The sequence below is a fragment of the Scyliorhinus torazame genome, chromosome 29 (genome assembly GCF_047496885.1).
Source record: "Scyliorhinus torazame isolate Kashiwa2021f chromosome 29, sScyTor2.1, whole genome shotgun sequence".
In the NCBI taxonomy this organism is placed as follows: Eukaryota; Metazoa; Chordata; class Chondrichthyes; order Carcharhiniformes; family Scyliorhinidae; genus Scyliorhinus; species Scyliorhinus torazame.
The window spans coordinates 32,426,431-32,566,622 of NC_092735.1; the positions used below are offsets into that span (position 1 = coordinate 32,426,431).

Sequence of the window (140,192 nt, forward strand, 5' to 3'; positions counted from 1 at the left end):
CTCTCTTACCGGCGGGACAAGGCGGCGCGGGCAGGCTCCGGGGTCCTGAGGGGGGGGGCGCGGGGCGATCTGGCCCCAGGGGGGCCCTCACGGTGGCCTGGTCCGCGATCGGGGCCCACCGATCCGCGGGCGGGCCTGTGCCGTGGGGGCACTCTTTTCCTTCCGCCTTTGCCACGGTCTCCACCATGGCGGAGGCGGAAGAGACCCCCTCCACTGCGCATGCGCGAGGATGCCGTGAGCGGCCGCTGACGCCCCCGCGCATGCGCCGCCCGGCAATGTCATTTCCGCGCCGGCTGGCGGGGCACCAAAGGCCTTTCCCGCCAGCTGGCGGGGCGGAAATCAGTCCCGCGCGGGCCTAGCCCCTCAAGGTTAGGGCTCGGCCGCTCAAGGGGCGGAGGATTCCGCACCTTTGTGGCGGCGCGATGCCGGTCTGATTCGCACCGTTTTTGGCGCCGGTCGGCGGACATCGCGCCGATACCGGAGAATCCCGCCCCAGATTTTGATTGAATTCAAATTTCACCATCTGCAGTGTCGGGAATGGAACCTGGGTCTTAGTATTATTAGTCCAATGACTACGCCACTGCCTCCTCCCTGCCCGCCATAAGTTCATAAGGTATAGGAGCAGAATAAGCCCATTTGGCCCATCGAGTCTGCTCCGCCACTCGATCTTGGCTGATCTCATCCTGGCCTTAACTCCACCGTCCTGCCCGTTACCAATTAAAAATCTGTCTAACACCTCCTTAAATTTACTCACTGACCCAGCATCCACTGCACTCTGGGGTAGTGAATTCCACAGATTCACAACCCTTTGCACGGTAGCATAGGGCAGCACGGTAGCACAGTGGTTAGCACAATTGCTTCACAGCTCCAGAGTCCCAGGTTCGATTCCCGGCTTGGGTCACTGTCTGTGCGGAGTCTGCACGTTCTCCCCGTGTCTGTGTGGGTTTCCTCCGGGTGCTCCGGTTTCCTCCCACAGTCCAAAGACGTGCAGGTCAGGTGGATTGGCCATGATAAATTGCCCTTAGTGACCAAAAAGATTAGGAGGGGTTATTGGGTTACGGGGATAGGGTGGAACTGAGGGCTTAAGTGGGTCGGTGCAGACTCGATGGGCCGAATGGCCTCCTTCTGCAGCTGTATGTTCTATTTTGGAAAGTTCAGTGATTTTTAAATTGTAAGTTGCCCCTGGATGTCAAAGTAGGCACTCAGTGGTACACCCGTCAGAAAGAGTTTAGGGAGAACTATTTCAGCGAACTGGTCACCGGCAGATGTTAGGGGGAAGGGGGGGTGGGGGTTCTGGCTACGTTTTGTTTGCTTTTGAGGGGATCGTAAGCTCAACTTGAAGATGTCCACAGTTTGGAATCTATAAGATTTGGTGGTTTAGAGTTGTATTTGTGAAGTGGATTTGCTGTTTTATAATGGAAAATGTTCTCACTAAAAATATTTTTAAAAAGAGGATTCAGACGGAACATTGATCACAGAGTGTATGTCAATCGTCCCTGATTGTTCCTCATTGCCAGTCAGGACTCTGTGTTACTGTTATTATCTCCAATTTTGCTAATCCAGTTCCCTCAAGTTGCTGAGTCACTCTGAGTAACACGTCATTCGAGTTTGCAATGTCACATTGTTGAAATGTCAGGAAGATTCCATTAGATTTGGCAATTCTGGGTGCATCGGCAGCGCGATTGTTTTCGTGGCCTAGCAATTTTTTTTTTTAGATTTGAAACCGTGGACATCTTCGCGCTGAGCTTACGGTTCCCACAGAGGCCGGTGCAGACTGCCCCTCAGTTGGAGAAGATGAGCCAACCCGCCCCGCTGGTAAAGGACTTAATCTCCACCGTTGACATCTCGCACCAGAGTCCCGGGCGCCACTTTACTCCTCTGCCCAGCCTGTACTGTTCTGCCGTTCTTGGTGTCTGAAGGTGACACGGCGACGTATACCTGCAAGCCCGTGTCCAGTTTGGGGGAGGCGGATAAAAGATGGGACGAGTGCAGAAGGTGACCTGTGAGCAGCCTTTCATGAAATCTTCCACCCTTACGCAACAGGTTTTTGTTATTACAGATCCTCACAGGCAGACTGTCTAAAAACACGTCAGCGATGAGTCATTGCCAGTAACTGTCAACACTGACTGTGCAATTTTTGTGTCAGCTCCAGAATGCAATGTTAAAACATTTTAGCTAAAATCTAACACCACGTTTGTTTCAGAATCAGCTCCTACATATGTGCAGTGTGTCAATTAAGGGGCAACAATTTCCTCCCATTTAGCCCTGTACATCTCATACATATGTGGGTCTCTGCTTGTATGTGTGTGTGTGTATATTTGTGTGTGCATGTGTGTGTGTATATCTGCTTGTATGTGTATGTATCTGCTTGTATGTGTGCGTGTATATTTGTGTGTGCATGTGTGTGTGTGTATCTGCTTGTATGTGTATGTATCTGCTTGTATGTGTGCGTGTATATTTGTGTGAGTATATGTATGTGTGTGAGTGTATTTGTGTGTATCTGCTTGTACATGTGTATGTATTTGTGTGAGTATATATGTATGTCTGTATATTTGTGAGTGTATCTGCTTGTACGTGTATGCGTGTGTGCATCTGCTTGTATGTGTGTATATGTGTGTGCGTGCATTGCTTGTATGCGTGAATGTGTTTGTATGTGTGTAAATGTCTGTGTGTATGTATCTACTTGTATGTATGTGTATGCTTGCATGTGCACATGTGTATGTGTATGCGTGTAGGATTGTATGTTTGTGTGTGCTTGTATATGTGTTATGTGTTTGTGCATGTATGCTTGTGTGTGTATATGCTTGTGTGTGTGCATATGCTTGTGTGTGTGTGTATATGCTTATGTGTGAATGCACTAGTGATGTCTCTTGAACATGTAGTTAGGCCACAGCTAGAATCCTGTGTACAGTAAATGCTGTACAAGGAGGATGTGATGACATTAGAGAGGGTACGGAGGAGATTTGCAAAGAGGCAGCAATTGGAGAATCTTCACTATGAAGAAATGTTGGTTAATGCTGGGACCAAGGAAGCTGAGGGAAGATTTACTTGAGGTGTATAAAATTATGAACAATCTAGATAGAGTGGACAGGAAGGTTCTGTTTCTATTAGCAAGGAGCTCAATCATCAAGGGCCATAGAGTTAACAAAACTGATCGAAGAGTTAGAGGGTTGCCAATCCTCCAGGATTGTTGGCCTGGAGTCTGCCGGAATTGAAGATCGATCTCCAGAACACGGCTGTGCGCGAAAAATCATCGGGACATTAAGAAATATGTGGGGGGGGTTTCATTTCCTTTGAACATTTCTCTTTATCAGATTTTTAAAATATTGAAAATAGGAAATAAAGGCTGTTTCACGGACAGAAGAGCATCGTCCCATTGGGTAATGAGTCTCTGTTTTCCGATTGGCGAAGGAAGGCCGTGCGTCACGAGGGTGGATGTGTTGGCGGCTAAAGGGTGGAGCCTGGGGGCAGGTCTTGTGATGAAACCTCCAGGAATACACTTGGGGGGGGGGGGATTGTCCCGCCTCCCAGCCACATGTCTCTTGGCAACGGGAGCCGGCACACCATTCGCTGGAGACTGGATTCTCTACTCCTGCCGCTGCCAATGGGATTTCCCATTGATGCCACCCCACGGAGCCGGGAAACCCTCGGGCGGGGGTGTGTTCCCGGCGGGAACAGCGAATCCCACAGTCAGCGAACGGCCGGTGGATTCTGGCTTTAATCACAGTTGGCAACCTGGGTATCTGTGCCAGTGTAACGTGCACACCAAGTTTTTTTTTCCAATTAAGGGGCAATTTGGCGTGGCCAATCCACCTACGCTGCACATCTTTGGGTTGTGGAGGTGAGCCCCACGCAGACACGGGGAGAATGTGCAAACTCTACACGGACAGTGACCCGGGACCGGGATCGAACCCGGGTCGTCGGCGCCGTGAGGCAGCAGTGCTAACCGCTGTGCCACCGTGCCGCCTCGTGTACGCTACGATAAAGGGAACAATTCCTTCCAATGGCTCGAGGGAACCCCACCACCTGGAGGGTCCCCTCCGAGTCACTCACCACCCCGAATTGGAAATATATCAGCCGCTCCTTCACTGTCGCTGGGTCAAAACCCTGGAACTCCCTCCCTAACAGCACGGTGGGTGTACATACACCTGAAGGACTGCAGCAGTTCAAAAGGCAGCTCACCACCACATTCTGAAGGGTAACTAGGGATGGGCAATAAATGCTGGGCCTAACCAGCGACGTGCACATCCCGTGAATTAATTTTTTTTAAAGATTCATCGAGCAGGCCTATGCTTCCGATTCACTAAACAATTGGTCATCTCTGATTCTTCGACCCCTCTCTGGTTTTTATTCTCACTTAATTTACTGTGAGATCAAAAGTCAACTTCCCGACGTCAGAATTAACTTTTGGAATTTTGATCTTGGGACCACAATAATAATCTTTATTAGTGTGAGTATTTATCATTAGTATTATTATTATTATTAGTGTCACAAGTAGGCTTACATTAACACTGCAATGAAGTTACTGTGAAAATCCCCCAGTTGCCACATTCCGGCGCCTGTTCGGGTACACAGAGGGAGAATCAGAATGTCCAATTCACCTAACAAGCACATCTTTCGGAACTTTGTGGGATGAAACCGGAGCACCCGGAGGAAACCCACGCAGACACGGGGCGAACGTGCAGACTCCGCACAGACAGTGAGCCAAGCCGGGAATCGAACCCGGATCCCTGGCGCTGTGAACATTGAACATAGGACAGTACAGCACAGAACAGGCCCTTCGGCCCTTGATGTTGTGCCGAACATTGTCCGAAACCAAGATCAAGCTATCCCACTCCCTGTCATTCTGGTGTGCTCCATGTGCCTATCCAATAACCGCTTGAAAGTTCCTAAAGTGTCCGACTCCACTATCTCAGCAGGCAGTCCATTCCACACCCTAACCACTCTCTGAGTCAAGAGCCTACCTCGGACATCCCTCCTACATCTCCCACCCTGAACCTTATAGTTATGCCCCCTTGTAACAGCTACATCCACCCGAGGAAATAGTCTCTGAACGTCCACTCTACCTAACCCCCTCATCGTCTTATAAACCTCTATTAAGTCGCCTCTCATCCTCCTTCGCTCCAAAGAGAAAAGCCCTAGCTCCCTCAACCTTTCCTCATAAGACCTATCCTGCAAACCAGGCAGCATCCTGGTAAATCTCCTTTGCACCCTTTCCAATGCTTCCACATCCTTCCTATAATGAGGTGCCCAGAACTACACACAATACTCCAAATGTGGTCTCACCAGGGTCATGTATAGTTGCAGCTGTGCTGCCATATCGCCATAAAGGCAGGCTAAAGTGGAGTCAAATTTCCTGGCAAACAATGTCGGGGAAATTTCCTTCCGCCTGCTTTATCATGTCGTGCTCGCTCTTTGAAAGGTCACCTCTCCGGAATTAATTCATTTCCCCGCAAAATTAATTCCCCGCCTGTGGGAAATTGGGATCTTCATTGTGTGTAAATGGTGAGCACCTGGCAAGTAGAGGCTACGTTCGCATCCCATGAGGTAAAGGTGGGGAGGGCAACATCTCACCCATCGGTGAGGTTCGCCGTGGTCCGCACTGGTGCATTAATGAGCTGAAGAGCGCAAGATCGCACGTGTCCAGCCGTTCTGCGTCCCCAGGAGCAACCATTCCTACTTAAACGCCTGGTACCAAATTTAGATTTCAGAGTGTAAGATTCCACCCAATGTTGACCCTACATCAGATCAGATCAGCCATTTACACATTCTTTATACTTTCTAATGGTTTTGATTAATTCAATGTTTCTACCGACAGCTGAGTTAAAATTTAATCTCAATCATTTACATTTCCTATTATTATTTTTTTAACATAAATTTAGAGTACTCAATAAATTTTTTCCAATTGAGGGGCAATTTAGCGTGGCCAATCCACCTACCCTGCACATCTTTGGGTTGTGGGGGCGAGACCCATGCAAACACGGGGAGAATGTGCAAACTCCACACGGACAGTGACCCAGAGCCGGGATCGAACCTGGAACCTCGGCGCCGTGAGGCAGCAGTGCTAACCACTGCGCCATCCTGCTGCCCCCACATTTCCTATTATTAATTCGAGTAAATCAGAGTTAATTCCTGTCTCTATCATTCCCTTTCACCTTGTTTACTCAGTACCCATCTCTTTCATAGACATAGACATAGAATTTACAGTGCAGAAGGAGGTCATTCTGCCCATCGAATTTGCACCGGCCCTTGGAAGGAGCACCCCACTTAAGACCACACCTCCGCCCTGTACCCGTAACCCAGCAACCCCACCCAAACACTTTGGATACTAAGGGCAATTTAGCACGGCCAATCCGGGGAACACAAGGACACAAGAACTAGAAGCAGGAATAGGCCACCAGACCCTTCAAACGTGCCCCGGCATTTAATACGATCATGGATGATCGAGGCCTGCCTCAACTCCTTTTCTGTGTCCCAACAGCCCTCTCCGTCTATCAAATATTTATCCGCCTCCACTTTAAATACTCTGAATGATCCAGCCTTCATCACCCTCCGGGGCAGGGAATTCCAGAGATTCACCACCCTCTGTGAGAAGAAATTTCTGCGCACCTCAGTTTTTAATGACCAGCCCTATATCTTGTCGCTCTGTCCCCTTCTTCGAGACTCTCCCACTAGTGAAAACATCTCACCATCTACCCTGCTACAGCCCTCCCAGGATCTTATCTGTTAGAATCAGGTCACCCCTCACTCTTCTAAACTCCAAGGATTACATACCCAGACTATTTAGTCTCTCTTCATAGAATCATAGAATTTACAGTGCAGAAGGAGGCCACTCGGCCCATCGAATCTACACCGGCTCATGAAAGAGCACCCTACCTAAGCCCACACCTCTACTCTATCCCCGTAACCCAGCAACCCCGCCTAACATTTGGACACTAGGGGGCAATTTAGCATGACCAATCCACCTAACGCGCACATCTTTAGAGGAACCCGGAGCACCCGGAGGAAACCCATGCAGACACGGGGAGAACGTGCAGAGCGTTTTACAATTCATCTACATTGGTGGCACAGCGGTTAGCACTGTTGCTTCACAGCGCCAGGGTCCCGGGTTCGATTCCCGGCTTGGGTCGCTGTCTGTGCGGAGTCTGCACGTTCTCCCCGTGTCTGCGTGGGTTTCCTCCGGGTGCTCCGGTTTCCTCCCACAAGTCCCGAACGACGTGCTTGTTAGGTGAATTGGACATTCTGAATTCTCCCTCTGTGTACCCGAACAGGCGCCGGAATGTGGCGACTAGGGGATTTTCACAGTAACTTCATTGCAGTGTTAATGTCAGCCTACTTGTGACACTAATAAAGATTATTATTATTAATTGGCCAGTTCCTCTGTCTTTTCTCATCGAGGTTAGACTGAAGGTTTCAGAATGCAAGATAGGTGGTATCAGTTGATAGCCGGGGAAAATCTAGTCAGCACTGGAGAAGGATGTCAGCATGATTCAGCGAAAACGTTATGGGTTCAAGCTCCACTCAAGGACTTGCCCGAATAACAAAATTCCCAATTAGTGCCGATGCTGATAATCTGAAAGAACAGAGCGTGCTGGAAAGACTCAGTGAGTCCGGCACCGTCTACGGAGAGAAGGTATGGTCAACGTTTGAGATCGAAAGGTTATCGATCTGAAACTTTTCCTCTCTCCTTCAAAACAGCTTGGCGTGCTAGCGCTCCCTGGATGATCTATTTTCATTTCAGCATTGAAAAATTGTAAGATTGAGGAGTTTTAAAATTTATTTATAAATTCAGAGTACCCAATTCATTTTATTTTCCAATTAAGGGGCCAATCCACCTACCCTGCGCGTCTTTGGGTTGTGGGGGTGAAACCCACGCAGACACGGGGAGAATGTGCAAACTCCACGCGGACAGTGACCTGGGGCCGGGATCGAACCCGGGTTCTCAGCGCTGAGGAGGCAGCAGTGCTAACCACTGCGCCATCCTCAGATTCAGGGATTGGGTGGAGTGTTCATCCAAAGTGTTGTCAGTATTGTGAGTATTGCGGATAAAAAAGGCCCGCTGGTGAAGTTTTTCATCTCGCACTCGACAGGACAGACGCGAGAATACCAAATTTCAAAGGGAACAACAATTTATACCGCATGAGCAAAAGGATGCTGATTGGTTGGCAAGTCAACTCTGGTTGGTCAAAGCATCGCCATGGAGAATGCACCAGGGAACTATTGTCCCCAACACTTTTGTTTAATTTAAAAAAGGCACAATATCTGGACATGTTCCTTTTGCCTGCACAGGACAGGTCTCTGCGTATGAATATGTGTAACTTCCAGCAAGCAGACGTGAGCCACATCAGAAACCTGACTGATAAACTTAAATTGGTTATTAGCGTGAGTCTTGGCACACTCAGGATTGCTCAGCATGTGCTGTCCAATCATGAAATCACATCTAATGTTAGACATTGGCCGGTATTCACCAGCCTTCCCGTGGTGGCAGGATTCTCCGATAGTGCCGGCAGTGGAACTTCGCCCGCAGGTTTCCAGGTGGGGTGGGGTGGCTTAAAGGGGAAGTCCCATGGACAGCGGCGGGAACAGAGAATCTCGCCGCCAGCGACCAGCGTGTCGCCTCCCGCTACCGAGAAACACGCGGCTGGGAGGCCGGACAATCCCACCCACTATGTTCTGAGGGGCTGGTTGAGTACAGTCAATATTCTGCCTTTGCGGACATTCGGGTTCTATTCTACCAAGTGCCTACTATCCGTGAGGACTTCGTTGAGACAGGAAGGTTGGAATCGCCGAAGGATAGTTAAAAGGCATTTTGTTTAACTCAAGTAAGAAGATCCACTGATATGACACATTATTATGTCTTGTGCGACGATAAATAGAGCCGAGTCTGACCATATCTATTCTGTACGTTCAGTTTATTGTGAGGTAAAGGAAAATGGTGGGCCTCAGTTTAACAACTTATTTGAAATGAGAATAAATAAGCAGTTAATTTATTTCAGGTGATGTTGATTCGGGGGGGGGGATGAGTGTTGGGCTCTTCGAGTTCCCCACTCTTTCTTTTCAGAGTGCCGTGGGGATCGTTTATTCCGTGGACATGCAGACAGGATTGTGGGGTTAACGGCTTGGCCAAACGACGGCACCTCTGACACTACAGCACTCCCTCTGTACTGCACCAGAAACCATACTTGGATTATGTGGCCACGCCCTCGCTTCAAGCTGCAACTCATGATCTTATGACTCCCCGATAGGAATTTAAGAAACCGAGACGTGCTGACGGTCCTTTATTTCTCAATGCTGGCTCGGCAGCTGATATCAGTCAGATTGCACACTGAAAATTATGGACTTAATAAAATAGGGCATATTAAGCGGCGTTATATGTGCTGGTGACCACCTGTGTGTTAAACATGTTTGCAATCACATACGGCACCCACTGTAAATATTTACGACCCATTAATCAGTTTTGTACTCTGAACATTTGTGTTTGCTGCTGACACAGTCACTTGGCTCGGATATCTTTAAGGAAAGAATATTAAGTGCCTTTCACATCCTTCTGCCACCTCAAAGTGCTTCACGCCCACTAAATTATTTTGAAGTGCCGTCTGTTGTTTTATAGGCAAGTGCAATAAATCAAAGCCTCTGGGGCAGCAATTTGATGAGTAACCCCATTATTAACCTGGCCCCGTGCTTGTGGGATAAACGTTTCCCACAAATTTGGGAGATCCCCCCCTCTCGTTTTTCATTCCTGGTCTCTTTTGTATCCCAAGTTTCAAGTTGCCGGAGGGTATCTTATAAAAGAAGAAAGGTTTACATTTAGAAAGTACCTTCCACAACCTGAGGATGTCCCAATGGTCACTTTTGATGTGTAGTTACAGTTACAGTGTCAGAAAAGTGGCAGCCAATTTGTGCACAGCAAGCTCCCACAAACGGCACTGTGATCATGACCTGATATTCTGGGGGGTTTTGGATTGTTCACTGAGGGTTTGGCCGGGAACTGGGGAGCACTCCCCCGCTCTTCTTCCAAAATAGTGTCATGGGGGTCACTTACATCCACTGAAGAAAATGTCCCAGAAACAGCACCTCCTACAGTGCAGCACTCCCTCAATGCTGCACTGTCAGCTGACATTTCAGTGCTCAATGATGCGGGACTTGAACTAACAACCTGTACCTCATTGGTGAAAGAGCCGCGCACCTTTGTGACGCAGCTAACACAAATCATAGAATCATCGAACTTACAGTGCAGAAGGAGGCCATTCGGTCCATCGCCTCTGCGCCGGCCCTTGGAAAGAGCACCCTATTTAAGCCCCCACCCCCACCCTATCCCCGTAACCCAGTAACTCCACCTAACCATTTTTGGACACTAAGGGCAATTTAGAATGGCCAATCCACCTAACCTGCACATCTTTGGACTGAGTCTTCATTGTGATTGGTCAGTCTATAAGTGGTCAGAGCCTCACGCTTTTATGGGAACTGGACATGTTGCTATATTTATTTAACCACAGTATGACCCAGAGGTGCATCCATTTCCCCATTCTGCTTGCGTATGTGATATTTTTCAGTTATGTAAAAAGAGAGAAAATTGCTTAATGCTTATTCTGACGGGGGAAACAGCTTCTGTTTAGAGTATCAACCACCTTTTGTCCAGATACTTCATTTTTTGAACTTGCAAGGATGCACTTTGCTTAGAAGAACTCCTAGGTTGAACATAGAACATACAGTGCAGAAGGAGGCCATTCGGCCCATCGAGTCTGCACCAACCCACTTAAGCCCCCACTTCCACCCTATCCCCATAACCTTTTTGGTCACTAAGGGGAATTTATCATGGCCAATCCACCTAACCTGCACGTCTTTGGACTGTGGGAGGAAACCCACGCAGACGCGGGGAGAACGTGCAGACTCCACACAGACAGTGACCCAGCGGGGAATCGAACCTGGGACCCTAGCGCTGTGAAGCCACAGTGCTATCCACTTGTGCTACTGTGCTGCCTAGGTTGGAAGTAGCTAATTTCCCCCGCCGAATTGAAACAGCAAGTCCTGACTCATTTGATAAATGAAGCATTTTAACAAACCCTCTTTCTCCCAGTTTGACACTGAAGGTCAGTCTAGATCGGGAGTGGGGGCCCAGGGGCCACTCACGACCCATCAGGGTTCCGAGTGTGGCCCTTGGGACATTTTGCTGACAGTTGCCCACGCGCAGAGTTGCAACATTCCGCTTGTTTCCACCGTGTAGCTCTTTTCATCCCACGTAAGGTGATACGCAGGTAAAGCAATGGGAAGTGAAGTGAGGTGCGCGCTGGTTGCTCCCAACATTGACTGTGAGAGGCGTGCGCTCCCTCTGTGCAAAGATTTCTTTTGTTTTTACCACTGGACTTTGATGACGGTTCTATTTTTTAAAAGAATATTTGTATTCTCCTCCATTTTCACATTTTCTCCCAAATCTTCACCCACCAACAATAAACAATAAGCAGTAACGAATATAATGTCAACCCCCATATCAACAACAACCATCCCATCCTCCCTGCCAGCATGTTAACATAAACAAATGATAAAAAGGAATCAGGAATCGCCCATAGTCACCATTAACAGACACCGCCCCCCTCCCCCCAACCCCCCTAATGTTCGGTGTTATCCAATTCTTGAAAGTGCATAATGAATAACTCATGCCCATGAATTGTAGAACCCTTCCATCCTTCCCCTCAGTTCAAACTTAACCTTCTCAAGAGTCAAGAATTCCAACAGGTTCTGTTAACATATGAATGATTAAGCATTTCCTATAACTTGTTCTGAAATACCCGGCGTGTATTCAATCTTATTCATAGGGTCATGGTTCGTGTACAAGCCCCGACTTCAATCTTGCGGCCCGCTGCGAGGGAGGGCCGTTTGTGCGGCCTACTCACTGGCCTAGGTTGCTGATCCCTGCTCTAGATTTACAGGTTGGGGTTAGGCGGAAGGGGGCTGGTATTTACAAATGACACCTGCTCTGTTTAGAAGGCAGTCAAACGTGGCAAGGAGCAGATAGGTCCCCTTCGGAGGCCGAATGTGCTCCTGTAAATGGGTGGTCAGCACTTTTTCATGCCCGAAATCAGCGCGAGGCTACAGGCCACATATTCTTGTTCATTCTCGCCTTGATTAGTCACAGTTACTCAGATGTTTTATGTGAATGCAGTCTGGTGTCACTTGAGGGCAGGTGCGATCCACTCTGCTGTTCTTTCATAGATAGCTGCCTTACCCCAACCTTCACTACTGTTTGGGGCGTTGCAAATGACTCATGGAGTCCGAGTTGCGGTGGCAACGCACACTTTTCAAATCCATCTGGAGCTGGAGATAGTGATGGTAGAATATAGATTCATAGAATTTACAGTGCAGAAGGAGGCCATTCAGCCCATCGAGTCTGCACCGGCCCTAGGAAAGAGCACCCTGCTTAAGCCCACACCTCCACCCGATCCCCATAACCCAGCAAACCCACCTAACCTTTCTGGGCAATTAAGGGCAATTTAGCGCGGCCAATCCACCGAACCTGTACATCTTTGGAATGTGGGAGGAAACCGGAGCACCCGGAAGAAACCCACGCAGACACGGGGACAAAGTGCAGACTCCGCACAGTGACGCAAGCCGGGAATCGAACCTGGGACCCTGGAGCTGCGATGCAACAGGGCTAACCACTGTGCTACCGTGCCGCCCAACATTCGTTCCATCGCACGGCTGACCTCTGTCATCCTTACTGTCTGCCCTTGGTGTGTGTTGGAAGGATTTTCAGGTGGATATCCCGTTTGACCGGGGTATGTACACAACCTCCCGTGGCGATTGAGACCTGGGGTGGGACTCGAACCCGGATGTGATTGTTCCCAGGTGCTGCTGTTCCTTCGCTGTCGCTGGATCAAAATCCTGGAACTCCCCAACAGCACTGCTAGTGCCACCACACCACAAGGACGGCAGAGGTCCAAGAAGGCAGCTCACCACCAGCCCCTGCGCCTCCGCCACCGACAAATCCCACATTGCCTGCCATCTACAGAAGTCAAACAATAACAGAATTAAGAAGTAAAATGAATGTGATATCCCGCGCGGGATCTGCGGGGTGAGAATGCTTGTTTTCCCTGTGCTCCTTGCGGAGGCCGAGCTCTCCCGGCTAGAGGGTGGGATATCTCTATTGCCCAGTGTGTATAAGGTCGGGCAGTAAGTCACCGACAAGAGAAGTACCCAGTCGGGATCAACCAGGGGGCGTAAATATACTGTTTGTAAATAAAACTTTTTTCTTACTTTCACTTGGTTTAGATTCCCGTGTCCTCATTAAAATGATGAGATTTAAGAATAGCCCAATGCCATATCCCAGGGACCAAATTAATCAGCTCTAATGATAAGGCAGCACGGTGGTGCAGTGGTTAGCACTGCTGCCCCACGGCGCCGAGGTCCCAGGTTCGATCCCGGCTCTGGGTCACTGTCCATGTGGAGTTTGCACATTCTCCCCGTGCCTGCGTGGGTTTCGCCCTCGCAACCCAAAGATGTGCAGGGTAGGTGGATTGGCCGCGCTAAATTGCCCCTGAATTGGGAAAAATGAATTGGGTACTCTAAACGTACAAAAAAGATCAACTCGAATGATTTTTAAACATTGAACCCTGACCTAGAGGATATTTTACTCTGCGTTTTTTTCTACCTTCTACTGTGTTTTTTTCTACCTTCTATTGTGTTTTTTTATATTTTACTTGGGAAAAATGATTGATTGTAAAATTTGGTCCTCGCCCACGATGGAAGTTGATTTTAACTGAAGAGATGAATGACACGGAAAGGGTCCTATGCCAGGCAAAAGGGCAGCAGTTTACAAGCAGAATTAGTTTGCAACTTTCAAGTACAGATGAGTACAGTGTGCCCGTTCACACTGGTTGGGGGGGGGCGGGGGTAGCCAAAGCTGTTTCTTCCTGGCCCACAAATATATTGTGGATAGCCACCCACCTTTACCCCTGCCCGCTTTTTTATAAGGAGCAATTTAGCGTGGCCAATCCACCTACACTGCATATCTTTGGGTTGTGTGGGTTGTGGGGGTGAGACCCACACAAACACGGGGAGGATGTGCAAACTACATGCGGACAGTGACCCGGGGGCTGGGATCGAACCGAGGTCCTCGGCGCCGTGAGGCAGCAGTGCTAACCACTGCGCCACCGTGCCGCACACTCATTCCCACCTTGTAATACATACGAACATACATACAAATTAGGAGCCAAAGTAGACCATTCGGCCCCTCAAACCTGCTCCGCCATTCAATAGGATCATGGCGGATCTGACTCCCAGCTCAACGTGCTCGTTACGTCGCTGGATATTTAGTACCGCCTGGGTAGCTCTTACTGCCTCGAGCATTTTCTCAGCACAGGGCGGTTTGCCGACTGGATTCTGCAAATGGTTTGGGTCAGAGCAGAAGGTGCGCCAGCCATTTCACACCCCTTTTTGAGCATAGATCTAAAATCACCGCTGTTCACCGAAATCCTCGAGTGGGTCTTGAACACCCACTCAGAGGTAAAGGTGAGGCAGACCAACCCAAGCGTGCCTGCCTCGTACTGGCAGCATCGCAGCAGTGATTTTTAAAAATTCTTTCTTGGGATGGTAGAATTCCTGGCAAGGTTGGTATTTATCGCCCGTCCTTAGTTGCCCCGCGAGAAGGTGGCGGAGAGCCACCTTCCTGAACCGCTGCAGTCCTTGTGGTGTAGGTACACCCACAGTGCTGTTAGAGAGGGAGTTCCAAGATTCTGATCCCGCGATGCTGTGGGAATGGCTGATGTGTTTCCAAATCAGGATGGTGAGTCGTTCAGAGGGGAACTCACAGGTGATGGTGTTCCCCAAGCATCTGCTGCCCTTCTCCTTAATAATTATTAACAATAATCTTGATTAGTGTCACAAGTAGGCTTACATTAACACTGCAATGAAGTTACTGTGAAAATTCCCTAGTCGCCACATATCCGGCACCTGTTCGGGTACACTGAGGGACAATTCAGGATGTCCAATTCACCTAATCTGACTGCATCACAGCCTGGTATGGCAACTGCTCGTCCCAAGACCGCCGCAAGAAACTCCAGTGAGTCGTGAACACAGCCCAGTCCATCACACGAACCTGCCTTCCATCCATTGACTCCGTCTACACCTCCCGCTGCCTGGGGAAAGTGGGCAGTATAATCAAAGACCCCTCCCACCCGGCTTACTCACTCTTTCAACTTCTTCCATCGGGCCGGAGATACAAAAGTCTGATAACACGCACAAACAGACTCAAAAACAGCTTCTTCCCCGCTGTTATCAGACTCCTCTTATGGACTGACCTGATTAACACTACACTCCTGTATGCTTCACCCGTGCCGGTGCTTATGTAGTTACATTGTTATACCTTGTTTTGCCCTTTTATTTCCTTTTCTTCCCATGTGCTAAACGATCTGTTTAAACTGCTCGCAGAAAAATACTTTACACTGTGATGCACGATCAATCACTACTGAAGCGAGATTGTAGTCCAATTGAAGGCTTTAATGAACAAGTAGTTACCCCAGCAGCTCCGGTACAGAATGACTGCTGTGGGTGAAACACAGACTCTTATACTCCGCCTGCTGGGCGGAACCAGCAGGCAGGTTCGATCACTCATACTACAGTATAAGGTACATCCCACCTAGGTACCGCGATACCCCTAATATAGCCTACCACACACTGTACCTCGGTACACGTGACAATAAACAAATCCATCCATCTTTCAGGACTTGTGGGAGGAAACCGGAGCACCCGGAGGAAACCGACGCAGACATGGGGAGAACGTGCAAACTCCCCGCAGACAGTGATCCCAAGCCGGGAATCGAACCTGGGCCCCTGGCGCTGTGAAGCAACAGTGCGAACCACTGTGCCACAGTGCCGCCTTGTAGGTGGTAGAGGCCAGGGGTTTGGCAGGTGCTGTCGATGGAGGGTTTGCGCTGAGTTGCTGCAGCGCATCTGGGCGACGGTACACACGGTAGGCACGCTCGGGTCCGATGACACCGCTGTATAAGAGGCACATATCAGAGCTGCAAATAACAGTAACCATGTCCCCACCCAGTGGGTTAAAGCAAGGAAGTCAGAAACCCAGCACTCGAAGAGTTAACCAATTTGTGCTGAATCATCCCGGTGGGGCGGGAACAAGGTTGTAGGCGGCGACTTGCTGGACATATAAGAGGTGTTGTTGGAGGAGCAGCAACTCAGAATCCGGGTTGTATTCTTGCTTCAACAGTGTTTGAACGGAATAGAACCCAAACTTCGATACCACGAACTCCCATTTTAGTTTGAAAAAAACAATTTTTTTTTTCAACACTTTGCCAACAACAACAACAGCAGCAGCAGCAGGATGGCTTCTCAAATCCGCCAGAATTATCACCAGGAGTGCGAGGCAGCGATGAACCGCCAAATCAACATGGAGCTGTACGCTTCCTATGTCTACATCTCGATGGTGAGGCCAGAGACACTTACAATGTGGAGAGACGGGGGATTCTGAATTTTGGGGGGGGTTATTGAGCTGACTGGGGCATTCTGTTCAATTGTAACCACCGACTGGGGGGGGGGGGGGTAGGGAGAGTTGGATCTTGCGGGGAAACCCTCTTGTCTCGAAGGGCGTTGTTGCTTTTGTCTCCAGTACAAAGACTAGTCCCAAGGCAGCAGCCTGGTCGGCCTCTCGCACAGAAGGTGCGTGTTTAAAGCTTTAAAAATACTCAGGTGAAAACCCTAACAGGGTGGAGAGCTGTGGCTGGGCTTGTATCAATCCCACTGGGTCAATTTCAGTGAAAACCTTAACAGGGGTGGAGAGCTGTGGCTGGCCTTGTGTCAATTTCCGCTGGGTTAATTTTCAGTGGATTGGGAAATTGAACGAGTCTCCATGGCATTTGGAGGAGTGTGTGTGTGTGTGCTAGGTTCCAGACAACTCACTTTTTTTCTCTTTCTCTTTGTCCCTCTCCCTCCCTCCCAGTATGCCTTCTTCGACAGGGACGATGTCGCCCTGAAGAACTTCGCCAAGTTCTTCAAAAACCAGTCCCACGAGGAAAGGGAACATGCAGAGAAGCTGATGAAATTCCAAAACCAGCGTGGGGGACGTGTTATCCTGCAGGATGTCTCGGTTAGTACAAAGGACTGACTTCCCACATGCCATGCCTCACTCGAGTCTGACTCTTGTGTAATCTGAATTTTTTTTCTCTCTCTTTCTTTCCCCCCCCCCCTTTTAGAAACCTGACCGTGATGAATGGAGCAATGGTCTCGAAGCCATGAGGTGTGCTCTTCACTTGGAGAGAACCGTGAATCAGTCTCTCTTGGACCTCCATAAGCTGGCTTCTGACAAGATCGATGCGCAAGTATGTATGGGCCTCCTTCTGATTCCTTTGTTCTACCCAAGGCCAGTTCTCGTTTTATTTTAACCCCTCCCCCCCCCCCCCCTCCGAGGTTCAGTGTGGACTGTAGACTTTTTTTTTAAAATCCAGCAAGTTTGTAAAAAAAAAAAAATGAGTACTTTTTTTTTTTACAATTCCGTGTGGCCAATCCATCTAACCTGCACATCTTTGGGGTGTGGGGGTGAAGCCCACACAGACATGGGGAGACTGTGCAAATTCCCCACGAACAGTGGGCTGGGATTCGAACGTGGGTCCTCCATGCTGTTGTCCCAGTGCTAACCATTGTCACCTGCTGACCTTTACCTAGCAAGTATTGTCTTTTTTTTTAATAGACTGTTGTTTTTTAAAAAAATATCAAGCCAAGGGACCAGGCTACTATCTACTTGAACCCAAGATTTTTCTTGAAGCAGAGGTTGGAATAATGCTGAAATTGTTTAAAATCCATCATTTTATGCTGACAAATCTAAATTGTCTTCTCAGGACATTAAAGACTAACTGGTTATGTGTTGTCCAGCATTTAATCAAAGACTTGATTAAATACTGTACTAGCTGAACAATAAGTGACTGAGGTTCAGTAAAGCTGTGCATATTAACAACAGACTTTCTTTTTAAATTTCTTCCAGATGTGTGATTTTCTGGAGACTCACTACTTGGATGAGCAGGTCCAGGCTATTAAGAAGCTTGGCGATTTCATCACCAACCTGGTCCGTCTGGGGGCTCCCCAGAATGGCATGGCTGAGTATCTGTTTGACAAGCACAGTCTGGAAGAGAGCAGTTAATGCCCACTGCCTGGAGATCAACAGTGTGCCTACGTTGCCACCATTTCTCTACTATCAATGCTTTTTCACTTATTGGGTGACTGTCTACCTTTTTTGTTTGCGTCAGTTTTGATACTATCTTTAATGGGTTATTAACTTGGTTGTGAATTAAGCTTGTAAAGGTTAAAATCGTGTCTGAAGTGTGGATTGTAACGTTTCTATCAAACTGTAAAACTGGCACAACTGGATAAGAAAATAAAAAGCTGTCAAGTGTTAAACTGTTTCTTGTAGTCTTTGCTCTTTTGGGGAGAATCATTCTCTCAAACCCCCCCCCCCCAAGCTAAATTAAGTGCTACTATATACACAAGCTGTAGATAACTCCACAATCTTGAGTTCCATGGCTTTGACCCAGTGAGGGAATGGCGAGTTCTGATTTCTTGATTAAATATGGGGATGAGAAAAATATCAGCCATGATTGAATGGTGGAGCAGACTCAATGGGCCAAGTGGCCTAATTCTGCTCCTGTCCTGTGCAGTTCCAGGGTTTTGATCCAATGAGTGCTCCAGTTTGCTCCCACAGTACCAAAGATGTGCCGGTAAGGTGAATTGGCCATGCTAAATTGCCCCTTCAGTGTCCAAAAGGTTAGGTAGGGTTACGGGGAGTAGGGTGGAGGTGTGGACTTTCCAAGACACTCTAAATAGTTCATTTCATCAACCACCTTTTCTTTCCAAGTGCCATGGGTGTCACTGTCTCGGATGGCATTTGTTGCCCATCCCTAATTTCCCTTGTACTGAGTGGCTAAGAGTCAACCACATTGCTGTGGGCCTGGAGTTACGTTGGGCAGACTGGGTAAGGATGGTGGATTTCCTTCACTGAAGGTTGTTAACAAACCAGATGGGTGTTTTTAAAAAAAAAAAATAAATAAAATCAAATGATTAGTTTGAACCAGTGTTTTCCTGAGCGTTAGTTTTGGTCACTGGATTACTAGTCCCAGTGCCATTACCACTACAGCATTGCATCCAATGTATTTATGCATATCTTGTGCAAATAATTATTGCGACTGCTTGTCCAAAGATGGTGGTTAACGGTTGGTTATTAATCAAATGGAGTTTAGAACATTACAGCGCAGTACAGGCCCTTCGGCCCGCGATGTTGCGCCGACCTGTGAAACCACTCTAAAGCCCATCTACACTATTCCCTTATCGTCCATATGTCTATCCAATGACCATTTGAATGCCCTTAGTGTTGGCGAGGCCACTACTGTTGCAGGCAGGGCATTCCACGCCCCTACTACTCTGAGTAAAGAACCTTCCTCTGACATCTGTCCTATATCTATCTCCCCTCAATTTAAAGCTATGTCCCCTCGTGCTAGACATCGCCATCTGAGGAAAAAGGCTCTCACTGTCCACCCACTGTCTCCTCTGATCATCTTGTATGCCTCAATTAAGTCACCTCTTAACCTTCTCTCTAACGAAAACAGCTTCAAGTCCCTTAGCCTTTCCTCATAAGATCTTCCCTCCATACCAGGCAACATATTCTGGTAAATCTCTGTACCCTTTCCAATGCTTTGTTACGTATCAGCAAAATTGTACTGCGTGAAGCCTGTTACAAACATGCCTGGGTAAACTGTTCAAATCTTACTTTCCACAAATCATTTTCCTGTTTGAATGAACAGGCACTTCTAAACGTTTGCGAATCAGTGTTACCTGATTGTTCCTGAGTGACTTGCATCTTTCGTGTTGGTAAAACTAGCTTTCCAAACCTGTGACCTCCACCACCTGTTCGTTCAAGCCCCACTCTAGGGGTAAGTCATGTCTGACACTCCCAGTGCAGTTTGGAAGGAGTGCTGCACTGCCCATGCAGCTGTGTTTGTGGACGTTGAACCTCAAGTGGGCATCGGGTGGTTGAATTCCCCTAGTGTCTTGGCCAACATTCGTCCCTCAAGTATCATCTAGTCATTTATCTTTTTGCTCTGTACAAACTGGCTTCACCCCTGGTCATTTATCTTTTTGCTCTGTACAAACTAGCTTCACCATTTACCGACAGAAGTGTCACACCACTTCTACAGTTCTTCATTTTTAAAATTCATTTGCAGGATGTGGCCATCGGTGGCTAGGCCACCATTTATTGCTCATCCCCTAATTACTACAGTCCTTGAGGTGTATATAATTCCAAGGTTTTAAAAAAACTTGAGTATCCAATTAATTTTTTCCAATTAAGGGGCAATTTAGCGTGGCCAATCCACGTAGCCTGCACATGTTTGGGTTGTGGGGGCGAAACCCACGCGGACACGGGGAGAATGCAAACTCCACATGGACAGTGACCCAGGGCAGGGATCGAACCTGAGACCTCAGCGCCGTGAGGCATCTGTTAACCACTGCGCCACCGTGCTGCAATATAATTCCAAGTTGGCTGTGAAAGACTTTTATACAAGTGTAAATTCTTTTGAGTTGTAAGTGCAGGTGCCTTGTTTCTTTAAGCATTCTGGCAGGGTTCCTAAGTGCATTGTTAGGTGTGAGACAGAACCATATAGATCAGGAGGTTTTCCAGTTCAGTTTCACGTCTGGTGTGCACATAGTAAGTGAGAGCACAAGGTGGGCCAAGTACCCCCGAGGTTTGTGTGAAATGGGTTCAGAAAAAAGCACACTTTCTCGATCACTGTATAAAAAAAATGACAGCCCGAAAAGACAGGAGGGATCACCAAAAAGGCTGGTTGTTTGGGCATATTACAAGAGGACAACTAGCACTGATGCTTCACAGCACCAGGGTCCCAGGTTCAATTGCCGGTTTGGGTCACTGTCTGTGCGGAGTCTGCACGTTCTCCCCGTGCCTGCGTGGGTTTCCTCCGGGTGCTCCAGTTTCCTCCCACAAGTCCCGAAAGACGTGCTTGTTGGGTGAATTGGACATTCTGAATTCTCCCTCAGTGTACCCAAACAGGGGGCGGAATGTGACGACTAGGGGCTTTTCACAGTAACTTCATTGCAGCGTTAATGTAAGCCCACTTGTGACAATAAAGATTATTATTATTAGCTACCCAGTCAAGCACCTTCAGGGGGAGCTCATCCACATTCTCGGTAGGTGCAACGCTCTCCATGTGAAAAGGGACCCAAGTCTTTCCCTGTGGATCTGAGAAACATTAAGAGGCAAAAACGGCGACGGTTTAAGAACTTTTATTTGGGAACAGATTGTAAAGTTGTTCTTTCCAGAATGATTGTCCAGTGCATTTTTGTGGCCAGATGGGATCAGTTTAATGCCACGGCCATTTTGGTAGAAACAGTGTTATAACTTAACATAGAGGACAACTGGATCGATCGCCCTGTTGAACAATGGAATCCCTTCTGACCAATCAGGATGGCGAGCTTGCAAAAAAAAACGAAGGAAGGCAGACCTAACAGATGCAAGTCTAATGAACCAAAGTTGGCCAAACATAACCTCTCCTTAACTGCTCTCCCCCAGGGTGTGCTTGTCGAACAGGTACTCCCCCATGCCATTCTCGGGAGCTCCCAATCGCTTCAAGTTAGTAATATGCTCTCCAAGTCTCCTAATGGCCACAATTTGTTCAGTCAAGTAGTTTGATTCCAGGAATTCGCATAGCTGAAACAGAAAGGAAATGCGGTCTCTCTCCATACTGTAACTTACTTCGCCAACCTGGCACACTCCAGCTTACAGCTCCCAGACCCTGCTGATGGGTTTGGGGTTACCAGCCTCAATCCCAATTACGTTATCCAGTTGAATAAGGAAGCAAATTTCAAGGCAGGAATTGTTCACAGCCAGTTAGATGGTTCTTTACGACCACATCCAGCCTCTGAGTCTCCCAGTACGGTAAAAAAGAACCCTTGGAGGTCTTGACTCTCCTCCAATTCTGGCCTCTTGCAAACCCTGATTTCATCACTCCAACTCTGGTAAACCCTCAGCTGCTTCGGCCCCAAGACCTGGAATTCCCGCCCTTAACCTCTCCTCCTTTTGGATGCTCCTCACAACCTCTTTAATTTATTCTTTCACGGGCTGTGGGTGGCGCTGGCAAAGTCGGCATTTATTGCCCATTCCTAATTACCCTTGAACAAGTGACTTGCCAGACCATTTCAGGGGACAGTTAACATTGAACTGGAGCCATGTGTAAGCCAGAGCAGGGAAGGACAGCAGATTTCCTTTCTGCCAGGGCATTAGTGAACCAGAGACTTTTTTTAAAAAAATAAACTTAGAGTACCCAATTATTATTTTTTCTTCCAATTAACGGGCAATTTGGCGTGGCCAATCCACCTTACCTGCACGTCTTTGGGTTGTGGGGGTGAAACCCACGCAGACACGGGGAGAATGTGCAAACTCCACATGGACAGTGACCCAGGGCCGGGATTCGAACCTGGGTCCTCAGCGCCGCAGTCCCAGTGCTAACCACTGCACCACCAGAGACTTTTATGACAATTGGTGATAGCTTTATGGTCAGCATTACTGAGCCTAGCTCACAACTTGAGATTTTATTAGCTTACTTTTTGAGATTTTATTGATTGCATCTTTTTAAATTTAGAGAACCCAATTAATTTTTTTTCCAATTAAGGGCCAATTTAGCGTGGCCAATCCACCTATCCTGAACAACTTTTGGGTTGAGGGGGCGAAACCCACGCAAACACGGGGAGAATGTGCAAACCCCACATGGACAGTGACCCAGAGCTGGGAATTGAACCCGGGACCCTGGAGCTGTGAAGCAACAGTGCTAGCCACTGTGCTACTGTGATGTACAGGTTGGATGGTTTGGCCATGCTAAATTGGCCCTTAGTGTCCTTAGTGTGCAGGTTAGGTTACAGGGATAGGGCGCGATGGGCGGGGGAGGGAAGTGGACCTGGGTAGAGTGCTCTTTCGGGCCGAATGGCCTCCCTTTTTACTGCTGGGATTCTGTGGTTATATATAAATGAAAGCTGTTGTATTTGCCCGCATGTGAATCCGCGTTTGAAGCAGGTTTGTTAATTCCTGGGTGTGACTATGTGGGGGATTTCCGCCCTTTCTCAGTGGAACGTCTCTCCACACCTTACAAAGTAAACGACGGACAGGATCATGTGCTCCCCTTCCTGATCCACCAGCCATCAATCAATCACGGGGCATTTTAATAATCTTTACCCTATCCAAGAGGAGCAAAGCAGGGCAGTCACAAAGTATACTCTTGGTTAGATTCTCCCCTCTTATGTTTAATATGAAAGCTCTACAGGTGAGGATGAGGCTGTTCAGCCTTTCGCCCCTGTGCTGGCCCGATGGGCGAGTTATCTAATTCCATCCCACTCCCCTACCCGTTCGCCGAACTCCTTCGAAACTTTATTTTTTCAAGCATTCAGGTAAGGTAAGGCCGCACTTGGAATATTGCACACAATTCTGGTCGCCACACTACTAGAAGGATGTGGAGGCTTTGGAGAGGGTGCAGAGGAGCTTTACCAGGATGTTTCCTGGTCTGGAGGGTGTTAGCTATGTGGAGAGGCTGAATAGACTCGGACTCTTTTTATTAGAAAGACGGAGGTTGAGGTGCGACCTGATAGAAGTCGATAAGATTATGAGGGGCATAGATAGAGTGGACGGGCAGGTACTCTTTCCCAAGTGGAGGGGTCAGTCACCAGGGGGCATAGGTTTAAGGTCCGTGGGGCAAAGTTTAGAGGAGATGTGGGAGGTAGATTTTTTACGCAGAGGGTAGTGAGTGCCTGGAACGCGTTGCCGGGGGAGGTTGTGGAAGCAGATACATTTAACGGCGTTCAAAAGACATCTTGACAAACGCATGCATAGGATGGGTAGAGGGATACGGCACAAGGAACTGCTGAGGGTTTTGGCAAAGATTGGTATCATGACCGGTACAGGCTTGGAGGGCCGAAGGGCCTGTTCCTGTGCTGTATTGTTCTTTGTTAAGTAAAAAAGCAAATCACTGCAGACGCTGGAATCGGAAACAAAAGCAGAAAATGCTGGACAATCTCAGCGAGTCTGACAGCATCTGTGGAGAGAGAAGGGAGCTAAAGTTTCGAGTCTGGCTGACTCCTTGTCAAAGCCAGAGAGAACTGGGACTGGGCTGAGATTTATACTGTTGTGGGGAAGGCGTGAGCAGTCGGGGCAAATCATGACTCGCTGCCTTAAATGTCTTTAATCCTCATCTACCCCTGTTTCTTTCTTTAATTATCTTAAATCTATGTCATCCGGTTACCGGCCCTCCCGCCAGTGAAATAGTTTCTCCTCATTTATTCCACCCAAACATCTCATCATTTTAAACACAAGAGATTATTGTGCAAGATTAAAGCGCATGGGATTGGGGGAAGTGTACTGAGGTGGATAGAAAACTGGTTGGCAGAGAGGAAACAAGGAGTAGGAATTAATGGGTCCTTTTCAAATTGGAAGGCAGTAACCAGTGGGGTGTCACAGGGATCGGTGCTGGGATCCCAGCTATTCACATTACATATTAATGATTTGGATGAGGGAACAAAAAATGTAACATCTCAAAGTTTGCAGATGATACCAAGTTGGGTGGGAGGGTGAACTGTGACGAGGATGCAGTGATCCTGCAGCATGATCTGGACAGGTTGGGTGAGTGGGCAAACCAATGGCAGATGCAGTATAATTTGGATAAGTGTGAGATTATTCACTTTGGAAGCAAAAACAGGAAGGCAGATTACTACCTGAATGGTGGTAAATTGGGAGAGGGGAGTGTGCAGCGGGACCTGGGTGTCATTGTGCACCAGTCGCTGAAGGTAAGAATGCAGGTGCAGCAGGCGGTAAAGAAGGTGAATGGTATGTTGGTCTTCATTGCGAGAGGTTTCGAGTACAGGAGCAGGGATGTGTTGTTGCAGTTGTACAGGGCCTTGGTGTGGCCACACCTAGAATATTGTGTGCTGTTTTGGTCTCCTTTTCTGAGGAAGGATATTCTTGCTCTTGAGGGAGTGCAGCGAAGATTTACCAGACTGATTCCAGAGATGGTGGGACTGTCACATGAGGAGAGAGTGACTAGGTTAGGATTGTTCTCGCTGGAGTTCAGAAGAATGAGGGGGGGATCTCATACAGACTTATAAAATTCTAACAGAACTAGACAGGGTAGATGCAGGGAAGATGTTCCCGATGGTGGGTGTGTCCAGAACCAGGGGTCACAGTCTAAAGATTCAGCGTAAACCATTTCAGACAGAGACGAGGAGACATTTCTTCACCGAAAGAGTGGTGAGCCTGTGGAATTCATTACCACAGGAAGTAGTTGATGCTAAAACATTGAATATATTCAAGAGGCGGCTAGATGTAGCACTTTGGGGCAAATGGGATCAAAGGTTATGGGGAGATAGCAGGATTAGGCTATTGAGTTGGATGATCAGCCATGATCGTGATGAATGGCGGAGCAGGCTCGAAGGACCAAAAGGCCTCCTCCTGCTCCTATCTGCTAGGTATCTATGTAACATGTCGATCATATCTACGCAGAACCTTTTCTGCTTTTAAGGTTGGCAAATTTATACATCAAATCCGGGTGCCCAAGGTTTGGCGAGATTTGCACAACTCACAGAATGATCATCCTGGTCAGATGCCAGTTTGTGTAGGTCCAGGATACACTGGTTCACTTCCTTCTCCAGGTGCAGGGCCTGCTCCATCGCCTCTAAGCCGTTGCCCCATTCGTCCTGTTTGGGTTTCTGGAAATAAAGACAAAGTGGCTCATTGGAGCTGAAGGACATTTCTTAAAGTTGGGTGAAGCGGGTGGGAAGGGAAAGAAAAATGGACGGAGAGATCTCCCTCCCGCTAACCTTGATGTCCTTGAGGATGATGCGGCCTCCGCGCAGATTCTGAAACTTCATCAGCTTCGCAGCGTGTTCCTGCTCCTCGAGCGACTGCTCCAAGTAAAACTTGGCAAAGTTCCTCAGAGCGATATCATCCCGCTCAAAGTAGTAGGCCTGAAGCAAAAAAGGCAAGGGAGTGACGGCGGGACTCAGGGCACCCTCACTTCCATGGTGCGCACCCTCCCGACATGTACCCCACCCTTCTTTCTTTCAAACCTTACACTACCCAACACGATTGCTGAGCACGGGGACCTTCAGCCCTTCAAAATGCTATCCCACATCTTCTCAGGGCAAATAAGAATGGCTAAGGGTCAGCTGTGCCTCAGTGGGTAACCCTCTTACCTGACTTAGAAGGTTGTGGGTTCCCACCCACTCCAGAGAGGTGACGTTCCCCTTGTAGTTTGGAGCACTGCATTGTTGTGAGACACGAAACCGAGGTGGAATTAAAAGTTGCAATAGCGCTACTTTGAAGAGCATGAGAGTTATCTCTGGTGGCCTGGCTAATATTTATCCCTCAACCAAAATCACTCAAACAAATTCAGATTACATAGTCTTTCTCTCACTGATGTTTGTGTAAGCTTGCTGTATGCAAGTTTGCTGGCGAGCTCCCTACATGATAAGTGGTGACTTATCTTCAGTAAAGTACTTAATTGGCTGCTAAGTGCTTTGGGAATATCCTGAGGTTGGGAAAGAAGCTCTATAAATGCAAGTTCTTTCTTTAACAATGGAGGGGCAGGGGGCAGCATGGTGGCGCAGTGGTTAGCACTGGGACTACGGTGCTGAGGACCCAGGTTCGAATACCGGCCCTGGGTCACTGTCCGTGTGGAGTTTGCACATTCTCCCCGTGTCTGCGTGGGTCTCACCCCGACAACCCAAAGATGTGCAGGTTAGGTGGATTGGCCACGCTAAATTGCCCCTTAATTGGGAAAAGAAAATAATTGGGTACTCTAAATTTATTTTAAAAAAAGAAAAACAATAGAAGTGCCGATGTAAACATGCCACACTGCTGTTACACCTTCCTGCCACTGGAGGCTCTGCATCTCTAGTAGGCGGAAGGGTGTATGTACAACATGACGAGCTTTCATACCTTATGAACAGGACATCGACCTGGGAGGAGTGTGAGTTGATGTAACAATATGAGGTAGTCCCCCTTGCAATTAAGGACAACAATACATTTTCCTTCCTCATCCCTTGCTGATTCTTGTACAAGGACATCCAGATCCCTCTGCACTTCAGCAGTCTCTCACTAGTTAAATAATAGTTTGCTTTTCTGCCAAAGTGGACCAGCTCATATTTTTCAACATCATACTTCATCTGCCAATTCTTTTGCCCACTCACTCAGCCTATCTAAATCCCTTTTCAGATTGTACCCTCCTCACATCTTGCATTCCTACTGATCTTTGTATCATCAGCAATTCTGGCTACGCCAGTCCCTTCATCCAAGTCATTAACATAGGGAGTAAATAGTTCAGGTCTCTGTGGCACTCCACTAATTAAGTTTGCCAACCTGAAAATGACCAATTTATCTCGATTTTCTTTTTCTTGTGTGACGATTGTAAGATGTTAGTAAAATTGGATGATTAATGTAGTGTGCAATTTAAAGGGTCAAACGCCTGGGGTTAGAATGTGTTTCTTTAAAAATAATTCTGTTCTGCGGGGCCCGGGTGGTTTAAGCGGCCAGCAAGTGAAATTGACAGAGGAATGTGTTTGTCAGTCTGGGTTAATGCATCATGGTTTGCCTGGGGAAGTTCCTGCGGAGTTAATGTGCTTTGCAGCTTGCACAGATAAACTGTTTTTCAGCTTGGAGAGATGAGGTCATTTCTGGCTGGAGCCCAGGAAGGCAGAGAGAGACATTTTGAAAGCATTAGAGAGGCAGCTGGTGGAGAAGCTCTTTGGAGAGAGGAGTTGCATTCTGATCTGCCTGATACCGAGTCCACAAATCTCCCGCGGTAAGTTAGATTGAGATCTGTATGTTTCTTTTCTTATTGTTTAATCGGAAATTGAGTAGCAACATTCAAGTTGTAAATTGTAAGCTGTTCTTTCTGGGTGTGAAGTTAAAATGTTTTAATATTGTAGTTATAATAAAGTTTTAAAACTAACCAAGCACTTCATGCAATCACCCCTGGAGCGAATCATTCTTTCCACAAATTAACTAAAATATTGGGGATTCGGTCCAGTATCCTAGCCACTGTTGGGGTCTGATCTGGGATCGTACTACTGAATCCATGCTAATATATCAACCACAAACCATGGGCCCTTATCTGGTGCAGTTACTTTTTACCTGGCACCTTATTGAATGCCTTTTGGAAATCCAAATACATTATATCTACTGGCTCCCCTTTATCCACCCTGCTTGTTACATCCTCAAAGAACGCTAATGAATTTGTCAAATGTTTCCCCTTCCACAAAAACGTACTGACTCTGCCTGTTGCATTTAGATTTTTCTAAATGCCTTACGACTATGTCCTTGATAATGGATTCCAGCATTTTCCCAATGATAGATGTTGGATTATAGTCTCCACCGACTCCACCCCCTCTCTTCAATAGTATACAAAACGCTAACTCTGTTTCTCTCTCCACAGATGCTGCCAGACCGGCTGAGTTTTCCCCCCAATATTTCCTGTTTTTATTTCAGACTCGCAGCATTAGAGGCATTTTGCTTTTATTATGGTTTCCTGCTTTCTGTCTCCCTCCTTTCTTGAATAAAGTAGTTACATTTGTGGTTTTCCAATCTGCTGGCTCCTTTCCAGAACCTGGGGAATTGTGAAAGATCACAACCAATGCATCCATTATCTCCACAGCCATTTCCTTGAAAGAAAAATCTAGGGTATGGTCATTGGGCGGAGGTCTGACTGGGTCCCTGTGCGGAGAACTTGGACTCTATGATGGCCATCAGGTCCAGGAGATGTATCAACCTTTAGTGCCATTAGCTTTCCTACTAGATCCGCTGTGCTGAGCGTATCTGTCCTGTCCCCTGCTGTCTGTCTGTGAGAGGGGGGGGGGGGCAGTGTGTGTGAGAGAGGGGGGCAGTGTGTGTGTGAGAGAGATCCACTTGGGCAGCACGGTAGCATTGTGGATAGCACAATTGCTTCACAGCTCCAGGGTCCAAGGTTCGATTCCGGCTTGGGTCATTGTCTGTGCGGAGTCTGCACATCTTTTCCTTGTGTGCGAGGGTTTCCTCCGGGTGCTCCGGTTTCCTCCCACAGTCCAAAGATGTGGTTAGGTGGATTGGCCATGATAAATTGCCCTTAGTGTCCAAAATTGTCCTTAGTGTTGGGTGGGGTTACTGGGTTATGGGGATAGGGTGGAGGTGTTGACCTTGGGTAGGGTGCTCTTTCCAAGAGCCAGTGCAGACTCGATGGGCCGAATGGCCTCCTTCTGCACTGTAAATTCTATGATCATGATTGTTGTATGTTCCTCCTACCATTTGCCTTTTGATTACCAACTATTATTGGTATGCTTTAAGCAGATACCAAATATTTGTTCAAAATCTCTGCCATTTCTTTGTTTCCCATTATTAATTCTCCAGTCTCACCTTTTAAAGGGCCAATGTTTACTTTAGCTACTCTCTTTCCTTTTTATATATTTGCAGAAACTGTAATTGTCTGTTTTTATATTACTTCCTAATTTTCTCACATATCCCAATTTCTCTAGTCATCCTTCACCAGCTTCTAAAATGTTCCCAAACTTCTGGCACTAATCTTTCATGTTTTCTTTCAACTTGATACCCCCCTTAACCTCCTTCTACAAATGATGCACTTCTCGTAGCATCTTTCTTTATCAATGGACTATATCTTTCTTATGAAATACCTCCTTAAATGTCTGCCACCCCTTTTCTACCGTCTAATCCTGCACTGCTGGCCTCGCTCTGCATCACAACGCAACTGTCTAGCCAACTGAGCTATACAGCCCCCATACCGGCTGAGATTATTCATGAAGGTCCCACTTCCTCAACCTTGCCCCTCACCTGACGTGTGGTGATCCTCAGGTTAAATCACCACCAGTCAGCTCTCCCCCTTAAAGGGGAAAGCAGCCCGTGGTCATCTGGGACTATGGCGACTTTACTGTACCTTACAGTCTAACCTTTTAATGTTTTTTTGCCATTTCACTTTGGCCAACTCTGTTCTCATACCCTTGTAATTGCCTTTATTTCAGTTTCAGACAGCAGTTTCAGACACAAATTTCTCACCCTCAAACCGAATGTGGAATTCCATCATGTTATGATCGCTCTTACCTAAAAGATCCTTTACTATGAAGTCATTAATTAATCCTGTCTAATTACACATTACTAAGTCTCAAATGGCCTGTTCCCTGGTTGGTTCCAGAACAGCCCGGTAGCACAGTGGGTAGCACTGTTGCTTCACAGCTCCAGGGTCCCAGGTTCGATTCCCGGTTGGGTCACTGTCTGTGTGGACTCTGCACGTTCTCCCAGTGTCTGCGTGGGTTTCCTCTGGGTACTCCGGTTTCCTCACGAAAGACATGCTATTCGGTAATTTGGACATTCTCCCTCTGTGCACCCGAACAGGTGACAGAATGTGGCGACTAGGGGCTTTTCACAATAACTTCATTGCAGTGTACTGTAAGCCTACTTGCGACAATAAATATATTGTTCTAAGGAATTGTCGCAATTATACTCTGATGAACTTCAGGCTACTTCTGCCAATTTGATGCATCCAATCTTAAACAGTGAAGATCTGCTGGGATTCTGTCCTGAGATGTGTCAGTTGAATGGGATCTGCTGGATTTTCTCCTCACATAGTTAGGATTTTTTCATGGGACATCTTGGATTGAATGGAATACTCTGGAATTCCCTCCTGGAAAGTGTCACAGTTCCTTCTTGGGACGTGCTGTGACTGACGCATGTACTGGGATTTCCTGCTGGGAAGTGCATGCTCCCTTCTGTGGTGTGCTAAGATTCTATATTGGAAGGTGCTGCAATTCCCTACTTGGATAACCCTGAATTCTCCACTGGGATTCCCACTTCGGATGTGCTGGAATTCCCTTTGGGATGAGCTAGGATTCTCCATTGGGATTTGCTTGGATTTCCTGTGGGGATTCTTTATTGGGCTGTGCTGGGATTACCTGTTTGGATATGCTGGGATTGATATGCTCTGTTGGGATGTGATGAAATTCTGCTGGGGTGTGGCAGAATTCTGTTATGGCATGCTGGGATTATCTGTTGGGATTCCCTGTTGGGACATGCTTGAATTGCCCGCTGGGTGTACCGGGACATGCTGGGATTCCTTGTTTGGGTGCACTGGGAATGCCTGCTGGGCGTGCTGGTGGGGATGTGCTGGGATTGCCTTCTGGGTGTGCTGGGATTGCCTGAATATGCAAGGTAGGATTGCCTGTTGGGTATGCTGTGATTCCTTGTTGCAGTATGCTGGGATTCCCTGTTGCAGTGTGTTGGATTCCCAATTGGGGGTGTGCTGGGATTGCTTGTTGGGGGTGTGCTGGATTCTCTGTTTGGGGTGTGCTGGGATTGCCTGCTGGGGGCGTGCTTGGATTGCCTGCTGAGGGTGTGATGGGATTGCCTGCTGAGGGTGTGATGGGATTGCCTGCTGGTGGTGTGCTGGGATTGCCTGCTGGTGGTGTGCTGGGATTGCCTGCTGGTGGTGTGTTGGGATTGCCTGCTGGTGGTGCTGGTATTGCCTGCAGGGGATGCTGGGTGTGCTGGGATCGCCTGCTGGGGGTGCTAGGATTGCCTGCAGGGGGTGCTGGGATTGCCTGCTGGGAGCGTGCTGGTATTGCCTACTGGGAGTGTGCTGGTATTACCTGCTGGGGCTGCCTGCTGGGAGCCTGCTGGTATTGCCTGCTGGGAGTGTGCTGGTATTACCTGCTGGGGCTGCTGGGATTGCCTGCTGGGGGTGGGCTGGGATTGCCTGCTGGGGTGTGCTGGTATTGCCTGCTGGGGGTGGGCTGGGATTGCCTGCTGGGGTGTGCTGGTATTGCCTGCTGGGGGTGGTCTGGGATTGCCTGCTGGGGTGTGCTGGTATTGCCTGCTGGGGGTGGGCTGGGATTGCCTGCTGGGGTGTGCTGGTATTGCCTGCTGGGGGTGGGCTGGGATTGCCTGCTGGGGTGTGCTGGTATTGCCTGCTGGGGGTGGGCTGGTATTGCCTGCTGGGGTGTGCTGGGATTGCCTGCTGGGGTGTGCTGGTATTGCCTGCTGGGGGTGGGCTGGGATTGCCTGCTGGGGGTGGGCTGGGATTGCCTGCTGGGGTGTGCTGGTATTGCCTGCTGGGGGTGGGCTGGTATTGCCTGCTGGGGTGTGCTGGGATTGCTTGCTGGGGGTGCTGGGATTGCCTGCTGGGGTGTGCTGGGATTGCCTGCTGGGGTGTGCTGGGATTGCCTGCTGGGGGTGGGCTGGTATTGCCTGCTGGGGTGTGCTGGGATTGCTTGCTGGGGGTGCTGGGATTGCCTGCTGGGGGTGTGCTGGGATTGCCTGCTGGGGGTGGGCTGGGATTGCCTGCTGGGGGTGTGCTGGGATTGCCTGCTGGGGGTGGGCTGGGATTGCCTGCTGGGGGTGCTGGGCTCTCACCATGGACAGGTAGACGTAGGAGGCGGTCAGCTCCTGGTTGATCTGTCTGTTGATGCCATCCTCACATTCCCGCGGGTACTTCAGGCCGCTCCCTCCGCCGCACCGATGGCGCCCCTGCGGCCCCCTCCGGATCAGCAGCTGCGGACCGGCGGCGGGGGAGCGGCAGAGCGAGAGCGGGCCCGGCCGGCCCTGGAGCCGGCTCAGGAGACGGCAGCCAGGCTGCAGGCCCAGCCACAGGCCGGGGAGGAGGCCGCGCAGGCTGCCCATGGGAGCGCCGACAGGCCGCGCTGGGGGCGGGGCGGGCCGAGCGCGCGGCCGGCGGGGCTGTCGATTGGCCGCTGAGGCGGGCGCCATATTGGGAAGGGTGTGTGGCGGCGGGGCCGGGCGGCCGCCATTTTGAGCGGGACCACCCAGAGGGTCTCCTTCCTTCCGCCGTGTTGGGTGTGGCACACCCTCCGCCATGTTGGGTGTGGCAGACCCAGCGTCATGTTGGGTGTGGCACACCCTCCGCCATGTTGGGTGTGGCAGACCCACCGCCATGTTGGGTGTGGCAGACCCTTCGCCATGTTGGGTGTGGCAGACTCTCCTCCCAACAGGTTGGCCTCTGGCTGCTCTATGGAGAGGGCCACAGCACAGAAGGAGGCCACCCGGCCCGTCGTGTCCACGTCAGCTCACGGCCTGCGCAACTCACCCACACCCGCCCACCGCCCCGCGATCTATTTCTCTCCCAGAGCCCATTCAATTCCATTTGAATAATCACGATCGAATCTGCCTGTGTTCGGGCATTGCGCTCCAGATCTACATCACTTGCTGCCCGGTGAAAGTATTTCATAGGAATTAGGAGCAGAAGTCGGCAAATCAGCCCTTGAGCCTGCTCAGCCATTCAATCAGATCATGACCGATCTCTTCCTGGTCTCAAATCCACCTCCCTGTCTGTTCCCCAAAGAACAAAGAAAAGTACAGCACAGGAACAGGCCCTTCGGCCCTCCAAGCCCGTGCTGACCATGCTGCCCGTCTAAACTAAAATCTTCCACACTTCCTGGGTCCGTATGTATCCCTCTATTCCCATCCTATTCATGTATTTGTCAAGATGCCCCTTAAATGTCACTATCGTCCCTGCTTCCACCACCTCCTCCAGCAGCGAGTTCCAGGCACCCACTTACACTCCACTTCCAGGCACTTTTACACTCTGTGTAAAAAACTTACCTCGTACATCTCCTCTAAACCTTGCCCTTCGCACCTTAAACCTATGCCCCCGAGTAATTGACCCCTCTACCCTGGGAAAAAAGCCTCTGACTATCCACTCTGTCTGTGCGCCTCATCATTTTGTAGACCTCTATCAGTTCGCCCCTCAACTTCCGTCGTTCCAGTGAGAACAAACCAAGTTTATTCAACCTCTCTCCATATGCCTTTAACCCGTTTGAAAAAATTCAGAAACATATCTCCTTCTAGAAACCATTTAATGACTCAGATTCCACCGCATTATGGGGCAGTGACTTCCACACATTTACCACCCTCTGCGAGTAGTTCCTCCTCATCTCAGTTCTAAATCTACTGCCTTTCAACTTATATCCGTAACCTCTCGTTCTAGATTGCCCCACAAGGAGGAACGTTCTGTCTACGTTTACTTTATCAATCCCATATAGTATTTTCTAATAATAATAATCTTTATTGTCACAATTAGGCTTACATTAACACTGCAATGAAGTTACTGTGAAAATCCCCTGGTCGCCACACTCCGGCGCCTGTTCGGGTACACAGAGAGAATTTAGAATGTCCAATTCAACTAACAAGCACGTCTTTTGGGACTTGTGGGAGGAAACCGGAGCACCCGGAGGAAACCCACGCAGACACTGGGCGAACGTGCAGACTCCGCACAGACAGTGTCTCAAGCCGCAAATTGAACTTGGGATTCGATCCCCTCTCATCTTTCTAAACTCCAGCGAGTATAAGCCCAAACAGTTTAAACACTCCTCATACCTCAACCCTTTCATCCCCGGAATCAATCTGGTGACCCTCCTCTGAACTGCCTCCAATGCCACTACACACTTCCCCAAATACGGAGACCAGAACTGGACACAATACTCCAGATGTGGTCTCACCAAGTTGGTGCCGCCATCGCTTCCTTGGACCATCATCTCGAATCGGTGTCATAGATTTCATAGAATTTACAGTGCAGAAGGAGGCCATTCGGCCCATCGAGTCTGCACCGGCTCTTGGAAAGAGCACCCTACCCAAGGTCCACACCTCCACCCTACCCCCATAACCCAGTAACCCCACCCAACACTAAGGGCAATTTTGGACACTAAGGGCAATTTATCATGGCCAATCCACCTGTCCTTAGGCTTTCAGCCCTTCTGCCAATGGGAATTCTCCCCACCTCCTCTGTCCATTCACCTCCTGATTTTGAACACCTCCGTCAAGACTCCTCTCAACCTTCCTGAAATGAATGATCCAGGTTTGTCCAATTCAACCGCAACACACTGAGGCCGTGGCCCCTTTCCTGCTCTAAAGAAGAGGTGTGCGGACTTGAACCATTAACTCTGCTTGTCTCTCCACGGGCACCGACAGACCTGGCGAATTTGTCTCTGCCCTCATGTGATTCTTGTGAATCTTCTCCGAACCCTCTCGAAAGCCTTCACGCATACCTCCTAAAGTCTGGCGCCCTCAATTGGGCACAATACTCCATCATCATAATTTCCTTTCTCTTGTACTCGATTTATAAAGCCCCGACACCATATTGCTTTTTAACTGCTTTCTCAACTTGCCCAGTCACCTTCAACAAGTGTCTCTGTTTCTACAACCCCTTTAGAATTATACCCTTTAATTTACATCACCTCCTATCCTTCCTGTCAAAATGGTGTCACTTTCTCATTTCTCTGAATTACATTTCATCAACTACGTGTCCACCCATTCCACCAGCCTTGTAAAGAACTAAATTCAATGTTTGTCCTTTAAAATCCAAAAGGAATTTGTGTCAGAGCCTGAGGAAAAGTAAGCACCATCTTGAGGTACGGACTCCATTTCAGAGGACCATAAAGAGTCATAGAATCATAGAATTTTAGAAGGAGGCCATTCAGCCCATCGAATCTGCACTGGCCCTTTGAAAGAGCACCCAACTTAAGCCCACACCTCCACCCTACTCCTGTAACCCCGTAATCCCACCTAACCCAACCTTTTTGGACATTTAAGAGCAATTTATCACGGCCATCCACCTAACCTGCACAACTTTGGACTGTGGGAGGAAACCGGAGCACCCGGAGGAAACCCACGCAGACACGGGGAGAACGTGCAGACTTCGCACAGACAGTGACCCAAGCCGGGAACTGAACCTGGGACCCTGGAACTGTGAAGCAACAGTGCTAGCCATAAGAACATAAGAACTAGGACATCTGGCCCCTCGAGCGTGCTCCGCCATTCAATGAGATCATGGCTGATCTTTTGTGGACTCAGCTCCACTGAGCTACCGTGCTGTCAACCATATTGCCGTGGATCTGGTCAAGAGACACATGTAGGCCAGACCAGATTTCCTCCTCTAAAGGACATTAGTGAATCAGATGTTTTTTTTTTGTAACGAAAACTGATATGGTTTCCTGGTAACCATTACTGAGACTAGCTTACAATTGCAGTTTTTAAAATTAATGAGTTGAATTTGATAAATTAATTCAAACTCCCGTCAGCCGCTGAGGTGTGATTTGTTCCCCAGACTGCCGGCTTGGGCCACTGGAGAGGTTACTCTGCATCCACCATCTTTCCCACATGATAGACAGACAGGAGGAGCTGAAAAGGACCTTCATGCAGCCTCAGGATAGTTCTGGAATGTCAATCGGAAGGCAGTGGGGTGGTTTGATACATTAGGACATGGCCAATAAAACAAGGAGCTGACATAGAAAGTTGCTGAGCTCAGTATTCATTCAAAGACTGCTGAAGCATAAACGCAGCCCAGTTTGTGCAAAACTACACAAAGGAATCTTTATATTTGTAACTTCTGCGATTGGGACATATCTTTATCTTGTAGACACATGCGATGAGGTGACATTTTTTAAAGAAAAGGTTAATTAGATGCAAACAATGCCCAAAAGCACCAAATATTGTGTGACAGGGGAATGGGCAGGTTGATAGCTCAGAGGCATGTTCAATTAACTGCTCAATGATCCCAACAGTACACTAAAAAAACAATTTGCGGACTTAATTTAGTTTAAAATTTAGTATTGTGTCCAGTTCTGTGCACCAGTCATTAGGAAGGATGTGAAGGCATTGGGGAGGTGGCAGAGAAAAGATCGTAAGATACAGGAGCAGAATTAGGCCATTCGGCCCATTGAGTCTGCTCCACCATTCGATCATGGCTGATATGTTCCTCATTCATGAGAATGGATCCAGGGTTGAGGAAGATTGGAGACGGTGGAGCTGGATTCTCTGGTGCTTCCGTTCACTGGGAATCCCGCCGGTTTTCATTGAAGACCATTCCACCGGGCGGGGGCGATCTGCCGGCAGAAATCCCAATGGCCAGAGAATTCCGGCTGTCGGGACTGTTTTCCTTAAGAGAAGGCTGAGAGGAGATTTTGATATTAGTATTCCAAACCATGAGGGGTGTGGACAGAAAAGATAAGGAGAAAGGGTTCCCATTGGCGGAAGGATCCAGAATCCAGGCCCTTTAAGATAATTGGCGACATGAGGTAAAACCTTTCCACTCGGCGAGCGGTTAGGATCTGGAATGCGCTGCATCTGAGATGCTGGATCTGAGAGTGTGGCGGAGGCAGATTCAATCGTGGCTTTGGAAAGGGAATTGGATCATAGTCTAAAAAGGAAAGATTTGCAGGGTTCCACGGAAGAGGCGAGGCGTGAATTGCTCCTTTCGAGAACCAGCGTGTACACGACAGGCCAAATTGCCTTCACCTGAGCTCCATCCATTCCGTCATATAACACAACGCCTGTTCAAATTAGTAGACGTTCTTGATTTGTCTTTGAGGAACATTTATATGTGAAAAATTTGAACTCAACTTCAAAAAAAAACTTAAGACATGTTGTGTTTTGTAGTTTTTTAGGCTTTCCCCTTGCTGTTGTTCTGGACTCTCCCTAACTTATCCATGCTAAACGAATTCTGAGTTATACAGGGGAAACAGATGGCTGGGATCAAAGTCTATAGACCACTGGTTGACCATGCCTGTGTACAATGTCCAATGCTGCCCCCCGATATGCAAGACGCAGCGATGCAGAGAGGTGCCATAAGCCTGATTTAAATGCTGAGTGTCGATTGAAGAAACCTGTGCAACTCAACCTAGAAAGGGCAGCATGGTAGCACAGTGGTTAGCACTGTTGCTTCACAGCGCCAGAGTCCCGGGTTCGTTTCCCGGCTTGGGTCACTGTCTGTGCGGAGTCTGCACGTTCTCCCCGTGTCTGCGTGGGTTTCCTCCGGGCGCTCCGGTTTCCTGCCATAAATCCCGAAAGACATGCTTGTTAGGTGAATTGGATATCCTGAATTCTCCCTCAGTGTACCCGAACAGGCGCCGGAATGTGGCGACTGGGGGATTTTCACAGTAACTTCATTGCAGTGTTAATATAAGCCTACTTGTGACAATAATAAAGATTACAATGTGAGGCTGCAGTGTTAACCCCTGTGCTACCATTATATGCTAGTGGAAAATCGCTGAGCATGCTAACATGGTATTCCTCTGTCCATTCTTTAGGGGATGGTGTTAACTGAATTAATATAAACTAGTCAATGCCTTTGGTAAGGTGACCAACCAGAACACTGTCACACCAATATATTGTTCCTTTCCTGCTGATTTCACCAGGAAATAATTATTTTCCAAACTTTAATCTAGGCAAAATGACAAAATAAAAAATTTTCCTGCAGGCCATCACAAATTAATTTTTAGCCTTACAGTTTAAAATAAGAAGGGAAGACTTTGAGATTCTCCATGCGGAGACCTCCTGAGCAATTAGGCAGCAAGAAGAGAATTAGGAAGCAGCCAAGCAGACGTGCCACTCACTTCCAATCCCTCGCGCCATCGTCCCATCCCTCCCTCCTGTCAGCACCTGAGCCAAAGCAGCTGGCCTATTGGCCGGAGGAGCTGCCTCACACAGAGCACGCAGCAACCTATGAGTCAAAGCCGATGCTGTACCTGAACAATATAAATTCAGGTGTGCCTGAGATACACTTTCACACTGCTGCCTCTGAAATGCCCCTCAGCTGCAGCTAGCGATCTCTGTCACGCCAGAAGACTGTTTGAACATCGGTTATTTTATCCTGCATTGAAAGCGTGTTCAGCATGGACCACAATATGCGTTTGAACTACCACAAGGACTGTGAGAGTGCTGTCAATCGCATGATCAACATGGAACTCTACTCTTCATATTTTTACCTCTCCATGGTGAGTTCTGCACCCAAAGCAAATCTCTTTGAGCTTGAAGCTTGAGTGAGTTCATGTAGGTGTTTTCAAAAAGTACCGTTTCACTTTAAAGAGCGTGATGGCCTGCAGGAAAAGTTTTCATTTTGCCTAGATTAAAGTTTGGAAAATAATTATTTTCCGGTCCTGTCCATGTGGTTAACTCCGGTTGCCCACTGTTTGGGGCGATGACAAAATCTGGGAAGAATGCATTCCGAACGTCGAAACTGTTTTTAATGTACTCATCCTTGGGTGTGCTGTTTCACACTGTAGCTAATGTCAGGCAGCTCCTGCTCAAATTAACATTCCAGGGACATTACGAGTGTGTTAAATGGTCAAACCTTAATCTTGCTGATCAATCTTGCAGATCAGTTTATCTAAAGTTAGGAATTTTTATTCCTGTGTCTTCAGTAAAAAATTAAACGTAATTATAAATTGCAGAATGCCCACATCACAGCCGTGACTATACGGGGCTGGTTTAGCACAGGGCTAAATCGCTGGCTTTGAAAGCAGACCAAGGCAGGCCAGCAGCACGGTTCAATTCCCATACCAGCCTCCCCGAACAGGCGCCGGAATGTGGCGACTAGGGGCTTTTCACAGTAACTTCATTTGAAGCCTACTTGTGACAATAAGCGATTTTCATTTCATTTCACATGTCAAAAAGCACTTCCTAAGCACTACCCGGTGGGGTAAAGCGGCGTAGTAGTATTGTCACTGGACTAGTAATTCAGAGACCCGGGGTAATGCTCTGCGGTCCTGGGTTCGAATCACACCACGGCAGATGCTGGAAATTGAATCCAAGAAATATCTGTAATTAAAAGTCTAATGATGATCATGAAACCATTGTCGATTGTTGTTAAAAACCCACCTGGTTCACTAATGCCCTTTAGGGAAGGAAATCTCCGTCCTTACCCGGCCTGGCCTACATGTGACTCCAGACCCACACACAGCGATGAGGTTGACTCTTAACTGCTCCCCCTCCGAAACGGCTGAGCAAACTGCTCAGTTCAAGGGCAATTAGAGACGGGCAACAAACGCTGGCCCAGCCGGCGACGCCCATTTCCCAAGAATGAATTTTAAAAAAAAGAAACTATGTAAATGCAAGTATTTATTTTTCTTTCATGCTGCCTTACACCCACGAATTTGCCTACGTGACGTAAGGAAGAAGATCCTCCGCTGATCGAAAATCCCCCTCAAAACAAAGCCAATCCATCTAATGATCATTTTCAAGCAATGTGTATTCTCAAGCCATCATTTATGGATGTAATTTTCCCAAATTCTGAACAGAGTAACAACTGATCAGTGGGGGAAAAAAAATCCAGTCTTCTCTTAATAGGTCGTGTCATGTTATGAACTAATTTAGTCACCTCACGAACTGGTGGAGGTTGGGTCACTCTTGTCGTTATGTCTTGGTAATCATCCATCAATAATATCTGCTCTAATAAAAACAGAAAAATCTGGATAAACTCAACAGGTCTGGCAGCATCTGCGGAGAGAGGAAACAGAGTTAACATTTCGGGTCCAAATTATTCTTCTACATAATAACTAGGGTGGCAAGGTGGCGCAGTGGTTAGCACTGCTGCCTCACAGCTCCAGGGTCCCAGGTTCGATACCGGCCTCGGGCGACTGTCTCTGTGGAATCTGCATGTTCTCCCCGTGTCTTCGCGGGTTTCCTCCAGGTGCTTCAGTCACCCCCCCCCCCCCCCCCCCCCCCAACCCCCCACCCCACAGCCCAAAGATTTGCAGATTAAGTGGATTGGCCATGATCCAGGCGTGGGGGTAGGGTGGGGGAGTGGGCCCAGGGTAGAGTCCTTTTCTCGGTGCGTCAGCTGAATGGCCTCTTTCTGCACTTTAGGGATTCCACGGACTCTTCCCGATATAATGAGTTGACAATCTAATCACAATTACTGAATATGAAGATTTGCGGCTACGTCTCCTTACGTACTGATCCGAGCACGTCATGGAGACATAGGGCAGGATTTTCCAGCCGTTCCTACCAGCGGGATCGTCCGGTCCTGCTGAAGACCCCCCCCCCATCCCCCCCCCCCGCTTTATTTCCATATTTCTGTAAGTATATTTGACTGACGAGTCTGTCATATTCCCTTTCGAAATGATTGACCACCTCTGCTTCCTCTTCCCTCCTAGGCAACAAGTCCCAAGTCAGTATTATTCGCTGCATTAAAGTTTCTGTCCCCTATCCCCCCCACCCCACCCAACCTCCAGCTCAAAACCAGAAATCTGTGTCCCGCAGAACCATCAGCTAATTCTTACTTTACCAGCCAAACCTGTAATTATCTTGACCAGCTCTATCAGATCACCCACGTTCCAAGGAGAACGACCCCAGCTTTTGCGACCTAGCCTTTTAGGGAAAATCCCTCATCCCTGAATTCCGGTATATTTCCCTCTCCTCCCTTTCCTCTTTAGAAAAATAATTATTTTGGGATGTGGGCATGATTGGCCTGCTGGCATTTCCCCCCTCCCCCCCCCCCCCCTCCCCCCTCCAATTTAGCCTGAGAAGGTGGTGGTGAGCTGCCTTCTCGAACCGCGGCCGACCATGTGACGTAGGAACACCCACAGTGCTGGTAGAGGGTGGTTTTGGGATGTCGACCCAGCGCCAGGTCTTTGATATTCTCCGGTGCTTGAACCTGCTGGGCATGATTCATTTGGCGTCAATGGGGCCATTTCTGCCACTTTGTATTCCACACTGCCCCCCCTCCCCCACTCCCCCCCCCCCCCCTTCCGCCCCCCTAAATCCATGAGTTAATTTGGGTACATGAAGAAATACATTTCTCATTAAACTGGAAACGCTTAATTCTTCTTCTGAAGACTTGAATTTACCAGAGAGTCACACGGACAAAATTCTAGAAAAAGGACACATTTTGAGGCCTAACCTTCGCTCAGAGAGAGCACTGGGTTGTGGGTGGGGGGTGCGGGGAGGGGGTGGGTGGGTATTGAGATGGTTACAAATAATCAAAAGGCTATGTCTGTGTGGGTCTCACCCCCAGAACCCAAAGATGTGCAGGGTAGGTGGGTTGGCTACGCTAAATTGCCCCTTAATTGGAAACTTTGTTTTAGAGAAAGCTAAGTCTACCTAGTAAAGGAAAGTCGCCCAGATGACCATAGGCTGCTCTTTGAGGGGGAGAGCTGACTGGTGATGATTTAACCTGAGGGTCACCACACCTCAGGCGAGGGGCAAGGTTGAGAAGGCGGGGCCTCCATGAATAACCACAGCCGGTACGGGGATTGAACCCACGTTGCTGCATCACGAACCAGCTGTCCAGCCAACTGAGCTAAACTGGCCCCCTGATCTTAGCTCTCTGAGACAACACTGCCTGAAATAATCCTTCCCTCTTCTTGCTCAGCTGATAGGAACTTGGTTTTTTGAGAACAACCTTTTCTCCTTTCTCATTGGACAAACTAGATGTGCATCCGTTGGAGTTTAGAAGAGTAAGAGGTGACTTGATTGAAACATTTAAGACCCTGCGGGGCATCGACAGGGTGGATGTGGAGAGGATGGTTCCTCTTGTGGGAGAGTCTAGAACTAGGGGCAACTGATTAAAAATAAGGAGTCGCCCATGTAAGGCAGAGGTGAGGAGATTCTTTTCTTCTCCGAGGGTTGTTGGACTTAGGAACTCTCTCCCTCGAAAGGTAGTTGAGAATGAGTCTGATCATTTATAAGGCAGAAGTAAATAGACATTTGGTCACCAAGGGGGTGAAATGATATTGAGGGAGGGCAGGTACCTGAAGCTGAGGTTAAAATTAGATCTGCCATGATGATATTGAGAGGCAGAGCACGCTGGAAGTGTGGGTGGCCTACTTCCGCCCCTACTTCATAAGTTTGTATTGACCTAACAGATCCTAAAGTTGTCAAAATCATCTCCAATGCTTCGACTAATACAAAGAGAACCTCAGACCACGCCTGTGCATTTTAAAAACTGGCTGTCCTGTCACAGTTGAATGAGAATGAGAAAGTCTTGTTAGTAATTAAATGGACATTGACCTATTTTGGGCGTGTGCTAATTGTATGAATTCCCAGTAGCATGGATAGGGTCGGGTATATGTTTCTGAGATGGGCAGAACCTGACTAAATGATAACAGCTGGTGAGCACCCCTAGACCCGAGGGAGCAGGGACATTTTTGTTTTGATATGTGTTGTGATAATTAGCTGACCATTAATAATCTTAGAATCCCCACAGTGCAGAAGGAGGCCATTCGGCCCATCGAGTCGACACCGACCCTCCAAAAGAGCACCCTTCCTAGACCTGATCCCCCGCCCTATCCCCGTAACCCCACCCAACATTTGGTCACTAAGGACCAATTTTTTTTTTTTAGCACCCACCTAACCTGCTCATCTTTGGACTGTGGGAGGAAACCCACGCAGACACGTCGAAACATGCAGCCTCCGCACAGACAGTCACCCGAGCCGGGAATCGAACCTGGGACCCTGGAGCTGTGAAGCAACAGTGCTAACCACTGCTACCGTGCCGCCCATCAAGATACTACTGAAATGTTCCTGATTCTAAAAGAGCATTCATTTCTTGATAATGAACAATAGAAATGCAGGGAAATCAAAACATTTTATTTTGCTAATTCCCCAATCCAAAGACATTTTGCAGAACAGTGATAAGACGTTTATCATGGAACAAAGGAACAGTAACATAATGATAATGTTATTAGACTAGAAGTCCTGACTCCCCACTAATGTTCTTGAGACATCAGTTGAAGTCCCGTCATGGCGGAAGGGAGAATTTAATTTCAATTAATTAAGAAATCTAGAATAAAATGCTAGACTCAGCAATAATCATCATGAAACTGCTGAATTATTGTGAAAAAACCCACCCCATTTGGTTCCTTAGTGACCTTCCGAGGTGGGAAATCTGCCAATCTCACATGGCCTGGCCTACATGTGACTACAGCCGCATTGCAATCTCTTACTTGCCCCCTGCACCACATGGACGGCAGTAATTTGAGAAGGTACCTCACCAATACCTACTCGAGTGCAATTAGTGATGAATGGTGGCCTTTTCAGTGACATTCATGTTGCACGATAAAAGTTGGAAGCTTTGCAGCCCCCTCTGTATTCTTCTATTCTGGGAAGAAGATCATCTCATTTTAGTAACCCACTGGATGCAGTTTTCATTCATCTTTCACCCCCTCCCCGTCCACTATTTTGCAGTCATATTACTTTGACCGAGGTGACATTGCTCTGGACAACTTCATGAAGTTCTTCAAGAAGCAGTCAGACAAGGAACGTGAGCAAGCGGAGAAGCTGATGAAATTTCAGAATCAGCGAGGAGGTCACGTTGCCCTGCAGGATATCAAGGTTAGTGTGTAGAAAACAACTGTTTGGAATGTGCTTTCGTGACATCTGTCCTGTTGAGTCCTGGGTAAAAAACTTTGACAGCACGTCTCTTTTCAGCAACAATAATCGTATTCTGTACTACCAAGTGATTCAGCGTCTACCTACTTGTCTCAAAGGTCGGGAGCCTCTAGTACCGCCAAAGTCTATGGCTGTTTATGGTTCTCGCCGGCTGCGGTACTGGGGAACCGTCCGTGGGTTGCTCTCCTGGGATAAGCATTTTGGTAACAGAAGTCCCGTGCTTCCTCTGTTTTCAGAGAAATCATAGAAAAGTTACAGCACAGAAGGAGGCCATTTGGCCCAGCCTGTCCATGCAAGCCCTCGGATGCCCAGCTGCCCTTTCTAATCCCATCTTCCAGCGCCCGATCCATAGCCCTGTAGGTTAGAGCACTTACGGTGCAGATCCAGGTTCTTTTTAGAAGAGTTTGGACTCTCTGCCTCCACCACCAACTCGGGCAGCGAATTCCAGACTCCCACTGCCCTCTGCCTGCCTGTCAGTGCCCCTAACTATTGAATCCCCGATCACTATAACCCTGCCACTTGCTTTACTCCCACCCACCTGGGCAGAAGTGCCACCCACGGTGCCATGGATTTGGCTGCTGTTGCTTTCCCCTGAGAGGCCATGCCCTCCCCAACAGTGTCCAAAGCGGTATATCTGTTTGCGAGGGGGGTGTCCAGATGGGGTCTCCTGCACTGCCTTCCTGAGTCACTTACTGTCTCCTCCTCTGATGTAGTTCACCACTGAATTTCCGTGTTATTTCTGCTTTCCATTCGACTGGAACAGCGCATGTGGGGTTTTGAGATTTTGGTATCTAATTGTAAGCAAAGTGGGAAAGCTTTCATTCCACAATGCTCCTGCCCACCGCCTCAAAGTCTACGCATTTACCCGCACCATAAAGCTAGCTGTGACAATGGATAAGATGCCCATGTAGGAACATAAGAAATAGGAGCAGAAGCAGGCCATTCAGCCCCTCGAGCCTACTCCACAATTCAGTAAGATCTTGATGGATCTGATCTTGGCGTTGACACCACTTCCCTACCTGCCCGCCCACCCTCGTTATCCTTGGCTCCCTTGTAGATCAAAGATCTGTCCAACTCATCCTTGAATATATTCAATGCCCCAGCCTCCACTTTGAGTTATAGAAGTCTAAAGATTAACAAGCGACCCTCAGAAGGAAGAAATTCCTCCTCCCTCATCGCTGTTTTAACTGGGAAACCCTTTATTTTGAAACTGGTGCCCCCTAGATCTAGACGAGGGGAAACATGCTCCCACCTTCTACCCCTCCTCAGAATCTCATATGTTTCAATATCTCATCCTCCTAAACTGTACAGGCCCAACCTGCTGAACATTTCTTCATAAGCCACCCCCTTCATTCCTGGAATCAACCAATTGAATGCGGCACGGTGGCATAGTGGTTAACGCTGCTGCCTCACAGCGCCAGGGACCTGGGTTCAAATCCGGCCTTGGGTGACCGAATGTGTGGAGTTTGCACATTCTCCCCGTGTCTGTGTGGGCTTCCTCCGGGTGCTCCGGTTTCCTCCTACAGTCCAAAATGGGCAGATTAGGAGGATTGGCCTCAATTGATCAAGTGTCCTTTAGTGTCCAGGGATGTGTAGGTTAGTTTGAGGGGTTATTGGGATAGGGTGGGGAAGCGGTCTTGGGTGGAGTGCTCTTTCAGAGGCTCGATGCTGACTCGATGGGCTGAATGGCCTCCTTCTATAGGGATTCAACGATAACCTGGATTCCATGGAATTTTGTGCTTCCTTGAATGCAAATCTGACTACTACTAACCATGCTATACTACCCTGTCTAGAGACCAGATCAAGAAGACTGGGACAATGGTCTTCAGGCAATGCAATGTGCTCTACAATTGGAGAAGAACATTAACCAAAGCCTGTTGGAGCTATACAAACTGTCCAAGGATAGATCAGACCCGCATGTAAGTATTCAGAAAATAAAAAATCTGGTTTTGGGAATTCAACATGCATTCTGAAAGATGTTGGTGGAAAGAAATTTAGATTTATGTCCAAAATTGATGCGGCGACCATTTCCGAATTCCTTGTTACCAGGAGTTCAGAATTCTGCATTGGGTGCAGTTTTGGAATTGGTTCTCTTTTCGTTGTAAGTTCAACTGCGCCGACAAGGCACAGGAGCTTTCACAATTAGTTACTAAATTAGAGAACTCATTGGGTTCTCTAATCTCATTTTAACTCAACATGTGAAGACGCGCTACCCCGTTCGGCCTACTCTTTATTTGGACAAGTGAACCGAATGCTTTACTTGATGTGGGCTAAGGAGATGTAATATTTTGGAATTAGCCAAACGTGGTGACAGCTGTGTTCTAAAACTGTTAATTCGGTGATAAGTAGAACGCATAGGCGAATTGGGCGGCACGGTAGCACAGTGGTTAGCACTGTTGCTTCACAGCACCAGGGTCCCGGATTCGATTCTCGGCTTGGGTCACTGTCTGTGCGGAGTCTACACGTTCTCCCCGTGTCTGCGTGGGTTTCCACCGGGGGCTCCGGTTTCGCCTCACAAGTCCTGAAAGACGTGTTTGTTAGGTGAATTGGACATTCTGAATTCTCCCTCTGTGTACCCGAACAGGCGCCGGAGTGTGGCGACTAGAGGATTTTCACAGCAACTTCATTGCGGTGTTAATGTAAGCCTACTTGTGACACTAATAAAGATTATTATTATAGTAGAAATTACCAACGAGGTTTATTTCAATACAATTCGAAGACTCCTCCACTCCCCAAAGGGTCTCTTTCCCCGACCTGCACCTGGGCCGTGTTTTTATGCAGCTGGGGAGGGAAAGCCCCACCCCCTTAAAGGGGAAGTTCATATTCCGGGGAGGTCATGGGAAATCGTATTGTCCTGATCCCAGGACCTCCAACAAAAACGTAAGGGCTTTTGGAGGGAGGAAATATTTTGTTTGACACCAGATGTTAGATCCGTTGTTTGAGTAGAATGGGCCTGTAATGGTTGAGTAGAGTGGGATTATATTCTTTGAAGTTTAGAAGAATGAGGGATGACCTTATTGAAATGCACGGAATTCTAGTGGGCTTGACAGGGTGGATGCCAAGAGGCTGGTTCTCTGGCTGGTGAGTGGAGAGCCAGGGGGGGGGGGTGTGGGGGTGGGGGGGGGGGGGTCATAGTCTCAGGGTCAGAGGTCAGCCATTTTGGAATACGGTGAGAAGAAATTTCTTTACTCATAGGATTGGGAATCTTTGGAATCCTCAACCTCCGGGATCCATGGATGTTTAGTTGTTGAGTATATTCAAGACTGAGATTGTTAGACCTTTGGGCATGATATGGAGATAGGGCAGTAATGTGGAGTTGATATGAAAGGTCAAGAATGATCTTATTGTCTGCTTGAGCAGGGTTCAAGGGGCTGTTTTGTCCTCACCTGCACCTATTTCCCTTGCTCCTCTCACAATACGAGGCATGAACAAACTTGTATAATTTGCCCCGAGTGGATCACGCTTGAACAACGCGATTATTTTTCAGCCGCAAAGCATTTAATACTTTGCGCACAATAAACTGTGCCTGGTTTCATTCTCTTCCAGTTGTGTGACTTCCTGGAGACTCACTATTTGGAAAAGCAAGTGAAGACCATCAAGAAACTTGGGGACCACGTCACCAACCTGCATCGTCTCGGTGCCCCCCAGAATGGCACGGCCGATTACCTGTTCAACAAGCACACCTTGGGGGCAGAGTAGATAACGCGACAGCCCGGGAATATCGACTTGTCAACAAACGTTCTCCAGGTCCCCCCCCACCCGAATAAATATTGACTAGTTCCAGAATTCTCTACCATTTGATGTCTGTTACAAAATGTCTCACTGTTTAGCAAAGTTTACTTTTGCAGCTACTATTGCTGGGTTGTATGAATGCTCTCGTTGTCTAATTTGGCAGCAAGGTCAATACAAACCCCTGGAATTGGACTGAATAAATAAATGTCTCACATCGCACATTCGAAGAAATGTTGCCAACGGTTACAGGCCAATAAGAAGCACAAGACATATGCTCAGGTGTAGACCAAGTGGACTCTCGAGCCTGTTCTGCCATTTAATATGACCGATCTTCCATCTCGCCTCAATTTTCCTGTCAGCTACTCAAATCTCTTGATTCCCTTAGGCCTAGAATTTCAGATCCCGCCCACCGCAGGAATTGTCGCTGGCGAGATGGAAAATTTGACGAGCCGACTAAACATCCGTTGACTGGGGATTGCGGGTCTCGTGACAAGCGGACTGAAAAATCCTGTCCGTGGCGTCCACGGACCTATCCATCTCAGTCTTGAATGTACTCAATGACTGAGCTTTGATGCCCCTCAGTTGCAGGGAAAATTGGAAGAGGTGTGCGTGAAGCCGCTCACCCACAACTTGACCTGACATCGAGGGCATGACTGACAGCTGTTCTCTCCCAGTTGACTCTAACCTCGTCCTACCCTGTCAAAATTGATTAATAAGGGGATCAGGGGTTATGGGGAGAAGGCAGGAGAATGGGGATGAGAAAATATTAGCCATGATTGAGTGGCGGAGCAAATTAAGGAAATTCGGCATGTCCACATTAACCCTTACCAACTTTTACAGATGCACCATAGAAAGCATCCTATCTGGCTGCATCACAGCCTGGTATGGCAACTGCTCAGCCCAGGACCGCAAGAAACTTCAGAGAGTCGTGAACACCGCCCAGTCCATCACACAAACCTGCCTCCCATCCATTGACTCCATCTACACCTCCCGCTGCCTGGGGAAAGCGGGCAGCATAATCAAAGATCCCTCCCACCCGGCTTATTCACTCTTCCAACTTCTTCCATCGGGCAGGAGATACAGAAGTCTGAGAACACGCACGAACAGACTCAAAAACAGCTTCTTCCCCACTGTCACCAGACTCCGAAATGACCCTCTTATGGACTGACCTCTTTAACACTACATTACACCCTGTCTGCTTCATCCGATGCCAGATGCCAGTAGTTACATTGTATATGTTGTGTTGCCCTATTATGTATTTTCTTTTATTCCCTTTTCTTCCCATGTATTTAATGATCTGTTGAGCTGCTCGCAGAAAAACTTTTCACTGTACCTCGGTACACGTGACAATAAACAAATCCAATCCAATCCAATCCAACTCGATGGACCAAGTGGCCTAATTCTGCTCCTATGTCTTATGGTCTTATGGTCTAAAATTGCAACATGGAAACAGACCAGAAGGTCCATGTTGGTGTTTACACCCCCTCCTCCCTTCCCCCAGAAGTAACAAGATATATACTTTATAAAATCCAGACGGTGATGCCAGTGTAAAATTTGGATGTCGTGCCAAGAGAGATCACTAGACCTGTAACCAGTAACGAAGCAATCACTGCCATCAAATGTAATTCAAAGAATTTATCAATTAAAACCGGGCCATGGAAGCTTTGTTGTTGAGTGTTTATTTTCGGTAATATGACCTGTTGCTGTAAACGTTCTTGCCTCCATTACCTGTTGGTGACTTGATCGGGTAGAATTGGGTCACTGTCCGTGCGGAGTCTGCAAGTTCTCCCTGTGTCTGCGTGGGTTTCCTCCGGGTGCTCCGGTGTCCTCCCACAGTCCAAAGATGTGCGGGTTTGGTGGATTGGACATGCTAAATTTCCCTTAGTGTCCAAAACAGTTGGGTTGGGTGGGGTTACTGGGATAGGGTGGCGCTTAGGGTAGGGTGCTCTTTCCAAGGGCCGGTGCAGACTCGATGGGCCGAATGGCCTTCTTCTGCACTGTAAATTCTATGATAAAGTCCAAGATTAGTCATGGCATCTCGCGGCAGAGTATCCACACCATCGTAAACACCGTCGCGTTTTACGACGATGTGAGTGGACCGTTGCCAGGAGTAATTCTGGCCCCTACAGGGGGCCAGCACGGCGCTGGAGTGGTCCGCTCCATTCTGTTTGCCTACACCTTATCCTGTACAGCTCTGAATCAGGAGGATACAAGAACACAAGATATCGGAGCAGGAGGAGGCCATTCAGCCCATCAAGCCTGCTCTGCCAAGATCATGACTAATCTTGGCTTTATCATAGAATTTACAGTGCAGAAGAAGGCCATTTGGCCCATCGAGATTGCACCGGCCCTTGGAAAGAGCACCCTACCTAAGCCCCACCCTATCCCAGTAACCCCACCCAACCCAACCTTTTTGGACACTAAGGGCAATTTAGCATAGCCAATCCACCTAACCTGCACGTCTTTGGACTGTAGGAGGAACCCGGAGCACCTGGAGGAAACCCACGCAGACACGGGGAGAACGACCTGATAGAAGTCTACAAAATTATGAGGGGCATGGACAGGATAGATGGTCAGAAGGTTTTTCCCAGGGTGGAAGAGTCAATTATTAGAGGACATAGGTTTAAGGTGCGAGGGGCAAAGTTTAGAGGAGATGTACGAGGCAAGTTTTTTTACACAGAGGGTAGTGGGTGCCTGGAACTCGCTGCCGGAGGAGGTGGTGGAAGCAGGGACGATAGTGACGTTTAAGGAGCATCTTGACAAATACATGAATAGGATGGGAACAGAGGGAATCGGGACACAGAAGTGTAGAAGATGTTAGTTTAGATGGGCAGCATGGTCAACGCAGGCTTGAACCCAAGTCCTTGGCGCTGTGCTAACCACTGTGCCACCCGAAGGCAAGAGACTTAAATCTGATAAGCTCTAGTTACCAACTTCTGCCAATGCAAATTGTTTCTCTTCCAAAATCCTTCCGAATTTTGAACGCCTCTATTAAGTCTGCCCTTAACCTTCTCTGCTTTAAGGAGAACATCTTGTCCAGTCTTTGCACATAACTGAAGTCCCTTAACCTCGCTACCATTCTAGCAAACCTCCTCCCCACCTTCTCCAAGGCCTTGACGTCCTCCAGGCGTGGCACAATAATTCAGCTGAGGCCTAATTGCCAAAACTAATGATCGTTTTATTTGCTAATGGCTGGTTTCTTCTGAGATCCATTCTCATTCATCTTGGTGAAGTTTATTTTCCAAATTTCTTATGAATTCAGATGGTTCATCCCTCCGCACCCACGGAGAGCTGTCACTGCTGTGGCCCACTGGTGTCAAGTCAATTACTGCCGTGACTCTGATGGCTGGGTTTCAACAGGAGCTCTTTGTTCTTAATCTACCCTTAAGGTCTGATGATTGGAGGGTGTAGCTAATTCTGTTCTAAGGTTCCTTAATGTGCCGGATATTTGGAACTCATTGCATTGACACCAACGTCATTGGTAATTCTGACATGACAGATTGATATTTATTCATTTGAACATCTTACCACATTTTTCCAAGTCTAGTTTTCAAAGCTACAAAAAGAACACTATTATTTTAAACCTTTCATGGAAGGGCATCACCGTTAAGGACAGCATTCATTGCCCATCCCTAATTTTCCTTGAGTGGTTCACTCGGGCGAGAGTCAACCACTTTGCTGTGTGGCTGGTGTCATAGGCCAGACCGGGTAAGGGCAGCAGATTTCCTGCCATCAAAAATGCATGAATGTACCAGATGGCTTTTTACGACGAACCAATGACAGTTTCCTGATCACCATTACAGAGACTTTCAATTCCAGACTTTCAGAAATTAATTAATTGGATTTAAATTGCACCAGTTGCTGTGGTGGGATTTGAACTCGCGTCCCCAGACCTTTCACCTGGGCTTCAGGATTACTAGCCCAGTGACATTACCATTAGGCCGCTGTCTCCCCTAAATTGTTCTGTATGTGGTGCTGTGCCTCACTCTCTATATTCTTCATTTTCTGTAGAGATTTTTGACCAGGCTGTGGATAGATCCAAGAAAAATTACAGTGGGCAGGGACATTTGGCCCAATTGGTATTTACGCTACTTACAAGCATCCTCCCAACATCTCACTCTATCGGCATATCCTTCCAGTCCATTCTACCTCAAATGCTTATTCTCCGCGGTCACGTGAACACCTCCATGTTATTCACCTCAACCGAAAACAGAGGCGCCTGTGCAGATTCTGCACGTTCTCCGTGTCTGTGTGGGTTTCCTCCGGGTGCTCCGGTTTCCTCCCACAATTCCTGAAAGACACGCTGTTGAGTGGGAATTCCGAATGTCCAATTCACTTGTGCACCCGAACAGGCGCCGGAATGTGGGAACTAGAGGATTTTCTCAGCAACTTCATTGCAGTGTTAATGTAAGCCTACTTGTGACACTAAGAAAGATTACTTACAGGAAACAGAAAGAGACAGGGGCAGCTTACTATTTTTGCAGAACTTGTAAATTAATTTACTGGATGAACTGATAGTCCGCCCCCCAGATAAACTTTCCTCCCCCCACTCCCCCAGATAAACTTGAAGTATTTGCCAGCTGCTTGTCAAATCAATCACTCTCCCACTGTGTTGAAGAACCTTTCGGCAAATGGAATTTATGATTTGAAGGTTGGGTATTGCAGGGTGTAACCATTTTTTGATGCAAGCATGAATAATCAGACAAGATTTGGCAGACCCACTAATTGCAATACCAACATTACACATCAGGTTGTGATATGTGAAGGAGCCCTTTCAAGTGCAACTAAGTTTTGAGAAGATTGCTCAATTTGGTAAAGATCTTGCTGTGGAGATATCAGAATGAATGTTAGTTCTCATCAACACTCGGACCGAAGCTGAGTATGTATGCTTGGTGACCCCATAGGAGTGTTAATACTGGCTAAGCATTTGTACCATGTCTGTGGGCAATGCCATCAGCCCCATGCAATGTGGGCAGAAATGCCACAATGGCCAATGCAAGGCCAGATCTATTTGATAGTCTGGCAGCCCCTGCCCTGTGTCAGCTACAGCCGACTGGTCCACCACCACAGCAGACCATTCAGCACCAGTAGCAAATCAAAGGGGTGTAGGGTACAGCCTGGAAAGGGAGAAAATGGCATCCTGGATATAAAAACTCCAGAGCATGATGAGTAAAAGTTTGACAAACACAATGAGGTCTGCATTCATCCTTTATATGGCACAGCAGGAAGGGCCGAATGGCCTCCTCCTGCACCTATTTATTTTCTATTCTCCATACATTTTGCTTCACTAACAAACGACATACTCCACAAACAAACCTGCTCACTGTGGAAGCGGTCAGCAATTGCATTCATGTGTCAAATCAAATATTCCATTTGTCAAAGGCTTTAAAAAAACAAAACAAATCCCAATTCGAGCAGCATCTGTAGAAATCTTGGATGAATAGAAAGATTGGATACTAGGCCAATTCCAATTAACTAGTATCACCAGTTATCATGTTTCCCACAAAAGGAAAACTTCTAGCCCCAAAATTAGACATTCCTAGTCATGGAACAGCAAACCAAGAGAATATTTGGTAGGTTAAGAGTCAAGAGAAGACACTGGTGTAGTGGCAATACCACTGGACCAGTAATGATTCTTGGGGAGATTTCTGCAATAGCAGATTCAATAACTCAGTGAAATCTCGGGCCGTCTGCCCCACCCACAGCAAGATCGCCACGGGCGAGATGCAGACAATGGAAAAGTCCATGGACTTCTGCTCTCCAGGTGCACGTGACCAGAGAATCCCACCCTAGTCTCACACAAAGACCTGTTCAGATTGTTGGAAAACCCATCTGGCTCACCTATGCTTTAAGGGAAGGAAATCCACCACCCCAACTTGGTCTGGCCCACATGTGACTCTGGGCCCACAGTAGTGTGGTGGACTCCAAAATGGGCCAAGCAAGCTACTCTGTTCAAGGGTGATTATGGATGGAGAACAGTTCTGGTTTTTAACCAGCAACACCCACTGACCACAAGAAAGTACTGTAGAGATACAGGGCAAGACCATCATCTCAAACCAAATGTGGTTCAATAAGCTAGTTGGGAAGACTTTGGGTTAGAATGATAAACCCACGAGAACAATTGAGATATTTTAGGAGCAGTGAAAACCAGTAATATCTATGCTGGAGAAAGTCACGCAAAACGAAAGTGCTATAAACTCTACTAAACGGATTGAAATAATGTTCAATTGCTTTTATTTTAAACCTATTGACAGTTGGAAGCATCTCCCAAGATACTGTTCAGTGATTCAGGTGGCCATTCCATTATAGACCACACTCCTGCAGTATATTTAGTCAGTCACACTTCCCCAGGGTGAGCTTGTCAAACAGGTACTCTCCCGTGCCATTCTCAGGGGCTCCCAGTCTCTTCAGGTTGGTGATGTGATCTCCGAGCTTCTTGATCATCTTCACTTGCTCATCCAAGTAGCGAGTCTCCAGGAAGTCACAAAGCTGAAAAAGGAAGAACCAAATGAGCCTTGGAAATAGGAGTACACCATCCAATTTTAAAAAGTGGGAATCCTTTTTTGCTATATTTGACAGACTGCTCAAAATGATTGAATAAAGAATAAATATTGCACAAGTTTGCCAATGGTTGTACATTTAAACAGTTGTATTCAATGGCTCAAAATGACAAGCTGCAAGGGCATAATCAATCAGGAAATCTCAATCAGTCAGAGCATCAAACACTCACATGAGGGTCGGTGTTCCCAGAGGAGAGTTTGTGCAGATCCAGCAGACTCTGGTTCACATTCTTCTCCATCTGCAGAGCTCTCTGCATTGCCTCCAGACCGTTGCTCCACTCATCCTGCTCTGGTTTCTGAAAATAAAAAAATAAAAAAGTTATGGAAGGTTCTACTGCAAAACTATGAATTTGAAGACTGCAACAACCGCAAAAAAAAAAGGTTCCTATCTAAAGCAGTGGGTTACAGAAAGGAGGCTAGTCTAATGGAGTAGATGATTGGGAACAGCGCAATCTTAAATGAACCTCAACTCCAGCATCTCGAAGTGCATGGGTCGAAGATACTTAAATCTCACTGGGGAAAATGGGATGTGGGAGTCACTGGCTGGGCCAGCATTTATTGTCCATTCCCAATAGCCACCCCCCCCCCCCCCCCCCCCCCCCCCCACCCCACCAGAGAAGGTGGCGGTCAGCTGCCTCTTGAACTGCTGCAGTCTGTAGTATAGGTACACCCAAGTGCTGTTAGGGAGGGAATGTGGCCCAGCACCAGTGAAGGAACAGTTTGGCAAACAAAACTTCCTGCTGCTCTTGCTCTTCTAAATGGACATGTTCATGGGGCAAATGGGTGCCAACCAAGGCGGCTTTCTCCTGGAGGTAGTCAAACTTCTTGTGTCACTGGGCACACACCCAGGAAAGTGGAGTGACTTATACATGGGTGGGACAGGCAGGTGGAGTGTTAATTGCACAGGAATCCAAACCTCTGACCTGGTCTTGTTGCCACAGTATTTATATGGCCAGTCCAGTTGAACAGTAACCATAATGGCAGGTTCAGTGATGGTAATGCCATTGGATGGTCAAAGGGTGATGGTCATTACCCAGCATAAAAACATCCTGACAGCCCAAGACACATATAAACCCACGGAGAATGTGAACTCATGGTCAACATCAGCAAACATCCCCACCCATGACCTTAAACAACAGTCATTGATGAAGCAGCTGGGCTGAAGACACTATCCCAAAGACTCAATTGGAGCATGGATTCTAGAATCAACTTTGCAATAGCATTGCTGTTTTAGACTCAAAATTGAAGTTTTCCCCACTCCCAAAATTCCAGTACAAGATAAGGAAGCTTAAAAGGATACCTTTATATCCTCCAGGATGACACGGCCTCCACGTTTATTCTGGAATTCCATCAGTTTCTCAGCTTGTTCGCAGTCCACATGTGACTGTTCCTTGAAGAACTCAGCAAAGTGACGCAGGGCAACGTCATCCCGGTCAAAGTAAAAGGACTGTGGGGAGAACAGAAGTTTACCCAGGGTAAAATGTCACAACAGAAATGGTGGTGTAGTGACCACTTACTAAAATGTTTGATCAAAGAGGTTGAATATTCTTACCTTCACATTAACAAGCCGACCAATTTAGTCAATGGGCAACTTAATTGGAAAACCAAGGCTTCAGTCAAACCTTTTCCACTAGTGGAAAGTAAAATTACTACGGATTCCAGATTTAAACTGGGAAGGAGCAAGTGTAAATTCACCAATTCCCTGCTGCAGGAAGTTTATAACTAGTAAACTATTCTCAAGCTAGACTAGCCAGCTTATGAGTAATTGCAATCACTAATTGAAACATTGCCCTTCTAAAAAAGTGACATTAATTTGGATAAACCTCCAGTCAAACTAGAAGCACATGAAATGGTTCCCATTGCAAGTTTTAAGTCCCCATGAGGCAACATCTACATTTCCAATGTAAAGGCTGGCTTGAGATGGAAGTCACTCAATAGAAAAATGAAAAGTTACCTACCATGGAGAGGTAAACATAGGAAGAATAGAGCTCCAGGTTGATCTGCTTGTTAACAGCATCCTCACAGTCCTTGTGGTAGTTCTGACGCACTTGGGAAGCCATTGTGCTGTCTAGTGGGCTGATCAGATCAGTCTACTAACCCAACTTATCCACTCCAACCATTATGGCAGTAAGAACCAACATATTTAAACACATGGGCTAGCCAGAATTTGCATAACAGATGAGTGACAATTATTGGGAGCCAATCACTAACACACCTCAAGCAAGCAATCCTCAAACTTATTAATTAATGAAGTGAGTAGCATCAGAACTTTGAAAGTAACTTTATCTGTTAATTATTCAGTTGAACTACCCGAAAACATTCTGCCCTTCAAAATATTTTGTTTAAAATGTCTTGAACTTATTGAATATATAGTTCCACCTTTCTGCTGGCAAATCTGTGAGTTTAGGAATTCAGCTCAATTTGTGAGAAAACTAGAGATTTGCTTTCTTATTTTGGGTGTCAAAGCCACAGTGTAATATCGAGAGGTGTCCCAGGGATTGTCTGCACTATCAGCAGATAAAGAAGAAGGAAATTAAATTCTAAATTTGTCACAAAAATACCCGATGTGCAGAGAGGAAGTAAGTTGTTGAGTATCTTTCTTTCAATTTAAGACACGTTTTATGTGGTGCTTAATCCAGTATAGGTTTGTACTTGGGTTAGGTTCACAGCCTGTGACTAGGAGGAGAGGGTAGTGTAGTGGTACCATTATTGCACGAGCAACCTCGTGGTTTAAGGTGGTGTTTGTAGGTTCAAATCCCACTACGCTGGTGTCATTTAATTATTAACGTTTTGAGAATTAGTCTTAGTGATGATGCAGCTATAGTTTATTGTTGTAAAAGTCACAGTAGCACAGTGGTTCGCACAGTTGCTTCACAGCTGCAGGATCCCAGGTTCAATTCCCGGCTGTGTCATAATATCCACGCATGTATATAATGAAGTGCAGACAGGCAGTGATTGACACACAGGATGACCAGTAAGCACACAGCACAGTGCAGCCAATCACCAGACAGGACACTACCACTATAAAGCCAGAGGTCACTAGGTTTCCCGCTCCCTCGGGACCCAGCCACTGAGACAGTCAGAGTCCACGAGCTAGCACAGTGCAAACACCATGCGGTAGCTAGTAAGTCTGGTCAGGCTACTACAAGGTCTTCAGTCAGTTCAGTATAGTGTTGACCCACAGTTAAATATGTATGTTAGTTCTATCATTCAATAAAACCGTGTTGGAACTCTACAGTGTTAGAGGTCTGTTTCTCGCATCGCTGCACCAAGTGCAGTCCACACCGAACCAACCTGCGTAACACATCATGGTACCACGGAATGATACTGAAAATTGACGGACCAACCTTGAATAAAGCAACATCGACCAGCAGGCAGCCATCTGATGACATGGAAAACATCCAGCCTCCTCCGCAGCTCCACATCTCCGGCAACCTCGGTGCAAATTGGAAGCGCTTCAAGCAAAAGTTCCTCTGGCACATCGAGGCCTCCGACCTCGAAGCAGCATCGGATGCCAGGAAGATCGCGCTATTTCTCTCCAACGTGGGGGAACCACGCCATCCACATCTACAACTCCCTCATGTTCGCTGTCGGCGAAGACAAAATGAAATTCGAAACAGTCCTGCTGAAGTTTGACAGCCACTGCGACATTGAGGTGAATGCGAGCTTTGAACGGTACATTTTCCAGCAGAGGCTTCAGGGTAAGGATGAACCCTTTCAGTCCTTCGTCACCCATCTCCGCATCCTCGCGCAGTCATGTAACTATGACTCGACGGCTGATTCCATGATCCGGGACCAGATCGTTTTCGGGGTCCACTCCGACTCTCTTCGGCAGCAGCTCCTGAAAGTCAAACAGTTGACCCTCTCTGTCGCTATCGAGACGTGCGTTGTCCATGAGCATGCTAAGAATCGTTACTCCCACATCAGGGCGGCAGAAACTGCGAAGCTGGCCTCCCACGAGGCGGAATGGGTGCAGGCCATTGCACAAATGCAGGGCCTGAGCATTGAGGAAAGTGGTCGTTTCGCACGCTTTTCCCGGGTCCCTGCACATGCGCGCCACGACCGAGTGGACCACGAGCCCGACAACCGGACTGCGCAGGTGCGTACGTTGACCAACCGCACTGCGCATGCGCGATGGCTCGCGGAACGCCGCTGACGTTGGCGTCATGACGTGTCTGAATTGTGGCTCCGCCCATTTAAAGCGGCAATGTCCGGCAAAAGGACGCCGGTTCTACAGTGTGGCAAGCTTGGCCACTATGCAGCCCTTTGCAGATCTGCTCCACCGCTCAGCAGCCAGCGATCCCAGCTGCGGCGCAGAAGTGTCCGCTCAATACAACAAGGCATGCCAGATTCTGATCCCGACAGCCCAACGGACCCTGATGCTGACTGCCTCAAGTCCCCATACAGGGTGGGCATCATAACTACACATGAGCTGGCCTCCACCACACCTACGCAACGCCTCTCGAACTTCAGTGTGGATCCCTTTGACAAGTGGTCTGCTGTCCTCACAGTGAACCAGTCCCGCATCCGGTTCAGACTGGACACCGGTGCATCGGGGAACCACATCACGAAATCCGATCTCGACACCATCCGCGCCAAACCAAGCATTCGTCCACCGGCCTGCCAGTTCCTTGACTACAATGGCAATGCCATAGCTGCCAGTGGCGAATGTCAACTAGGGGTATCCAATAAGGCGATCAAGGTGACGCTGCGGTTTGAAATCGTCGGGCCTGACAGTGCGTCCCTGCTCGGTGCTCGCGCCTGCAAGCTCCTGAACCTGGTTCAGCGAGTCCACACCATGTCATCGTCACCGGCGACGGCCTCGCCCGATGGAAACTTGCAAGCCGACATAGATGACATCATCACGCAGTACCACAGGGTGTTCGACGGAATGGGTACGCTCCCATACCGATACAAAATCCTGCTCAAGCCGAACGCCACCCCTGTAATTCATGCACCTCGCCGGGTGCCGGCACCCCTTAAGGATCGTCTGAAGAAGCAATTACAGGACCTCCAAGACCAGGGCATCATATCAAAGGTTACAGAGCCCACAGACTGGGTCAGCTCCACGGTCTGCGTCAAGAAGCCGTCAGGGGAGCTTCGCATTTGCATTGACCCTAAGGATCTAAACCGCAACATGAGGGAGCATTACCCAATACCAAAACGAGAAGAGTTGACCAGTGAGATGGCTCATGCCAAATTCTTCACTAAGCTGGACGCCTCCAAGGGTTTTTGGCAAATACAGCTGGACGCGTCCAGTCGCAAGCTGTGCACGTTCAACACCTCGTTTGGTCGCTACTGCTACAACCGGATGCCTTTTGGCATCATATCTGCCTCCGAAGTATTTCATCGCATCATGGAACAGATGATGGAGGGCATCGAGGTGGTGCGATTGTACGTTGACGATGTCATTATCTGGTCCACAACGCCCCAGGAACACATCGCTCGCCTCAAGAAGGTATTCCAAAGAATCCATGAACATGATCTTCAGCTCAACAGGGCCAAGAGCTCATTTGGTCAATCGGAGATCAAATTCCTCGGTGACCACATCTCGCAGCAGGGCGTACGGCCAGATGCCGACAAGGTCTCGGCGATCAACGCCATGCCGACCCCGGAGGGCAAAAAGGCGGTCCTCCGCTTTCTCGGAATGGTCAACTTCCTCGGGAAATTCATTCCCAATATGGCATCCCACACCACGGCCCTCCGCCATCTCGTCAAAAAATCGATGGAATTCCAGTGGCTGCCCACACATGAAGCGGAATGGCGTGAGCTGAAAGCAAAACTCACAACAGCCCCAGTTCTAACGTTCTTCGACCCAACCAAGGAAATCAAGATATCAACTGATGCAAGCCAGGACGGCATTGGGGCGGTGCTCCTTCAGTGGGATGACTCCGCGTCCTGGGCCCCAGTGGCGTATGCCTCCAGGGCCATGCCGCCCACTGAGCAACGGTATGCCCAGATTGAGAAGGAGTGTCTGGGCCTCCTAACAGGGATAGTCAAGTTCCACTACTATGTTTATGGCCTGCCGAGATTCACGGTAGAGACGGACCACAGGCCTCTAGTCCACATAATCCAGAAGGATTTAAATGACATGACACCTCGGTTACAGCGAATTCTTCTAAAGCTACGCCGCTACGACTTCGAACTGGTCTACACGCCAGGTAAAGAGCTGATCGTTGCAGATGCCCTGTCCAGGTCCATTACCACACCGCATGAACAAAGTGGCTTCATCTGCCACATAGAAGCGCAAGTGCAGTTGTGTGCCTCGAACCTTCCGGCCTCTGATGAACGGGTGGTCCAAATTCGTGAGGAAAGGGCCAAGGATCCTCTGCTGCAGCGCGTGATGCAGCACCTCAGCAATGGCTGGCAGAAGGGACAATGTCCCCAGTTCTATAACGTAAAAGACGACCTGACGGTGGTGGAGGGAATCCTTCTGAAACTCGACATGATCGTAATTCCTCAGAGTATGCGTGCTATGGTGCTGGGCCAACTCCATGAGGGTCACCTTGGGGTCGAGAAATGCCGACGCAGAGCTCGGGAGGCGGTTTACAGGCCGGGCATTAATCAGGATATTGCCGACACAGTCCTCAACTACCCTACCTGTCAGAAGTTTCAGCCAGCTCAACCCAAAGAAACGTTGCAGCAGCATGAGATTGTGACCTCTCCGTGGTCCAAAGTAGGTGTAGACCTTTTCCACGCCAAGGGGCATGACTACATACTCCTGGTCGACTACTTCTCCAGTTACCCAGAAGTGGTGAAACTGTCCGACCTCGGGTCGAAGGCGGTAATCAAAGTCTGCAAAGAAACGTTCGCCAGGCACGGGATACCGCTCACGGTAATGAGCGACAACGGTCCTTGCTTTTACAGCCAGGAATGGTCTGACTTCGCACAGTCCTACAACTTCCGGCACGTTACCTCCAGTCCCCACTACCCGGGAAGGCCGAAAAAGGGGTCCACATTGTAAAGCGGTTGCTGTGCAAAGCTGCAGACTCAGGCTCCGACTTCAACCTGGCGATGCTGGCATACAGGGCAACCCCACTGTCCACTGGGTTGTCTCCAGAGCAGATGCTCATGAATCGCACTCTGAGGACCACAGTTCCAGCCATCTACGTTCCTGACCTTGACCACCTCACGGTCCTACAGAAAATGCAGCAGTCACGGGCCCAACAGAAAGCCACGTACGATGTCCATGCCACGGATCTGCCCGAGCTGGCCCCAACTGATCATGTTCGTGTCCAGTTGCCTGAGGGCGGCTGGTCAGCCACAGCTGTTGTGATCAAACAAGTGGCCCCAAGATCGTTCCTTGTCCGCATGGCTGATGGCTCCCTGCTACAGCGCAACAGACGGGCACTGCGAAGAATTCCACGCCCGCTACCTGACCGAAGTGCCCCGCCGCCTACGATGCCTCCTCCGGACGTACCCGTCCACGAGGCCACCAATCTACCAGCAATCCTGCCGGTTCACGCGACCACCGCGTTGCCAGCGATCCCGCCTATCCAAGCGCAGGCGGCTCCTAATCCGCCTCTGCGGCGATCAACAAGAATTCGTCGCCCACCACAAAGACTAAATCTATAGACTGAGCTTTTGTACATTTTTGTGACTTCATCGATTGGACCGTTCTAAATATCGTTTTGTTTGCCATGTATCTGCACTATCGCAACCTTCCTATGTATATACGTTTGTTTAGACATCTTTCTATATATAGTCAGGCACATACACATATATATATATATTTATAAGCAGCCACACCTTAGTATTTTTTTTTTAAAAGGGGGGGGAGATGTCATAATATCCACGCATGTATATAATGAAGTGCAGACAGGCAGTGATTGACACACACGATGACCAGTAAACACACAACATAGTACAGCCAATCACCAGACAGGACACTACTATAAAGCCAGAGGTCACTAGGTTTCCCGCTCCCTCGGGACCCAGCTATTGAGACAGTCAGAGTCCACGAGCTAGCACAGTGCAAACACCATGCGGTAGCTAGTAAGTCTGGTCAGGCTAGTACAAGGTCTCCAGTCAGTTCAGTATAGTGTCGACCCACAGTTAAATATGTATGTTAGTTCTATCGTTCAATAAAACCGTGTTGGATCTTCTACAGTGTTAGACGTCTGTTTCTCGCATCACTGCATCAAGGGCAGTCCACATCGAACCGACCTGCCTGACACATCAGGCTGGGTCACTGAAATGAAATGAAATGAAAGTCGCTTATTGTCACAAGTAGGCTTCAATGAAGTTACTGTGAAAAGCCCCTAGTCGCCACATTCCGGCGCCTGTTCGGGGAGGCTGGTACGGGAATTGAACCGTGCTGCTGGCCTGCCTTGGTCTGCTTTAAAAGCCAGCGATTTAGCCCAGTGTGCTAAACCAGCCCATGTCTGTGTGGAGTCTGCACGTCCCCCCCCGTGTCTGCGTGGGTTTCCTCCGGGTGCTCCGGTTTCTTCCCGCAGTCCAAAGATGTGCAGGTTAGGTGGATTTGCCGTGCTAAATTGCCCTTAGCGTCCAAAAATGTTGGGTAGTGTTACTGGGTTACAGGGATAGGGTGGAAGTGTGGGGTGAAGTAGGGTGCTCTTTCCAAGGGCCGGTGCAGACTCGATGGGCCGAATGGCCTCCTTCTGCACTGTAAAATCTAAAGCCTCCATTATGTTCACTATTTCCACCTCGAATGAAGAAAATCTGACACCTGGTCTGGCCTCCATGTGACTCCAAACCCACAGCAATGTGGTCGACTCTTAACTGCCCTGTGAAATGGCCCAGCCAGGCACTCGGTTCAAGGGTGCACGTCCATGAAAGAATTCTAAAAGGTGTGCTGTGGCCAGCCTGGTTAATAAATCTTAACCCTTATTGTCAAATGCCCAGGTCTAAACTTGACAATATTTAAAAAATGTATTTACTCATTCATAGAATTTGGGAATCACCAGCTAGGCCTTCCCTCTTCTGCTCTGGCACCGGTGATGGTGAGCAGTAGCTCTGTCTTTTCAGCATCGGCCACGTCTTGTAGGTCGGCGGCTACCAGGAAGATTTCAAACTTTTGCCGGAATACCAGCCAGTTTTCGCGGAGATCGCCGTGGCACTGGCGCCGCTGCGGAACCTGGATCTCGAACATCTTGCCTGGGTATCGTTGCTGGTTGTCACTGTACGCTGAGGTATGGCTATGTGGATTGAAACAGTTCACTGCTGGTACCATGTCTTGTTATGCTCTAGGTGTAGCATAAGCAGCTTCCTTGTGGTGCACATGCCCGCCATCCGATGGCCACCCCTACTTTGGCCTTGAAGGCGGTGGTGAACCTTATTCTTGACCTGCTACACCTCATGTGGCAAAGGGACTGGCAACAGTGAAGGGAGCTCTGGGAATTTAAGCCAGGGACAATGAAGGGACCTCTGGACTGGTGAGGGCGTTTGGCCCAGCTCTGTGCTGGACATCCAATGTTACGAAAAACCTTCTAAAATGTGTGTTGGCGGTTTAAAAAATATAAATTTAGAATAACCAATTCATCTTTTCCAATTAAGGAGCAATTTAGCGTGGCCAATCCACCTAGCCTGCACATCTTTGGGTTGTTGGGGAGAAACCCACGCAAACACGGGGAGAATGTGCAAACACCACACGGACAGTGACCCAGAGCCGGGATCGAACCTGGGACCTCGGCGCCGTGAGACAGCAGGGCTCACCCACTGCACCACCCGGCCGCCCTTAAACTGAATATTTCACAGGGCAGCAAAGAGTCAACCATATTGCTGTGTGTCTGGAGTCACGTGTAGGCCAGACCAGGTAAGGAGGGCAGATTTCCTCCCCTAAAGGACATTCGTGAACAAGGTGGGATTTTACAACAGCCAATTAAAGTTGTCATGCTTGTCATGATATACATCAGCATATCATGGTGCAATCACACACACTGATGGACACAGTGGGACCAACCAGCATACACAACATCGCAGCCAATCACCAGTGAGAGCACACGCACTATAAAGACAGGGGACACCAGAGTTCCCGCTCATTCTAGCAGCAGCCAGCTCAGAGCACAGAGCTCACAGCCTGCCTCTCAGACATTCACCATATGCGGAGTGCCTCACCTAGATAGTGATAGGACAGGGTCCACAGATAAGCTTGGGTACGTGCATTACCAGCTTATGTTATTACAGTTGAGTTGTTTAGAGTTACATCATCCCCAGCCGTGTTGACCTGTTTGTAGACCAGAACACCCAACACGACAATGCTCGCCCCCTTATTCGCACACGTTGAAGTTGGAATGTGGAATGTATCTAGACTAGCTGAAGTTGGGATGTATCTAGACTGGCTGATAACACCAAAATGGGCAGGAAAGGCAGCAGCAAAACATTAGGCAGATTTTATACAAATAGAGGTATGAATTAGGCCAGGTGGACTAGAATGTGGAGAAAATGTGAACTTGTCCACTTGAGCAGGTAGAACAGGAAAGTAGCATATTGTTCAAATGGCAAGCAATTGCTGAGCTCATGGTATGGTACAGACAGATGTGCGGGTCATGGTACATGAATTACAAATGTTAGCATGAAGGTACAGCAAGTGATTAGGAAAAATGAAATGTGTTTACTGCAAAGGAAATCGAATAAAAACACAGACTGGGTGGTAACAAATTGAGTTTTGGGTTACAGGAAGGTTTGGCTGGGATGGTTAAATGGGCGGATAAGTGGCAGATGGCATTTAATCCTGAAAATTGTGACGTGATACACTTGAGGGGTAGTAATTTGACTGAAGTATTCAATGAACGGCATGACCGTCCATAGATCTCTGAAGGCGGAAGGGCAGATTAACAGTGGTGAAAAAGGCAATTGAGACACTTGCCTTTATCAATCAGGACATAAAAAGCAGGGAGATCAGAGTTGTATTGAACTTTGGCAAGGCCAAACCTGGAGTACGGTGTGCAATTCGGGGGGGAGGGGTTGCCACATTATAGGAAGGATGTGATTGACCTGGAGGTACAGAGGCCATTCACCAGGATGTTATCTGGGATGGAATGTAACATTAAAGTTTTTAAAACTGTATTTTTTTGGGAGTACCTAATTTTTCCTTCTTCCATTAAGAGCCAATTTAGTGTGGCCAATCCACCTACTCTGCATATCTTAGGGTTGTGGGGGGTGAGCCCCATGCAGAATATTTGCAAACTCCACACAAGACTGTAGAACATTGGAGTAATAGAGTGGAGTTGGTTCCATTGGAGCAGGGAAGACAGAGGAGTGACATGGTCAAGGTGTACAAGATGGGAGGGGCATGGACAGGGAGCAGCTGTTCCCTTAGAGAATGAGGGGACACCTTCAGGCAAGGGAATTTTAAAAGAAACCCAGAGGATAGTGACAGTCTTGAACACTGCTTGGGATGGAGAGAGAGGCAGGTTACCTCACATCCTTCAAGTACCTGACGAATGTGATATAAAATAGTTACTTTAGAGTTACTAGTTAATGTAATGTAGAAATAAGCCACTTTGATTCTGGCAGTTAGGGACAAAGGGGTTTGAGACCGCATGGAAAAAGCAGGAAGAGGTGTGTCTATGAGAGTGATGCTGCATTGATAGGGGCCAGAGAAAGGGATTGGAAGTGAGCCAATCAGAATAGATCGAACAGGTCAGGAGGGACAGAGGCTGACCTATGTCCGTCGAGTATGTGAAACTTGATACCATTTGAATTGATTTTGCAGAGATCCCTTTGTCTTTTAGTTCAGTCGTTTTCTGGGGTGTAAGAGGCTGGATGTCTCTTACGTTTCTGTAAGATGATTCAAGCTTGCAAGCTAAATAAATAACTTCTTTTTACGTGCGAATCCATCTCAACTTTTATTGAGGCCAGACTGACAGAGAAAGAAATTTGGGGATCAACATTTGGTGCCGAAAACCGGGATTTCTCTGGGCGATCCTGATCCAACTGCGAAATCAGAATTAGACTGATTATGAACAGGAGGATGGGGAACAAAGGGCCCTCAATATAGAACTGGAAAACGACCGCGCATTGATTGTTCCCCTCTTCTTATCGTCTGATTAGTCTGGTCACTCGCGGTTGGCACAGAAAGACCGCCTCGACGAAATCACAGGTCAGTCTGGGGATTAGCACTTTAATTGATGGGATTTCATATTGTTGTTTCGGCTTGGGTTAGGGTTTTGGGCTGATGGGACTTTAATAATGAAGGTTCAGTCTATTATATGGGTTCAGGGGCTGATGTGACTTCATTAATGAAGGTTCAGTCTATTATATGGGTTCAGGGGCTGATGTGACTTCATTAATGAAGGTTCAGTCTATTATATGGGTTCAGGGGCTGATGAGACTTCAATAGATGGAGGTTCAGTCCAGTATAACTGTTTTTAAATCTGAAGATGGTTCAACTCTATGTGTGAGTGTTTTAAATATATAGTTGATTAAGCTAAAATTGTCTCCTTGGACTGTAAAGTTCCGAGGTCTAGTTGAGATTGTGAGGAATGCTGCATATTGGTTGAAGCAGAAGTCTCTCAAAGGGTTAACAGCAGCAGGCGGAGTTGAAAACAGACAGTGCTTCTCACTCAGGCTTTGAGATAACAGCAGCAGCCGTAGTGTAATCGGATACCTTTCCTTTGAGTCAGTGAACACCAGCAAAGTTACGTTTTGAATTAATTAAAGGAAACCAGTGGGTTTCTCCACCTCTTTGATAAAAGTTATTATTTTCGAAAGCAATTGATTGAAATTGCCAGAATCTTAAGTTTTACTTACTTGAAATAAGGTTTATCTCATTTTATCTGGAGATTAATAGAAACTTAAAGAAGATCATGGACACCATTTTAAAAAGTGTCAATCTGGAGATGATAGTTGATTTTGCTAATACTTATGTGTATGTAAAAGAAAAAAAACTTGTTAAAAGAAAAATTGTTAAGATAAAGAAATAATTAAGTTGTAAATGTTATACAAGTTTGTGTTAAGCAAATTGTAAATTTAGTTCTGAGTTGAGATCAGAGCTAAGCTTGCAAGTTGCAGTAATTCAATTTGAATTTTCAAACATTTTTAAGTTTTAAAAAAAAAGAGAGCAAATAGAGAAAAGAAGGACACAGATCTTGAATGCGTTGAATAGCACATTTCAAAGGCCCATAAATCTTTCTGTTATCTTAGACCTAAAACCTAGGAAGATTGACGAGCCAGAGGAATTTCTGGAGCGTTTTAATGAAATCTACCGGGGGCAGTCAGGCGATTTGCTGTATCAAAATGGTCAGAATTCCCCTCAATACTGTGCTATGTTAATGCATTGCCTACCACCTTCTGTGGTTACTGCTGTGAAATGTAATAACATGAATTGGACAGAGAACGACCCTTCCCAGATGGCAAGGGCAGTCAAATTTTACTGGAAGGAGGGTGTAGGCCAAGAAGGAGGCTCAGTTACAAAGGTTAAGACTGAGTATGTAATGAAAAAGGATGATCTGCGACCCCAACAAGCGGCAGAAATGGTAGTTTACCAGCAGGAGCTCCAATATAGTGACTTTGGGTGGGTGGATCAGCGAAGAGGAGGATGAGACAACAGTGCTATATTTCTATCACCCCCCAGTGGTGGACGTTAGACGTTGAACAGTCACTGCATCACGTTACCCTGGCCTATGACAGAACTGGACGAAACAGGGAGTTGGAGGACAAATACCGGCCATTACTTGAGACCGAATGGCCAGTCAAGGTTACAGCCACAGTCACGGGAAAAGAAGGTACAGCCGATTTTGTTACAATATCACCACATTTATGGCCACAGTCAGCTTCGGTAAGCCCTCATATTACACGTCAGGTCCATGACCAGTACCATGCCAGGGATATGGGGCGAATGGTCAGCATCTTACCGCAGCTCGTCAGAATAGGTATGAGATATACCTTTTGAACAATCCACGTCTGACATTTAAATACTGTACCACTATCAATCCAGCCTGTTTTCTTAGTGGTCCCCCTGTCCATGAAGACGCACCTGGCCACGACTGTTTAGCCTTGATTCAGGAAACTACCACAATAAGGGGCGATTTGAGTGACATTTCGTCAGAACAACCTGACATGATTATGTGTGGTCAAATATCCCACCGGGGTTTAGTTAATGACCTACTGCAGGCCCTCCTTATGCCCGCGCAGATTTCCGTTATTAAATGCGCTGCCCACACGAATGGTACAACCCCAGTTGACGTTGGTAATGAACGAGCAGATCGTGCAGCGCGCACAGCTGCACAAATTCAGCAAGTGATGGTGCCTAAAATGTTAAGTCAGACTAAACGATCTACTATGAATATGTCTGCTTCTGACAAGCGAATGCCAACCATCCAAGACGTCATAAGGTTACAGGAGGACGCTCCTGAGAGTGATAAACAAATGTGGAAACGGTTAGGTTGTACATATGATTCTGTTTCCTCTTTATGGACCACGCCTGCACATCAGACTTGTATGTCTGATGCGCTGGCTTTATGGGTCATTGAATGTGTACACTTTGCAACTCATTGTGGGGCTCGAGGGACTAGTGATTTGTTGCTTGACACTTGGTGGCACCCTAAAATGCAGGGGTTGGCCCAAAGTATCAGTAATCAGTGTTTGATTTGTCAGCAATATAACACCGGAAAAGGTATCCCTTGTGGGAAGGGGCAAACCCCATTGCCCAGTGGTCCCTTTGAGACGCTCCAAATGGATTACATTGAGTTGGAAAGGTGTCAATGTTACAAATATGTTTTGGTGTTCAGCAGATGGGTCGAGGCGTATCCGACTATCTATAGTAAAGCTGCTCCTGTGGTTAAAGTCTTGATGAGGGAAATCATTCCCCGGTACGGTATACCAGCTCAGTTAAGTTCTGATAATGGGCCTCATTTTATTGGACAAATTAACAAGGAGTTTTGCTCCCAGTTGGGCATACGCCAGCAGTTACACTGTGCTTACAGACCGCAGGCGGCCGGGTTGGTTGAGAGACACAATCAGACCCTCAAAACTAAATTGGCAAAATTAAGAGCAGACACGGGACTGACATGGCTTAAGTTGCTCCCCGTTGCCCTCTTCCAGCTGCGGGTTACACCTGCGGGACCAGCCCGGCTCTCTCCCGCCGAGATTCTTTATGGCAGGCCTCTTAGAACTCCCTGGAGCCTGCAGGTTCCCAGACTGGTTCAGTTTCATCAGATGACTGAAGAAATGACCACCTATGTTCTAGCCCTTACGCAAGTGCTCAAGGAACTCCATGGCCAAGTCCGCGCGGCTCACCAGCCATTGCCCCAGTACCTAGCTCACTTTCAGTCCAGCCCGGTAGTTATGTCATGGTCAAAAATTGGACTAGGAAGGGGTCGGAGCCGCGATGGGACGGGCCCTTCCAAGTTCTCCTTACCACCCCCACAGCAGTTAAAGTGGAGGGGCGAAGTGCTTGGTTCCACCTACATCACTGTAAATTGAGTCCATCTCCACTACTGTAAAAGGTCGGATACTAACCTGCCTCCCTTCTCCAGTGCTATTTTACAGGTGTGGAGCATGATGGAGTGGCTACGCATCGTCTGTCTGATATTTGGCCTCACTTCGCTTGGCGTGTTATTGGCGATGGATATGGAAAAGGGGAATATTATGTATCTGTGTAGCCCCAACCAATCTACAAGGATACATCACCTATGCAAAGGTGATGTTCTTCGCTGCCCCCATATACGAGGACATGGTATCGACTCATGGAAGGTCATCAAAGTTAAGGAGAATGCAGGAGTCATGAAGCAGCTGCACCGGTCCCGGCGATGGGAAGGGAACATTATATGGACATTGCCTTGTTTTTGGAATACAGGTAAATTTGATTTTGGATGTGTTAAAAGTGGTACAATAAAAGGTAAAATCAGGCTGTCAGAAGTGTAGGAAGAGACCATGAGAAAGAGAAAGGGACTAGAGAGAGGACGGGGCGTGTGAGAAGGGAAGTACAGCTAGAACGTAGGTTACCGGGAGATACACTTAAGTTAGTTAAAGGCCAAACTGAGGAAAACCCGGGTAGTAAACCTTGGGAGCCCTCGGGGCAATAACCAAGGAGTTGTCTCAGCTATGGTTGTTTGCAATGCAGAACCGGCATGCTCTTGACTATCTTCTGGCCCGTGAGGGTGGGGTATGCGCCATAGTACAGGGCAAGTGTATCATGGGTGTTCAGGACTTGACCGCTAACATCACTAAATTTATGGATCGCATACGGGATCACTTGGACGGGATGCAGGATCCTGACTCTTGGGGTAACTGGGGATTTGGAGGATGGAAGGACTGGTTGATAAATATGGCCATGTATCTAGTGGTAGCTATCGGCTGCATCTTTGTGGGCCTGGCCATCCTTAAATGTGTGATGGGTAGAATGCGGGGTGCACTAGATCAGATCACCGCCCCAATCACCGAGAAAAAAAATTTAACTGTTAAAATCCATGAGGGTGAGGCAGATGAAGGGGGGCTAAGACAGGAATTGGAAATGCAGCGACGGATCTTTTTAGATGAGGAACCGTAGCTATGGATTGGATAGTTCGGTTATCATGGAATGATAAAAGGAGGGAATGACGAATGTGATATAAAATAGTTACTTTAGAGTTACTAGTTAATGTAATGTAGAAATAAGCCACTTTGATTCTGGCAGTTAGGGACAAAGGGGTTTGAGACCGCATGGAAAAAGCAGGAAGAGGTGTGTCTATGAGAGTGATGCTGCATTGATAGGGGCCAGAGAAAGGGATTGGAAGTGAGCCAATCAGAATAGATCAAACAGGTCAGGAGGGACAGAGGCTGACCTATGTCCGTCAAGTATGTGAAACTTGATACCATTTGAATTGATTTTGCAGAGATCCCTTTGTCTTTTAGTTCAGTCGTTTTCTGGGGTGTAAGAGGCTGGATGTCTCTTACGTTTCTGTAAGATGATTCAAGCTTGCAAGCTAAATAAATAACTTAGTTTTACGTGCGAATCCATCTCAACTTTTATTGAGGCCAGACTGACAGAAAGAAATTTGGGGATCAACATACCTGGATGAGCACTTGGCTCATCTCCTTGAATGTCACGTGCTGGTAAATGGGATTGGTTAGGTACATGGAGCTATTTCACTCACGGAGCTATTTCACTCACAGGATGAAGTCTTATCCTATAATACCCAAGTTTAGAGCAATTAAGAGGGAATCATTGAAACACAAGATCCCAAGGAGACTTGGTGGATATAGTCTTTTGGATAGAACTTGGTTATGGTTATGAAGCCCAGACAGATTAAGAGTGGAGAATCAAAATAGGCATCATTGTCAATGAGCCCAACATTTTGCAATTGGGTCACCACCTCAAATTCAGGACTAATGCAAGTTTATCAAATGAATGATCAGCTGCATTAGCTCACTGCCAGCCTTTACAAAATTAATAATTATTTTGTAACAAAAACAGTCATTCAGCAATGGTGAATAATGTCATAGGCCTGTGCATGTTGGATAGGAATAATTAGTTAGCGCACACTTACTGCCTCAATCAAACCACTTCAGCACATGTCGAGATGAATCCTTAAAGCACATTGAAGAGGTTCAACATTTAATAGCTTTTATTTGCAGCAACAGGTCACCAAGATTACAGAGTGAAAAGCCAATCCTCATGTACGAGAGAGAACCTATAGAAAACAAGCTGTTGGATCTTACACAATGTAGACCCAGACCTGTGGCAAGTTCAGTCACTCTCCCCCAGGGTGAGCTTGTCAAACAGGTACTCTCCCGTGCCATTCTCAGGGGCTCCCAGTCTCTTCAGGTTGGTGATGTGATCTCCGAGCTTCTTGATCATCTTCACTTGCTCATCCAAGTAGTGAATCTCCAGGAAGTCACATAACTAATATGGGGCAAGAAACAGCAAATTTAATCAACAGTTCATTTTCCTCTTTAGTTTTAATAGCTTAGACCCATATTACATCCACATTATTTCCCCAAAGCCTATTGAGCAAACCACAAGTGGCTTCAAAACAATTTGTTCATGGGACATGGTTGGTTGCTCATCCCTAGTTGCAAGTTAAGAGTCAACCTCATTGCTGTGGGTCTGGAGTCACATGTAGGCCAGACCAGGTAAGGATTGCAGATTTCCTTCCTTAAACGACACTAGTGAACCAGATGGGGTTATGACATCAACCATGGTTTCATGGTCATCATAATTCCACATTTTTTTTTGATTTCAAATTCCATCTGCCATGGCAGGATTCGAACCCAGGTCCCCAGATCATTATCCTGGGTTTCTGGTTAATAGTCCTGTGATAAAACCACTGCACCACCACTACCTCCAAGAATGCAGGAGACCTCCATCCAAACATGAAGCTGTCAGATGTTTTGACAAGTGCAAGCATAGCAATATTCCAGTCTTCCCAGCATCTCACATCAAGGCATCAAGAACTTACGTGAGGGTCAATGTTCTCAGTGGAGAGTTTGTGCAGATCCAGCAGACTCTGGTTCACATTCTTCTCCATCTGCAGAGCTCTCTGCATTGCCTCCAGTCCATTGCTCCACTCATCCTGCTCTGGTTTCTGAAAGGGGAAGGCGGACAGGTCATTATAGGAGAATAAAAAAACCTTCAAATGAAATTGGTGGGAGAAGTGGCCAATGACCATTTCCAGCCTTCTTTTAAATATACAATTGCAAATGGTGGCCACTGCTACCTTTTAAATGAGAAAGAAAAGAGGCTGTGTGCAGCCTCCTGGCCAGAGGTGGCAGCAGTGCACCATGTATGGGTGGGATTCTCCCAGCTTGGTGCCAGGCCAGAGAATCCCTGCAACTGGGCCACACTGCCCCAACACTGGCACGTTTGGTGTGGCACCAGTTGCGGGCCACTGTACACGGCCAGGCTGCCAAGGCGCAGCCGCTTGGCCCATCCGCTCTAAAAAGGCAGAGTCCTGCCGGCGATGTCCATACCTGGTCGCAGCAACTCTGCCTGCGATCAGGGCCCACTGATCGGTGGGCCGGCGTCGCTCCCTGGGCCTATTTTCTTCCACACCGGCCCCTGAACCCCCGTGCCATGTTGCGTTGGGGCCGGCGCGTTGAGGGAGGCCATCGCGCATGTCGTAGTTTGCGCCAGGATGAGGGGCTGGAGCAGCGCCGTGCTGGCCCCCTGTAGGGAAGTCAGTACTCCTAATGGCCCATTCACAGTCATGAAACGCAACGGCGTGGACACTGCCGCAAGATGGGAGAATCCTGCCCCTCGTAAATTTGGTGCCAAAATACAGGAGAACCATTTTCTAGCTGCTAGCAAGTAAAGAGGACTGAAAATTACAGTTCTGCTACAGAGACTCAAACTGGCCAGGATCTGGAGCACGACACTCCAGGTGTTAGGGCAGGGCTTACAGTCAACAAGATTTTGGGATAAAGATGGATCCCTTATGGATGGTTTTGTTAATTGTGCCAATGCAAATGTAGTTTCAGATTGTAGTGAAAAATGGAGATTGGAGAGAGCCAGTTTATAACTTAGTTGACTCCAATGGAGACACTACGGCACTGTACCCGACCTGAACACAAGCCCCAACATTCTGGCGTAGCATCTCCCAGGCATCCAGTGCTGTAAAACAACAGCATTTTGGCCAGCAGTGGCACAATGGTTACTGCTGCTGCTTCATGGTGCCGAGGTCCCAGGCTCAATCCCAGCTCTGGGTCACTGTGGAGTTTGCACATTATCCCCATGTTTGCATGGTTTAGCCCCCACAACCCAAAGATGTGCAGGGTAGGTAGGTGGATTGGCCACACTAAATTGCTTCTAATTGGAAAAAATGGATTAGGGTACTCCAAATTTTTTTTAAAAACAGCTCTTGCTCTTCACAATGGCCAACAAGAGGTTAGATTTTCTATTCTCAACAAAGATGACACACAAAGCAGACCGACCTCTGCACGCTCTGTAAACCCAATTAGAGTGAGCTCGTAAGGACCAAGCATTAAAGGGGAGCCAAGGGCAACCAGTAGTAAAAGAGGGTCCCAGGAAAAAAAAAAAAAGATTGAATGTGAAGAAATTAGGACAGGAAGTGTTATTCATAAAAATCCAACCTTGATATCCTGCAGAATGATCCGGCCTCCACGTTTATTCTGGAATTCCATCAGTTTCTCAGCATGTTCCTGTTCCTCATGTGACTGCTCCTTGAGGAACTCAGCAAAGTGACGCAGGGCAACATCATCCCGGTCAAAGTAAAAGGACTGTGGAGAGCATTTAAATCTTACACCAAATTAAGATCACCAGAAAAAAACCTTCCCCTCTTTGGGAATTGGTGTCACAAGTAGGCTTACATCAACACTGCAATGAAGTTCTGTGAAAATCCCCTAGTCACCACAAATGAAAATCACTTGTCACAAGTAGGCTTCAAAGTTCACATAACAACTGGGCTATTCCACATTGGGTTGTGCACACTATTCTTCACATTATACCAGAAAAACACATGGGCAAGTGTTCCAAATTACCCTCATTTATCAGTTTATTCCAATAGTTTAGCAGTGGTTCCAACAGTGCAAACACCAAGGAGCTCCACTTCACAACTTAATGAGTCAAGTCATTCACCAGCCTGGTCATTCTATTGAAACAAAGCTTTTACCCAGTTTTAACAATCACAATCCTGACCAAGTGCTAATATTGATTCATAAGGGGAATGAGAAAAACATCAGCCAAGACTGAATGGTAGAGCAGACTCAATTAGGCAAATAGCCCAATTCAGCTCCTGTTTTATTATGGTCAAATCATTAAGTTACAAACTCCAGGAGCAGTTGAGCCAACTTCATATTAAACACCACATAAGAGAGCAGCTGTTAGAGAGAGTATCCATTCACTGAAAGTCACCCCATGTTACACACACTGCTCAAAAGCCTTGTTCCTTCAGGTTTAAAAAAGAATACATGGTATAAAGCCAGCTCTTTTAGTGGAAATAAAATCCATCATCACAGGAATACAAAACTCACCATGGAGAGGTAAACATAGGAGGAATAGAGCTCCAGGTTGATCTGCTTGTTAACAGCATCCTCACAGTCCTTGTGGTAGTTCTGACGCACTTGGGAAGCCATCTTCACTGTTGTTATCGCCTAAAAAGTTCTAGAACTGGCCCTGCCTAACCACAAGCTCTTGTATTTATACAACTGGGAGAAAATGTCATCACCAATGATGATTGCCAATTCCTGATAGCCAATCAGGAATCTGACACGAATTCCAGGTACCAATTAACAAATAAGAGGGTGCTGGAGGGAGGGGGAGGAGGGGGAAAATGAGTCTCAGGGCCAATCAGAGCTTTGGAATGCAGACAGGGTTGGCAGATTAGTCTTGACAATGTCACAATCTTTGACCACATTGACCATCTTCACACCTGAAATAACCTGATTAATGCTAGGGACCCACAGCTAATAATAAAGTGTTATCTTTGCTGAAGTAGTTTCTTCAAAATCTAGTCAAGTTTGTTACTAAGGAACTGTAAAGCTGATACCATTTTCAAAGCAATCAAGTCGCCTTAAATGAACTTGCAAACCAACCATTGGATAGGGAAATGGGAATACCACTCTGCAGGTAGTGAGAACTAGCTCTGGTCCTAATTTAGGGAATGGGCTTTCTGTCTGAGGATTGGCTGCTTGGAGGTGTTAACTGCGGAAAGGATAGTGGGATGCAGCAACTTTATTTTATATTCTGATGAGATGCTGTCTTGTCAAATTCAGCGAGTATGAGAGGGAGTGAACATCACTGAAGCCACTGTCACCCACAGACTCCATTTCCTGCACCGTGTTTTTGGACAAGCTTGATGGAGCAGCTGTGCTTTTCCTGATTGTTGTAGGTCAGATGAATCCTTTTATATAAATTTTCAATGTGGCTAAAGGTTATTTGAATCTGATTGAAATGATGAGATTCGGATGTTCCCGAACTCTCAGGCTCATCTTGAACTCACCATAGATTTATAAAGTATTGAAAGGAGGCCTTTCTTTTTTAAAAAAAATATATATTATATTCAAATTTTTCGGTCAAACAAAGACAGTACAAAATTTTCCCCTTTTGCAACTTTAAAACAATATAAATAATAATGATGACCGTTTTTTAAAAAAGAATAAATAATATATTAACTAGATGGCAACTGCCAGCAACAAAAATAAAAACTAGCCAATATCCAAAATAATAAAGTCACAAAAACCAATATAAATAACTCATATACAAACACCTGTACAAAACCCCTGAGGGCCTGGATGGGCCCTCCCCTCCCCCCCCTCCCCCCTCCCCCCTGGGTTGCTGCTGCTACCTTTCCCATTTCCTTTATCGTTCTGCGAGATAGTCGAGGAACGGTTGCCACCGCCTGGTGAACCCTTGCGCCGAACCTCTTGGTGCGTATTTTATCCGCTCCAGTTTTATAAACCCCGCCATGTCATTTATCCAGGCCTCCACTCCTGGGGGTTTAGCTTCTTTCCACATAAGTAATATCGTTCGCCGGGCTACTAGGGACACAAAGGCCTAAAACATCAGCCTCTCTCGTCTCCTGCACTCCCGGCTCGTCCGCAACCCCAAATATCGCCAACCCCCAGCCTGGCTCGACCCGGACCCCCACCACCCTTGAAAGCACATTCGCCATCCACACCCAGAACCCATGCAGTACCGGGCATGACCAAAACATGTGGGTGTGGTTCGCTGGGCTTCCCGCGCATCTCCCGCACCTATCCTCCACTCCAAAAAATCTACTCAGCCTTGCTCCCGTCATATGCGCCCTGTGTAGAACCTTGAATTGTATCAGGCTGAGCCTGGCACACGAGGACGAAGAGTTTACCCTACTTAAGGCATCTGCCCACAGCCCCTCCTCAATCTCTTCCCCTAGCTCCTCTTCCCATTTTCCCTTCAGCTCCTCCACCATCGTCTCCCCCTCGTCTCTCATTTCGCTGTATATATCTGACACCCTACCATCCCCCACCCATGCCCCCGAAATCACTCTGTCCTGAATCTCTTGCGCCGGGAGCCGCGGAAATTCCCTCACCTGTTGCCTCGCAAAAGCCCTCAGTTGCATATATCGAAATGCATTCCCCGGTGGCAACCCATATTTTTCTGTCAGTGCTCCCAGACTCGCAAACGTCCCGCCTAGGAACAAATCCTTCAATTTCACAATCCCTGCTCTCTGCCAGACTTTAAATCCCCCATCTATCTTCCCCGGGACGAACCTGTGGTTGTTCCTTATCGGGGACCTCACCGAGGCACCCGTCACTCCCTTATGCCGGCTCCACTGCCCCCAAATTTTCAGCATTGCTACCACCACTGGACTTGTGGTGTATTTCTTCGGGGAGAACGGTAAAGGCGCCGTCGCTAATGCTTTTAGGCTGGTTCCCCTACAGGACGCCATCTCTAGTCTTTTCCACGCCGCTCCCTCCCCTTCCCCCATCCACTTGCATACCATTGATATGTTGGCGGCCCAATAATAGTCACTTAAGCTCGGCAGTGCCAGTCCCCCGCTATCCCTACTACGCTGCAGGAACCCCCTCTTCACTGTTGTGGTCTTCCCAGCCCATATAAAACTCATAATGCTCTTATCCACTTTCTTGAAAAAGGCCTTTGTAATCATCACAGGGAGGCACTGGAACACAAAAAGAAACCGCGGAAGGACCACCATTTTAACTGCCTGCACCCTACCCGCCAGTGACAGGGGCACCATGTCCCATCTCCTAAAGTCCTCTTCCATCTGCTCCACCAATCTGACTAAATTAAGCTCATGCAAGGTTCCCCAGTTCCTGGTCATCTGGATCCCTAGGTACCGAAAATCCCTTGTTACTCTCCTCAACGGCAAATCATCAATTCCCCTGCCCTGTTCCCCAGGGTGCATCACAAACAGTTCACTCTTCCCCATATTCAATTTATATCCTGAAAATTCCCCAAACTCCCTGAGTGTCTGCATTATCTCGGGCATCCCCTCCACTGGGTCCGCGACATACAACAACAAATCATTCGCGTATAGTGACACCCGGTGCTCTTCTCCTCCCCTAAGTACTTCCCTCCACTTCCTAGAGCCCCTCAGCGCTATGGCCAGTGGCTCAATTGCCAACGCAAACAGTAACGGGGACAGAGGACATCCCTGTCTTGTCCCTCTGTATAGACGGAAGTGGTCAGATCTCTGCCTATTTGTAATCACACTTGCCACCGGGGCCCTGTACAGGAGCTGAACCCATCCAATAAACCCCTCTCCAAATCCAAATCTCCTCAACACTTCCCACAGGTAATCCCACTCCACTCTATCAAATGCTTTCTCTGCATCCATCGCCACCACTATCTCCGCCTCCCCCTCCGGCGGGGGCATCATCATCACACCCAACAGCCTCCGTATGGTAGTGTTCAATTGTCTCCCCTTAACAAACCCCGTTTGATCCTCGTGAACCACCCCCAGGACACAATACTCCATCCTCGTCGCCATCACCTTGGCCAGAAGCTTGGAATCTACATTCAGGAGGGAGATAGGCCTGTAAGACCCGCACTGCAGCGGGTCTTTGTCCCTTTTCAAGAGCAGCGATATCGTCGCCTCCGACATCGTCGGGGGCAACGTCCCCCTTTCCTTGGCCTCATTAAAGGTTCTCGTCAGAAGCGGGGCCAGCAGGTCCACGTATTTCCTATAAAATTCCACCGGGAACCCATCCGGTCCCGGGGTCTTCCCTGCCTGCATGCTCCCAATCCCTTTTACCACCTCCTCCACCTCAATCTGTGCTCCCAGTCCTGTCCTCTCCTGCTCCTCAACCTTCGGGAATTCCAACTGGTCTAGGAAGTGCATCATTCCCTCCTTCCCTTCCGGGGGCTAAGCCTTATACAGCCTCTCATAAAATGCCTTAAACACCCCGTCCACCCTTTCCGCTCCCCGTTCCATCTCACCCTCCTCGTCCCTAACCCCTCCAATCTCCCTCTTCCTCAGTTGTTGGGCCAGTAACCGGCTCGCCTTCTCTCCGTACTCATACTGCACTCCCTGTGCCTTCCTCCATTGTGCCTCCGCCTTGCCCGTGGTCAACAAATCAAATTCCGTGTGCAACCTTCGTCTTTCCCTGTATAGTCCTTCATCCGGGGCCACCGCATACTGCCTATCTACCCTCAAAATTTCTCTCAACAATCTCTCCCTCTCTTTGCTCTCTTGTTTCCCCTTATGGGCCCTTATGGAAATCAGTTCCCCTCTGACCACCGCCTTCAGCGCTTCCCAGACCACTCCCACCTGAACCTCTCCATCGTCATTAATCTCCAGATACCTTTCGATACATCTCCTTACCCTTACACACACCCCCTCGTCCGCCAACAATCCCATATCTAATCTCCACAGTGGGTGCTGTTCCTTTTCCTCTCCTACATCCAGATCTACCCAATGTGGGGCATGGTCCGAAATGGGTATAGCCGAGTACTCCGTCCCGGCCACCTTCGGGATCAGCGCCCTTCCCAGGACAAAGAAGTCTATCCGAGAATACACCTTGTGGACATGGGAGAAGAAGGAGAACTCTTTACTCCTAGGCCTAGTAAATCTCCAGGGATCCACTCCTCTCATCTGCTCCATGTAGTCCTTGAGCACCTTGGCCGCTGCCGGCCTTCTCCCGGTCCTAGACCTGGACCGGTCCAGCCCTGGATCCAGCACCGTGTTGAAGTCTCCCCCCATTACCAACTTTCCCGCCTCCAGGTCCGGGATACGCCCCAGCACACGCTTCATGAAGTTGGCATCATCCTAGTTCGGGGCCTATACGTTCACCAGAACCACCGCCTCACCTTGCAATCTGCCACTCACCATCACGTATCTACCCCCACTGTCCGCCACTATGGTCTTCGCCTCAAACAATACCCGTTTCCCCACCAGTATTGCCACCCCTCTATTTTTCGCATCCAAGCCCGAGTGAAATACCTGTCCCACCCATCCTTTTCGTAATCTGACCTGATCCGCCAGTTTCAGATGCGTCTCCTGCAGCATGACCACATCTGCCTTTAATTTCTTTAGGTGCGCAAGTACCCTTGCCCTCTTAATCGGCCCATTCAGCCCTCTCACGTTCCACGTGATCAACCGGGTTGGGCCCCCCCCCCCTCGTCGACCAGCCATCCCCTTTTTTAGACCAGCTCCTCACCCGGTTCCCACGCACCCACTTGTCCCCCCAACGGTGTCCTCCCGTCCCGACCATCCCATCCCGTAGCAGCTCCCCCTTCCCCTTAACAGCAGCAACCCAGTTACCCCCCCCCCCCCCCCCCCCCCCCCGCTAGATCTCCCTCTAGCGTGATTGCTCCCCCCATGTTGCTTCCAGAAGTCAGCAAAATCTGGCTGACCTCGGCTTCCCCCGTTTATCCTCAGCCTCCCATTGTCTATGGCTCCCTCCTTCCTGCGCCCCCTTTTCCCGCCACAATTACCATAGCGCGGGAGCAAAGCCCGCGCTTCCCACTCGGCCCCGCCCCTAATGGCGCAGCTCCCTCTCTCCTTCCCCACCAGCGCCCACAGTTCACCATACCCCCCCCCCCATCGAGGGGAAGAAATTTTTTTCCCCCCCTTCCGATTCCCAGTCCCATGCAATCACACCACTGCTTTATTACAAAAGTTCTTTCTCTCTCCAGTCTAGTCCAGCTTCTCCTCTTCAATGAATGTCCACGCCTCTTCTGCCGTCTCAAAGTAGTGGTGTTTCCCTTGATGTGTAACCCACAGTCTCGCCGGCTGCAGCATACCAAATTTAACTTTCTTTCTATGGAGCACCGCCTTGGCCCAATTAAAACTCGCCCTCCTTCTCGCCACCTCCGCACTCCAGTCCTGGTACACGCGGATTACCGCGTTCTCCCACCTGCAGCTCCGTGTCTTTTTCGCCCATCTCAGGACCATCTCCCTGTCTTTATAGCGGTGAAACCTCACCACTATAGCTCGAGGTATTTCTCCCGCCTTCGGTCTTCTCGCAAGGACTCGATATGCTCCCTCCACTTCCAAGGGGCCCGTCGGGGCCTCCGGTCCCATTAAGGAATGAAGCATCGTGCTCACATATGCCCCGACGTCCGCTCCCTCTGCACCTTCGGGAAGACCCAAAACTCTTAGGTTCTTCCTCCTCGAGCTATTTTCCAAGGCTTCCAGCCTCTCCATACACCTCTTATGCAGTGCCTCGTGTGTCTCTGTCTTCACCACCAGGCCCTGTATTTCGTCCTCATTTTCGGCAGCCTTTGCCTTCACGCCACGAAGCTCCAATTCTTGGGTCTTCTGTGCCTCCTTTAGCCCCTCAATCGCCTGCAGCATCGGGGCCAGCACCTCCTTCTTTAGCTCCTCAACACATCTCCGAAGGAACTCTTGCTGTTCCGGGCCCCATACCAAACGGCCTCCCTCCGCCGCCATCTTGCTTCGTGCTTCCCTTCCTTGCCGCTGCTCCAGAGGATCCTCTGCAATCCGGCCACTATTATCTCCTTTCTCCATGTACATCCGGGGGGGATTCCCTTCTGTTTCACCGCACAATGGGTTTAGCCATCAAGAATTGCCGTTGGGGCTCCCAATAAGAGCCCAAAAGTCCGTTCAAATGGGAGGTGCCGAAACGTGCGACCTAGCTGGTCATCGCCGCACCCGGAAGTCCCCGAAAGGAGGCCTTTCAACCTGTGGTAGCTATGCTATCTCTTTGAAACAGCTCTCTAATTAGGCCCGGTCCCCGTCACAAGTAGGCTTACATTAACACTGCAATGAAGTTACTGTGAAAATCCCCCCGTCGCCACATTCTGGCGCCTGTTCGGGTACACAGAGGGAGAATTCAGAATGTCCAATTCACCTAACAAGCACGTTTTTCGGGACTTGTGGGAGGAAACCGGAGCGCCCGGAGGAAACCCACGCAGACACGGGGAGAATGTGCAGACTCCGCACGGACAGTGACCCTAGCTGGGAATCGAACCTGGGACCCTGGCGCTGTGAAGCTACTGTTTGCATGAGATTCCCATGTTCACATTTGGCTTCTCTACAGAAGTGAGTCAGTCCTGGATTAGGTGGTGAGGTGCGTTTCCTTGGACTAAATGTCTGGTTTTGATGGTCAGGTGGAGATGGCAGTGATTCACATCGGGAGACACCAGTCACACGGCCAGCACGAGTCTCTTGGGGGCGATGCCATGGATGGGCACAGTTGACCCACCTGAAGAGAAAATGTGTTTGGGTATTCACACTGATTCTGGTGAAAAAGAATTCCGAGTGAACCTCCTGTGGTCACAAAGGGCTTTGCCCAAACTGAGGGACATCACATGGTCACTCCTGATGAAAGCTTGGTTCTGAGGGAACTAACTATTGATTGTTCCTTTCCACAAGAAAATCTGTGAATTCAGTATCGCCCCTGTCGGGAGTAGGGATGATCATCGGTATGAACGCAATTCTCAACTAAGTTCCTAAAATTAACTGTGTGATGCTATGTGTATATTTTTAAATTTCTATTATTATGGATATATTCTGTGGAGGTAAGGGTAAAAGTTGTGTCGAGGTGCCCGGAGTCAGATTGTCTGTGGAATCTAAGGGTTGAAAGATTAAAAGTGTTATCTTTTTGCATTTTGCAATGAGGCCTTATGGTGGGTCTTAACTTGCACGTAACAAGGAGTCTCAAAGGCGCCAAAGAACATTTGCATTTCATAGGAGATTCATGAGCAAAAGGGCAGGCATTTTAAAATTTTATTGACACAAAATAGAGGTAAAATAGGAATATGAGAGGTTTTAATATTTGGGAATCTGAGTTTCCAAAGGGATGTTTGAAGACAATGCAGAGACAAGGGGTGGAAAGGTTGTTTATGAGAACAGGGGGCGCTATTCTCCCCCTCCACGCCGGGTGGGAGAATCGTCGGGGCGCCGCGCGAATCGCGCCACACCGCCCCGACCCCCGCACGCGATTCTCCCAGCCCCCGGAAACCAGCGGCGCGCGATTCGCACCGGCCTGCTCGGGGAACCGGCGAGCGCCGATTCTCCAGCCGGGTGGGCCGAGCGGCCGCTACGACACGGAAGGTTCCCGCCGGCGCCGTCCACCCCTGGTCGCTGGCGGCGGGAACTCTGCGGGAATGCTGGGGGGGGGGCAGCCTGTGTGGGGGGGGGGGGTTGGGGGAGGGGGCGGGGGGGGGAGGGGGTGGGGGGGAGGGGGGGGGGAGGGGGGGCTCCTTCACCGGGGTGGCCTCCGATGGGGTCTGGCCCGCGATCGGGGCCCACCAATCGGTGGGCCGTCCTCTCCCCCCCCCCCCCCCCCCCCCAGGCCTACCTCGTTCTGCACGCGGCCCCAGAACACCGGCACCAAGTTGGTGAGGGGCCGGCGCGGGTAAGACGTTCCCCGCGCATGCGCAGGATTGGGCGGCCCCAACTGCGCATGAGCGGGTTGGCGCGGCGCCCATTTGGCGCCGCGTAAGGACACTGGAGCGGCGTGAACCGCTCCAGCACCGTGCTGACCCCCTGTAGGGGCCAGAATAGGTCGTGTCCGGGCCCTGTTCGCACCGTCGTGAAACGCGACGGCGTCCACGACGGCGTGAACACTTGGCCTCAATATCGGAGAATCGCCCCCAATGTTTCTGTGAGTTCCTGTGGGGGGTATGTTATAGAATTTACAGTGCAGCAGGCCATTCGGCCCATCGAGTCTGCACCGGCCCTTGGAAAGAGCACCCAACCCAAGCCCACAACTCCACTCTATCCCCGTAACCCAGTAACCCCACCTAACCTTTTACGACGCTAAGGGGCAATTTATCATGGCCAATCCACCTAACCGGCACATCTTTGGACTGTGGGAGGAAACCGGGGCACCCGGAGGAAACCCACGCACACACGGGGAGAACGTGCAGACTCCACACCGACAGTGACCCAAGCTGGGAATCAAACCTGGGACCTGGAGCTGTGAAGCAACTGTGCTAACCCCTGTGCTACCGTGCCGTTCCACTCAAAGCCAGCTCCTGTGTGTTTCTGAGTGTGTGAAAAACTCTGAAAGACTTTTGTTGAAGGAAAGCAAATAATTGTCTTGAGGTAAAGTGTGTTAAATGCCCTTTGGAAAAATCACCAGCATGGATTAAATCTGGGAAGTCGTGGAAATGTACTTTTGTTTAAAGTGAAAGCAATTTCTCGGTTTTAGGTAATATTTCCCTGGATTTTATGGTTAAGAGTCTATAAGGACCGATGCAGGAAGTTGGAAGGTAGTAAAACAGGGACAGAAACAAAAGGCAGTAAGGGGGAAAGTGTAATGCAGAGAAGCCATAGTCAAAAATCAAAAAGGGCGACAGTACAAGGTACAGTGACTGAGGGGAGCTCAGTGAATAGGACCAGGAATACTAAAAGGAATAAAACGGGAAGTGAAAACATTAATGGTAAGCGACGCGGCAGGTTGTTACATGAAGATATGGGTTCAACAACAAGGAAAATTAGGAGAAAGGTTAAGAGGAAATACAACTTAGGAGAGGTTAATGATCGAGGTGTTAAGATTCAGAATAGAGGTAAAAAAGCCAACATAAGTATACTTTACCTGAATGCTCGTAGTATTCGGAATAAGGTAAATGTGTTGATGGCGCAAATCTTCGTGAATGACTATGATTTAGTGGCCATTACTGAAACATGGTTAAAGGATGGTCACGACTGGGAGTTAAATATCCGAGGGTATCAAACTATTCGGAAGGACAGAGTGGATGGCACTCTGTTATTTAAGGATGACATCCGGGCAACAGTAAGGGATGACATCGGTGCTATGGAGGATAAGGTTGAATCCATTTGGGTGGAAATCAGGAATAGTAAGGCGAAAAAGTCACTGATAGGAGTAGTCTATAGGCCACCAAATAGTAACATTATGGTGGGGCAGTCAATAAACAAAGAAATAACTGATGCATGTAGAAATGGTACAGCAGTTATCATGGGGGATTTTAATCTACATGTCGATTGGTTTAATCGGTCAAGGCAGCCTTGAGGAGGAGTTTATAGAATGTATCCGCGATAGTTTCCTAGAACAGTATGTAATGGAACCTACGAGGGAACAAGCGGTCCTAGATCTGGTCCTGTGTAATGAGACAGGATTGATTCAGGATCTCATAATTAGGGATCCTCTCGGAAGGAGCGATCACAATATGGTGGAATTTAAAATACAGATGGAGGGTGAGAAGGTAAAATCAAGCACTAGTGTTTTGTGCTTAAACAAAGGAGATTCCAATGGGATGAGAGAAGAACTAACTAAGGTAGACTGGGAGCAAAGACTTTATGGTGAAACAGTTGAGGAACAGTGGAGAACCTTCCAAGCGATTTTTCACAGTGCTCAGCAAAAGTTTATACCAACAAAAAGGAAGGACGGTAGAAAGAGGGAAAATCGACCGTGGATATCTAAGGAAATAAGGGAGAGTATCAAATTGAAGGAAAAAACATACAAAGTAGCAAAGATTAGTGGGAGACTAGAGGACTGGGAAATCTTTAGGGGGCAACAGAAAGCTACTAAAAAAGCTATAAAGAAGAGTAAGATAGATTATGAGAGCAAAAGGGATTATTATTTAAATGATAAAATATTAAAACATGCTGCTGTGCAGAGAGACCTGGGTGTGCTAGTGCATGAGTCGCAAAAAGTTGGGTTACAGGTGCAACAGGTGATTAAGAAGGCAAATGGAATTTTGTCCTTCATTGCTAGAGGGATGGAGTTTAAGACTAGGGAGGTTATGCTGCAATTGTATATGGTGTTAGTGAGGCTACACCTGGAGTATTGTGTTCAGTTTTGGTCCCTTTACTTGAGAAAGGACGTACTGGCACTGGAGGGTGTGCAGAGGGGATTCACTAGGTTAATCCCAGAGCTGTAGGGGTTGGATTAAGAGGAGAGGTTGAGTAGACTGGGACTGTACTCGTTGGAATTTAGAAGGATGAGGGGGGATCTTATAGAAACATATAAGATTATGAAGGGAATAGATAGGATAGAAGCGGGCAGGTTGTTTCCACTGGCGAGTGAAAGCAGAACTAGGGGGCATAGCCTCAAAATAAGGGGAAGTATATTTAGGACTGAGTTTAGGAGGAACTTTTTCACCCAAAGGGTTGTGAATCTATGGAATTCCTTGCCCAGTGAAGCAGTTGAGGCTCCTTCATTAAATGTTTTTAAGATAAAGATAGATAGTTTTTTGAAGAATAAAGGGATTAAGGGTTATGGTGTTCGGGCCGGAAAGTGGAGCGGAGACCACAAAAGATCAGCCATGATCTCATTGAATGGCGGAGCAGGCTCGAGGGGCCAGATGGCCTACTCCTAGTTATGTAAGAGCGGTTGCCAAAAAGGTCTGTGTACCTTGATAAAATATTTTCTAAGCTATTTTGTAAAACGTTGCTTACTGTGTATAGTTTATCGTGTGTTTAAGCAACGCTTCAATTTTTCAAATTAAAGGCTTTTGCTGGAATCCTGTGCTTTTGGGTTCAGTAGCTTTCCCTCTTTGTTTCGACAGGATACAAATCAGAAGAGACGGATTCAACCCAAGATCTGGAAATAGATACTTTTCTTGGGGGGGGGGGGGGGGGGTGGTTGTAAATTGATGGAGCAAGCCCATAGTTAGCTGGTGGGAAGGAAAAAGTATTAACTGAAAAGCTTTTCTCAAGGTAATCACTGGGCTAGTAATCCAGCAGCCCAGGATAAAGCTCTGGGGGACATGGCTACAACTCCCACAATAGCAGCTGGCAGCATTTAAACTCAATAAATATAGAATGTAAAGCTAGCCTCAGTAATGATGGCCAGGACAACGGTCATGGTTTACTAATACCAGTTCGGGAAGGAAATGTGCTGTGTTTACCTGGTCTGTTCTACATGTGGCACCACCTGTAGGACTCATGGCACCAAGGACCTAGGTTGACTCATTACTGTGAAATGGTCGAGCCAGCCAGTTAAAGGGTCATTGGTTATGCTCAGGTCCCACAGAAGACCCATTTGGTGTTATTTGCATTTTCTTCACATTCAATCCTTCCTGAAGGCTTTTCCTGGAGTACAAAATATTCAATTTGGAGCCTAGAGACAGATTATCAGAACAAAAAAACAAAAAAAAAAACAAACACTGCTTTGGCTGGATGAGTAAATTGAGCATGTCAGGTGGCATTGCCCATTGACCCAATTGATTCCAGTACCAACAGAGCTCTCAGGCTGTTACATGCCCAACAGAGTACTGAAGGAGCAGGTGTAGGGTACTTTATGCATGTGGTCTCCTTCACAGCATTTCTATGCACACATTACTGCTCCAACGACACTGGAAAACATTTCATTTCTGCTGCCCAGCTTGACGAATTCAAGAAAGACTACCCAGTGACGATTTCCTGTCCAGAACCACACATTCAATCCTTGCATATTTCTATTATGGTTAGAACAAAAATGCACAGAAGAATTAAGGATTACAATGAAGTTAGACCATCAACATGCAATAATGGACCAACGATAAGCAGTAACACTAAGCATATCTTAATCTGAAAATAGACAAGACAACAGGCCAATAAGTTTTATTTACAGCTAGTGCATTTCACTTGTAGCCTCGGTCCTAGCACAAGCATAAAGGACAAATTATACAAACAACAGCAGTCAGTTCAGTCACTCTCCCCCAGGGTGAGATTGTCAAACAGGTACTCTCCCAGGCCATGCTCAGGGGCTGCCAGTCTCTTCAGGTTGGTGATGTGATCTCCGAGCTTCTTGATCATCTTCACTTGTTCATCCAAGTAATGAGTCTCCAGGAAGTCACATAACTGAGGATGAGAAGGGTACAAATTAGCCAAGAGGAATTTTTAAACCAAGGGTCTTATCATAGGGAATTAGGGCAGCACAGTAGCATGGTGGTTAGCACAATTGCTTTACAGCTCCAGGGTTCCAGGTTCAATTCCGGCTTGGGTCACTGTCTGTGCGGAGTCTGCACATCCTCCCAGTGTGCATGGGTTTCCTCCGGGTGCTCCGGTTTCCTCCCACAGCCTAAAGATGTGCAGGTTCGGTGGATTGGCCATGCTAAATTGCCCTTAGTGTCCAAAATTATCCTTAGTGTTGGGTGGGGTTACTGGGTTATGGGGATAGGGTGGGGGTGTGGGCTTGGGTAGCGTGCTCTTTCAAAGAGCCAGTGCAGACTCGATGGGCCGAATGGCCTCCTTCTGCACTGTAAATTCTATGAAATTCAATGAATGTTCTTGGGACAAGAGCGGACTTGTACAAGTGCAGCAGAGATATTGGTGGATCATCAAGTCTTATTCCAGGGGTAAGGTTATCAATTTAGGCATGCAAAACCCCAGTTCCCATTTGCTTCATGGATTGTCCCATCTTAAAAATCAGTGTAGATTAGCAAAAGCCTAAAACACAAGTCTCACCTCATCTACAACAAACAGGGTATTTGCAAGCTATGGCTCATAGGCCTGGGATTGATGCACATAATCCAGGCCAATATGCTTCACTGCATCATGGCTACCCTGTCAGGTGCAATCATGCAAGATTATGATCTAGTCAGCCTTTAGCTGGCAGCAGGATACATTATATTATTATTGTCAGAGTAGGACTGTAGTTTCTGTGGTGATCAGCCTATGAGCCATATCATAGTTGGATGGTATGAGACCTCCCTACCAGCAGGTGGTGGTACAGACACCATGTGGTCTCAAGACCAAGGTCATGTGACCCGGAACCAGTATTATAAAGAGGCACATCCTGAGAACAGGAGATAGAGGGTAATAAGACGTACATGTTACCAGGTCAGCAGCAGTTGAAAATTCCAGAGTAGTGAGACTTCATGATAACATGCTCTGTATCAGATTACCAACCTACCACATGACACATATAGAAGTTAGGAGCAGGAGGCCTTTTGGTCCTTCGAGCCTGCTACGCCATTCATCACGATCATGGCTGATTATCCAACTCAATAGCCTAATCCTGCTTTCTCCCCATAGCCTTTGATCCCATTCCACAAGTGCTATATCTAGCCACCTCTGGCATATATTCAATGTTTTAGCATCAACTACTTCCTGTGGTAATGAACTCCACAGGCAAGAAAGGTCTCCTTATATCTGTCTGAACACAATAAAAGGATCTTGTTTTGGACAGATTAGGTGTTGGGAGTTTTTCCATAGTAGTACAAGGGACCAAACAGTGTCCTGAAGAATATTTATCCAATTATCATAACCTGGTTCTTTATAGGACTTCCACATTTGATATTATATCACAATAACTACAGCAACTGGGACACGAGGGTAAGAATGTTTTGTTAAATGGGACATTAGGAACTCACATGAGGGTCGGAGTTCCCAGAGGACAGTTTGTGCAGATCCAGCAGACTCTGGTTCACATTCTTCTCCATCTGCAGAGCTCTCTGCATTGCCTCCAGACCATTGCTCCACTCATCCTGCTCTGGTTTCTGGAGTTTGGGGAGAAAGAAAGAGCTTGGGTCAGTGGGTGAAATTGGTTAACAAGAATCAATGAGTTATCCCCAAGCATTTCAAGAGTTAGCAACATTCTCCCTGTCCACACCCTGACTGTGCACATCTGTTTCTGTAGCTAACCATTCCAGGAACAGGTCACTAGTCTATCACTAGGGTTTACAGCACGAGGGACGTATATATACACGAGTGGCAAAGGGAAGCTTTAGCAGTTAATCCACCTCACCAGAGTCTTTGGACTGTGGGAGCAAACTGGGTTTAGTGAAAACCCACAGTCATGAGGACAACATGCAAATGTCACAACCCAGGTCCCAGTACCAAGTAATTTCAATAGCCGATCCAGACTGCTCTCCCCCTCCCCCCATATCTTGGGCTGCTCAAATATTATGCTTAAAGGTGGAGTGTCTTTGAGGGATAATCCAAATGCAGAATATTTAGCATTGATGAAAGTTATATTCTTTACCTTGGACCACCAGATTGGATGGCCTGCAAATATGAAAGAGAATGAGTTTGCAACCACCTCCTCCAATTACATCATTAGACTCAAGTTTAGCTTGCATATCATCCCAATTGTCTGCTGCTGGTGTCCAATTTCAATGGGATGATGTTGCTTCCAATGTAATGCCTTTCTAGTTTACTCAACAATCTCTAGCTTTGTAATACACAGTTAGTAATCCTCCTCCAGCCTAATCTCCAATCGGTTAGTCAATCCTTCCTAGCATTACACTAAAAAAAAAAGTTAACCCAACCTTGACATCCTCCAGGATGATGCGGCCTCCACGTTTATTCTGGAATTCCATCAGTTTCTCAGCGTGTTCCCGTTCCTCATGTGACTGCTCCTTGAAGAACTCAGCAAAGTGACGCAGGGCAACATCATCCCGGTCAAAGTAAGAGGACTGCAGGTGAAGACACAATTTGGGGGGGGGGGGGGGGGGGGGGGGGAAACAAAAGAGGAAAGAGTCAGAACCAATCTCATGCATGGTTAGTCCAAAAGAAAGAGTAACCTCTTCCCAAATGGCCTCACATTGAAAAAAGTTTTTGATCTTTTTTAAAGCATTGAAAATTTCTCCTTGTAGGAGGAGAATAAAGCAAGCACCACCTTTATTACATAGTGCAGAAGGCGGCCATTCGGCCCAGCAAGTCCGCACCAATCCACTCTGAAGCCCTCACTTCCACCCTATCCCTGTAACCCAATAACCCATCCCAACTTTTTTTTTGGTCACAAGGGCAATTTATCATGGCCAGTCCACCCAACCTGCACGTCGTTGGACACGCAGCAAACGTGCAGACTCTACACAGACATTGACCCAGCAGGGAATCGAACCTAGGACACTGGCACTGTGAAGCCACAGTGCTAGCCACTTGTGCTACCCATTACATGAACTTTCAGTCCACACAAGCCAATTTCAGTTAGCTGTAAATACATCCTTTCAAATCCAACAGTTCACCCACCTTACCACTTGGACCCAATTAGGACAGTCAAGCCAGCTAATGTTTCATATGATTTAGTTGAGTCAACTAAGTTTACACATCTTCAAGTCAATTTCACTGTCCAGGGAACCCAGTTAGCTGTAAATAAGCTATCTGGAACAGTCAACACCGCAGGCCTATATTAAGAATGGTCATTGGATTAAGTCTGGGGAGGATTGGCCAAGAGATAGAGTCTGAAGCCCAATTCATTGACCTAGAGCAATTCTACTTGTCCACACTACAATAATGCCATAACTTTAATTCTGAAACTAGACCCAGAACGACAAAACTCACCATGGAGAGGTAAACATAGGAGGAATAGAGCTCCAGGTTGATCTGCTTGTTAACAGCATCCTCACAGTCCTTGTGGTAGTTCTGACGCACTTGAGAAGCCATCTTTACTGTCACCTAAACAGTTCTAAAACTGACCCTTGCTGACACGAGCTCTTGTATTTATACAACTGGGACATCCTGTATTCAAACAGAGAATGACATCACCAATGATGATTGACAATCCTCGATAGCCAATCAAGAATCTTCGATGCAGCAGGCACCAATGAAAGGTTTGGGGTGGAGTGTGATACCCAGAACCAATCAGAGCTCTGGAATGGAGATTCAGATGATTGTTCTGTGATTGGAGCATAAGTGGACGAGGAGACCATTAAAGTGCCTCAAGTATTTGTTTTATAATTAAATGTTTATAGGATGTGGGCTTTGCTGGCAAGGCTAGCATTTGTTGCCCCATCTCTAATTGACCTTGGGAAGGCGGTGGTAAGCTGCCTTCTTGAACCACTAGTCCCTGTAGTGTCGGTACACCCACAGTGCTGTTAGGGAGGGAGTTCTAGGATTTTGACTCGGTGACAATGAAAGAACGGTGATATATTTCTAAGTCAGGGTGGTGAATGACTTGGAAGGGGAGCGCCAGGTGGTGGGGTTCCCAGGTATCTGCTGCCCTTTTCCTTCTAGATGGCGGTGGTCGTGGGTTTGGAAGGTGCTGCCTAAGGAAACTTGGTGCGGTGCTGCAGTGCATCTTGAAGCTGGTACACACGGCTGATACTGTGTGCCGGTGGTGGAGGGAGTGAATGTTTGTGGAAAGGGTGCAGATCAAGTGGGCTGCTTTGTCCGGATGATTTCTTGAGTGTTGTTGGGACTGTACTCATCCAGGAAAGAGGGGAGTATTCCATCACATTTCTGACTTGTGCCTTGTAGGTGATGGAGAGGGTTTGGGAGTCAGGAGGAGAATTAGTTGCTGCAGGATTCCTAACCTCTGACTTGCTCTTGCAGCCACAGTATTAATATGGCTGGTCCAGTTCAGTTTGGGGTCAATGGATGACACCCCAGGATGTTGATAGTGGGGGATTCAACGATGGTAATGCCATTGAAAGTCATGGGCGATTGTTTGATTCTCTCTTATTGGAGATGGTTATTGCCTGGCACTTGTGTGGCGAATTACCAACAAACATCCCCAAATGATGTTGGAAGGTCATTGATGAAGTAGCTGAAGATGATTGGGCCTCAGACACTACCCAAAGGAACTCTGTTCCACCATTCAATCAGATTTCGGCTGACCTGTATCTTAACTCGCTATCTCTGCTTCCATAGCCTTCTACAACCTTACCTGACAAAGATCTAACCATTTCAGATTTGTCCAAGTGCCCCTCAGTTTCTGGTGGATAGGTGTGACTTCCAGATGTTCATTATCATCTGTATGAAGAAGTGCTTCCTGACATTACCCCTGAATAGTTTAGCTCCAAACCAAAGATTTTGTTGCCCCTGTCCTGGATGAACCAAGAAGAGATAATAATTTCTCCTTATCTAACCCATTAATCACCTTCAACGTTTCAATTATCATCATCCCTTAGTCTTCTCTATGTGAGGGACTACAAGATTAGCTTGTGAAAACTGCCAACATAATCAAACCCCTTTGGCACTGGTATCATTCTGGTGAATCTGTGCTGCATTGTTTCCAAGGCCAATGTATCAGAACTGAACCCAACACTCCAGATAATAATAATAATCTTTATTAGTGTCACAAGTAGGCTTACACTGCAATGAAGTTACTGTGAACATCCCCTAGTCGCCACATTCCGGCGCCTGTTCGGGTACACTGAGGGAGAATTCAGACTGTCCAATTCACCTAACAAGCACGTCTTTCGGGCTTGTGGGAGGAAACCCACTCAGACACTGGGAGAACATGCAGACTCTGCACAGCGAGCCAAACCGGGAATCGAACCTGGGACCCTGGCGCAGTGAAGCAACAGTGCTAACCACTGTGCTACCATGCCGCCCTATCCCAAATATACCTATCCCTAATTTTGTTTCTTACCACCTAACCAATTCCTCACCTGTGTACCAAATCATTCCGTCCCCCCCGGTCAGTCAGGTGATTGATTTTGGTTTCTTTAACTTTCCTCAAACTGAATCTGATCGTCACAACATTGGCGTTTACTAATGGAAACGCCAGCCTGTTAATGTCAAACACAACCAGACCCCATCTCTCGGAGAATTCAAAGTCAGAATGCACCGGAAAGTCTGCAATGAATCCGCAAACTAACCAAGTTGGAGGAAATGGAAAACTGTAATGTTGCCCATCCCAAATTGCCCAGAGTTGGCTTGCTGGAGCAGTTATCGGTCAACCACATGGCAGTGGTCTGGAGTCCAGGTCAGTTAAGGATCTCACACCGTGTAGAAGAGGCCCTTTGGCCCATCGAGCCTGAACCGACACATGAAAGACAGCTGGCTGGTCTCCTTAATCCCATTATCTAGTCAAGTCAAGTGGCAATACCAACACCAGCTCCCCTAGAGGGAAACTCCAATACAGAACACTAGATCCATCACTGTAAAGTGTAAGGTGGAGTTTTATCCCAATCAAAAAAAAAAAGAGCTGTTAACTATCCCAAGTTTAATTTGCTTGTTCTTTTGCCAAAGTCCATTGTGGGGAAAAGTTTATCGACTCATTTATAAATATCAAATATCTTACTTTCCCCTGCCTGCCCCATCATGCAGGCACAATAGGCATGACTTGCACATTGCTAAGTTATGCCATTTTTAAAATAAGGTGCATAGGTAAGTGGACCAGTTTAAAAATAAGGTGCATATATAAGTGGACCATACACAAGCTGTGCCTGGAGGCAGGTTAAAGGTGGTCAATGCTGTATTGTGTATGCAGGTCACAGAATTAAAGACTGTGGGAAATGTGTTCCTCATGGTCTAACGAGGCCCTGTAGACTGAAGAGAGGCTATGATGAAGAAATTAGTTCTGAATTTATAAAATAAGTCATCAGATGCAAAAAATGACAAACAAACCTCATGTCCTGCAAATCCCCCTTAGTGAGGATTAGGGTGTAAGTAAAGACCATGGACAGGCATTGAAGCTCCACTGGTAGAGAATGTCTAGATCTTTCATGATCTGAATAAGTCACCTACCAAATCATACAGACAAATCAGTTGCATGATAAATACTTTAATTAGATGTGCATGTTCCCTCATTGGCAAAGTATTCATTTGAATAGTGAAAAAAGTGGGTGCAAATGTTAGTCTAGGGTGAGCTTGTCAAACAGGTACTCTCCCGTGCCATTCTCAGGGGCTCCCAGTCTCTTCAGGTTGGTGATGTGATCTCCGAGCTTCTTGATCATCTTCACTTGTTCATCCAAGTAGTGAGTCTCCAGGAAGTCACAAAGCTGAAACAAGGAAACAAAATTGGCTCATAGGAGAACAGATTTTGATCTATACCTCCCATTTAGATTTGTACATGTTACATGTCTTGTCCTCCAGTAGTGTTGACAAAGATGATAAAAATTAAACATTTAAAACAAATTTATTTTACACTAACTTTAGTAGGTTCACACTTCTTAACATGTCCTGAATCTGTGATAAATAATCCAATATGTAAACTACACAAAATCCAACCTCACTATCCTTCTCCATCAGCATGCCTAGAGATGCAGCCTTTTATATGATCACTCTGACACCATCTAGTGCTGATATACTAGATGCAATCGCTCTTGTTACACATATAACCTAGCGAACAACTTGCTGTCGGGAGCAAAAGTTGCTATCATGGTGGATGGGGGAAAAAAAATTAGTCTGTTCTGACCCTGTCAATACTCATCTTTCAATTTAACTGGAATTTGGTCTGCTATTATTGGTGCAGCCTCTTTCAAAATTACAATTCTGCACTGGGATAGTTGCAGTCAAAACAGAGACAGTAACTCACATGAGGGTCGGTGTTCCCAGAGGAGAGTTTGTGCAGATCCAGCAGACTCTGGTTCACATTCTTCTCCATCTGCAGAGCTCTCTGCATTGCCTCCAGACCGTTGCGCCACTCATTCCGCTCTGGTTTCTGGGGGGTTTGGGAGGTGAAGGAATGGAAAACAGTTATTCAACATTGCATTTGTCGGTGATTCAATAAGAAAGAGAGAGAATCAAGTCCATATGACCTCTCCACAGATGCTGCCAGAGACTAGAGTTTTTCCACACATTTTGTTTTAGTTAAGAACACCAGCATTCACAGTACTATCCCAAATTTAGCAGGACCACAAGGCAAAGCCACTTATAGTAATTCAGGTTACTTCAGATTTAGCCAATCTGCTCACTGAAAGAAGGCCCAGGCAGGGGCTAGCTTGTGACTCATCAGGTCTGCACTGACCCACTGAAAGAGCACCTAACCTAGGCCCACTCCCCCAGACTAACTCTGTAACCCCACCTGCACATCTTTGGACTGCAAGAAACTGGAACAACCAAACACAGGAAGTGCAAACTCCGCACAGTCACCCAAGGCCGGAATTAAACCTGGGTTCCTGACGCTGGGAGGCAGCAGTGTCAACCACCAGTTATCTGATCAGTATGAAGGTGGGGAATACATATCTCACACAAATATACTCCCCACAGATGAAGCCACCATATATTTGCAAGCTGGTTTACAATGTCATCTAATCCTAGACACCCACCAGCTTACCGATACTCCCAATGTTCCATCTGAAGCAGACTAACTAATTTAAATTATTTCCATGCCAATCCACAGATCACATTGCAAATCCAACCTTGACATCCTCCAGGATGATGCGGCCTCCACGTTTATTCTGGAATTCCATCAGTTTCTCAGCATGTTCCCGTTCCTCGTGTGACTGCTCCTTGAAGAACTCAGCAAAGTGACGCAGGGCAACGTCATCCTGGTCAAAGTAAGAGGACTGCAGGTAGAGACAGTGGAAAAGAGGCAGGTCAGACCCCCAGCTATCAGATTCACCCCACCCTTCCTGGACCTCAATACTGGCCTCCAATTAGGGGTCCAGAGTTTTGGTTTTTATTGAAAACAAATCGCTTTATCAATGCTTTTCCTCAGTATGTTGAAACCCATCCCTGTGGATGGTGGGAGGAAACCGGACCCGGAGTAAACCCACACCGTGGGTCACCAGAGGGTTCCTGCCAATGAGGCAGCAGTGGTAACCACTGTGCAAGTAATAATGCTGTTTGGATTGAAGTTTGTTGACCACAATGAATTACATCCTTTCTCACACTAATGATGGAAAATAGAAAATCCTTCAAATTCAGTACATCAGCCAGCCAATCACATTTAATTGCTCCTCTTCAATTGGAAAAGAGGGGTTTAGGTACCTTCAAACTAAGCATTCTACCAGAAACTTCACAGAATCCTGGAGTTAATTATAGATCCAAACTGGAAACAGCAATTCTGAAATAGGGACAAACACCTGCCTGGAGTGTTCAATCTATTCAGTCTGGGGAGGGAATATATCTAAAGACAACTCATTAACCTAGAGAAACTCTACCTGCTCAGAAAGCAACAAAGCCACAGTCTTAAATTGAAAATAGGACTCCCAAAAAAGTAAAACTCACCATGGAGAGGTAAACATAGGAGGAATAGAGCTCCAGGTTGATCTGCTTGTTAACAGCATCCTCACAGTCCTTGTGGTAGTTCTGACGCACTTGGGAAGCCATCTTACTGGTTAAGAGTCAAAGTCAAACAGCAACAACAGGACCTCAGTGCTCACAAGTTCTTGTATTTATACAACTGGGACATCCTGCATTCAAACAGGGAATGACATCACCAATGATGATTGACACTCCCTGATAGCCAATCAGGAATCTGCCATGAATCGAGGCACCAATTAATCAATGAGAGGGGGTTGGGTGTGATACCCAGAGCCAATCAGGTCTGTGGAATACAGGAAAGATCAGGATGGTTACTCTGTGATTGGGCCATTCAACCCTTCAAACATTTTCCACCATTCATATTGTGACTGGATTGAATTCTAACTCTGTAAACACGTCTCAGTCCCATTTGCCCCACACTCAACAAAAATCTAACAACCTCAGCGTTGAAATGTTAAAATGACCTCTGACATTTTGGGTGACAGAGTTCCAGATTTCCATCATTCTTTGTTGAATAAATGCCTCCGAGCTTCACTCCTGAACAAGCTGGTTCTGACGTTAAGGCTGCGCCTCTCTTCCCTCCTGGGGAAGGCCTCCTTCTGCCATGTGGAGATTCTCTGATTCTCTTTGGTTTCGCTCTATCCACCCTATCAAATCCAATAGTTATCTTCAACACGCTCTCGTACCAGTCTCCCCGAACAGGCGCCGGAATGTGGCGACTAGGGGCTTTTCACAGGAACTTCATTTGAAGCCTACTTGTGACAATAAGCAATTTTCATTTCATTTCATTTTCATTTAATTTCCCTAATCCAAGACTCTGTGATTGAAAGACCAGTCGATGCAAACGGTCTTCATCATTTAACCCTTTTAGCGACGATTCCGTTCCGGTGAATCTTTTCTGCATCTCCACCAAAGCCAATTTATCCAAACTGGACACAGTGTTCCAGATGTGGTCTAAGCTGATCTTTATACGGCTGTTTCAGAACCTCTGCCTCTCTCTATTCCAGCCCCAAAGAACAAAGAACAAAGAAATGTACAGCACAGGAACAGGCCCTTCGGCCCTCCAAGCCCGTGCCGACCATACTGCCCGACTAAACTACAATCTTCTACACTTCCTGGGTCCGTATCCTTCTATTCCCATCCTATTCATATATTTGTCAAGATGAACAATAAATTAGATGAAGAATAAATCTCCATTAGCCTATTTAATTTGTTTTTGTAGCCGTCGCACAAACTGCTGGACAAGGAGGCAGAGTGGACCATTCGGCCCCTCGGACCTGCACCACCATTTAATAAGGTCTTGACTGATCTGATAAAGACCTCAAACCTCCCCCCGATAACCTTTGACCCCCCCCGTTCCCACCCCCACTTACCAAGAATCTATCTGCCACTGCCGTAAAAATATTCGAAGTTTGTGCTTCCGCACTTTTTCAGGAAGAGAGCTCCAAAGACTCGTCTTCCGTCCACTGGTTTTTGAGGAATTTCTGTGCGTGGACAGCGTTGAGCAGAACAGATTGGACGAGGCTGACCTGCCCCAGACAAGCCACAGAGAATACACAAACCAGCTGACAAATTGGGGCAATGCGAAATGGATTTGTGGCGAATATCAAACAGAAAGCTATTGCTCAGTCACTGTTAAATGGGATGTGGAGCTTTATCCCCAAATCTAAGAACTCATAGATTTCATAGAATTTACAGTGCAGAAGGAGGCCATTCGGCCCATCGAGTCTGCACCAGCTCTTGGAAAGAGCACCCTACCCAAGGTCAACACCTCCACCCTATCCCCATAACCCAGTAACCCCACCCAACACTAAGGGCAATTTTGGACACTAAGGGCAAATTATCATGGCCAATCCACCTAACCTGCACATCTTTGGACTATGGGAGGAAACCGGAGCACCCGGAGGAAACCCACGCAGACACGGGGAGGATGTGCAGACTCCGCACACACAGTGACCCAAGCCGGAATCGAACCTGGGACCCTGGAGCTGTGAAGCAATTGTGCTATCCACAATGCTACCGTGCTGCCCAGGAACTGTAGACCTTTTATATGGTCTTACTACTCTAATTTAACAAATAAAAAATATTTTTGTTTCTGTGTTTTGTCTTTTTTATTATTTTTTGTTTTTTGTGGTGTTTTGTTGGTGAATTGATGACCTGTACGTTTATCTACACGTACAGGAGTTAAGCCAGCATCCGCCACTGACACTGGCGTGATGCTGGGTGTGACAACCAAGCAAAAGAACATAAAGTAGCTGATGGATAAAACAAACGAGGGGAATGCCCCAAAACAATGAGTGGAGCACAGCCCAAAGAGAACGAGAAAGGAAACAAAGACTTATCAAAAACCCATCAAATTAAAGTGTGAGAATCGGGGTGGATAAGGCAATCCAACCCCTGCGGTGCCCACCGAGCACGGAACGCCTCGAGTGTGCCCGTGGACACCGCATGCTCCCGCTCCAGGGACACCCGGCTGCGAACGAGGCCGTGGAAGATGGGCAGTCAGGCTGGACGACCCCCTCGGTCGCCCGCTGCCTGGACCTATAAATGGCAAGTTTGGCCAGGCCCAGGAAATGAACTGAAATTCGCTTATTGTCACAAGTAGGCTTCAAATGAAGTTACTGTGAAATGCCCCTAGTCGCCACATTCCAGCACCTGTTCGGGGAGGCTGGTACGGGAATTGAACTGTGCTGCTGGCCTGCTTTAAAATCCAGCGATTTAGCCCAGTGTGCTAAACCAGCCCCTATTTCATGTTATACTCCTGTTTATCCAGGATGGTTCAATCAAGATCCACTGTCCTCTGAAAACCTTCATCTGACCAGCTACTAGCCCATTCTGGAGTCTGATGGCTTCTTTTGCTGGACCTACATCCTGCTGTAAAGTTGATCACCTGTGTCTGGTAATTAGTTACATATTCATAGTATGGTCGTGTTCTTTGTGTAAACGTGAATGGATAACTATACTGACTTGAGTGTTCTTGCAGACAGCCAATGTCAATTTCATCCAGGGCCTCCTGTGGCAGTTTCTGTTCCTGGCCTATGTGTCCTGTCAGCCACTCTGGGATGATCTGCCACTTAAGCATTTGGATGAAGTGTGTAATTCTGGCAAAATGTGCACAAGTGACAAGTCACCAATTTCATGCAAGTGAAATCCTCAAGAAACATTTATGCATCAGAACAGTTTTGTGATCCAGGTTTAGTGCAAATAGTAGCTGTAATGATATGTATATAGTCAGGTTAGTGAAGGATTACTTCTTACATCTGTGTAATTCAAACACTAGAGTGCACCACCACTTCGCTGTATATAAATCAGACCGAAAGGAATTCTGGGTAGTTAGTGAAGGAGAAAGCATGAGAACACTAGAAGATAAGATTAGAGAGAGATAACACGAGGTTAGATCATAGTATAGTTAGTGACTATTGCTAGACAGATTCAATATTACTTCTTAACTGTAGCTCAGTAGTGTGCGAACTTTGTTTAATTAATAGTTTTCCAGTAAATCTGTTTTGTTTCAATCTAATGATTGGTGGATTCTTTATCAACAACACATCGGATCATTTGGGAAGAAAAGGCAAAGAACACAACATACTACCACCAAGGGTAATATAACAATGGTCTCTGTTTCAATAATAAAAAAAATCTGCAAGTATGGAACAGAATGGCTCCAAGAATTCTTCTACAGTGGCAGCTGTGTGCACCATCTACAAGATGCACTGAAGGAACTAGCAACTTCCAAACCCACGACTATTACCGCCTAGAAGGACAAGAGCAGGAGAAGCCTGGGAACCCACCACCTGGATCCTCCCCTCCAAGTCACTCACTATCCTGACTGGGGAATATAATGACTATTCCTTCACTGCTACTGGGACAAAATCCAGGAACTCTCTCCCAAACAGCACAGTGGGTGTACCTACAGCTCAGGGACTGGAGCGGTTCAAGGCAACTCACCATCACCCACCTTCTGAAGAGCAACTAGGGAGGGACAAAACAGGCTGGGACTAGCCAGCGATTTTCCACATTCCATAAGGAAGTGATTGTCCCCTGCTGTGAATTGCAAGTTTGTGACTCCTCGGATCAAAATGTGAAACAATCAAGACCTTGCACATCAGGCAATGATCTTGGGAAAGGATAGATATCAGGCTGCAGTAAACATCAGCCAAAAGGCAGATTTCTCCATTTCGGCAGACAAAACACGGCAAAACCCACTCCGGGCTGCGAGTGGATCTAGGAACTAACTGTTATGATAATCCACACTTACTCCCGAGTCCACCAGCCTCATAACTAACTGCAAGAAAGAGACTCAGGCACAGGAGTGCGATTATGGGATGGGAGGTGTGACCCCACAAGGGTCTCGAAAAAAAAAAAAAAAAAAGGTTTGTCAATCTAATGTGGCGATGCCACCAAGTGCATGTGATATTCCTCATGGATAGTACCCTGACCAAGCAGATAATGAGTGGACAGACAATGGTCTCCTCTCCACATTTCCCACAACTTGACATGTTTTTAAGCTGCTTCACAGCACGAAAGAGATAACGAAAAGACACCAAATCCAGTCAGTAAACTCATCTGGGGAAGCAATGAATCCTAGGAATACACGAGCTACTGAATGAGAAAGAAAAGTATCCATCAAGTAATTGTTTTTTTATTTCTGTACAGAGAATGCAAACTTATTATGTAGAGAAGCAATGATTCTACAATCCCAGTCAGTCCAGGGAGAGCTTGTCAAACAGGTACTCTCCCGTGCCATTCTCAGGGGCTCCCAGTCTCTTCAGGTTGGTGATGTGATCTCCGAGCTTCTTGATCATCTTCACTTGTTCATCCAAGTAGTGAGTCTCCAGGAAGTCACAAAGCTGAAACAGGAGGACAGAAGAGAAATTAGTGTGGATCTTCCCCAGGTGAAAATTCTTCCCCCCCACCTCCTCAAGGTGGTAAATCTGATGCACGTGGGTGTTGTGGGAAGATTGAGCCAGAATTACCCACAAAAGTGGCAATTCACCCATTCTCCTGGCGAGTGAAAAGAAACATTGATGCCTCAGAATGGAATTTAGTCAAACCCTGCAATGGGAAACCCAAAATAATTCTGCAAATGACTACAGATTCCAACATCACTGGATAAGGAAACAAAATGCAACTCACATGAGGGTCAGTGTTCCCAGAGGAGAGTTTGTGCAGATCCAGCAGACTCTGGTTCACATTCTTCTCCATCTGCAGAGCTCTCTGCATTGCCTCCAGACCGTTGCTCCACTCATCCTGCTCTGGTTTCTGAAAGGGGAAAGAGAGAAAAGTCTTTTTTGTGCTGCACTAAGAATGTTGTGTAATGTGTTTAAATCATGGAAGGTAACATTGGAGACCATTAGCTCTTGGGGCTAAAGTAAAAAAGGCAGGATGATCAGCCACAACGCTAATGAATGGCAGAGCAGGCTCGAAGGACGAATGCCTCCTCCTGCCTTTATTGTCTATGTTTCCATTGCTGGCAGTAGATCAGTCCATTGGCTTGGCAGAGCTAAAGAAACTCCATTCCTGCTAAGTCAATGTCTTGTGAAGTCCTGACTTTATCAATGAGTCATAGCAAGAGCCCACATTTTCCACACTATTCCTAGTTTAGCCCCACAATGGTTGAAGCAATACTTTTTGGAGCACCCATTTATTGATCCTCAGTGTTCACTCGTTCAAGTGCGTCAAAGGTGAAATCATCTTTTATCTGTCGTCACACACTCCATTTTACTGCTGCTCACATTCTAGAGGGTGGAGTAGCAAGATTTGAAACTTCAAAAAAAAAAAGACACTTTAAATTGCATCACCACAGAAAACTGTTAAATTCCAACCTTGACATCCTCCAGGATGATGCGACCTCCACGTTTATTCTGGAATTCCATCAGTTTCTCAGCGTGTTCCTGTTCCTCATGTGACTGCTCCTTGAAGAACTCAGCAAAGTGACGCAGGGCAACGTCATCCCGGTCAAAGTAAGAGGACTGCAGGTAGAGACAGTGGAAAAGAGGCAGGTCAGACCCCCAGCTATCAGATTCACCCCACCCTTCCTGGACCTCAATACTGGCCTCCAATTAGGGGACCAGAGTTTTGGTTTTTATTGAAAACTAAATTGCGTTGTCAATGCTTTTCCTCAGTATGTTGAAACCCATCCCTGTGGATGGTGGGAGGAAACCTGACCCGGAGTAAACCCACACAGTGGGTCACCAGAGGGTTCCTGCCAATGAGGCAGCAGTGGTAACCACTGTGCAAGTAATAATGCTGTTTGGATTGAAGTTTGTTGACCACAATGAGTTACATTCTTTCTCACACTAATGATGGAAAATAGAAAATCCTTCAAATTCAGTACATCAGCCAGCCAATTACATTTAATTGCTCCTCAGTGCACAAGGAGGTCATTCAGCCCATCAAGTCTGCACCAGCTCTTGGAAAAAGCACCCAACCCAAGGGCAACACCTCCACCCTAACCCCATAACCCAGTAACCCCACCCAACACTAAGGGCAATTTATCATGGCCAATCCACCTAACCTGCACATCTTTGGACTGTGGGAGGAAACCGGAGCACCCGGAGGAAACCCACGCAGACACAGGGAGGATGTGCAGACTCCGCACAGACAGTGACCCAAGCCGGAATCGAACCTGGGTCCCTGGAGCTGTAAAGCAATTGTGCTATCCACAATGCCACCTTGCTGCCCACGGTACCTTCAAACTAAGCATTCTACCAGAAATTAAACAGAATCCTGGAGTTAATTATAGATCCAAACTCAAAACAGCAATTCTAAAATTGGGACAAACACCAGCCTGGAGTGTTCAATCTATTCAGTCTGGGGAGGAAATATATCTAAAGCCAACTCATTAACCTAGAGAAACTCTACCTGCTCAGAAAGCAACAAAGCCACAGTCTTAAATTGAAAATAGGACTCCCAAAAATGTAAAACTCATCATGGAGAGGTAAACATAGGAGGAATAGTGCTCCAGGTTGATCTGCTTGTTAACAGCATCCTCACAGTCCTTGTGGTAGTTCTGACGCACTTGGGAAGCCATCTTACTGGTTAAGGGTCAAAGTCAAACAGCAACAACAGGACCTCAGTCCTCACAAGCTCTTGTATTTATACAACTGGGACATCCTGCATTCAAACAGGGAATGACATCACCAATGATGATTGACAATCCCTGATAGCCAATCAGGAATCTGCCATGAATCGAGGCACCAATTAATCAATGAGAGGGGGTTGGGTGTGATACTCAGAGCCAATCAGGTCTGTGGAATACAGGAAAGATCAGGATGGTTACTCTGTGATTGGGCCATTCAACCCTTCAAACATTTTCCACCATTCATATTGTGACTGGATTGAATTCTAACTCTGTAAACACGTCTCAGTCCCATTTGCCCCACACACAACAAAAATCTAACAACCTCAGCGTTGAAATGTTAAAAAGACCTCTGACATTTTGGGTGACAGAGTTCCAGATTTCCGTAATTCTTTGTTGAATAAATGCTTCCGAGCTTCACTCCTGAACAAGCTGGTTCTGACGTAAAGGCTGCGCCTCTCTTCCCACCTGGGGAAGGCCTCCTTCTGCCATGTGGAGATTCTCTGATTCTCTCTGGTTTCGCTCTATCCACCCTATCAAATCCAATAATCATCTTCAACACGTCCCCTAATTCTAGACTCTGTGATTGAAAGACCAGTCGATGCAAACGGTCTTCATCATTTAACCCTTTTAGCGATGATTCCGTCCCGGTGAATCTTTTCTGGATCTCCACCAAAGCCAATTTCTCCAAACTCAACACTATTCCAGATGTGGTCTAAGCTGCTCTTTACACGGCTGTTTCAGAACCTCTACCTCTCTCTATTCCAGCCCCCATTAGATGAAGAATAAAATTCCATTTGCCTATTTAATTTGTTTTTGTAGCCGTCACGCAAACCTCTGGACAAGGAGGCAGAGTGGACCATTCGGCCCCTCGAACCTGCACCACCATTTAATAAGGTCTTGACTGATCTGATAAAGACATCAAACCTCCCCCCGATAACCTTTGATCCCCCTTTCCCACCCCCACTTACCAAGAATCTATCTACCTCTGCCGTAAAAATATTCAAAGATTGTGTTTCCCCACTTTTTCAGGAAGAGAGCTCCAAAGACTCGTCTTCCGTCCACTGGTTTTTTAGGAATTTTGTGCGTGGACAGCGTTGAGCAGAACAGATTGGACGAGGCTGACCTGCCCCAGACAAGCCACAGAGGATACACAAACCAGCTGACAAATTGGGGCAATGCGAAATGGATTTGTGGCGAATATCAAACAGAAAGCTATTGCTCAGTCACTGTTAAATGGGATGTGGAGTTTTATCCCCAAATCTAAGAACTGTAGACCTTTTATATGGTCTTACTACTCTAATTTAACAAATAAAAAATATTTTTCTTTCTGTGTTTTGTCTTTTTTATTATTTTTTGTTTTATGTGGTGTTTTTTTGGTGAATTGATGACCTGTACGTTTATCTACACGTACAGGAGTTAAGCCAGCATCCGCCACTGACACTGGCGTGATGCTGGGTGTGACAACCAAGCAAAAGAACATAAAGTAACTGATGGATGAAACAAAACCCATCAAATTAAAGTGTGAAAATCGGGGTGGATAAGGCAATCCATAAGACCATAAGACATAGGAGCGGAAGTAAGGCCATTCGGCCCATCGAGTCCACTCCACCATTCAATCATGGCTGATTTTAACTCCATTTACCCACTCTCTCTCCATAGCCCTTAATTCCTCGAGAAATCAAGAATTTATCAACTTCTGTCTTAAAGACACTCAACGTCCCGGCCTCCACCGCCCTCTGTGGCAATGAATTCCACAGACCCACCACTCTCTGGCTGAAGAAATTTCTCCTCATCTCTGTTCTAAAGTGACTCCCTTTTATTCTAAGGCTGTGCCCCCGGGTCCCAGTCTCCCCTGCTAATGGAAACAACTTCCCTTCGTCCACCCTATCTAAGCCATTCATTATCTTGTCAGTTTCTATTAGATCTCCCCTCAACCTCCTAAACTCCAATGAATATAATCCCAGGATCCTGAGACGTTCATCGTATGTTAGGCCTACCATTCCTGGGATCATCCGTGTGAATCTCCGCTGGACCCGCTCCAGTGCCAGTATGTCCTTCCTGAGGTGTGGGGCCCAAAATTGCTCACAGTATTCTAAATGGGGCCTAACTAATGCTTTATAAAGCTTCAGAAGTACATCCCTGCTTTTATATTCCAAGCCTCTTGAGATGAATGACATCATTGCATTTGCTTTCTTAATTACGGACTCAAACTGCAAGTTTACCTTTAGAGAATCCTGGACTAGGACTCCCAAGTCCCTTTGAACTTCAGCATTATGAATTTTGTCACCGTTTATAAAATAGTCCATGCCTCTATTCTTTTTTCCAAAGTGCAAGACCTCGCACCTGCCCACATTGAATTTCATCAGCCATTTCTTGGACCACTCTCCTAAACTGTCTAAATCTTTCTGCAGCCTCCCCACCTCCTCCATACTACCTGCCCCTCCACTCAGCAGTCTCCCGTGAGGCACCTTATCAAAGGCCTTTTGGAAGTCAAGATAGATAACATCCATTGGCTCTCCTTGGTCTAACCTATTTGTTATCTCTTCAAAGAACTCTAACAGGTTTGTCAGGCACGACCTCCCCTTACTAAATACATGCTGACTTGTCCTAATCCGACCCTGCACTTCCAAGAATTTAGAAATCTCATCCTTAACAATGGATTCTAGAATCTTGCCAACAACCGAGGTTAGGCTAATTGGCCTATAATTTTCCATCTTTTTCCTTGTTCCCTTCTTGAACAGGGGGGTTACAACAGCGATTTTCTAATCCTCTGGGACTTTCCCTGACTCCAATGACTTTTGAAAGATCATAACTAACGCCTCCACTATTTCTTCAGCTACCTCCTTTAGAACTCTAGGATGTAGCCCATCTGGGCCCGGAGATTTATCAATTTTTAGACCTCTTAGTTCCTCTAGCACTTTCTCCTTTGTGATGGCTACCATATTCAACTCTGCCCCCTGACTCTCCTGAATTGTTGGGATATTACTCATGTCTTCTACTGTGAAGACTGTCGCAAAGTACTTATTTAGTTCCTCAGCTATTTCCTTGTCTCCCATCACTAGATTACCAGCGTCATTTTGGAGTGGCCCAATGTCAACTTTTGCCTCCCGTTTGTTTTTAATGTATTTAAAGAAACTTTTACTATCATTCCTAATGTTACTGGCTAGCCTACCTTCATAATTGATCCTCTCTTTCCTTATTTCTCTCTTTGTTATCCTCTGTTTGTTTTTGCAGCCTTCCCAATCTTCTGACTTCCCACTACTCTTTGCCACATTATAGGCTTTCTCTTTTGCTTTGATGCATTCCCTAACTTCCTTTGTCAGCCATGGCTGCCTAATGCCCCCTCTGATATTCTTTGGGATGAACCTCTGTACTGTGTCCTCAATTACTCCCAGAAACTCCTTCCATTGCTGTTCTACTGTCTTTCCCACTAGGCTCTGCTCCCAGTCGATTTTCGTCAGTTCCTCCCTCATGCCCCTGTAGTTACCTTTATTTAACTGTAACACCTTTACATCTGATTCTACCTTCTTTCTTTCAAATTGGAGATTGAATTCTACCATATTATGATCACTGCCTCCTAAGTGTTCCCTTACTTTAAGATCTTTAATCAAGTCTGGCTCATTACATAACACTAAGTCCAGAATGGCCTGTTCCCTCGTGGGCTCCATCACAAGCTGTTCCAAAAAGCCCTCCTGTAAACATTCAATGAATTCCCTTTCCTTGGGTCCACTGGCAGCATTATTTACCCAGTCCACCTGCATATTGAAGTCCCCCATGATCACTGTGACCTTGCCTTTCTGACATGCACTTTCTATTTTGTGGTGCATTTTGTGCCCCCGGTCCTGACCACTGTTAGGAGGCCTGTACATAACTCCCATTATGTTTTTTTTGCCTTTGTGGTTCCTCAACTCTACCCACACAGACTCCACATCATCTGACCCTATGTCGTTTAGTGCTATTGATTTAATTTCATTCCTAATTAACAGGGCAACCCCGCCCCCTCTGCCCACCTCTGTCTTTTCGATAGGTTGTGAATCCCTGGATGTTTAAATGCCAGTCCTGAACCCCCTGCAACCTCGTCTCTGTGATGCCTACCACATCACACCTGCCAGTCACAATCTGGGCCACAAGCTCATCTACCTTGTTCCATACACTGCGCGCATTTAAATATAGCACCTTTAATTCTCTATTGACCGTCCCTTTTTGTTTTCTTAGTGTGGTGGACCTTGGTTTACTGAGCCTTTCCATACACTGTGTCATATTTTGTGGGATGGGGACTATCGTAACCTCTCCTGAGTTCTGTCTTTTCGTGCTTTTTTGTATTCCTGTACTGTGAAGACTACGCAATCCAATGGGGACTTAAAGGTAAGAAAAGCTGCAGTACTCACCTCGTGGCTGGGATCCCGGAGCCCGAAATCCCGGGCCTGAGAAAAGGCTGGGTCGAGGTCGGCGGCCATCTTGCTAAAGGTATAACGCTAGCACAGTTGCGCGAGAAGTGCGCAGAACCGGAAGTTTCGTTTGCGCATGCGCGAGATGCTGCGCATGCGCAGTCAAGAAAACGGCCATCGGTAAAGGAACAGCGATCTGAGCATGCGCAGTCGCTTCCTACGTGCTACATACCGAGCGTCAGGATGTCAGAGGCCCCAGACTGCACCAATTTAAAAGGGAAATGTCCCAAATCCAATTTAAAAGGGAAACGTCCCAAATCAAAAAAACAAAAATCTGTTAAAGCTGTAAAACAACCTTCCTTCACCTGGAATGACAGAACAGTGCCGCAAATTGACCCAGGAGATGAATTTAACCTCCGAAGAACCCTCCGACAAGCAGTTACCTACGCACAAGCCGATGATTCCGACCTTGAATACTTCGATGACGATTTTTACAGTGTTTCCGGACCTCGCGAGCCCAATGATAGCTCCGTGGTCCTATATGACTATGACTCGGACGAACCTTTCGTGTTGCACATTGGCGGCCCCCACATTGAATCCGACGCAGATGCGGATTCATTTTTCGGATTTGAGGATCTTCAATCCAGCAGATATGACGTTCCAACTTATCAGTACCGGATGATGCTGCAGCCTGACATTAACAGACAGGGAGTGGTGCAAGCACACGGAGAGTGCCCTGCTGCCACACAGAGCGTGGTCCACGTCCCGCTCAACGTTCCCGACTCTATGAAAGAAGACATGCAAGACTCCAGAGTGCAGTCCTCGCATGAACCAGAAGTGACTCCAGTGTCACAAGCTTCCACAGCAAGCTCGTGGACAGACTCCACAATTGCAGAAATGCAAGACTCCAGAGCGCAGTCCTTGCACGGACAAGAAGTGACTCCAGTGTCAGATGCCTCCACAGAGAGCTCGTGGACAGCCTCCACGATAGAAGCAACGCAAGACTCCAGAGCGCAGTCCTTGCACGAACAAGAAGTGACTCCAGTGTCACAAGCCTCCACAGAGAGCTCGTGGACAGCCTCCACGATAGAAGCAACGCAAGACTCCAGAGCGCAGTCCTTGCACGAACAAGAAGTGACTCCAGTGTCACAAGCCTCCACAGAGAGCTCGTGGACGGACTCCACGATGGAAGGAACGCAAGACTCCAGAGCGCAGTCCTTGCAGGAACAAGACCATGAGGGTCTAGCAACCTCTCCTGACCAACCAGCGGCAGACGATGCAAGTCTGCCATGCTCCCGTGAACAGCAAGAAGGCTATAACAGCCTACCATGCTCCACTACACAGCAGCATGACCATGACGGTCTCTCATGCTACAATAAAGGGCACAGCGCTGAAGACTGTTCAAGCCCAACTGAAGACAAGCCAAAGGAATCGCCTCGTCCAAGCCCGAAGAAAAAAGGTTTATGCGCTGACCTTCAGGATCATTGTAGCCGAACAGAGATTAATAATGCTGCACGGCCACAGAAGGATGCTGAGGATTTGCTAACGAAATTAATTGACTGTTTAACTTGCAAGGAGCAGACTGAGAATTGCCAGTGTTTTAGTACGGATCGAAAAAATGGACAAGACATTGATCCTCAGGTAATGGAAATAACACAACCTGAATCATATCTACAGCAGGGACAAATGTCTCCCTTCAACACAATGCCGCAAAATCCCAACTTCGGAGACCAGCAGTTAGTCAGTAATGACTCTTCAAACCTGGAGGGGAACATTAATTGCATTGAACCTATACACACTCCACTGATTATTGAGCAGAACATTGGAGCAAGAATCCTGAGGACACCGACATCGAGTAGCCAGATAACGAATTTAAAACCCACAGCAGTTTCAAGTGAACCAAGTGTGCTTTCCACTAATGGTGAAGATGCAGATAAGGTCGACCCGATTATCCATTGTACCACACTAACCCCAGTGATTAAGCAGTTATGTATGGGGAGTATAATGTGGGCAATTGAGAACAGTAAAAGAGAGACTGTGACCATGCCAGTCCCAGCAAAATCAGACCCAGAGACCATGAAGGCATGTACATTAAACAAAGTTACATATGAGGTACCTGAGAAGAAAAGTGAAACGGAATGTTCTTTGGAAAATAGTACAATGTCGATAGAAACAGTGTATCCTATATTCGAGACCATACATATGGGAGAATTTGGGGGTAATAAACAAGGTTCTGCAATGTCTGGGGGAAGATTTAAAGTTCCAAAGAAGAAAAGCCCAAATGAAGGACAATGGCAAGACAATGACAGTCCACCGACATGGTGTGCACCACCAGATGAAAACTCTGACAATTTACCCAACCCTAGTGAACAGCAAGCTGCTAATGACGATCTATCCACGGGATGTGAGATGAGTGACGACAGCATCCCACTTCCCATGCAAAAGGTGCAAGGTGACAGACCTCGCCTAGTGCGTACCGAGGCACTCAACGATCACGGTGGGACCACTGACGACTGCGGTGGCGGCGCACCGCTTCCACCCTCGATGGCTCGAGCCTCTCCACTGGTTGGTGCATTCCTGCATGTTCCGACTCCAGAAGTGCAGCTTCAGGGAATCTCGGCTGCCTCCAGTGAACCTGTTGGGACTCCGGACGGGGGGCATCGACGGAAGGCAGACCGGACTCCAGATGGGGAGCAGCCAAGCGCCGACTCTGATTTGCGCACGCCAGACCTTGCTCCGGACGGGCGGTGTCGCGGCCTCGGTGATGGCACGCTCAGGGTGACGGCAGATGCCACGGCGACAGGGAATGGATCGCGTGGCAGTCCCACTGGGTCGGCAGTGGCAACCAGCACCGGCGGTCCAAGATGGACACACCAACTCGCGCCATCGCCAGACGTTGATGCGAGCAACGATTCTCTCTCCAAGGCGACATGCTTCGACGTTTCTCTGCGGAGTCGCCCTTCCGGCACAGCAGGTGGCCGGAACCAGCGTACACGGTCTTGGCCAACTTCCACATCTGGCACAGTCATCGCCTTGCATGATATTAGTGATGGTGCTACTTCGATGGCAACGACCCATCGGCTACAAGATGCCGTCCACCACAAACATAAAAAGAAAACAGACTCCACCTTGTGCCTGGCATGCAGGGCGGATGGATTGGTGCGTAGGCGAAATCAGCGGGCTTTGTGCCGCCTTCCACGCTCGCAACTGCACCGTACGCACACGCCGGATCCTCCACTGGTTCCCAAGGATGACTTCGTGGAGATGCCACGGATCATGCCCCTTCCATCGCCACCAGAACCAAACCACAGCCAGGGCACCACTAACAAAGATGTTGAATGTTATATTTGCACGAATGAAAAAACCAAGCACTGCACGAAGTACAACAAATGGTAAAGTAGAGACTTCGGCAACAGCATCACCTCCAACAGTCCAAGGTGAACCAGTGTGACCCCACATCTCCACAGCTGAACCGGCTTGAGGACCAGCCCATTCTTGAGGCGGTCACCCATTAGACTGGACTTATAACGCTGTTAATACGTTCAAAAAGTCAAACACTTCTGTATTATAACCTGTTGTTGTTTATTGTTCCAGATATCGTCTGACCGGACCAATGTTCAAGTTTTTTTTTTTTTCTCTCGCATCCAAGTTTTGTTATGGTACAACCTTGTTAGTGTGACGCACCCGACATCGCCCCATGTAAATAGTTACGTCACAAACACACGCTGTACACAACACAAACGCACACTCTTAGATGCACTCACGACACAATTATATTTATAACCACGTAGGCACTTGTCTTTGTAAAAAGGGGGGATGTCATGATATTCAAACACACACATCATGATAGACACACCAACAGACAAATCAGAACACACAACACCACAACCAATGACAGAAAGATATAAAAGCACAGACACGACCCCTGGTGGTCAGTATTAGCGGCAGAGGAGAACCAGGACACATCTATTGCCAAACACACTCAGGGAGACAGCACGTGCAGAGTATCCAGAACGAACTGTATTATAAGAGTAATAATAAAATAGAGTTGTACCACATACAACTGTGTTGGCTCATCTGTGCACCAGAGCACCCAACAGCACAATACAAGATTAAATGCAAATAGATACATTTATGGAGGAGCTTCTGTTATTGGGCTTTGCAAATTGGATGCAGCAGTTTTAGTGTAAAATATTTAACTTGCTTTGCATTGACGACATTCATTTCCTCAGATGTTGCTCAATTACAGTTTGGAAACTTTTACTCATTGGGAGTCCAGGCACAGATTTTCAAAATCAAAGTTCGATCTTCTCCCACCAGGAATCAGCACTTTTCCCCTCACGGGGAGGCCAGTGGTGATTGTGACATTCCAGGCAGTATAGCTTTTTTTTTTAATAATGTTTTTATTCAAGATTTTTCCATAATTTTTTACAAAACACTACAATAGAAAATATAACGCAAAGAAGGCAAAACACTGTGCCAACAAAACAACTTAACTCCCTAACCAACTAAGAATTTAATAAACAAAAACAAAACAAAGTAGGGCATACGCCCCTTACAAATGAAATGAATCCCCCCCCCCCTCCCTGGTTGCTGCTGCTGCTGACCTCCACCTAACGTTCCGTGAGAAAGTCTCGGAACGGTTGCCACCGCCTGGAGAACCCCTGCACAGACCCTCGCAAGGCAAACTTTATCTTCTCCAATCTGATCTGAGAAACCCCGCCATGTCACTAACCCAAGCCTCTACGCTTGGGGGCTTCGCGTCCCTCCACATTAACAAGAGCCTTCTCCGGGCTACCAAGGAGGCAAAGGCCAGGACTCCGGCCTCTTTCAACTCCTGCACTCCCGGATCGACCGATACCCCAAATATCGCTATCCCCCAGCTCGGTTTCACCCGAGTGTCCAAGACCTTAGACATAGCCTTTGCAAAGCCCTTCCAAAATTCCGTAAGCGCCGGGCATGCCCAGAACATATGGGCGTGGTTTGCTGGGCTCCCTGAACACCTCACACACCCGTCCTCCACCCCAAAGAACTTACTCATTCTCGCCCCTGTCACATGCGCCTGGTGCACCACCTCAAACTGAATCAGGCTCAGCCTGGCGCAAGATGAGGAGGAATTGACCCTGCCCGGGGCGTCAGCCCACAGGCCTTCATCCAGCTCCTCACCCAGCTCCTCCTCCCACTTGCCCTTCAGTTCTTCCAACGAGGCCTCCTCCACCTCCTGCAGCTCCTGGTATAGCGCCGATACTTTGCCATCCCCCACTCACACCCCTGAGACCACCCTGTCCTGTATCCTCCGGGCAGGCAGCAGCGGGAATTCCCCCACCTCTTTTTTCACAAATGCCCGAACCTCCATGTACCTAAAGGTATTCCCCGGGGGCAACCCAAATTTCTCCTCCAGCGCCCTCAGACTGGCAAAAGTCCCATCGATAAACAAATCCGCCATCCTTCTGATTCCCGCCCTGTGCCAGCTTAGGAACCCCCCGTCTATCCTACCTGGAACGAACCTGTGGTTGTTGATTTGTTATGTTGTAGGTGTAACATAAGCGGCTTCCTTGTGGTGCACTTGACAAAGGAAGGTTCAGACGTGGAGATAACTTCAACACGTTTATTAAACTATTTACACTTCTATTACTCGGGTTCAACACTACTGCTAATCCTACTATAGCTACCCAGACTGACTAACCAGTTGCTGCAATCCACGTGGTGGGTGTAATATTGAATCAACCCTGTGTCTCTGTACTCACTGACTGTCTCCACTGGAAAGAGGCAGATCATGTGTGTGGTGTCCTTTATATATGGGTTGGTGTAATGCCCTCTTGTGGTCGTGTCACCTCTGCGTGTATCATGAATGTCCTTTGGTCGTGTCCTATCCAACTGATCTATTGGTTGAGTGTGTGTGTGTGTGATGTTTCTGGTGCTCCCTCTAGTGTCTAGCTAGCCTACATGTATTTACATTGATGAACATCACCACAGTTGTTCCGTATCGGGGTCCAAACTCAGGCCTCTACCTCCGCCCTCTGCCGTCTCCACTGCCCCCAAATCCTCAGTGTCGCCACCACTGTCGTGGTATACCGCGTCGGCATAAGCGGCAACGGTGCCGTCACCAGTGCCCCCAAACTAGTATCTATACAGGACGCTGCCTCCAACCATTTCCACGCCGCCCCCTCTCCCTCCATTCCCCATTTCCGAATCATCGACACATTCGTTGCCCAGTAATAGCTGCACAGGTTCGGCAGCGCCAACCCCCCCCAACCCCCCCCCCCCCCCCCCCCGCCGCCCCCCACCGACTGCGCGCCAAAAACAGTCTCTTAACCCGTGGGGTCTTATTTGCCCACACTAATCCCGTGATACTCCTATTTACCTGCTTGAAAAAGGACTTGGGGATGAGAATGGGCAGGTACTGGAACACGAACAAGAACCTAGGGAGGACCGTCATCTTCACGGACCGCACCCTGCCCGCCAGGGAGAGTGGCAGCATGTCCCACCTCCTAAAGTCCTCCTCCATCTGACCCACCAGCTGAGTTGGGCTCATAAGATGAGCTTGTGCAAGACCCCCCAGCTCTTCGCCATCTGGATGCCAAGTACCGAAAGCTCCTCTCCACCATCGTGAACGGCAGCTCTCCCAACCTCTCTTCCTGGCCCTTCGCATGCCCCACAAAAAGCTCGCTTTTTCCCACGTTTAGCCTGTATCCCGAAAAGTCTCCGAAATCCCTAAGAACCTGCGTGACCTTCCCCCATCCCCTCCACCGGATCCGCGATGTACAGAAGCAGGTCATCCGCATACAGTGAAACACGGTGCCCCCCCCCCCCCCCCCCGCCCCACCCCCCCGAAAAAAAACCCTCCAGTTTCTGGACTCCCTCAACGCCATGGCCAGCGGCTCAATCGCCAAGGCAAACATGCAGGGGGGACAAAGGGCACCCTTGCCTCATTCCACGATATAACCTACAGTACCCTGACTGCAGCCGGTTCATCGACACACTCGCTACCGGGGCCTGGGACAACAATTTGACCCACCCTATGAATTCCTCCCCAAATCCAAATCTGCCTAACACCTCCCACAGGTACTCCCACTCCACCCGATTGAAGACCTTCTCCGCGTCCATTGCTACTACCACTTCTGCATGTCCCCCCCTCCGAGGGCATCACGGTCACATTCAGGAGCCTCCGCACATTCGTATTCAGCTGCCTGCCCTTCACAAACCCCGTCTGATCCTCATGAATCACTCCCGGGACACGATCCTCAATCCTAGTGGCCAAGATCTTGGCCAACAGCTTGGCATCCAGGAGTGAAATCGGCTTACAGGAGCCGCATTGCAGCGGGTCCTTATCACGCTTGAGGATAAGCGAGATCAGAGCCTGCGACATCGTCGGGGGAAGGATACCCTTTTCCTTAGCCTCGTTAAAAGTTCTCAACAACAGCGGGCCCAACACCTCCGGGAATTTCCTATAGAACTCGACGGGAAACCCATCCGGCACCAGGGCCTTGCCCGCCTGCATCTTCCCCAACCCCTTAACTAGCTCCTCCATCCCAATCGGGGCTCCCAGTCCCTCTATCCGCCCTTCCTCCACCTTTGGGAACCTCAGGTGGTCCAGGAACTGCCTCATCCCCTCCCATCCTCCAGGGGTTCTGACTCATACAGTTTACCATAGAAGTCCTTAAAGACCTTGTTTATTTTAGCTGGACTCCGCACCGTGTTCCCCCCCCAATCTCTAATTCCCCCAACCTCCCTAGCCACCTCCCTCTTCCGCAGCTGATGCGCCAGCATCCGACTTGCCTTCTCCCCATACTCATACACTGCTCCCTGTACCTTCCTCAACTGGGCCTCAGCCTTACCCGTGGTTAGCAAGTCAAACTCCGTTTGGAGGTTCCGGCGCTCCTTCAGCAGCCCCTCCTCGGGTGATTCCGCATACCTCCTATCTACCCTCAGTATCTCTCCCTCTCCGTCCTCTCCCTCTTTTCCCTGTGGACCCTGATTGAGATTAACTCCCCCCTGACCACTGCATTCAGCGCCTCCCAGACCACACTCACCGACACCTCCCCATTATCATTGGCCTCCACATATCTTTGGATGCACCTCCGGACCCGCCCACAGACTTCCTCATCCGCCAGTAGTCCCACGTCCATTCACCACAGCGGGCGTTGGCCTCTCTCCTCCCCCACCCCGAGCTCCACCCAGTGCGGGGCATGGTCTGAGATCGCAATGGCCAAATACTCTGTCCCCTCCACCCTCGAGATCAGTGCCCTGCTTACCATGAAAAAATCTATCCGTGAGTACGCCTTGTGTACATGGGAGAAGAAGGAGAACTCCCTCGCCTTTGGCCTGGCAAATCTCCAGGGATCCACTCCCCCCATCTGGTCCATGAACCCCCTCAGGACCTTGGCCGCTGCCGGCCACTTACCCGACCTCGACTTAGACCGATCCAGAATCGGGTCCAGGACTGTATTGAAGTCCGGCCCCCCCCCCCCCCCATTATCAAACTACATGACTCCAGATCCGGAATCCGACTCAAAATCCGCTTTATGAACCCCCCCCCCCTGCCGACTAGCCATCTCGTTTTTAGGCCAGCCACGTGTCCGTGCCTCCCACACCCTCCAGTCCCCCAGCTGGAGGCTCCCCGCCCCGACTCGCCCTCTTACCATCGATTCCCCCTCAATCAGCACAGCAGCAACCCAGTTCCCCCCCCCAAGCCCCCCCTCCCCTGACCAAGCAACTGCTTAACCCCCCTACCCCCCCATTGCACTCCTGTAAGCCAGCTGACTCACGCTGACCACGGCCGCTCCCGCCTCTGCCTCCAATCCCCCATTGGATTCTCCATCCAAGTCTCCAGCCCCCCCCCCCACCTAAGTGGGGTAAAGAGCGTCCCCGCCCCCCCCCCCCATACCCCATATAACCCAATGCGGACATCGAACACAGTACCGCCCCCGTTCAGGTACCGCCCCCACCATTTTGCGGGACAAAGCCACGCTTGCTGCATGGGCCGTCCCCACCCCGTATGACGCAGCTCCTCCCAACTGCGACCTTGCCCCAATCCCCGAGGGCCCCAGGCCACGGCGCCACCCAGACCCAAGAAAACGCGGGGAAAAACCCCACCCAAACATCGCCCCATCTCCCTCACCCACAACCCTCATAACATATTGCAAACCATTAATTCGAGTCCAACTTCTCATTTTTGATGAAAGTCCACGCCATCTTTAAGTCATCTTTGTCAACAGGAATAGCGCCAGAAGACTGGAGGATAGCAAATGTTGGCCCCTTGTTCAAGAAGGGGAGTAGAGACAACCCCGGTAACTATAGACCAGTGAGCCTTACTTCTGTTGTGGGCAAAATCTTGGAAAATTTTATAAGAGATAGGGTGTATAATCATCTGGAAAGGAATAATTTGATTAGACATAGTCAACACGGTTTCGTGAAGGGTAGGTCGTGCCTCACAAACCTTATTGAGTTCTTTGAGAAGGTGACCAAACAGGTGGATGAGGGTAAAGCAGTTGATGTGGTGTATATGGATTTCAGTAAAGTGTTTGATAAGGTTCCCCACGGTAGGCTACTGCAGAAAATACGGAAGCATGGGATTCAGGGAGATTTAGCAGTTTGGATCAGAAATTGGCGAGCTGGAAGAAGACAAAGGGTGGTGGTTGATGGGAAGTGTTCAGACTGGAGTCCAGTTACTAGTGGTGTACCACAAGGATCTGTTTTGGGGCCACTGCTGTTTGTCATTTTTACAAATGACCTGGAGGAGGGCGTAGAAGGATGGGTGAATAAATTTGCAGATGACACTAAAGTCGGTGGAGTTGTGGACAGTGCGGAAGGATGTTACAAGTTACAGAGGGACATAGATAAGTTGCAGCGCTGGGCTGAGAGGTGGCAAATGGAGTTTAATGCAGAAAAGTGTGAGGTGATTCATTTTGGAAGGAATAACAGGAAGACAGAGTACTGGGCTAATGGTGAGATTCTTGGCAGTGTGGATGAGCAGAGAGATCTCGATGTCCATGTACATAGATCCCTGAAAGTTGCCACTCAGGTTGAGAGGGTTGTTAAGAAGGCGTACGGTGTGTTAACTTTTATTGGTAGAGGGATTGAGTTTCGGAGCCATGAGGTCATGTTGCAGCTGTACAAAACTCTGGTGCGGCCGCATTTAGAGTATTGCATGCAATTCTGGTCACCGCATTATAGGAAGGATGTGGAAGCATTGGAAAGGGTGCAGAGGAGATTTACCAGAATGTTGCCTGGTATGGAGGGAAGATCTTATGAGGAAAGGCTGAGGGACTTGAGGCTGTTTTCGTTAGAGAGAAGAAGGTTAAGAGGTGACTTAATTGAGGCATACAAGATGATCAGAGGATTGGATAGGGTGGACAGTGAGAGCCTTTTTCCTCAGATGGTGATGTCTAGCACGAGGAGACATAGCTTTAAATTGAGGGGAGATAGATATAGGACGGATGTCAGAGGTAGGTTCTTTACTCAGAGAGTAGTAAGGGTGTGGAATGCCCTGCCTGCAACAGTAGTGGACTCGCCAACACGAAGGGCATTCAAATGGTCATTGGATAGACATATGGACGATAAGGGAATAGTGTAGATGGGCTTTAGAGTGGTTTCACAGGTCGGCGCAACATCGAGGGTCGAAGGGCCTGTACTGCGCTGTAACGTTCTATGTTCTATGTTCATCCGGCGTATCAAAATAGTGGTGTTGGTCCTGGTGTGTGACCCACCGCCTCGCCGGCAGTAACAGCCCGAACTTCACCCCCTTCCCGCGGAGGACCCCCTTGGCACGATTGAATCCTGCCCGCTTCTTGGCCAGCTCTTCACTCCAGTCCTACTCAATCCGGATCTCGGTGTTCTCCCACCTGCTGCTGCTCCGCTCCTTCTTCGCCCATCGCAGGACGCTCTCCCTGTCAGTGAAGCGGCGGAACCTCACCACCATAGCCCTCGGCGGCTCGGTCACCCTTCCCCTCCATGCCAGGACTGTGTGTGCCCCTTCCAGCTCCAGGGAAGGCCTCAGTGCCGATCAGCATACTCAGCATCGTGGCCACATACGCCCCAGCATCCGACCCCTCCCCGCCTTCAGGGAGACCCAGAATCCGCAGATTCTGCCTCCTCGACCTATTCTCCAGGTCCTCCAGCTTCTCCTGCCATATTTTGTGCAGCTCCTCGTGTGCTTCCACTCTGACCGCCAGGCCCAGAATCTTGTCCTCGTTCTCAGAGGCCTGCTGCTGCACCTTCTTAATCGCCGTCCCCTGCATCTTCTGGGTCTCCACCAGCCTTTCGATCAACGCCTTCTTAGGGGCCAACATCTCCGTCTTCAAGTCAGCTAAGCAGCTTCTCCAAAACTCCTGCTGCTCCCGAGACCACTGGGCCCACGCTGCCTGGTCACCGCCCAACGCCATCTTGTTTTTTTCGCGTCTGTTCTCCTCTCTTCTCTAAAGCCACTTTTTTGACCGCTCCGCTCCTGGTCCACTCCATACAGTGCTGGGGGACCCTCACTGTTTCCTTCCCATACCGGGAATCGTCGTCCAAATGCCGCTGGAGCTCCTTAAAAGGGCCCAAAAGTCTGTTATCGGCGGGAGCTGCCGACTGACCAAGGCATAGCCGCAACTGGAAGTCTCCAGGCAGTATTGCTAACGCCCCAGTTGCAATTCCCTTTTTAACAAGAGCTCAGCGAGTTCCCAGAACCCTGCTCCATGTTGCTGCAACTTGGCTCCTCTGCTCAAGGAAGCTTAGCAGAATCCAGGAAAGGTGCAGCTACAGGACAGGGGGGGGGGGGTTTCAGTGAGTGACCATTATCTGAATGGCCATAAATTAGGAGGGGGGAAATGTGTAAATGACACCTGGGAGTCTTTGTACACCAGTCACTGAAGGTAAACAACCAGGAGGTAAAGAAAGCAACTGGTTGGTCGTCATAGCGAGAGGCTCAGAGAACTGGAGCAGGAACATTTTGCTGCAATTATGGAGGGAATGTGAGGCCACACTCAGAATATTGGGTGCAGCTTTCGTCTCCTCATCGGAGGAAGGATGATCTTGCTCTTATGGGAGCACAGACTGATTGCTGGGATTGATGTACAAGGAGAGATAATTGGTTAGTTCAGATGAGGGGGTCGATCGCAAAACAGACACAGTAAATGGTCCTGATCGCGGGCGTGTCAAGAAGGATACAGGGCAGATCATTAAGACAGATGAGGAGAAATTTCTTACCAAGAGTGGTTGGCCTGCGGAATTCATTATCCCAGGAAGTAGTCAAGGCTAAAACATTGTATGTTTTCGAGATCAAAATTTGGTGAGGGTGGGGTTGAAAAGGAAGAAGTGGGATTAGGGTATGAAGTCAGATGATCAGCCATGATTATAATGAACGGCCTCCTCCTATTTTTTATGTGATCTCTTGCACCCAGCCTTGACATTTCACCAATAATTTAATGGTATAAACCCCAATCAAATCCAAATGTTGGAACAGCAACAACCTGAAAAACAGCAGCTGAATGCTTGAAATGAGTTGTCATTGGTGCAAAATGGAAAGCGAATAAGCATCACTGACAGCCCCCTGATCCGACAGTAACCCCCATGGCATAAGGATCTGGTACCACATATTGTTGTGCAGGAGGCACTGCATAAAGGTGCAAAAGAATCCATGGTAAATTTAGACCATCAACAATGCAGCAGACACTAGTGTTAAAATAAGCTGTAACATGCAGCGATTTAAAAACAGAGCCAAAAGCCACTCCATTTTGAAGCATTTATTTTTTTGTTTGTACATTTCCGCAATGGAGCCCTGGCTCTTTGTACAATATCACAAACTGGCAGGTCCAAAGGCCTGTGATACAATATGATACTAGACCCAATAAGCTTCTTCCCACTGTCAGTTCAGTTACTCTTCCCCCAGGGTGAGCTTGTCAAACAGGTACTCTCCCGTGCCATTCTCAGGGGCTCCCAGTCTCTTCAGGTTGGTGATGTGATCTCCGAGCTTCTTGATCATCTTCACTTGTTCATCCAAGTAGAGAGTCTCCAGGAAGTCACAAAGCTGAAAGAAAGGAGAGAAGTAATTAACATCCAGCAGGAAATGTCAAGAATTAACTGGATTCCTAGATGAAGGAGATTCTATCCAGAATTACTGGAACAATGTCCTCTCTCCATCAGCAGTTGCCAGAAAAAGACACCTCAGTCAGTTAGATGTGTAGCGATCCAAGGGACAATAGTGCAAATGAAAGCAAAGCCACTTACATGAGGGTCAGTGTTCCCAGAGGAGAGTTTGTGCAGATCCAGCAGACTCTGGTTCACATTCTTCTCCATCTGCAGAGCTCTCTGCATTGCCTCCAGACCGTTGCTCCACTCATCCTGCTCTGGTTTCTGAAAAAGGGTTTTGTTAATGTTACTGGAATGGAAATTCAGGCAGTTAATCTTTGAGGGACCATTACTGGAGTCAACTCACTTTTCAATATCAGACATGAAGCCAAAAGGTTCCATTCTTCAATACCAAATACTCCATTTGCTCATTTAATGAATCTCAGTCAGCATTTATGATGGTCTATAATTACAATTACATTCTGCAGGTTCTGTGAACCACCACAATGTCTGGGTTAACAAATGCAGAAAAATGATTCCTTCTGAACCTCCTCTATCTGCTAGATCAGGTGATTCAAAGATCAACATCTTATCCCGGTCATTTCAATGGAATTTGCAGACTCATGGTTACAACAAGATGACAAGGATCCCAAGTTGCAAATGTGTTCACAGTCCCAGAGGACCATAGGCTACTCTCCCTTTGGAGAGCTGACTTTGTGGTTTAAACCAGAGGGTCACCACACCTCAGGAGGAGAGGACCCCAAGTTTAAGGCTTTGTTAATAACCCTCAGCCACAAAAGGAACCTCGCTCCACATCAAAGTTGCATCACAGAAGCAAGAACAGAAAATGCTGATTGTATGGAGAGAGAAACAGAATTAACATTTGATACCACACAACACTCCCTACAGCACATCAGACTGATCCTTCAACCTTGACATCCTCCAGGATGATGAGGCCTCCACGTTTATTCTGGAATTCCATCAGCTTCTCAGCGTGTTCCCGTTCCTCATGTGACTGCTCCTTGAAGAACTCAGCAAAGTGACACAGGGCAACATCATCCCGGTCAAAGTAAGAGGACTGCAGGTGGAGACAATTAAATAAACAGTCAGGTCAGACCCAGATACCACCCTTGGTAGATAGCTCAACCTTCCAACCACAAGCTAGTTGGCCTTAACCCGACACTTGCTTGACAATTTACTTCAGAAGGTTGGGAATTCTCTTCCCAGAGGGCCACACAGCTCCATCATGGAAAATATTTGCAGCTGGGATAGACCAAAGTTTGGGGTAGGATTTACCGACCAATCACACCAGCACATGTGTTCACAGGCAATGAAGGGTGCCACTGGCAATGAGGGGTGCTATCAACAGGAAACGCCATGAGAACAGCAGGACCAGTCGACCCCACTGTCGAGCCACCTCTCCTGCCAAAAAACACACAGGAAGTGGTCAATCTCAGGCAATGCAGGGATTATGGGGAGCAGGGAGGAAAATGGAGTTGAAGACTGAGCAGTCACAAGCATATTGAACGTTGGAGCAGGCTGAATGGGCCGTGTAGTCGACTCCTGTCTAACGTTTCTCGAGGAGGTTTGTCTAAACATTTTCAAAGCAGAATAGGAAATGGCAGCACTGGGGAACCCAGAAACACCAAGTCCATTTCCATGACTAAATCGATGGTGAAACAAAGTGCAATGGCATCCCCATTCCATTGGTGGAGTAATATCAAAATTCTGCCATGTTCAGTATTTTAACTTTGAAACAATACAGCAGGCAAGAGTTCAGCACATCAGGAATAACTTGTTTCAGGAAGAGGATAAATTGACCACAGCTAGTCAACTAATGTTTCTCTGGGGCAGCAGTGGCGCAATGGTTAGCATTGCTGTCTCATGGCACCAAAGTCCCAGGTTCGATCCCAGCCCTGGGTCACCATGTGGAGTTTGTGCAGTCTCCCAGTGTCTGCATGGGTTTCACCCCCACAACCCTAATAGGTGCATTGGCCTCACTAAATTGGAAAAATGAGTTGGGTACTCTTAAATTTAAAAAAAAACTAGTGTTTCACTAACCATGTTCCCAAATTACATTTAATTACCCCTCTGATTGGATAACAGATGAGGTGCAGGTACAACACAATCTTTCCACCAGAAACCTCAGAACCCTGGAATTAGCTTTAGATTTAAAACTACCTCCAAACTGGACAGAGCAATTCCAACAGGAAAATACCTCTGTTCTGACAGTATTCAATGTATTCAATCTGGGGAGGGAGGGAATATATCAAAATCCAACTTATTGATCGAGAGAAACTCTACCTGCTCAGAATGCAACGCAGTCACAGTCTTAAATTGAAAAGAAGAACCCCAAAAATGTAAAACTCACCATGGAGAGGTAAACATAGGAGGAATAGAGCTCCAGGTTGATCTGCTTGTTAACAGCATCCTCACAGTCCTTGTGATAGTTCTGACGCACTTGGGACGCCATCTTCACTGGTCTTGATCACTATCACCGAGAAAGTTCTGTAAATGACCCTTTTCGGCACAAGCTCTTGTATTTATACAACTGGGACAATCTGCATTCAAACAGGGAATGACATCACCAATGATGATTGACAATCCCTGATAGCCAATCAGGAATCGGCCATGAATCCAGGCACCAATTAACAAAGGAGAGGGGGTGGAGTGCGACATCCAGAGCCAATCAGAGCTTTGGAAAGCAGGCAGATTTGGATGATTATTCTGTGATTACAATGTAGGAACACGAAGAGCCCATTCAGCCCATCAAGCCTGTTCTACCATTCAATTATCATGGCTGCTCTGAATTTTAGTGCCGTGTGTCCACTTGCGTTCCATATGCCTTCATCCCCTTACCTAACCAAAACCTATAATCTCCATTTTGAAATAATTATTTGATTCCAACATTATTAAAAAACGAACAACCTCATTTTTGAAATGGTAAAATAACTTCTGACATTTTGGGCGATAGAGTTCCAGATTTCCAGCATCCTTTGTGTGAATAAGTGCTTCCTGACATCACCCCTGAACATCCTCGATCTAAACTTAACGTTTTTCACAACCCACCCCCCTTTTCCCACCTGGGGAGTTGGCTTCTCTCTATCTATCCTATCAAATCCAATAATCATCTTCAACACCTCAATGAAAATCATCCCTTAGACTCTGTGGATTGCAAGACCAGATGCAAATTGTCCTCATCATTTAACCCCTTTAGCATTCCTATCGTCCTGATGGAATGTTTCTGCATCCCCAATTTATCGAAACCGAACACAGTGTCCCAGATGTGGTCTAAGCTGTTCTTTATACAGCTGTTTCAGAACCTCTATACCTCTCTGTTCCAGCCCCCATTAGATGAAGAATAAAATTCGATTATCATCTCTAATCTATTTTTGAAGCTGTCCACTTGCTTTTAGTAATTTGTGTATTCCGAACTCTCATTGCTCCTCGCTCCTCACCATTTGGAAAACACTCTGATTTATCTTTTTCATTCCAAAGTGGATGACCTTGGCTCTTCCTCACATCAAACTGCATTTGCCACAGATTTGCCCACTCACATAATCTATCCATGTCCCTTTGCAACTTTTTATATTATCAACCCTGCAGAGACACCAGTACTGTCACAGGATGTTTGAGTTGTCAAATCCTGTCAGTTTTTGTACACATCGAATGAGGGCGATTTTCAGCCCGTGATCGAGGTCGGACAGAGCGGCGAAGCGGATGGAAAGTCCGGAGAGAATCGGGAACCGCAATATTCTCCGGAGAGATCGCATTTTCCGATTCTCCCCGTCCCCTCGCCGGCGACATCACAAGGTTCACGCCCACAAAGGGAAGCGGAACCGCACTTAAATTGATTTTACTAAACTTTAATATTATTGACAAGACTCCCTGCCACGTGACCCCCCCTCACTAAATAGTTATACCTCGCCGATGTGATGTCACACTGGTGAGGTTTACAACCACTTTAAAAAAAAGTGAAACAGTGGAACGGATCCCTCTGGGTGCGCAAAGGAAGTTAGCCCCCACGAGGGGATGGGGGGGGGTGGTAACACACCAGGGCACTGTCGCCTGGCACTGCCCCCGGTACATGTTGGAACTGCCAGCTTGGCACTGGCACTGTGGCTGTGCCAGCCTGTGCCAGGCCCTCGTGAGAGTCCCTCTTGAAGGGGGGGGGGGGGTCCATTAATGTGTGGTGAGAAAGAGTGGGTTGTGAGTGGAGAGCTTGCAGGTTCGAGGTTGTCACGGGCACTGAGGTGGGTGGAAACCCGGGTGGTAATTCCATGGTGGCGAGGGCAGTGGGAGCCCCCGATGTTTGTCCGGGGTGGGGGGGGGGGGTTGCAAATAGTGTTGCTCTTTTTAATGAGTGGAATACTATCCCACCAGCGTCACCAATAATGTTGCCAAGTCTGGGGTATCTACTTTATTCAGATATTAATCTGACAGTTATTAATGATGGTATTGCTTTCAGAGTCGCCAGGTACCAGATGATACCACCACAAGGTTCAACCGGATATCAATCAAAGACCAACAACCAGTTAGTTAGTTCAAGTTCGATAATAGTTTATTTACACACAAGAATTACTTCGATATGCAACATAAAACACTACGAGCTAAAATACACCTAACACTACAACAAACTGAACTTGCTTCTGGTCGTGGTGCTGCAATTGGCATCAGGCGTAGGCCGGGCCAAGAGAGTGCCAGTGCGCCGGGTCGAAAAGAGACCGAACACATGGCAGTGCCTCTTTTTATCCTTCGGGGGTTTCGCGCTTTTTTGGGCGGTCTTTAGCTTTGGACCCAATAATTCGGCAGGCTTCGATTACTGCCTTCGATTTTAGCCAATAAAAGGGGGGGGGGGGTGCCTTGATGGATGGGCGTGTCCCGAGTGGTCATTGACCTTGGCTGTTTGGGCTTCCTGGGTGAAGGGAGTGGCGCCGATGAGTCTGGATCTGATACCTGAGTCTTTTGTTCTGGGGAAATGGGTCATTAGGATGGAAATCGGCTGGGGGTTTCGATACTGTCTGGTTATCTAGTGGCAAATATACACTTAAGCTGAGTTCGTCTGGATCCTGCATTGGTCATATGTCCTGTGATTCTTCACAAGTGGCCATATTTCCCTTTGTAAGTGGCCATCCCAGATGGCTACAATAGGATGCAGGTAGCAGTTGAACAAATGTCAAGGTGGTTAATGCTTTACTATGTATCCAAGGCAAGAAAAACAAACATAGCTTCATCTATATAGAGAATGGATTGTGAGAATCTAACAGAAAAATTTGCAGGTCTTCCATCTTGGCAAATGTAGGTGAAGACATCCATTCCGTGCCCTTTCCTACAACCTCACAGTATTTCATCTCTCGGAGGTAGGAAGTACCAGGTGCCTGTTTCAGAAACCCCGACATCGAGTCTCCAGTCACAAGCCTCTGCGGAGAGATGACACCAATGGGCACATTTGACCCACCGGAAGAGAAAATATATCTGGGTATTTCCCCTGAATCTGGTTTAAAAAAGGATCCAGGTTCAATGATTGTCCTGTGGTCAGAGCTTTGTCCAAAATAATGGACTTCGCAAATGAAGGCCAGAGACTTTGTTGAGGGCCTATGGTCACTGGTTTAGAGGAAACTATTGATTGATCCTTTTCCCAGGAAAAGTTTGGAATTCAGTATCACAAATAGCAGGATGGTTATGGTGGGGAAAGAATGACTCTTCCATTTGTGGATTTCCCATAATATTATCACTGATTCTAATAATTGAAGAATCTCATTTGTCTTCACTGCAGTTCAACAAAGATTCGAAAATGTATTGAGTGCAATTGCAGCAACACCGCTTTAATTCATGTTCGGCAAGCAATAGAAATATTTTCAAAGGATTTATTTTGTACAAATGCACAGCAAGTATCTGGAGAGCTGTCAGGCTTTAGAAATTGACCAGTGAAATATTGCATTGTCATTTTAGAATTAAAATTGCACTCAATTACAGATTGAAAACTTCACCCTCCCTCAAGAAGCCAATGGTAATTGTGAAATGTCTTGCCCCATGACCCAGTTAATTCCCTTTTTGAAACAGCTTAGCGAGTTCCCAGAACCACATTGCTGCAGCTCCACTTCACAGAATATGGAAGGTGCAGCGTCAGGGCAGGTGGTCCCATCCTTCCCCGACCCAGGGCATTTCACTAATTTCTGCAGTCAGGGTTTGGGTTGATTTTGGACTAAATGCGCGAACAAGGCATGGAAAAACATACGGAGCACAGCAAGATGGAGTTGCCATTGTCGCTGAAAAGCAGAGAGAGAATAAGCTTCACTGTCCAAGGCCCCCTGACCCAATTAGCTAGTTTCAGATCTGACTGTTCAGCAAGAACATCTTGGCACTAATGTACAAAACAATCCAGGGCTAAGAGTCAACAATGCAGCAAACCCATTGGTGTTAATTCACAAATAAGCAGCTATTTGACACAAGCCAAATCACTCCATTATGAAGCATTTATTTATAGTTTGTACATTTGCACAATGGAACCCTGATTCAACAACCTTGCAGAAGATCACAAACAGGCAGGTCCAAAGGTCAGTTAAACAAATAAGCTTCTTCCCGCAGTCAGTTCAGTCACTCTCCCCCAGGGTGAGCTTGTCAAACAAGTACTCTCCCGTGCCATTCTCAGGGGCTCCCAGTCTCTTCAGGTTGGTGATGTGATCTCCGAGCTTCTTGATCATCTTCACTTGTTCATCCAAGTAGTGAGTCTCCAGGAAGTCACAAAGCTGAAAGAAAAAGAGGAGAAGTAATTAACATACAGCAGGGTGCATCAATTATTAATACATTTTCTCAGATGAAGGGGTCACCATGGAGGAAAGTGCTTCTATCCCAGAATTACTGGGACAACAGCAACAGTAGCCTTTCTCCATCAACAGTCCTGAAAGAGCTGAAGATCCACCCCAATAAAGTCAGTTAGATGTCTATAGAAACCAATAAAGTCAGTTAGATGTCTATAGAGATAGTGGGACAGGAACATTCACCATTCAAGTTATCCAAAAGTGCAAAATGTTAAAAAAAATAGCCACTCACATGAGGGTCGGTGTTCCCAGAGGAGAGTTTGTGCAGATCCAGCAGATGCTGGTTCACATTTTTCTCCATCTGCAGAGCTCCCTGCATTGCCTCCAGACCGTTGCTCCACTTATCCTGCTCTGGTTTCTGGAAAGGAGAGAGAGAGAGAGAGAGAGAGAGGGAGTGTTAGGCTGTACACTAGAGTATGGAGGTTAATCACTGGGATGACAGGTGCTCAACCTGTGGTCAAGTCATTAACTTGGCAATTCAAGTGCCATGAATGTCAAATGTCAAAAAAAAAGTTACTTGCTTATCTGTGTAGACAGCACATTTCAGTCTAATCCTCTTGGAACCTGCTGTTCAAATTAAAATTATTCTAGCAGCTTACAAAACCAAGATTTAGCTTCTCCCATCATCTGTAGTCCATGAACTAGCTAGGACTAAAGACCACTCCAGTCTATAAATTATTTACACTCCAGGAAATTAGCACTTCAGCAGCAAGTGTGGTTGGAATGAATGATTAGCTAACCACCTTATCATACTTTGCAGGCTGTATGCATATTAAATGCAAAATATAATAATTTCTGCATTCTCATACCAATACATTTCCTGTACAAGTAGATACACGTACACAGTCAAGGGTTCAAGCTGGGAAATATCACCAGTTTGCTGGTGTACAAGTGTCCAATATTAGACCAAATTTAGGTTGGGATCAGACACTCCCACACTGGACAGGCAGTTAACACTACATGCCAGACCCCAAAACCCAGAGATCAACACCACAATCATACATCTGTTCTCACTTTGCACAACACTTGGCTCATTAATCTCACTGAGCAAATAAACTACACACCAACATTAGAATCCAACCTTGACATCCTCCAGGATGATACGGCCTCCACGTTTATTCTGGAATTCCATCAGTTTCTCAGCGTGTTCCCATTCCTCATGGGACTGCTCCTTGAAGAACTCAGCAAAGTGACGCAGGGCAACGTCATCCCGGTCAAAGTAAGAGGACTGTGCAGAAGGGGGGGGGGGGGGGGGGAAGAAAAAAAAGTCACAACCCAAATCTACCATCATGGTAGATGTTAAAAAAAAGTTCTCATTGAACTAATTTGTCTCAATACAAAATATTGAAGGAACAATAATGTTATACCAAAACATCAATTTCCGTACTGAAGAAATAGCAACAAGACAAAATCAATCTTTTAAATTCAGTTGATTAACTTCATGAATCATGTCCAACTGAAAAGAGTTCAGCTTCACTCAGGAAATGCCTGGTGCTAACCAGTCAGCCAATGACATTTAACTGCTTCCAATTTGGACAGTTAATTGTTGTGTTTGGTCCCTTATTCTTCATGAAGTAACTCACCCAACACTTCAATAAAAGGATCCTGGTTTGGACATATTGGTGTCTTATGTTGCAAGATGATAATCTGATAGAGCACACTATCCTGGATCCTGGTGTCTTGCTACTCATCTGGAACTTACACCTAGCACTGACCAATTACATGCATGTCTTGTTACCCGCTCAAACTTCTTCATAAACTGGCCTGGCCAGATGCATCTCACTTTATATCCAGGTACCAGGTTACATGACCTTGGTCTGGATACCACATGGTGCCTGTACCACCACCTGCTGGTTGGAGGTCACACACCCCATCTAAATCTGGTTTAGGCATCTTCAAACGGACTCCTCAATTAAATTAGAGAATGCGGAGTTAGCTTTAGATTTTAAAAGTTCATGAATAGGGCTCAATATTACAGTTCAGGGAACACTCTCCTGTCTGAAGAGTGTTCACTCAAAGATTTATCAAGGTTCAATCTCAAAGTGTAATAAAGGAAACTAGCTCAAGTAACAAATTAAAAGGAGCCAGGGGTACCTACACTGACCTAGGGAAATTCACTTTGCTCAAACAGTCAATTTTAATTGAGCAACAAGATTAAACCCCCCCAAAAAAAGCAAACTCACCATGGCAAGGTAAACATAGGAGGAATAGAGCTCCAGGTTGATCTGCTTGTTAACAGCATCCTCACAGTCCTTGTGGTAGTTCTGACGCACTTGGGAGGCCATCTTTACTATTGCTATCACTGTTCTCAGACTAGCTCTCCCTACCACCAGCTCTTGTATTTATACAACTGGGACATCCCAACAGGGAACAACATCACCAATGATGATAGACATTCCCTGATAGCCAATCAGAAATCTGCCAAGAGACCAATTAAGGCGAGGGAGTGGGGTGTGTTAACCAGAGCCAATCACATCTTGAAATACAGACAGGGTTAGATGGTTCTTCTGCGATTGGAAAATTGGAACTCGAGGAGGCCATTCAGCCCCTCGAGCCTGTTCCACCATTGAATTTGATCATGGCTGATCATCATTTTAACTCTATTAGCTTTAGCCTGCCTTGATTCCATATCCCTTCATAACCTAAATTACAACAAATAACTAGCAATCTCAGTTTGGAATTGTTTGAATGGCCCTCAACAGTTTTGGGGAGAAAACTGCAGATTTCCATCCTTTGTGTGAAGATGTGTTCCCCTAACACCCTCCCTGAGCAGCCCCACTCCAATATTAATCCCATGCTGCCCCTAACCTGGACCACCCCACAAGAGGAAATGGTTTCTCTCTCTACCCTATAATTATCCTCCTCGTCCCCGGCGGGAAATGAAGCTGTAACAATGATCCTGCATCAGGCCCTGTCTTGTGCTGTGATTTGTGCCTCGCCCCATGTCAGCCCATGTCTTCCAGTTCAGCCATATCTACCCCATCAGATCTATTCATCATCTTGAACACATTGGATTGGATTGGATTTGTTTATTGTCACGTGTACCGAGGTACAGTGAAAAGTATTTTTCTGCGAGCAGCTCAACAGATTATTATGAGAACCCCCATAACAGAGAACTCTCATAACAGAGAACCCCCTATTTTGGCCCCTTGTTCCGCACTGTAACCAATCACTGTTTGTCGATGTACCATTTGTCAATGTTCTCTGTTGATTATTCTTGTGTCTACTGTGTACGGACTGTGTACGTTCCTTGGCCGCAGAAAAATACTTTTCGCTGTACTTTGGTACATGTGACAATAAATCAAATCAAATCAAAGATTGAGGGGTCAATAAAGCACCCCAACCCCTGCGGTGCCCACTGGGCACTGTGGGCCTCGATGGTGCCCATGGACATCGCATGTTCTCTTTCCAGGGACATCCAGCCGCGAATGTAGCCGCAGATAAGGGACAGGCAGCCCGGCCTGCCGTCCACCTTGGCCACCCTTTGCATGGACCTGTTTATGGTGAGTTTCGCCAAGGCCCAGGAGCAGGTTCACGAGGAGGCCCTCCGGCTTCCCCGCCCCTCTCCCCATCGGGTGCCCATAGGTCAGGAGCGTGGGGCTGAAGTTCAAATAGATCCTCAACAACGGGCGTCAGTAAACCAAAAAGGGAGGGCTGTCTATAACACGTCACATAGGCATGGATCACGGACCAGAGCGTTTCTGAAACTCCGAGTGACATAACCACCATGATAATTTTTGAATTGGTTGATTGGCTCTGGGTTTTGTCCTTTCCCCATAACATTTTATTAAAACAGTAAAAAATTTATACAAGGCCAAATGATACAAACACTAATTTTGCATTGGAGAAACAGGGTATTCCCCCCCCCCTCAGTACCAACGTATGGGGAGCAGGAATAGGATATTCTGATTATTAAAACAGTTCACAACATAGTTGTACAAAAAACAAACGGTACCCTCGCCTCTGTACCAACAGAAGGGAAAGGAAGATGGGGTGGTTGGGAGAGGGGAGGAAAGGAGGGTGGTGGGGAGGGAGGAGGTTGGGGTGTTGGTGGAGGGGGCCCAATAGGGCACTGCCTGAACTATCTATGGAGGCAGAATAACAAAAGAACCTTCAATTATGATGTGCTAGATTCCGGGAGACCCCCAGAGGGGGTGAGGGGGCGACACAGTGTCGGGCACAAGTGAGCCCTGCACCCGACAGCAGAGAGCCTCATGTGCACCCTCCACTCCTGACACTGGACCGCTGACAGCCATGGGACAGTCGTCCTCCAGCCCGAATCCTCCACCACACTGAGTGCGGCGGGCAACACGGGTCCACCAACCAACTCAGGGGCTGCCTTGATTCCGCCACCGGGATCATCGACAGGCGGAATCTTCTCAGGCTCCTCCTGGGGTCCCCGGGCCAGTGGGAGGTGGTGGTGCAGATACCTGCTCCGCACCCCCGCCTGGTCACCGGAAGGCCCCGAAAACAACTCCAGCTCCCCCACACAACCCCTTTGTTAATTGGTGCTGGTTCATGACAGATTCCTGATTGGCTATCAGGGACTGTCAATCAGCATTGGTGATGTCATTCCCTGTTTGAATGCAGGATGTCCCAGTTGTATAAATACAAGAGCTTGTGAGGACTGAGGTCATGTTGTTTGACTCTTAACCAGTAAGATGGCTTCCCAAGTGCGTCAGAACTATCACAAGGACTGTGAGGATGCTGTTAACAAGCAGATCAACCTGGAGCTCTATTCCTCCTATGTTTACCTCTCCATGGTGAGCTTTGTATTTGACTTCCTCAATGAGGATTGTGAGTTTATTCAACTGAGCTATGTTCTGCTCAACCAGCGCAGTGAGCTGTAAATGCAGTTTTATCATGTGTTTCTTTTATTCACTTTTCTCGGATCTTGTTGTTGAAAATGTAACTTCTATTCCAAATGCTGAATAGAATTCTGAATTATTCTCCTTCACTTTGGAATCAGCTACAGATCTTCCCCTTTGCTTCTGTAGTAACTGAAATTCTCTGGGTCACTGTCTGTGTGGAGTCCTCCCTGTGTGTGTGGGTTTCCTCCCACAGTCCAAAGATGTGCATGTTGGGTGGATTGGCCATGCTAAATTGCCCTTTGTGTCCAAAGGGTTAGGAGGGGTTATTGGGTAATGGGGATAGGGTGGAGGTGTGGATTGGTGCAGACTCTGATGGGCTGACATGTTGTTTTATGTTTAGTATTAATGCTGGTGATAGTGACAGTATTTCTCCTCCCCTTTTGAATGTAGCTAGTAAAACTCAGACCAAACTATATAAATCTCTCTCTGCATCTCTGATCTGTCCTGTCCCAAGTAGTGTGCCCTGTTAAACAATTTCTGAAGGGCCTCAATCAATCACTTGCTAATGTCTGGATGTGAATTTGGGTTGCAAGCAATTAAAGGTTTTCACTAATTCCTTGACCAACTCCCTATTAATGACATGAATAAACCAGAACACCTCTTTGATTGGGTTGGGGGGGGGGGGGAAGGTTGTGAATTTACACTTTGTTGTTTGTTCACACAACCTACCATGTATCTTCAGTCCTCGTACTTTGACCGGGATGACGTTGCCCTGCGTCACTTTGCTGAGTTCTTCAAGGAGCAGTCCCATGAGGAACGGGAACATGCTGAGAAACTGATGGAATTCCAGAATAAACGTGGAGGCCGCATCATCTTGGGGGATGTCAAGGTTGGATTTTTTATTTTTAAAAGAAAAAAAAAAAAAACCTTTATCTGTAGATTCCTTGGGTTGAATTGCTTTTAGAGCATCAATTTACAAAATGGGTCACTTGGCTAAACTGGGCTATGTCTGTCTCTATTGACCTGCCAGCAAATGTTTAGTGTCTAACTGTTTTCAATTCAACTCGTGGTTGTGGTGGCTTAATGAAAGGATTCTCTATTCTTACTGTTCAGACTACACCCTCCCTTACTAACTTATTTGAATACTTAATATGCAATGGATTATTTCAATGAGTAATTTCCCCTCCAGAAACCAGAGCAGGATGAGTGGAGCAACGGTCTGGAGGCAATGCAGAGAGCTCTGCAGATGGAGAAGAATGTGAACCAGAGTCTGCTGGATCTGCACAAACTCTCCTCTGGGAACACTGACCCTCATGTAAGTTCTTTACGATAACCCAAATATTTTAGTCCTCTTAATCGAAGGATCTCCAAACAATGGTTTTGCTGTTGAACCACTTTTTAGGAGGGCTGTGGGAGGAGTGGAGATTAGTCCTTTGTATTCCATTAATCTCCATTGCATCACTTGTGTGCACAAGAGGATTGAAGTCCTCTGACATATTAAGTATCTGCTGCTAGACATAATGCTTTCCATCTTTTCAGCTTTGTGACTTCCTGGAGTCTCACTACTTGGATGAACAAGTGAAGATGATCAAGAAGCTCGGAGATCACATCACCAACCTGAAGAGACTGGGAGCCCCTGAGAATGGCACGGGAGAGTACCTGTTTGACAAGCTCACCCTGGGGGAGGTGGACTTGTAAGGGTTCAAGCTGGTTGTGTTTAATTTAGTACTAGGTGGAGGCTCCATTATAAAAATGTACCAACTATAAATAAACTTTTCAAAATGGAGTTGGTTGTGGTTTAAATGTTTGTTTGCACAATGCTGATAAAGTAATAGCTTCTGGTGTTAATGGTGTATTGCAATATAAATTGCAGATTGACTGTCAAAACTCTAATTGATGTGATTCTTATTCTTTTGTGCATTTCAATATGTTCTAACCAGATAAATGCAAATAGGCAGCAATGATCAAAGATCTGCACATGCTGTTAGAGATTGTTATATCGCTTAAGTAGACTTCAATGAAGTTGTGGTGAAAAGCCCCTAGTCGCCACATCTGGTGCCTGTTGGGGGAGGTCTGTACGGGAACTGACCCTGCACTGCTGACCTTGTTCTGCATTATAAACCAGCCCCTGAGCTAGCAGGGAGGAGAAATTGGGGACACTGTTGGTAAGCAGAGATTGGGTGTTCTTTCAAAACCACCTAATACTGGCCCTCTATCCAGTGCTTTGCTTTCTTCTTTTTTCCCCCCCCCCCCCCCCCCCCCATTTGAATTTCTTTCCAGCTTGACAAAGACATCTCAACCCTCTCTCCTCCTGATGCTGTCAGATTGCCCACTGGTCAACTTTTCGATGCCTTTCTGGATGGGATTTTGGGCATTTTTCATGGTGAAGGCTGTTAACAGCCTAGCTGAGGGGTAAATACCAACTCTTTTCAAATCCCCAGCATGGTACCACATGGTACCACAGTGGTTAGCACTGGATGCTTATGGCTCCAGCGTCCCGGCTTGGGTCACTGTCTGTGCAGAGTCGCTACGTTCTCCCAGTGTCTGCGTGGGTTTCCTTCTGATGCTCTGGTTTCCTCCCACAGGCCAAAGATGTGCGAGTTAGGTGGATTTGCCGTACTAAATTGCCCTTAGTGTCCAACTTTAGGTTGGGGTTGCGGGGATAGGGTGTAGGGTGGGCCAGTGCAGACTCGATAGGCCAAATGGCCTCCTTCTACACTGTGTAAAAGATCCAGAAAGGGTATAGTTATCCTGAGAAATCTGGAGACTAATGTCACTGATGGTAGGAGGACATAAGACAATAACTAACACTGCATCACTAAAACAATTCCAAACAATCTTACTCATCTAAGGTGTTGAGGAACATATTTGTAAAGATTTGTCAAAAAACTGTTACTGCCAGTGATCAACTCCTGGTTGCTTCTCAAATGGAGGTTCCTTCACTTTGCTCACTGAGGCCAATATACCATTCAGTAGTCCATTAAACACTTTTCACTTCAATCGCTCCCTTTCTGGACCTACCCTCTCCCAGGCTTAATTACCATTTCACTCTTTTAATAGAAGCTGAAGTCCACTCATTCTATCCATTTTTTTTTTTTTCTCTTTTCCTTTGAATCTTTAACCGATTCAAGTTCTATATCTCTTGTTCTTGGGTCAACCTCCGTTGGCAGGTTGCTAGGCTCATTAACTTCTCAAATGCCCTAGTTTCTTAGTCTCTCTCTGTCTTGATCTTATTCCTATTCCTGCTGTTCAACATGTATGACTGATTCCTGGGAGGTAGGACTGCTGTGCGGGGAGAGATTGAATCGGTTAGGATTGTATTCGCTGGAGTTCAGCAGAATGAGGGGGGGGAGATCTCATAAACACCTATAAAATTGTAACAGGGCTGGACAGGGTAGATGCAGGAAGGATGTTCCCGATGGTGCGGAGTGTCCAGAACCAGGGGGCACAGTCTGAGAATGCAGGGTGGACCATTTAGGACAGCGATGAGGAGACATTTCTTTACCCAGAGAGTGGCGAGCCTGTGCAATTCGTTACCACAGGAAGTAGTTGAGTCTAAAACATTGTATGGTTTCAAGAAGCGGTTAGAATCAGCACTTAGGGCGAAGGGGATCAAAGGATATGGGGGAAAGTGGGATTAGGCTATTGAGTTGGATGATCAGCCATGATAATGAATGGCGGAGCGGGCTTGAAGGGCCAAGTTTCTATGTTTCTATGTTTTCTATGAACAGAACATACCAATGTATTTTCCTGGTCTTCACTGATATTAAAATGCACTAAGGGAGCACACTCCAATGAGCTTTTATATTCTGATGGGCTTTAACAAGTAACAGCCCTACAGACATGGATTCTGGGATCTCTCCTGGAGCGTTGATACTCAAGGGGCCGACAATCAGGTCATTGTTCATCAACATTAGATAGTTACTAACTGAACTAAATGGAGGGAAAGTGGAGATCCATGGCAAGAGGAGTGAAATCTATCCTCGCTCCCAATTGAATATAAAGCTCAGATGTTTTGCAGAGACAATAATTGTATTTCACAACAAATAAGAATCAACTTTTCCAAATCTTATTGGTCTCTTTCAGCCCTATGAATCATAAAATTTACAGGACAGAAGGAGGTCATTTGGCTCATCGAGTCTGCATTGACCCTTGGAAAGAGCACCCTACTGAAGCTCATGCCTCCACCCTATCCCAGTAACACCACCTAAACTTTTGGACACTAAGGAACAATTTTAGCATAGCCAATCCATCTAACCTGCACATCTTTGGACTGTGGGGGGAAAACCGGAGCACCCGGAGGAAACCCACGCAGACACGGGGAGAAAGTACTAAGTCCACACAGACAGTGACCCGAGGCCAGCATTGAACCCGGGTCCATGGAGTTGTGAGGCAGCAGTGCTAACCACTGTATCACCGTACTGCCCATGATTGAATGATTGAAGCTTTGTTGCTACAACTACATATATCAGAATTTAAACAGTTAATTTTTGGAATTTAGTTGAGAACTGCAGTGATATTAGAGTCTTCGTTTATGAGGATCACAGTCATGTTAATGTCTTTGCATCTCTCAAGTTTCCGGGAAAACCCAAGGTTTATTCTTCCCCACTGTGAGCTTTTCATACCAATCACCATCCCTACTCCACACAGCTTGTGATACTGAAATCAAAAGGTTTCCCACTGAAAGAATTAACCAACAGCTCCCTCATCACCAGTAACCACAGGCATTCGTCAAAGTCTTGGGTGGCCATTGAATGATCATGTGATGGCCATCAGTTTGGACAAAGCCCCTTGTGACCATGGACATTCACTGCATATTGGATTATTTCTGACCAGACTTGGTGTAAATGCCCAGGTACATTTTCTCTTCAGGTGGGTCAACTTTGCCCATCAGTGGCATCTCTCCCCAGAGGCTCGTGTGACTGACGGCTCTGGATGTGAATCACTGCCACCTCCACCCGACCCATCAAAACCTGAGTTTTAATGCAAGGTGTGGTACCCTCAATAATGACGCTTAGAGTGTGAACAGTAAAGAAGGCTTTAATAAACTAAGAACTAGGCTTGAGCCGAGACGTGTGCTAACTGCTGCACTGCCCACAAGGCGGCCCCTTATATGCGGCTCGCAGATGGACGGAGCCAGAGGCGGAGTTCCCAGGGTTCCAAGCCCGGTCTTAAAGGGGACATCACCTTACATGATGACAAGGGTACAGTGTTACAGTAACTGTTCATCACATTCACCCCCTGTTTAAAAAAGAGTCCGGCGGGGGTGAAGTGCCATCATAGGTCCATCCGTCTCAGTGGCCGGATCATCCTCAACGACCGCCTCAGTTTGGGTGGTGGTGCGGCGGGCACGGACGTCCTGGTTGAGGGTACATCCGGGAGCACAGCGGTCGGAGCTTCTGTCCGGGTCGGGGCAGGGAGACTGGGCAGGGCCGGAGGTAGCGGTGCCGGCGGGGTGTGTAATGGGGGGGCGCAAAGGGGGGCGCGTGGTAGGTGCTCACCAATGGGGGGGTAGGGCCGGAAGGGGGTGTGTTGTAGGAGGTGCCGTGTCCTGCAGGGGAGCGGCGCGGGGAGGGGCGTCTGTAGTGGGGAATCCAGCGGGTGCCAGATCCCGGAGGGAAACCGTATCTTGCCTGCCGTCAGGGTACTCAACGTAGGCGTAACGGGTTCGCGTGGAGCAGTCGGACCATTTCAACCAGGGGGTCCGTTTTATGGCTCCTCGCGTGCCTCCGGAGAAGAACAGGTCCCGGAGCCATCAGCCAAGGTGGAAGCGAGACCCCGGAGGTAGACTTCCTGGGGAAGACAAACAATCGGTTGTGAGGGGTCTCATTCGTGGCCGTGCAGAGGAGTGACCTAATGGAATGTAGGGCATCGGGTAGGACCTCCTGCCAGAGGGTAGTTGGGAGACTTCTCGACCGTAGGGCCAGAAGGACAGTCTTCCACACTGTCGCGTTCTCCCTCTCCACTTGCCCGTTTCCCCACGGGTTATAGCTGGTCGTTCTGCTCGAGGCGATGCCTTTGCTGAGCAGATACTGACGCAGTTCATCGCTCATGAACGATGTACCCCGGTCGCTGTGGATGTAAGTGGGGAAACCGAACAGAGTGAAGATGCTGTGCAGTGCCTTAATCACCGTGGCTGAGGTCATGTCGGGGCAGGGAATGGCGAATGGGAAACAGGAGAACTCATCGATAACGGTGAGGAAATAGGCATAACGATTGGTGGACGGGAGGGGCCCCTTGAAGTCCACGCTCAGTCGCTCAAAGGGGCCCGAGGCCTTCACGAGCCGAACCTTGTCTGGCCGGTAGAAGCACGGTTTGCACTCCGCACAGACCTGGCAGGCCCTGACCATGGCCTTGACCTCCTTGGTTGAGTAAGGTAGGTTGCGGAACTTGATAAAATGGACGAGCCAGGTCCATTTTTGGCAAAGGTCATTGCCGGGTGGCAAAGGTCATTGTGGATGGCTTGCAGGCGGTCCTCCTGCGCGTTGGCCCATGTGCCGCGGGACAGGGCATCTGGGGCCTCATTGAGCTCCCCTGGACAATACTTGATATCGTATGTGTAGGTGGAGAGTTCGATCCTCCACCTCAAAATTTTATCATTTTTTATTTTGCCCCGTTGCGTGTTATCGAACATATAGGCGACCGACCGTTGGTCGGTGACGAGGGTTAACCTCCTACCGGCTAGGTAGTGTCTCCAGCGCCGTACAGCCTCCACAATGGCTTGTGCCTCCTTCTCGACTGCAGAGTGTCGAACCTCGGAGGCGGTGAGGGTTCAGGAGAAGAACGCTACTGGTTTGCCTGCCTGATTGAGGGTAGCAGCCAGGACGATGTCTGATGCATCGCTCTCCACCTGGAAGGGGATAGTTTCGTCCACCACGCGCCTTGATGCGATTGAAGGCCAATTGAGCCTCAGCCGAGAGGGGAAAAGTGGTGGTCTTTATGAGTGGGCGGGCTTTGTCCGC

General features: G+C 47.6%; 11 protein-coding genes across 11 annotated transcripts; 3 read left to right on the plus strand and 8 right to left on the minus strand.

The window, feature by feature from the left end:
* Positions 1 to 16,178: 16,178 nt before the first annotated feature.
* On the plus strand, positions 16,179 to 18,399 carry LOC140404006 (ferritin heavy chain-like). The gene is made up of 4 exons (XM_072492348.1): positions 16,179 to 16,435; positions 16,949 to 17,095; positions 17,202 to 17,327; positions 17,987 to 18,399. Exons 1-4 carry the CDS (start codon positions 16,334 to 16,336, stop codon positions 18,140 to 18,142), a joined length of 531 nt encoding a protein of 176 aa, XP_072348449.1. The 5' UTR covers positions 16,179 to 16,333; the 3' UTR covers positions 18,143 to 18,399.
* Positions 18,400 to 21,275: 2,876 nt separating this feature from the next.
* On the minus strand, positions 21,276 to 32,717 carry LOC140404008 (ferritin heavy chain-like). Its single transcript, XM_072492350.1, has 4 exons — positions 32,435 to 32,717; positions 25,864 to 26,010; positions 25,627 to 25,752; positions 21,276 to 21,715 (listed from the first exon to the last, which is right to left on the minus strand). The coding sequence occupies exons 1-4, from the start codon at positions 32,699 to 32,701 to the stop codon at positions 21,560 to 21,562; spliced, it is 696 nt and encodes a 231-aa protein (XP_072348451.1). The 5' UTR covers positions 32,702 to 32,717; the 3' UTR covers positions 21,276 to 21,559.
* A 5,891-nt stretch (positions 32,718 to 38,608) lies between these two features.
* Positions 38,609 to 49,596, plus strand: LOC140404007 (ferritin heavy chain-like). The gene is made up of 4 exons (XM_072492349.1): positions 38,609 to 38,808; positions 44,000 to 44,146; positions 45,997 to 46,122; positions 47,750 to 49,596. Exons 1-4 carry the CDS (start codon positions 38,707 to 38,709, stop codon positions 47,900 to 47,902), a joined length of 528 nt encoding a protein of 175 aa, XP_072348450.1. The 5' UTR covers positions 38,609 to 38,706; the 3' UTR covers positions 47,903 to 49,596.
* A 4,556-nt stretch (positions 49,597 to 54,152) lies between these two features.
* Positions 54,153 to 56,591, minus strand: LOC140404009 (ferritin heavy chain B-like). Its single transcript, XM_072492351.1, has 4 exons — positions 56,454 to 56,591; positions 55,796 to 55,942; positions 54,666 to 54,791; positions 54,153 to 54,424 (listed from the first exon to the last, which is right to left on the minus strand). The coding sequence occupies exons 1-4, from the start codon at positions 56,553 to 56,555 to the stop codon at positions 54,269 to 54,271; spliced, it is 531 nt and encodes a 176-aa protein (XP_072348452.1). The 5' UTR covers positions 56,556 to 56,591; the 3' UTR covers positions 54,153 to 54,268.
* A 15,396-nt stretch (positions 56,592 to 71,987) lies between these two features.
* Positions 71,988 to 75,505, minus strand: LOC140403770 (ferritin heavy chain B-like). Its single transcript, XM_072491931.1, has 4 exons — positions 75,370 to 75,505; positions 74,470 to 74,616; positions 72,840 to 72,965; positions 71,988 to 72,283 (listed from the first exon to the last, which is right to left on the minus strand). The coding sequence occupies exons 1-4, from the start codon at positions 75,469 to 75,471 to the stop codon at positions 72,128 to 72,130; spliced, it is 531 nt and encodes a 176-aa protein (XP_072348032.1). The 5' UTR covers positions 75,472 to 75,505; the 3' UTR covers positions 71,988 to 72,127.
* Positions 75,506 to 87,419: 11,914 nt separating this feature from the next.
* Positions 87,420 to 91,584, minus strand: LOC140403772 (ferritin heavy chain-like). The gene is made up of 4 exons (XM_072491933.1): positions 91,482 to 91,584; positions 90,467 to 90,613; positions 89,570 to 89,695; positions 87,420 to 88,055 (listed from the first exon to the last, which is right to left on the minus strand). The coding sequence occupies exons 1-4, from the start codon at positions 91,581 to 91,583 to the stop codon at positions 87,900 to 87,902; spliced, it is 531 nt and encodes a 176-aa protein (XP_072348034.1). The 5' UTR covers position 91,584; the 3' UTR covers positions 87,420 to 87,899.
* A 3,050-nt stretch (positions 91,585 to 94,634) lies between these two features.
* Positions 94,635 to 97,165, minus strand: LOC140403773 (ferritin heavy chain, oocyte isoform-like). Its single transcript, XM_072491934.1, has 4 exons — positions 97,041 to 97,165; positions 96,230 to 96,376; positions 95,404 to 95,529; positions 94,635 to 94,867 (listed from the first exon to the last, which is right to left on the minus strand). Exons 1-4 carry the CDS (start codon positions 97,140 to 97,142, stop codon positions 94,721 to 94,723), a joined length of 522 nt encoding a protein of 173 aa, XP_072348035.1. The 5' UTR covers positions 97,143 to 97,165; the 3' UTR covers positions 94,635 to 94,720.
* Positions 97,166 to 101,755: 4,590 nt separating this feature from the next.
* Positions 101,756 to 119,839, minus strand: LOC140404140 (ferritin heavy chain B-like). Its single transcript, XM_072492556.1, has 4 exons — positions 119,717 to 119,839; positions 102,902 to 103,048; positions 102,213 to 102,338; positions 101,756 to 101,926 (listed from the first exon to the last, which is right to left on the minus strand). Exons 1-4 carry the CDS (start codon positions 119,837 to 119,839, stop codon positions 101,780 to 101,782), a joined length of 543 nt encoding a protein of 180 aa, XP_072348657.1. The 3' UTR covers positions 101,756 to 101,779.
* Positions 119,840 to 121,378: 1,539 nt separating this feature from the next.
* LOC140404011 (ferritin heavy chain B-like) lies at positions 121,379 to 124,071 on the minus strand. The gene is made up of 4 exons (XM_072492353.1): positions 123,970 to 124,071; positions 122,530 to 122,676; positions 121,758 to 121,883; positions 121,379 to 121,557 (listed from the first exon to the last, which is right to left on the minus strand). Exons 1-4 carry the CDS (start codon positions 124,069 to 124,071, stop codon positions 121,405 to 121,407), a joined length of 528 nt encoding a protein of 175 aa, XP_072348454.1. The 3' UTR covers positions 121,379 to 121,404.
* Positions 124,072 to 128,040: 3,969 nt separating this feature from the next.
* LOC140404010 (ferritin heavy chain B-like) lies at positions 128,041 to 130,705 on the minus strand. Its single transcript, XM_072492352.1, has 4 exons — positions 130,603 to 130,705; positions 129,501 to 129,647; positions 128,652 to 128,777; positions 128,041 to 128,347 (listed from the first exon to the last, which is right to left on the minus strand). Exons 1-4 carry the CDS (start codon positions 130,702 to 130,704, stop codon positions 128,192 to 128,194), a joined length of 531 nt encoding a protein of 176 aa, XP_072348453.1. The 5' UTR covers position 130,705; the 3' UTR covers positions 128,041 to 128,191.
* Positions 130,706 to 133,074: 2,369 nt separating this feature from the next.
* Positions 133,075 to 135,221, plus strand: LOC140404012 (ferritin heavy chain B-like). Its single transcript, XM_072492354.1, has 4 exons — positions 133,075 to 133,182; positions 133,973 to 134,119; positions 134,420 to 134,545; positions 134,770 to 135,221. Exons 1-4 carry the CDS (start codon positions 133,081 to 133,083, stop codon positions 134,926 to 134,928), a joined length of 534 nt encoding a protein of 177 aa, XP_072348455.1. The 5' UTR covers positions 133,075 to 133,080; the 3' UTR covers positions 134,929 to 135,221.
* The last annotated feature ends 4,971 nt before the right edge of the window (positions 135,222 to 140,192 follow it).

Coding starts and splice junctions, on each gene's coding strand:
- LOC140404006 (XM_072492348.1), top strand. CDS start 16,334: ATGGCTTCTCAAATCCGCCAGAATTATCACCAGGAGTGCGAGGCAGCG. Junction 16,436..16,948: donor CCTATGTCTACATCTCGATG/GTGAGGCCAGAG, acceptor CCTCCCTCCCAG/TATGCCTTCTTCGACAGGGA. Junction 17,328..17,986: donor CTGACAAGATCGATGCGCAA/GTATGTATGGGC, acceptor AATTTCTTCCAG/ATGTGTGATTTTCTGGAGAC.
- LOC140404008 (XM_072492350.1), bottom strand. CDS start 32,701: ATGGGCAGCCTGCGCGGCCTCCTCCCCGGCCTGTGGCTGGGCCTGCAG. Junction 26,011..32,434: donor CCTACGTCTACCTGTCCATG/GTGAGAGCCCAG, acceptor TTTTTGCTTCAG/GCCTACTACTTTGAGCGGGA. Junction 21,716..25,626: donor CTGACCAGGATGATCATTCT/GTGAGTTGTGCA, acceptor TTTCTGTTTCAG/CTATGCGAATTCCTGGAATC.
- LOC140404007 (XM_072492349.1), top strand. CDS start 38,707: ATGGACCACAATATGCGTTTGAACTACCACAAGGACTGTGAGAGTGCT. Junction 44,147..45,996: donor TTGCCCTGCAGGATATCAAG/GTTAGTGTGTAG, acceptor TACCCTGTCTAG/AGACCAGATCAAGAAGACTG. Junction 46,123..47,749: donor AGGATAGATCAGACCCGCAT/GTAAGTATTCAG, acceptor ATTCTCTTCCAG/TTGTGTGACTTCCTGGAGAC.
- LOC140404009 (XM_072492351.1), bottom strand. CDS start 56,555: ATGGCTTCCCAAGTGCGTCAGAACTACCACAAGGACTGTGAGGATGCT. Junction 54,792..55,795: donor TCATCCTGGAGGATATAAAG/GTATCCTTTTAA, acceptor TTTTATTTTCAG/AAACCAGAGCAGGATGAGTG. Junction 54,425..54,665: donor CTGGGAACACCGACCCTCAT/GTGAGTGTTTGA, acceptor TTCCTTTTTCAG/CTTTGTGACTTCCTGGAGAC.
- LOC140403770 (XM_072491931.1), bottom strand. CDS start 75,471: ATGGCTTCCCAAGTGCGTCAGAACTACCACAAGGACTGTGAGGATGCT. Junction 74,617..75,369: donor CCTATGTTTACCTCTCCATG/GTGAGTTTTGTA, acceptor TGCTCTCCACAG/TCCTTTTACTTTGACCGGGA. Junction 72,966..74,469: donor TCATTCTGCAGGATATCAAG/GTTGGATTTTTA, acceptor TTCCCCTTTCAG/AAACCAGAGCAGGATGAGTG.
- LOC140403772 (XM_072491933.1), bottom strand. CDS start 91,583: ATGGCTTCTCAAGTGCGTCAGAACTACCACAAGGACTGTGAGGATGCT. Junction 90,614..91,481: donor CCTATGTTTACCTCTCCATG/GTGAGTTTTGTC, acceptor CTTCACCTGCAG/TCCTCTTACTTTGACCGGGA. Junction 89,696..90,466: donor TCATCCTGGAGGATGTCAAG/GTTGGGTTAACT, acceptor CCCAAACTCCAG/AAACCAGAGCAGGATGAGTG.
- LOC140403773 (XM_072491934.1), bottom strand. CDS start 97,142: ATGGCTTCCCAAGTGCGTCAGAACTACCACAAGGACTGTGAGGATGCT. Junction 96,377..97,040: donor CCTATGTTTACCTCTCCATG/GTGAGTTTTACT, acceptor CTCTACCTGCAG/TCCTCTTACTTTGACCAGGA. Junction 95,530..96,229: donor TCATCCTGGAGGATGTCAAG/GTTGGATTTGCA, acceptor CAAACCCCCCAG/AAACCAGAGCGGAATGAGTG.
- LOC140404140 (XM_072492556.1), bottom strand. CDS start 119,839: ATGTTGGCCCCTAAGAAGGCGTTGATCGAAAGGCTGGTGGAGACCCAG. Junction 103,049..119,716: donor ACAAGATTCTGGGCCTGGCG/GTCAGAGTGGAA, acceptor CTCTACCTGCAG/TCCTCTTACTTTGACCGGGA. Junction 101,927..102,212: donor CTGGGAACACTGACCCTCAT/GTGAGTTGCATT, acceptor CTCCTGTTTCAG/CTTTGTGACTTCCTGGAGAC.
- LOC140404011 (XM_072492353.1), bottom strand. CDS start 124,071: ATGGCGTCCCAAGTGCGTCAGAACTATCACAAGGACTGTGAGGATGCT. Junction 122,677..123,969: donor CCTATGTTTACCTCTCCATG/GTGAGTTTTACA, acceptor CTCCACCTGCAG/TCCTCTTACTTTGACCGGGA. Junction 121,558..121,757: donor CTGGGAACACTGACCCTCAT/GTAAGTGGCTTT, acceptor CCTTTCTTTCAG/CTTTGTGACTTCCTGGAGAC.
- LOC140404010 (XM_072492352.1), bottom strand. CDS start 130,704: ATGGCCTCCCAAGTGCGTCAGAACTACCACAAGGACTGTGAGGATGCT. Junction 129,648..130,602: donor CCTATGTTTACCTTGCCATG/GTGAGTTTGCTT, acceptor CCTTCTGCACAG/TCCTCTTACTTTGACCGGGA. Junction 128,348..128,651: donor CTGGGAACACCGACCCTCAT/GTGAGTGGCTAT, acceptor TTTTTCTTTCAG/CTTTGTGACTTCCTGGAGAC.
- LOC140404012 (XM_072492354.1), top strand. CDS start 133,081: ATGGCTTCCCAAGTGCGTCAGAACTATCACAAGGACTGTGAGGATGCT. Junction 134,120..134,419: donor TCATCTTGGGGGATGTCAAG/GTTGGATTTTTT, acceptor TTTCCCCTCCAG/AAACCAGAGCAGGATGAGTG. Junction 134,546..134,769: donor CTGGGAACACTGACCCTCAT/GTAAGTTCTTTA, acceptor CCATCTTTTCAG/CTTTGTGACTTCCTGGAGTC.